At 45.1% G+C, this 144179-nt stretch overlaps 1 protein-coding gene across 2 annotated transcripts; it reads right to left on the bottom strand.

The window, feature by feature from the left end:
- Window positions 1–28965: 28965 nt before the first annotated feature.
- On the bottom strand, window positions 28966–140787 carry UVRAG (UV radiation resistance associated; the record flags this gene model as incomplete). Of its 2 annotated transcripts, XM_084269867.1 has the most annotated exons (15): window positions 28966–29848; window positions 43511–43602; window positions 62280–62358; window positions 83434–83599; window positions 85283–85343; window positions 85913–86000; window positions 86854–86938; window positions 87866–87992; window positions 90348–90453; window positions 108190–108275; window positions 112778–112852; window positions 114757–114918; window positions 118895–118929; window positions 120391–120508; window positions 140707–140787. In XM_084269867.1, the coding sequence occupies 15 exons, from the start codon at window positions 140785–140787 to the stop codon at window positions 29146–29148; spliced, it is 2064 nt and encodes a 687-aa protein (XP_084125993.1). In that variant the 3' UTR covers window positions 28966–29145. The 2 variants fall into 2 exon arrangements, with proteins under 2 accessions (XP_084125993.1, XP_084125994.1); XM_084269868.1 differs by lacking the exon at window positions 114757–114918.
- Between the last annotated feature and the right edge of the window lie 3392 nt (window positions 140788–144179).

Below are 144179 nucleotides of genomic sequence, written 5' to 3'. Positions count from 1 at the left end.
AACTCACAGATTAGCATAGTCATAACAAACTGAAAGTGATGATTTACAAAAACATGACCATCAAAGCTGTATGTTGGAGAAGAGAAGGCACAGGGGAGACCTTATAGCGGCCTTCTAGTACCTAAAGGGGCCTACAAGGAAGCTGGGAAGGGACTTTTTAGAAGGGTATGGAGTGACAGGACAAGGGGGAACGGTTTTAAATTGGAAGGGGGTAGATTTGGAGTGGATATTAGAAAGAAATTCTTCACTACGAGGGTGGTGAGATACTGGAACAGGTTGCCCAGGGAAGTAATAAATGTCCCCTTCCCTGGAGGTGTTCAAGGCTGGGTTGGATGGGGCCTTGAGCAGCCTGGTCTGGTGAGAGGTGTCCTTGCCCATGGCAGGGGCTTGGAACTTGATGATCTTTAAGGTCAGTTCAAACCCAAACCATTCCACGATTCTATGATTGGATACTTTCATGAACATCAAACCAAGGGGCCAACTCATGTTTTTGACTAGAACAGGTTCTGCTGTACTAGCATTGCCTCCCACTTCATATCATTTTTGGTTCCTCCCTTTTACCACTAATGTGTGGAAGGAGTAACAATGCTCAGGGCTTTTTATTTTTACACATCATCATGACAGGGAACTGTAATGCTGCTTCTCTCCACCTTGCAAAATCCATGTATGTCCATTGTTAGCATTCTCTCATTTACTTTGTATCTGAGAGCCCAGCATTAGGTCAAGTGTGTGTTGTGCCTGGCCCTATAAAAAACAATCCTTCCTCAAACAGGCACCCTATGACGTCAACTCATGACCAGTATCTCATTTCTGTCCTGAAGGACTAACCACAGATTTGACCCATGCCTCCATAGTGCCTCTGAACCCGAAGCAGCACCATGGCTTGACCCTCTCGTTCATCCTCCCTCACCAGAGAAGTGTTGTTCAGGTGGGAACATTGATCTGTCTCAGGTATTGAAGGTAGCAACCATCCCACCCAGCACACATTGACCTCCTCTGAACAGAAAAGGAACAGGTACCCAAGATGCCAGTAGCATTCATCTACCTGCCTGTCTCCTCGTGGCTGAGCTGGACTGGGAGACCTGACCCCATTCCTCCTCTGCTTTTTCCCTTCCCTAAGTGGTGAATTCCTCAGAAGCAGAACCGTCCAGCCCAGCTGTAAATCTGTCTTCTGTGGAGCAAGGGAAGCAGTAAAGCAAGCAAGAGGAGGGAAGACGTCATGGGTGCTCCAGAATAACCATCAGTGCAAAGAAAACCCCATGTCCCTTCTCAAAATAAAAAGGGAATGAAGGAAAAAAGTCCATAAAACTCCCCGTTTGTGGCTCGTATCACAGAGACACGGGTCTACCCAGGTTTCTGATTAATTAGGTACGTAATGGGTGACTGCTTCAGACAATGTGCAGGAACAGCTAATACAGAGAGCAGCACTGAATCACAGGCCTGAGAACAGGCAGAACAAAAGCCCCAGATCGCTTTATTATGTTTTTGTTATTAAATCACCTCTTCTAGAGAGAGTGTGTTGTTTTAAGCCGGCTCAGGGTTTCAGGCAGGAGGGCTGCCCGAGCCTGCTTTCTGCTATCCAGCTGCAAACACTTCTGTCCCATCAGATCTACCTGATGCAAAGGAAACTCCAGAGCCTGGCAGCTCGCTGGTGGCTGCCTGTTCCCCGGAGCCAGGCTCTCACCCACTGCCCTGCCACAAGACCAACTGGTTAATTCTGGACCCCAGAAGTGTTTTCCTCCCAGAGCCCACAACTGCCCAACTCCCAGCTGTGTGTGGTTAAGGGAATCCCACCCTACTATTCTCTGGGCACTCTGAGGAATGAAATGGAGTGGGTCAACGTGTAGAGCTCACAGTGACACCGTTCCTCTTCTTAAAGTATGTCAGGATTACAAACCATACACAAACCAGGACCTCAGTGACGTGATGGATTTCTCCAAAATGATGATGAATGACACCTACCCTGTTTGCCACGAGAGGGCACTTTTACATTAATTCTCACATCCCTGGCTCCAGCATGGACTCTGTGGAACACGATTTGGTCATGGTGGGATCCAATGTCCAACAGATTGACAGAATCTCTTTTGCAAGGAGACGGCAGTGTGAAGAGTGTGTTAATCATCAAAGTTAGAGGAGAGACGGCAGTAATGGTGAAGCTGGTTGAACCTGTGAGCTCAGTGTATCAGTTCTATAAGGGGAGAAATAATAGTGAAGAAAACCCTTGGTAAAGGATGCCACACACTAAAATAATTTCCTCAGAGGGAACAGTTTTGTATGGAAGATTATGAAGAGGTGTGATGTCTCTCCATCCATGTGAGGCAGACACTTGCTTCCCAACTTCTCCAGCAAACAGTATATAAATCACAGAACCATAGAATCACAAGGTTGGAAAAGACCTTTGAGATCCTCGAGTCAAACCATACCTGTCCTCTAATAAACTATATCCCTGAGCACCTCATCTGCCCATCTTTTATATTCAGAGTCAGTGACTCAACCCCCTCCCTGGTCAGCCTCTTCCAATGGCCAATAACACTTTCGGTGAAGAATTTTTTTCCTAACATCTGATCTGACCCTGTCCTGGTGCAGCTTTGTGCCATCTCCCCTTGTCCCATCTCCTGTTGCTTGGGCGAAGAGATCAACACCCACCTCTGTACACCCTCCTTTCAGATAACTGTAGGTGATGAGAAGGTCTCCCCTCAGCCTTCTCTTCTCTGGGCTGAACATCCCCAGCTCCCTCAGCTGCTTCTCATATGCTTTGCCCTCCAGCCCCTTCCTCAGCCTGGTTGCCCTTTTCTGAACATGCTCCAGGACCTCAATGTCCTTCTTATGATGAGGAGCCCAGAACTGGACCCAGCACTCAAGGTGTGGCTTCACCAATGCCAAGTACAGGGGCACAATCACCTCCCTGGACCTGCTGGACATGCTGTTTCTGATACAAGCCAAGATGCCATTGGCCTTCCTGGCCACCTGGGCAAAATTAGCATCTTGAAAACTGGACAGCGGCTGATGCTCGCTGCAGAAAGGAGCTGCTCTTTTGAGAACACCTCACCAGCTGGAAGCTGCAGAAAGTGTCCAGGCTGCTGACTTGGAGCTGATCAGCAATTGCATCGTCCCCCCCCTCCGACCCCATCCTGCAGTAGATGTGGAAAACTGCAAACCATGAGCATATGCATAGCACTGAAATGACTGCTATTCATCATCTCCAATTGGCTCTTGGAGGGATCCCAACCGATCAAGGAGTTCTGCAGCATAACAACAGGAGATTATCTTTTGCTCCAACTCATTTTGTCACAACAGCTTCCCAGCCTCTGCCGGACTGTGATTTTTCATTTGGTTTCCAGGAAAAGTACAAAAAAAACCAGGCAATGAGACAGGTCTTTGCTTCTCCAGGGAAGGCACCTCATATTTGGGCACGAAATCAACTGTGTCTTCTAAGCCAGTTAACAGACATGCTCATTATCATGTGTGAATTTTGGGGGTGGGGAGATAAATGTCTTTTTAACTAAATTCTGCAACTTTAGTCCAGAAAGGAAGAGAATGACAAACATGAATCAGATCTTCCCAGGGAAAGAGAAGGCCTTTTTTCAGCCATCTTTACCCTCTCTTCATCTTTATTTCTTCTTAAGAATCTAACCATAGATATGAGACATAACATTTTTAAATACCTTCAACACCAACACTGTGAAAAAGGGCAGTCAGATACTGAGCAAACACAGGAAAGGTTCACAGAAGAACAAGGATGAGAAGAGACTGGAGAACATACAACTTATGAAGAAAGGGTAATGAAATGGTGACTCCTCAGCCTAGAGAAAAGAAGTCCAGGGAGGGAACATGGTGATTGCCTTGGCATCCTTTGCAGCAAAGCAAATTTAGGTTGGCTTCAAAGAAAAACTTATAAGCTGATGGAAGAGAAACAGTGAAAAAGTTAGTGTGTTTTTATGAACTGGAAATATGGGCCTTTGTTTAGGTGTTTAGATGAGGTGGTCTCTTGAGCTTCCTTCTGTCCCAAAGCTTCCTCCTGTCCCAAAGCTTCCTCCATGCCCAAGATCATGAAAAAATCCCACAGGCTCTGTTTTATACATCCCATAAAAACAGAGTCTCTGCAGCTCCACACCCAGACTTACACCACAAGGGAAAGCAGAGTAGCAGGGGGACATTCATATTGTGTCCAGTTCTGGGCTCCCTTGTATAAAAAAAGACAGTGATCTTCTGGAGAGAGTCCAGAGGAGGCTACGAAGGTGATTAAAAGCCTGGAGCATCTTCTTTACGAAGAAAGGCTGAGTGAGCTGGGACTGTTCAGCCTTGAGAAAAGAAGACTAAGGGGGGACCTTATTAATATTTATAAATATTTCAAATGTGGGACACAGGGGAAAATGGCCAGCCTCTTCTCAGTGGGCTGTGGAGACAGGACAAGGGGTGATGGTCTCATGGTGGAGCTCAGGGAGTTCCACACCAATATGGTAAATAACTTCTTCCCAGTGAGGGTGACAGAGCCCTGGGACAGGCTACCCAGGGGGGTGTGGAGTCTCCTTCTCTGGAGATATTCCAGCCCCATCTGGACACCGACCTGTGAGACCTGTCCTAGGGAGCTGCTTTGGCAGGGGGGTTGGACCCGATGGGCTCTGGAGGTCCCTTCCAACCCCTACGGTTCTGTGATTCTGTGATTCATCTTGTCTTCAAAACCAGTGCTGGTGGCCTGACACATCTGTTCACCCACATACCTCTGAGTTTATGAGGACTGGTTACAATTAAAGAGGTTGATATCTACAGGTTGAGAATGGAGGTGGTGAATCAAATCCCACCCTCAGTACTGTAAAGTTTTTCTGCATGTATATTACATGGGATTTTAACCTTGATGAGAAAATTCCAGTAAAACCAGTAGAAAAGAACATACTGAAACCTTCCAGCTGGATGAAGGAGACAGGAGAGTGTTACTTGAACTGGGGTAGGATGCATCAGGGCGCCTGCTTGCAGCAAACACCCCGGCAAGAAGAGAACATGGGTCACACCTGTAACTTATGCTTATAAAAAGCATCTCTGGCTCCCAGCACTATGACCATGGTCACAGCCTCCCTCAGTCACAACAAAACTCATACACTTCATTGGTTGAAACATGTAGACTCAAAAAAAGACCCAGCCACGCAAATGTCCTCCATGGAGGCCATGGACATTAGGAGCAAACTTCTGAATCAAAACATCCCAAGTACCTCAATATATCTCCCTAACCTGTTGTTTACTAGCACAGGGAACAAAGGCCACTTGCAAGATGCGTCAGGCTGGGCTAAAAAGCAAAAGCAGGATGAGAGCAAGGAGAGCTTGAAGGAGACATGTCAGGAAGGAGCACTTATATCATCTCCGAATGTCAGAGAGCTGCTCTCTGTCCTCCTGCACTCACCTTTCACCTCCAAAGCATCCTCTTCCCAAACACGACCTTTCTCAAGAGCACCAGCCCTCTCCAGCAGGTCACTGACTCTTTGAGCCATGGAGCTATTTGCAGCAATCAGCTCTCTTGCTCAAGAGTCAGGAAGCACAGGGCTGAGGAGGCAAATTAAGAAGAAAACATTTCAATAGCATTTCCATGCTGTGGGACTTGCAGTTTGCATTTGTTCCCCTGCTTCTAAAACATTTTTAAAAATGTGTTGCAATGGCTCTTGGAGACAAGGAGTGACATGTGTATCTCTGGCACCTTCCTGCTGAATTCTTTTGGTGAAGGAGTCTGACCCCTTCCCAGGGAGGAGGTTCATGCCTCAGCTGGGTGCGCATGATAGGAGGGGATCATCTGCACCTCCCTGCATGCAAGAACCAGCCACAAAGTGTCTTCTCCCATCACATTTCCCCAACCACTGACGCCCAAGGTCCGTTTTGAGCCCATGCCTCCTTGCAGGCATGTATTTCTTGTTCGAGATTTGTCCCCATCACTCATTTTACAGACACAAACTACTCTCTCTGGTCATAAAAATCAGGTCGCAGCACGTTTGCAATGTGATGAACTGAAAACAGAAGGCTTACAAATGCTCAGGAAAGCCTGGGTCTAAACTCTAGGTAAAATTCATGGGGGGGTAATGATAAAAATATCGATGATTTGTATACAGTGGGTGAAAGATGGTCAGTGCTGAGGGTGTAATTTCTGCAGCACTCAACCTCCTCAGCTGCACAAAGGGATCCGTGGAGGGGAGAAGCTGAGGAACAGGTCAGCTCTGCAGCTCAAATGCTGGCAGCGGAAAGCAGCACCCGAGGCACCTCCGCTTCCCAACCACACCAGGAGTTTTCCTGGACTTCAAATGAACGAAGTAACTCAGCAGCTCCCAACTTTGGGATAAATTTCCTCAAAAAAGAATGATGGTGAAAGTGTTTTTCACGGTATCTAGCAGCCGGCGAAAACACTGAGCAAGATAACGCGGCAGGAGAAAACAAGCCATGCTATTACCAGGAAGATTAATTACAAGTGCAATAATATCCAGGCCTTCTGATGAAATATTTTACAATGTATTGCCCTCAGGAGAGTAGCTCTTTCTGCTGATTTATTTTAACCTTCGCATCACACAGATACGTTATAGACGTCTTCAGCGATGCCCTAGTGTTATTTGCCCCCTGACAGCAAATAATAAACCCCTTCTCAGCTATATAACGTTTCCAAGGAAGCCCTTGACATGACTTGAAAAAATATTGAGGACAATTAAGTCACATGGCACTCAAAGCCCTGTGGGAATGGACACAAGCTCTGCTCCAGGACTCAGATAGCATGAGAAACCCTGGTTCAAACAGAGTAGCAAGAGTCTTGGAGGTAGTAATTACTAAAGATCTCCTGGTTAAAGATCCTCTGGGGTCTCTCTATTATTTTAATAATGGTTCAAGCCAACTTTACTGCTTCCAGAGGAGCCCGTTAGCACAAAGGAGGGAGGGCTCATCGCAAGGGAACGTGGGCAGGAGACCAGCTGCCCATGGTTTTGTTCATTGGAGGAGCAAAAGGGTGTTGGTCACACATCTTTGGGGGGTCCAGGTAAATTTGGGGTAAACTTTACATCCCTGCTTTCAGTCTCACTGGATGGAGCAGTGTCAGGGGCAGGGATTGGTGTGAGGAGACATCAGCATGGGCGTTGGGTGGTTAAAGATCCTCTGGGATTAAGAGGACTCAGGCAATTTAGGGAGGTTTCCAATGATCTAGCCTGACATCCCAGATGACTTGCTTCATCCCTGCCCTTGGCTCCTCAGCTGCAATTAATAAGGCAGCCTTTTTCCCTTATTACAGTTTTCTCGGCTCTGCTGAGTTTTTGCAGCAGCTAGCACACACTGCTTCATTACAGATAGCAAGTCCATCCATCATCACCCCACCAGTAGTAGCAGGGTGCTACCATCAGTGCTCCTGCCACTCTGCATCCCACCACGCTTCTGAAGGTTTCTCCATATCAGCTCACCATGAGCCTTCTCCTTCTCTCCCCTGCAGTTTCTTCATCCCATCCACACAGCAAAACCCCTCTTAAATCCTTCAATTACCATTAAAGCACCTTAGATGAGGTCCCACCCAATCTTCCCCAGACACTATATCTGATTTCTCTTGTAGACAGTTGGCTCTGGGTGGATTTAAACCCTGGTTGTGAATATTCATTTACTCCCTTCATCCTCTCAAGGGACCCAAAACCCCAGTAGGAGGAAAAAAATAATTTCTAAAAGTCTCAGCTAGCAAAAATAACACAAGGGCTACTGTATGCATCAGATCAGCCCATGCTATGTCATGAAAACTTCAGTTACTAAAGGAACTTGAATCGGAGGACCTCCTAGGTACAATTTCTCCCTGATTTCATGGCAATTGGAACTGTATTTTGCCATGAGTGAGTTTAAAGAAAATGGAGTGGAGTCCTGTGGGAGGGCTGGCTTGTGGCCCTGAGGAACCTGAGGTCCAAGAGGAGGCATCAACATCTACATTCCTGTGACTGTCTTCTTATTTGTAGGGTCTCTGTAGGGTCTGCTGGCTCCATGCTCACACTCCTGCTCTGCACTGAGGGAGTAGATGACCACGGGGGGAGAGAAACCCTCTGAGATAATCATAAAGCTGCCCCTATAACTCAAGCTTGAGGCTGTTACAAAAGCACTCAGCACATCAGGCTTCTCTCCTCTAAGGGAATTACTCCTCTACGCAGGGATTGCAGCATCAGACCTCAAGATGCTTCACCAACATTACACACCTGAAGTGAAGGGCAGCTTGCACAGACCTCTGATGCCTTTTTTTGCGTCCCTCTTTTCAAGCCCTGCAGTGCTGGAACAGATCCCTGCAAAACCACTTTTCTTGGAGAGTTGTTGTCAGGTCATTTTGAAAAGTCTGCAACACTTTGCAAATTGTTCTTGCTGGAGGTTGTACAACAACGGTGCCATAACTCAAAAAAAAAAAAAACCAACCCCAAAAAAACCCATCTTGGAATATTATGTTAGACACAGGAGGTCAGATCTCTCCACCCACAACAATATTCCAAGTGGGAGGAGGGTGGGGGGTGAAGCAGGGGGAGAGGAAAAAAAATTGTTAAACACAAGTTGGAGATGACAATGAAAAATTTACCCTTAACCGTGTAAGTTTTTATGGAGAAAGGTTATCTATCCATCCATCATCACCACACACTAGTACAGGAAAGAGCCTGGGAGTATTTAGATATTTATATCTTGCATGTGTAGTTAAAGAGAAAAAATGTGTGTATAGATGCATGGCCGTCTCTCCTTCCCCCCCTGCTCCTTGGGTGCCCATCACAAACTCTGCTTAGATACATGGAAGCTGGTCATCTGACCTATTTTGATCTTCTATATTAGGATGAAATTAAGTGTCTTTTTTCCTCCAGTGACTACAAAGGGAGTCCCAAGCAATTCATCCAGGTGTAAAAAAACCATTACAGCAGACCTGTCCCATCTACGTGTCTTGTTTTCTCCACCTCTAAAGCACAGATAATAAACCTGCCTTTGTCTCAATAGTATTTGGAGGGGAAAGGTATTCATGACATGGAGATGTTATCTATGAAACAGCAAGGATACAGTTAACAACAAGGTTGGCGATGACTTTATATGTAAAACTCGCTGTGGGATTGCAAAAAGCCTGGGCTGCCCTCCCTTTGGAAAAATCATGCCTGTATTCAACCCATAGCTCAAACTGGATCCTTCAAAAAGCATTGTTTTCCTACCAGAACTTGGTAATTCTCAAGTGAAACACTAAAGAAGGAAGGTGGTTATTTCTAAAAGCCACTCATCCCACACCTCGCAAAAATGCCGTGATTTTCCAGTGTAATTACTGTATTTTCCAGCAATTTTGGTAAGTCAAATGCAATAAATATGGGGGTTGGACTCAATGATCTCTGGAGGTCCCTTCCAACCCTCTGTGATTCTGTGAAATACCCAAACCCGTGTGTAAATCAGAATATTTATTTTTCATTTCTCCATTTTGCACTCTTTTCTCACATTTACAGTCTCCTTTCCCCCTCTGCCTTGGACTCCCCAGCATCAATGCATTCCCTCACAGTCCAAGAGCAGAACAAGGACACAACTGAGCCACCTCCAGAGCCCGTGTTTCTCTGGTGGCTCTTGCAACAGAGGATGCTGCTTCAGCCTGTCCTGTCCAGCCTATAGCAAGCAGCTGGTGCCTTGAGGCCACACCAATCCAAGACCTCCTGTTCCTGCGTCTGCAGCATGGGCACAGGGATCTGGTAGGGGACTGGGAGCTGTAAAAACTGGGACCTGATGCCTTGAATGGCTCTAAGAAGATCCAGCCACTGGAAAGCCATTGGCTTTTTCTGCTGAAGATGGAAGATGTAAGAAGGAGCCTCTGGGTTGGAGCCAGGACATCTGAAAATTGCATGTGCATTGGGTCTGGGTGAGGCATCCCTCCTATGCCTAAAGCACTCATTGATAAACAGGGCTCCTCATGGACCACTGGTAGTAGGGTTGTTCCTGAAGAAACCATGAGTCCCCACAAGACTCGTGACAGCTATTACTGACCCCTTCTACCATCAGGGCAGGGAAACTCCAGGCTCTAGGCACCCATATGCTTCATATCCACACTTTACATCAGTTCCTGCACACTTTTAGTGTCTTGACATCTGTGTGAGGTGCTCTGAATTCGGTGGCACACCTTGATGGGTCAGGTCAGAATCAGGCTCCAGGTCTACCAGGGAGTTTTCTAATTTTTCCACGAGCTTTCAGAACTTTAGTTTCTTTTCAATCATTTTTTCCTTCTCTGCTGATCAGTCCTTTCTGCCTTTCATACCTTTCCAGGCTCTGCAGTCTCGTAAAACTTCACGGGAGAACTTTTCTGCTTGGTTGGCGTGGGCAGGAAATTACTGTCATTTTTCACTTCTTCAGCCTGAGGAGGTGTTCACTGGGACCATCACCAGAGGGCAGTTGCACGCTGGCCTTTCCAGCAGTGTCCCCAGAGAGGTCTCAGTGCCAGCAGCCAATGCAGAAAAGAAGCCAAGGTCTTTATTTTGACTGGCACAGGTCAAGCAACCTGGGTGTTTCAGCAACACAACATCTCCAGCTGACCCCTTAGCAGCATCTCAGCAGCAGTGAAAGCTGGAGAACACCCCAGCCACCTCCAAGTGTTTGCAGCAACCCAGATGGATGTGTTTATTTGGACACCATACAAGCTGCCCCACCAAGGTTGATTGAGTGTGAGCACCCACATCCCTGGAATACCTCCATGCTTTCACACCTCTCTGATGGATCTGGACCACAACTGTCTGTAGAAGGACTCCTACAGAGACTTCTGTATGGGGAGAGTTAATAGACAGGAGCTTTGTGGTAGAGCACACATAGAAACAGGACCTGCAAGTGTCCACCGAGCTTTGTCTTCTTCATCACTTCAGACAGATAACCACAAAGATCAACACACTGTGTGGAGAGCCTCCTCTCCTTGCTTAGAAGAAAGTTTTATTACCTTTGTGATAAGTGGAAGGGCAGGGCTTGGAAGATGCAGTTGTTGAGGAAAATTCCACTCAAGCATGCTGTACAGATGGGAAAAAGCTTCTCCTCCTTGGCTGTGCAGTAGCTCCCCATGGCACATTTCTTGGTATTTTAGCCTTCAAACTTCTACCTGATGCACTGCACCCCTTCATTATGGCAGGAAGAGTCTCCAATGCTTAGCTCTCCACACAAGACGATGATGAGTTCAGAGCCTTCTCCAAGAGTTTAGACACCTGTCCCTGGTGTTGCATGGGATTATTCCATCCCAGATGTAAGAACTTGTTGAACTTGTCAGGTTCCTGTCAGCCCATTTCTCCAGCCAGACCAGGATCCTCTTCTAAGTAGTCACCATGCCTCCCAGCACACTGGCCACTCTCCTACCCAAGTCTGCTGGTTCCCACAAGCTTGCTGAGAGCAGACCACTTACAGGTTATCAATGAAGACATTCAACATTACCAATATCAGGACTGATTACTGAGGGATACCACTAGTTACTGGCTGTGAGGTGGACTTTGCACCACTTACAACTTCTGAGACTAGTTACTTGTGGCTTCTGTCATCATTGTGGTGAGAACCAGAATAACTGAGGTTGGAAGGACCTCTGGAGGTTGTTGTCCAACCTCTGGTCACAGCAGGACCAGCTCCACTGTCAGATCAGGTTGCCCAACCTTACCTTTACCCTGCAAGCTCAGCTCAGCCTTGCTCTCAGACAAAACACTGCTGTTCTCCCTGCTTTCATTTGGAGAGATCAAACTGAGACCTCCACAGCCAAGTGTTCCTCCAAATGGCAGATCACCCATTCCTCCTAGCCCTGAGCTGTGAAGGTGGAGAGAGACACACCGCTCTACCACACACTCTGTGGTTAAATCGTTCGTTCAGTCGGCTTGTTCCAGTGTTCCCAGGCTGCTCAGTAATGTTTTCCTCCACAAGTCCTACATTCTCCCCGTGTCCAGAAGTGCACCTGTAACAACACACAAGGTTGTGGATGCTCCATGCATGATTTCAATGTACCAATAATCTCTGCAGCCAGGCAGATTGATATCCCAGGAGACATGGGGATCTCTGATTTTTAAACAGAAATAAGAAGAACAATCCCAGGGCTGTTTCAGTGCCTGAATGAAAGGGTAACCCCCAAGGCAGAGGCAGGGGTGCCAAAACTGTCATTCATTGAGATATTCACAAAGAGATGGATAAAGAATCTGAAGTACAGAGAACACTTTCCTCCTCATTGATTTACCCTCATCTTTTCCTCAGCCACCTGCATCCCCTTTCTCTTTCTTCCTTCTCATTTAGACTTTAAGCTCTTCAGGGCAGAAGTTGCTTTTACTCTGCCTGTCTATGACGAAGTCTCCACACTGTTGGAACAAAACTGAATATAACTTTTCCACTTGAAGAAAGAGACCATGGCCACAGGAAAAACTCCATCCACCCACTGATGCCTTGCAAAGCTGGGATCAAAACTCACTAGCCTTAGTGACTATTAAGCAGGTATCCTTCATTGCAGCGCCAGGCACACAGGGTGTCGCTCCTCTGAACATGTGCGCCCATTAAAGCCAAATTTCTCATGTTTATACAGATTAACTACACATATTCATTATAATTTCTAAGAAAAGGCAGGGTTGTGCAAATTATCCCCAGGAAGTCATTTACATTAACCCCTCCCAGATAGAGCATGCTCAGTGACACTCAGAGGGTCTTCCAGTGGCCTTCAGGGATGAAGGCTGGACGTCTTCCTCTCTCTCAGCACATGCTCTTTATGGTTTTCTCCATAGTTACCAAAACACATTCCTGAGCTCAAAAACACATTCCTACACAAACAAGTTAGGAACACCTTTTTTCTGAAAACAGGATAGACTCATCTCTTAACTGGTCATTGGTCTCATTATTTATGACTCCCCATCCTCACTTTCTTTAGCTTTAAGGCTGTTGTGCTGCTATGGCTGAATTTTATAGCTGCTCTCATGAAACAGCTCACACTGTCACAGCCATATTCTACCAAAATCCAAACCAAATCTATTCTTAAAACATGAACATTCTTATATTAAAGTTAAATTAATTGTATCCTAAGCTACATCTACATCAATCTACTCAGCATTATTACATTTCACTGAATCACCACCAGTTCCATTAAAGCCCTCCAGAAGCTTTCTGACCAACACATCCTTTTGTTGATGATCCGGGCTAGATTTTTTGTTCTAGCAAAGCCAACATGATCTCTGCTTTGGGACTCCCAGTAGAACGTGGCTGAGAGACCATGAGGTGGATGAAGTTTCAGTTGACCACCAATGCTATGACTGTTCTTGCAACAGTTTTGAAGATATGAATGTGTATAGGTATCTAACATAAGAAAAGGATTTGTTCTGGCTGTTATGGCTGAATAAACCATGCAGATTTGAGAGATACATTGGATTAGCAAGCATGAAATGCTGAAGCATGCAACTTTGTGCTAAGCAGAGATGCACATGAATTGCTTCTAAGCAGCACAATGGCCAGGAACGAGCCAGAAACAAGTGAGCAGAGTAGATTTGTCAACTTCAACACCTACACAGAGTAATTAACTTGAGCACAGACTGAATTGTGACTCAAAGTTTGCATCCCCTTCCAATAACAGAAAAGGTAGGAAGAGGATCTCACTAACAGGAGTCTCTTTTTGTCTCTTCCCCTACCTTCTCCCAACAGCAGCTGTGGACTGAGGGACAGCCCAGACAACAGCTCAGTAGGCTTTCAGGAGCACTATGACAGATGACACTTCCTCCTGCCATCTCTCAACACACCAAGAGAAAACCAAAGGAACCAGAGGACAGTGTCTCCTGTTAGCTGACTGACTGTGGCTCAACTCAGCTGACTGACTGTGGCTCAACTCAGACCTCTTTGATCAGGAGGGCCCACCTTCCTGGTGTTCAGACCTCAGAGGGACCTTTAGTGCTGCATATTGCCTCTATAAGTTCTGGAGAGTCCCTGCAAGTCATTGCAAATCCCCCATCTTTCACCTTTGAGGGCCTTGTCGCAGATTGCAGGTCCCTAACCGAAATTCTTCAGACATGTTGGGCTTGAAAAAACCTGAAGCTGACCCTGCTGTTCTACCTGGTTGGAGGAAAGCAAGGTGGCTTCTCTCCTTCCCCATCACCACCAAACAGATCAGCTTCTGGGAGGACCTGGAAGGTGTTAAGAAATCACACCCAACCATTGTGCAATCAACAGAAGAATTAGAACCCACAACTCAACAAAATTACTTCTTTTGCTGTAATTTGTGGAGAGGTTTCTTCAGCCTCAGGGTTTCCAAGAGTGTCCCAGCTTGTGTTCTCACTTGTACTCAGCACTTGCAAGAAGGTTCATTCCACACACCAGAGAGGGAATCTAGAACCCAAAGACTGTGAAGTATTTCCAAGTGTTTCTCACTCTCACACCATTCAGAATAAGAAAGCTGGTTTGGGGGAGCAATCTGAGTTGTAGGTCATGGTGAAATCCTGGAGACAGAAGGAAAACCAGTCCCCTAAAAGTGTGACTGGCAGGTCTGGCTAGGGAAGCGGTTCTGCAGGAATGTCTCTGGATCTGCTGCTCCTCCCAAGCTCTTTCTATGGCTGGTAGGGGAGAACAAAGCTAGGTCTCAAAGCAGGCATGCCAAGGACGGGAGCCCATTTTCACTTCTCTTTATAGGCTCAAACTGGAGCCCAGAGTAACCGGTTAAACTGCAGTGATCAGCAGTGCAAACACCTGCACGCAAGTGCTTTTCCTCCAGCCTTGCCGTCTTCAGCATCCTCAGGAGATGGCTGCTGTGATGCTGGTGTTGCCCAGCCAACACCAAAAAGTGCACCAGTTGCTCAGCATCCCAAAAACAGCCAGAAGAGAGCTCCTGGAGAAAATAGCACCCTCCAGTCTGGCCACCTCAGTCTGGCCACACAACCACCATTCAGCCAGGAGGGCATTTCAATGTCTGTCTGAGAAACACATAAGGACAGGAGGCAAATATTTTCTTTTTTTTAAGAAAAGGAAGGTTATTCTGCATGATTTGGTGACTTTGCAGGTAATAATTTCCATATATTTAACTATCCTTCACAAGCACCTCTGTGCCTTCAGGGACAGGAAGGGTCCAATAATATCTCCCCGTAGCCTTCTCTTCTCCAGGCTGAACCAGGCCCTTGGATCACCCTCGTGGCCTCCTCTGGACCCGCTCCAATAAGCCCATGTCTTTTTGGTGCTGTGGACTCCAAAGCTGGACACAGCACTCCAGGTGAAGTCTCACCAGAGCAGAACAGAGGGGGAGAATCCCCTCTCGATCTGCTGGCCACACTTCTTTTGAATAACCTCCCCAGGGAAGTGGTGGCTTCCCCAATATTAGACACCTTTAAGATTTGGCTGGATAGGGTGCTGGCCCATCTTGTCTAGACTGTGCTTTTGTCTAGACAGAGCTTTTGCCAAGAGAGGTTGGACTAGATGATCCCTGCAATCCTTTCCAACCTGATATTCCGTGATTATTTGATTCTATGATCCTTTCCCTCGTTTGGGGACCAGCCCTGAGAGCAGCTCAGCACCCAGGACCTGCATTGCTTTACTGGCTCCTCAGTATCATCCAGACCATGCCCTGGGCAAAGCTCAGTGCTGGCTGTGGCAGACTCCCAGTTAATCCAGACAGGCACCTTTTTGACTCTGGTGCTGGACTTTCCTGGCAGGCACAGAGATGGGAGCAGCCAGGAAAGGAAAGTTTCTAAGTATAGAACACAAAGCGTCCTCAGCCTTGCAAAAGTGTCAAAGTAAGAGGCACATGGTTGACCCAAACTATTTATAAACTGAGACCCAATGGAAACACGATGGACCTGAACCAAATTCCTGTTTCCAACCCACCCTTCTCCCCACCTCAGCCTGTCACCTGAGCAGTGTGGCACCAGCCAGCATCCTTGGCTCTGACTTCCCCAGGGTCAGGGTCTAAACTATAGCTGAGTGCACAAACTGAGCTCCTCTCATGAAAAGTAGGTCTTGGATTCCCCAAGGTATATGCATGGTGGTCCTCAGGAAGGTAGAGATCACAGAGTCACAGAACAGTAGGGGTTGGAAGGCACCTCTGGTCCAGCCTCCTGCTAAAGAAGATGTTAGTGTATGGTGAATACAAAGAGAAAGCCTGGCTGATCCATCTTGGAAGAGCTCTGCCCTGCAAAATGCTCCAAGCATTTTGCTGAGGAACATAGTGGGGTGGACACTTACACTTATTTTTTCCTCCCTATAGCCATAGGGAAAGCAGACAGTAGGAACAAAGTGCTGGTTGTAAAAGATGGATACTCCAGCTCCCCAGGACCAAAATCTGCATGGTGGCAGTGAACTTCCATTACTTTTTTTCCACCTCTGTTGATAAGTGCAAGATGAGGAGGGACCCAGCACCTGAATCACTGTCACCCTCTGGCATGCCAGACCCCACCATTCAGCTCAACCCCTTCTTAAAGATGAGCAGCAGCTCCTGGGAAGTGAGTAAAACCCAGGAGAGACCTTGATAGTCCCACCCAACATGAGGACAGAGGGTTCTGCCCTGTCCCTGCTCCAGCAAATTGTGTAAAGCACTGCAGACACCCTGCTCCAGCAAAGGTGACAGCTGGACATCACACCAAACTATGGGGACCTCACACCAAAATATGTGGGAGCCTCTTCCCCTCACACGTCTGGGGAAGAGGAGGAAGGACACAGGGGCAAGGAGAAGGAACAGTTTGGAAACCTGTGAGTCCTGGAAATGTGAAATGTTAAGACATAGATCTATTCTGAGTCACCAGAAATAGTCTGGAGGTGGCAGGTCTACATCTCTAGGATGGTCAGGTTTCAGTTCCTTCCTTTAGGGCGTTTTTAAAGAGCGAAATCTGCAGGACTCTCGCCTGTGGATCCATCCCCACAGCAGCCTCTACTCCCCACATCCTAGTGGAAGGCTGGATGTGGCCACTAAGAAGAGTCCAAGGTGACCAGGCAGACCCTGAAGGAAGGATGCTTTCCACCTCTGCTGCTGCTTCTAGACACTTCCACACCACAATCACAAGCCTGACTTTTGATTCTGTGTCATTTGTTGCAACAAAAAGCTGTCACAGGAGAAGCAGATGTCAGACCACAGCAAAGAATTGTTCTCATGTCCAGTGGTTAATAGCTTTCTTTGCAGAGTTTGTGGCTGATCCTCCACAGAAGGTCCCACACTTCAGAAGGAAACATTTCCATATTTGTTCTTATGCCACTGAGCTGCTCTTGCAAGTGATAATCCCACTTTTATCATGTGTTCTTCTCACAGGAGCCATATAGGATGCTACACTTCCAGTGACGAGCAAATTAATTGGGTTTAAGATGTGTAAAATTTAAAAACCACCCAGGGGAGGAAAGAATAGCAACCTTTTCCTGAGCTTTTTATTGAATTCTTAGGGAATTACGGGTATGTGTGTCTTGGATGAACAAAAACACAGAGCTGGAAAGGAGTTCAGGAGCCTGTGTAGACCACCCTCAGTTTGCTGAGACAGAATCGCGTCGGCCTGGGACATCTCTCAGTACACAGGCTGGGGTCTGATGGGCTGGAGAACAGCTTTTGGGGGAAAGAACCTAGGACAATGAATTATAGAATCATAGAATGGTCAGGGTTGGAAGGATCATAGAGCTCAACCCTCCAGCCACAGGCAGGGCCACCAACCTCCAGGTCTGCATCTACACAAGGTTGCCCAAGGGCCCATCCAACCTGGCCTTGAACACCTCCAGGGACAGGGCATCCACCACTTCTCTAGGCAGCCTGTTCCAGCCCCTCACCACTCTCTCTGTAAAGAACTTCCCCCCAATATCTCATCTAACCCTTCCCTCTTCCAGTTTCACTCCATCCCCCTTGTCCTGCCAGTCTCTGCCCTTTAACAAGCCGATTCCCCTCCTGTTTCTCTGCTCCCTTCAGGGACTGTCAGGCTGCAATGAGGTTCCCCTGCAGCCTTCTCTTCTCCAGGCTGAACCAGCCCAGCTCTCTCAGCGTCTCTTCGTAGTGGAGGTGTTCCAGCCCTCTGATCATCTTTGTGGCCTCCTCAACTCTCTCCAACAGTTCCACATCTTTCTTGTACTGGGGCTCCAGGTCTGGACACAGGACTCCAGCTGGGGCCTCACAAGGGCAGATTAGACAGGGACAATCCCCTCCTTGTCCCTGCTGGCCACCCCTCTTCTGATGGAGCCCAACCATGGTGTAGTTGGTGATGGCAGGAGTGGAGTCAGCACAGCCAGGGAAGTAATTCTCCCTCTCCATTTAGCACTTGATAGGGCACTGGGACCAGTCTGGGCTCCCCAGTACCAGGCCAGTCGTAACAGAACCCAGTGAAGCTACCAAGCTGGTTGTGGGTGGAGCTCAGGGCATGGAAGGAGAAGCTGAAAGCTCTGTGTGCAATGAGAGTAGGAGGAAAAGAGGGGGGATTTTATCACCATCTGTAGCTCCCAGCTGGGACAGTGTGGAGAAGAGACAGGCTCTCCTGGGAGATGCTCAGTGATGGAAAACTAGTCAACAGCCCATGTCAGGACATAAAAAATTCCCATTAAGAAATTCTTCTCACTGTGAAAGTGGTCAAACACTGGAACAGGGGTCCAGGTTTGGGGGATCTCTATCTTTGAAGATACTCAAAACACTCCAGAAAAAAAAAAAACAGAAAGTGGATGTTCAGAAATGAGACCTTTCCTACTCTCTTCTTTGCATCCCACCTCGATGCTTTGCAAGAGCTGCATCTTTTCTAACAGCATCACCCCTGGCTCTTGCTCCACCTGTGACGGGGACCACATCAGCTCCTCCCCCACCACTCAACCCCCACACAGAACCACTTCACATTTCCCCTTTGGCACACAGCAACATTTTCCCCTTGCCTTATTAGAAAACCAGCTTCAAATTCCACTGGTAGCATGAAAATCCCAGCTGAGACCTATAGGATAGAGAGAGCTTATCTGTTTTTATAAGATACCAGTTTGAGGGGAGGAGGTGGAACCAGAAGAGATGCTGTCCATATGCCAGAAGGGCATGGACAAGTCCCAGGCCAAGTTCACACCTCATCCTAATAGCTTATTAACTGACAGGTCAAGGGCTTGAGCAGTAACCCCACCCTGTTGCAACCCTCACACAGACTGGGAAATAGGTCCTGCTTGTGGAGGTAATGAGGATATCTAAAGTCCTATCTGCTCCTGGAGTTTACTGTGGCTGGTAAGATGCCGTGTAGGTTTTTCTCTTCCTCTTTAGAAAGTGGAATGAGAGGCAGCAGTTTCAGTACCAAAAATAAACTCAGACACATGCTTAGGCATAGGATTGTGGATTCATCCACTGCTTTTTTAATGAGCTCCCCTTGGGAGCAGCACTGAGACCCTGTTTGGGAGCTGTGCAGGCCAGGGCCTCCTCCCCCAGCCCAAAGCAAGGGATAAGGCATCACTGCACTGTACAGAAAATACAGCTTCATTTCGGTTCCAAAAACATTTTGGCATAACTTGCTAACTTGAATTTTATCTGCAAACGTTTTCAGCCCAATACCACTGGGAATCCTGATTTTTCCAAGACTTACCAACAGGAAATCCCTGAACAGAAGGGTTTAGCTGTAATGAACTTATTGTATATTCAAGCACTGAACGTCAATTTGGATTACGATGTCAAAAATAAGCACTGAGAGCATGCAACCGTACCCTGGGGTCACCTGTCAGGAACTTCAGACTGAAATTGGCCAGATATAGACCAGCACAGCCTTGATTTATATTTTTCCCTGTGCAAATACAACAGCTAAGACTGAACAAACCTACTGCACCTCGGCGAAGAGCCCCCTCCTCCTCTCCCCAGCGCCTTCTTCCACTTTGCACAGGGCTTCCTTGGCTGGGGATGTCTCATTACAGCTCAGAGGACTGACTGGTCAGATGCCTTGGGAGGCTAAATTCCTTTATTAGTTTACATCTAAATCACTGCCACTTGTGTCATCCTGGGACCCCCAAGTCCCAGGCACAATCACGACTCCCATCCTCCCCCTCAGCACGCACAGCTGAAGACAGGTTCTTGCTCCCCAACATTGGGCTAAAGACATGTGGGAATTCATCCAGTGCATGGGATGCAAGAGGATAGGTGCATAGGGGCAGGAGGGATAATTTGCACCTTCCTCCCCAGGCATGTGGCAACAGCCCTGCCCCTGTTCAGGGGGCTGCAGGCAGCTTCTGGCTGTCTTTCCATCCATCCATCCATCCATCCATCCATCCATCCATCCATCCATCCATCCATCCATCCATCCATCCCTCCCAAATTTTTTGCCCTCAGCCCGGATGCAGGAAGAAGCAGGGAGCCTGAACTGGAAAGCTGGGGAATCTCAGCTTCTCAAGTTTCATCCCAAGCGCTCCAGGGGTGAGAACTGAACCTCTTTTGCTTCCTGTTGCTCACTGCAACCACAGAGCAGCACCCATGAGGTGTGCAGAGAGCAGGCAGCATGGGCTTGTCCCTGCAGAAGAGGTAATATATCACACAGGGATGAGAAAACATTCCCTACCAAGGGGTTTCCACACAGAAATTTAAATCCCAGGCACAAGTCACGTTCCGGATTTAAAAGTCACATAGAAGACAAGAATCACCTCTTGATTCTTGTCAAGAGACATGTCATTGTCTTGAGAAGACAATGCACACCTCTATACAAAAGGGGTTGCTGAAGTTTCTGTGAGATGTTAACGTTGTTATCTGCAGCCTTGGTGTTCTCCCCAACTAATGTCATGTTCCTTGATGTTTCCTCCTAAATCCTTCTCATGGAGACTCTACAGCCTCTTATGGTTAGCTGAATGGAGAAGACACATGGAGAACAGGGATGTGAAATATGGCTCCTCAACCGAAGGTCACAGGACTGGAGTCTAACAAAATAAGTAAAATTAAAAAAATCTTCATTCATAAATGCAGACATCCTCTCTCACCCCTGCAATTCTTAGGAAGATGGCCATGAGATTAAACCTTTATTTCCTTTGAGGATACACTGAGCTTCCCTTCCCCTACATGTGCAAACACACAACCATCTGGGAGACTGCAGTGATGACCCCCAGTCTGGTTATCAAGGTCAGGGATGGGGTCTGCAGGGCACCTGCAGCCTCTTTCTTCCTCACAAACATCCAGCCACATCAGGAGCCAGAGTCCTCCAACCCTTCATCCAACCCTCCATCCACCCCTCCGGCTTCCAGTCATTTGGAACAGCTGAGGGTGGAAGCATTTGTTGCAAACCCTTGCAAATTCCCCTTGGAGCCTGCATGCTGTCCCTTCCCTTCTGCGTTTTGGTGGCTACTTGTTGGTTTGTATTCCTGAGCCTCCAATCCGCTCTGACATGCTACACCAGCACCAAAATCAGGGATATCGGGTCCAACTAAACCCACCACCTGTTTTAGACTGGTTTTGTCAGGGAAGAAAGTAGTTCATAGAATCACTTAGGTTAGAACAGACATTTAACATCAAGTCCAACTTAACCCAGCACTGCCAAGGCCACCACTGAACCATGTCCCCAAGCACCACATCTGAACGGCTTTTCAATACCTCCAGGGATGGACATCACCACTGCCCTGGGCAGCCTGTGGTCCAGTGCTTGACAACTGTTTAATGAAAATGATGAAAAGCCTTGGGTCGTCTTTGCTTTGGCAGGTAGAGTCGACGGTATCTGTTTTATTCATTCATCTTACCCTGAAAATCACAGCAGGGGAGGAGGTCGCTGCCTTCAGAGATGCTTGGCTAAAGAGCATGAAAAACGCTTCTCTGCTCCACTGGCTCCCAACTCGACAAATACTCCTGTGAAGCAGCAAAGATTTTCATTAATGCTGGAAGTCTTGCAGCACAGAGCAAGCCCACGCTCAGTCACGGACTGCTATCTGGCTAACATCAGGGCAGGGAGGATTAAAGCTTTCCTCTTCGGCCATCTACAGTTCCCAGCAAAGCTGACAGCACCTTGGACTTCTCACCCAGGACAAATCCTACCCTCAATTTAGCAAGTCTCCTCCCTGGACAAGGGAGTAGCCAAACAACCGCTTCATGTTGTCACACTACGCACTGTTGACAAAGTTATCGCTGTAAAAACAAGCCCGAGCCAAGCCAAGCGGGGCCCTCCGCCTGCTCCGGCATGACAGCATTTCCTGTTAGCACGGGGGGAAAAGGTTACTAAAGATACACACAGAGGCAAAGGTAAAGACTGCTGCTGCAGGTTGTGGAGCTGCAAGTCCAGAGAAGGGCAACCAGGCTGGGGAAGGGGCTGGAGGGAAAATCCTCTGAGGAGCGGCTGAGGGAGCTGGGGGTGTTGAGCCTGGAGAAGAGGAGGCTGAGGGGAGACCTTCTCAGCGCCTCCACTGACCTGCCAGGAGGGTGCAGAGAGGTGGGTGATGGTCTCTTCAGACAGGGGACAGGAGATGGGACAAGGGGAAATGGGCTCAAGCTGCACCAGGGCAGGGTCAGATCGGATATTAGAAAAAAAAAATTACTGAAATAGCTGTCAGGGCCTGGAACAGGCTGCCCAGGGAGGGGGCTGAGTCACCTTCCCTGGATGTGTTTAACAGATGAGTAGATGAGGTACTTAGGGATATGGTTTAGCATAGGACAGGAATGGTTGGACTTGATGATATTATAGGTCTTTTCCAAACTTGTGATTGTGATTCTGAGCTGCACTTGCTGTTTGTCAGTGTTCGGGGTCTCAGAAAGGTGGTCTGTACTCCATCTGGCAGGTGATGAGCATGAAATCCAAAGGCTAGGTGTCAAAACTAGACTAGGTAGATGATAAAAGGGTGCAAGAACATAGTTGATCAAACAATGAGGTGCTGTGGTTGCTGTGATTTTTTTTTTAGCTTCCTAAGTTAATACCCTGAACAGTCCTTGTCTCTTTCTGAACAACTTCTAGGAAGTGCCTTGTTTCTCATAGCATTTGCAAGTCTCAGCTGAAAAGAGAAGCTCATGGTCCCAGCAGACACTGCCCAAGGAGATTTGCAACCAGAACAGTCGCTGAGATGTAGAGCTGGGATTACAATCTGGGTGAGCACAGGTAGCCCAACCGTCACACCACGCTGCCCTGACCTTCCACCTCCTGTAAGATGAAGACAGAAGGTTCCTGACCCTCCACTTTCTGCAAGAAGGAAGATGAAGACAGAAGCTTCCCCTCAACAGCTGGATTTTTTCTGCCCACCCTGTCCATGGGGTACAGCCCCCCATGCCCAGGCCAGGAGCTTGGCAGAAGCCTGACAGCTGGGCTGGCAATTTTCCTCCTGTACCAACTGCACCTTCAAGCTTAACCACTTTACATGCACATGCAGCTTGACCAAACTACCTTATTAAAAATAAATACAGGCATTCTATATGAAATTTTTAGGCAGCTGGGGCTGTTCTGTATTTCCAGATCTCTTTACACCATCATTAACGTGTGACAGCACTTCAGGAGGTGCCCATTAGTTGTCCATGAGCGTGGTTTAACACAAGGCATGGCCATACAGTGTGATCTGCAGATGCTTTTTTAACAGGGAGGTGAAAAAACAGTGTGTCAGACAGCTGACAAGATTGACTGGACCAGTTTAGGCTTAGCTCACATTTCAAGCACCATCATCAAAAGGCATTAGCTGCTGTCAGTGATACTCGTTGAAGAGCGTTATCCCTCTTGCAAAAGCAGGATGAAGCTCCTGCTGGCACTGCCTGCATCCAAGTTAGGAGCATAAATCCCTTCTGACAGGTACCCTGCAGAAGCTGGGGGCTGGTTGCTGCAGCTACACGATGCCTCTGGCACTGGCATGCGGACCGTGTACCACTGCTGGCAGGTGGACACCGTGGAAAGCCAGAGCTCTGCTGTTAAAAAGCCAAAAAATCAATAATTAGAGCAAGCGCTAGATTTATTCCCCATCTCACCTGTGCCCAGCCAAGGAAACCACATTTAGTTTTGCCTAAATAAACAGCCTGAACTTGTTTCAGTTACCATGGGTAATCAATAGAGGTGCTTAGCATCAGGCTGAGCTGAGGGGCTGCTGCCTCCCAAGCCTGCAAGAGCTGGCTAGCTGTCCTGGCTTCCAGGTGGAGCAGAAAACATGGGTTAGGTTCAGTGCAACACAGAAAGGGACTTCTTTGTCCCTGGAAAGCCAAGATGATCCGGACCACAATGGGTAAGGACGCTCTCTACAAGTCAGAAATTCAGAAACCCAAGGATGGTTTATGAAAGCAATCTATTAAAAGTAACCTCAAAGTTAATTTGAATCATAGAATCATAGAATGGTCTGGGTTGGAAGGGACCCCAAGGATCACAGAGTTCCAACCCCCCTGCCACAGGCAGGGCCACCAACCTCTAGGCCTGGAGCTACACAAGGTTGCCCAGGGCCCCATCCAACCTGGCCTTGAACACCTCCAGGGATGGGCCATTGAAGGGTCCAACAGATTAAACATCCAGCTAACCTACACAATGAATACAGGACAGATTTCAGCAGCAGCAGCAGAGCTGACGCCTGACAATTACATGTCGGGGGGAAAAAAGGCTTTTTACTATTTCCTGAAAAATCATAAAAGAATGTTGCATTCTGCCATATACAAAACAAGCTGATATGAAGATAACTAGGGATTTAAAGATGTCTTAGCTAGCTTAATTTATTTTTTTCCCTGGAAAACTATAATCTTTTTTTTCACCTGGGATCAAGATGATGGTGTATGCAGACAGGAGGTGCTCATGGCTCCCCAAATCACAGAATCACAAGGTTGGAAAAGAACTTTAAGATCATCCAGTCCGACCATTCCTGTCCCGTGCTAAACCATATCCCTAAGTACCTCATCTACCCTTTCTTTAAACACATCCAGGGGTGGTGACTCAACCCTCTCCCTGAGCAGCCTGTGCCAGGGCCCAACAACTCTTTCAGGGAAGATTTTTTTTCTAACATCTAATCAAAGTCACCAGACAAACCAGATCAATCCAGGGGATGTAGAGCGTCAGAGCATCCGCAAACACTCGCATCAAAACAGATCAAAACCCAGAAACCTGTGAGAAATACCCTCTTCAGCTGTTTGAAAGGTACAAAACCAAGGCAGAGAAGACCCCCAGGTTTATCTAGAACAAGTCCATCTCAATAAATATCATCTCCATTAATAGCTTGTTATTCACTTTAATTCAACTACATTTCAATAGAGCTGTTCAACGTTGCAAAACAGCTTCAAAGTGCAATTTCTCTCCTGTACCTCCCCACTTCAGTTCCAGGACTACACAGTTGGCGTCTTGGCATTTCACACTCTGCTGACAGACAGATTGGGTGGAAGAAATGAAAACAATAAAAGAAACAACAAACCAACCAGAAGACCTGTTGTGCTGATGATGCCGAGAGTCCCCGTAGCTCTTCACGTTACACCGCTTCCCCACCAGCGACTCCGCGATGTGGACGGCCTCGTGCAGCAGGCTCCCGTTCAAAGGGAATGTAAGCTTTTTAGACAGACATATGTTGCTTATTAGCTCGGATCACAGAAGGTGCTGGATGAGTAGCAATGCCTCCCTGATGAGGGAACACAGCCTTTCCACTATCCATAAAAGTTTTGCAAATCCAGCTGTCTCCCAGCCCTACCGTACGCTGTTTTTCCAGCTGCGTGCCATCTTTTTGGAAGGAGGATGAAAAAAAGAAGGAACAAAAAAAGCCTGCTGTACCATCTCATGTGAAATAGGATTTGGAACCAAGGCGGTGGTTCAGGTCTTGCAGCAAACTCCCCTTGCCCAAATCACAGAATCACAGGGGTTGGAAGGGAGCTCCAGAGCTCATCGGGTCCAACCCCTAGGCCAAAGCAGGGTCCCTAGGACAGGTTGCACAGGTTGGCATCCAGATGGGGCTGGAATATCTCCAGAGAAGGAGACTCAACACCCCCCTGGGCAGCCTGTCCCAGGGCTCCCTCACCCTCACTGGGAAGAAGTTCTTCCCCAGATTGGTGTGGAACTCCCTGTGCTCCAACTTGAGGCCATTGCCCCTTGTCCTGTCTCCACAGACCACTGAAAAGGGGCTGACCATTTCCCCCTGCATCCCATACTTAAGATATTCATAAACATTAATAAGGTCCCTCCTTAGTCTTCTTTTCTCCAGGCTGAACAGCCCCAGCTCTCTCAATCCTTCCTCAGAGGGGAGAATATTGATGTTTTGATCAATATGGGACTGATGAACAATAAGCCGAAGGGGCTGGGGGTGATGCTGTGCTTCAAACCAGGCTTGCAAAGGAAACAAACACAAGGGACCATTAAGAGAAGACACACAGTTTGAGAGATACTAATCAGTTTTTATTTTATAAATACAGATGAGCTTTCCTGCAATTACCAACATAGTTTTAATGTGTCATTTACTATGGGATATTCTGGTTTTGCTTATTTTAAATACCTGGTCAAGCAAGGATAAGCCAATGCCGTTGGTGCTCGCTATAAAAATATAGTGGGATATGATCTTCCAAAACTAATATTCTCAAAAATCTTAGGAATTCCTAGTGAGGCGAAAGGATTGCAATGAAATGTTTTCTCCAGTTGAAGACATTTGCAGACGTTTCAGTGTGACAGCTGTGCAGGAACGGAAAGGCTCTTGACAGTTTAAAGCACGCTGTGATAGATCATCTCACCTTCCAACCTACTATTTATTTCTCTCCCACTATGCTATTTTCAAAGTAATTTACAGGAGGAAGCTAGGGGGGGACCCCTAACAACCCAACACATCACCCCAAAAAAGAGGCAAGCCATGAGGTGGCTGCAGTCTGTACTATCCCCAATCCTCACAGCAGAGAGGTTTGTCAACACTTTAATCGGCCCTACGATGCTGTCCCCCTCCACGCCACCTTCTATACAGAAAGCGATGAAAGTGGAAGGGAAACATGAGGGGATGATTTCAGGCCTATAAGAGACACATCCACAGAAAGCCCATCAAAGCAGCCTCCTGGGACAACTTCAGAAATCAACCATCATGTTTGACATGTTAACAATTACAGGGGCTCAAAGAGGAACAGCAACCCAACATCAGGGAGGAAAACTTCATTTGGTCGGGTGCAACCTGAGAAGAAGCATAACTAATGAGAAAAAATATAATCCAAAGTCTCACTGACGCTCTACGGACCTAATTTCACATGTTGCTTAATTGCACTGAGGCGCTGAGTTTGCCTACAAAACCTAGCGCCTTCACAACTACTCTTTGGGTTGCTTGGAAGAACCGCTTCCACACACAAGCGAACGCCTTCCTGTTAAGGAAGGAAAACATGTTGTGCCTACATAGAGGTCTGTGCTGCTCTGAGCATGTTGGATCCCACCCCAGGGGGGGCACGACTGATTCAACATTCCCAAATTTCACCTAAAGTTACAGTGCTGTCAGAAGAAGGTAAGATACGGGATAAAGTACCTTACGCCCACTTCACTACTACGTGCCGTTCTTCCAAGGTGTTCATTTCTGGCCAAAGCACAGAGAGAGTTTCCTACCTATCCCTTCACAAAGATGATGGCAGTGCTTTAAGCAGCATTTCCTTTAGGGAAGCTTTTCATGAGGTTGGAACAAAGGAGCTTATTCGTGGAAGAAAATACTCATCCACGCGCCCAACTCCATGCCCAAGTTGGCACCTGGAATCACGTTCGATGCCTTAAGAACCAAGGTCTCCAGTCTGAGTGCTCCCACTTCACCTAGCGAAGATAAGGAATCGCTGTAGAAAGGCTCCAACCACCAACTCGACTGCAGACACGTTAAAAGCAGAAGAAACATGGATGTAACTGTAGTACAATCAAGAAGGTGTTACCTGGGAAAACACATATCCTACAACTGTGCTATTACGGGTATCAGTGCTCACATACATGTCTGGGCTTGACACCAGATAGTCAAGATTATACACATCAGTGCTTTAGGAAGTTGATTTAGGCTAGGTTTAGGGTGAAGTTAGGGGGAAAAAAAAGACTAGGTCATTTGTTCAAATGAAAGCATAGATCAGGGAGGAAAAAAAAGCCAGGCATGATGAAGTGGTTTTTATTCTGATATATATATATATATATTTTTTTTTTAATATTTGAGAGCTCACAACCGAGCCTGAATTCTTGGGTATACAATATAGGAAGCAAGAGCAATGAAATCCAAACTGAAACAAATACCAGGAATCACAAAGCAGGCTGCAAATTGCTTTCCCATTAGTGGAGCTGAAGACAGGTGCCAGCGGCAACCTACCTAACCGCAAACTGCTGGAAGTTTCTCCCTTTCAAGTAGGGATGCTTAAAAAGGACATTAATTGAGATGGATAATATTAAGTGCCTCCTTTCTACAGTGGGTGGAGCGATTCCACAAATTCACCTCATTCCAAAGTGCTGACTGCCACTTTCAGTCAGGGTTTTTAAGAAGACGTCTGCGGTGCCTCATGGCACGTTGTCCCCCTCGGACACCTCGAAGTGTGGCAGCTGAGCCCCACTTGGGTAGCGCATTTGTTAGGACTCTACCTGATGAGGTCTGTGCCCAACTCAAGTGTGGAACGGTCCAGATGAGATATTTTATTTTTTAATAAGAAACCTCATGGGTGATTTAGTCCTCAAGGTTTCTATAGGTAGGAACAGTGAGTATGAAAGAAAAGGAGTGGGGGAGGAGTGGGGGGTGGGGGAAATGTCATTTCAGATTAATCAGGTGCAAGGAAACTGCAGATATCACATGGGTGCTCATTCCCTGGCAAGTTTACACCACCAACTGAAGACCCATCAGTGCAAACTAGAACTTCAAAGGCTACAGAGCACAGCCAAGAGAAAGCTGTCCAATTGTAACAAATCCATGGTATTTCTGCAACACTGACTACATTGCTCAAGAAAACACAGGAGTACATGGGAGAAGGGAGAGAAGTCTTAACATAAATGTACTTTTAAATTACCTTTTCTTTTTCTCCTGAAAAGATTAAAATAAATTTAAACTCTAAATAATAATTAAAGAAATTAACAAATAGTCACAGAAGGGCCTTATCAGCACTAGAAGCTGTTTCCAGGAAAGCCTTTATAAATGGATTCCAACACCTAAAAAAAATTTTCTGTCAGATTATAAATACCAGACATAGGAGGACTGGAATCAGAATCAAAATTTACCTGGGCTGTGAATATACCATGATCCTGTGTTATCGTGCTCAAGTCCATTTGTCTAACACCATAGGAATAGCTTTAGGGTTTTTTTTATTTATTTAATTTTTTTTTAATAATATAAAGAATAAGTGCAATTTTTTATCTCTATTTCAGATCACTCATTTCACCTCAATGTCTGCTATCAAATCCCTGTCCAAGCTCACTTCTCCGAGCTTTTACGCGGTCTGCGGAAGCTGGACATGTTTTCATTCAGTGCATAGATCCTCCTGGAGAACTCCTCAAACTCCCCTAGGACTTGTTCATCACACTCCACTGCCACGGCGTGCTCCACCGGGATGGAGTTAAAGTCTTCTAGCTGATCTCCCGCGCTGAACCCTGTCGCTTCCATCCCCATGATCTCCTCCGCTTGCTCCACGGTGCAGCACAGGACAGGGCCGAGCGAGGGACGAAACTCACAGGGCTGCTCGTTGCTCGCGGTGCCAGAGCACTCGCCAGGCAGAAACGCCCCATTTATTGCACTTGTATGTCCTAGGAAAGACTCCGGCCGGTCTTGGGTATTATTTAGGTTCCCGTTTTCTGCATTTAAACTGCTGCACAAGTCCTCATTTTTCTTGGTATTTCCTTTTGAGGAGTCCATAGAGGTATCCAAGGAGGAAGATATCGATCCGGGTTTTTTATCTAACTCTCCTCCACGGGCTGTGATGGCAACAGGCTGTGTTAAAGCAGAGTTGTAACTAGGAGGAGGAGTTTTGTACTGTAGTCTTTCGTTTCCCGTGCTGGCTCGTTTTCGGAGTCCTTTATCTGGAGAAGGAAGCCCACTGGAAAAGCCAATATCCAATCTGCCGAAGCTCGAGCTCTGTCTCTTTGGAACAGGGATTGCACTGGATGTATGGTGTCGATCACTATAAAAGAGGGAAGGGATAAATCACAGCTGTCAGGCACGCTCACGAGCAATGCAGATGTTTTACCAAAGGCTGAAGCAATTATTTTATCACAACTCCGAGCTGCGTTTTGGCCCAACAACTTGTATCCTAAAGTGCTAAAACCCCAAATGTGTTTAATGCTGTCTGAACTACAGAAGACACCCCAGAGGACAGCTTTACTGAAAACCGGTAAGTTTGGGTAGGAACATTCACAAAGCTCTACAGTTTGGAGAGTCAATCACCCAAGAAACCACCACATTATGTTAATTCAGACTGTTAACACCATTTTATAGGACCAAGCGGTACTTTATGAATTATTAGTGTTGACCACCTATTTATCTATTTATGGCCCATACTGGGCCATCAAAAACACTTCAAAAGTGAGTAATCATGGCAGAATCGTCGAGGAGCGATGTCTTCTACCAGTGGGCTTTCCGGACAGCTGCACACAGGAGAAAAACCACACTTTGCTGTTTGCAGAGGGTTATTTTTGCCAGATCTTCTGGCTTACCGTGCCAATCATTCCAAAACTTCTTTGGACACATGTCAACCTCGGTTTCTCAAGGAACGTGAACTAATCAAGGTTAATTTGCAACTCTGATTATAACTATTTAATACAGTTTCCACAGACCCACTTAACACTGTCTCAGGGTGTGTAATTTGGAATATCTGCTTTATGTCATCTGGGTGTGCTATGTGAATTCTCCTTCATAGGTTTAATCCTTATCCAAATATAATCACCATCCTACATGCAAATAGTATGTTGTACATTAACTTAAGCAACAAGTTCATAGAATCATAGACTGGTCTGGGTTCGAAGGGACCCCAAGGATCAGAGAGCTCCAACCCCCCAGCCACACGCAGGGACACCAACCTCCAGGTTTGGATCTTCACAAGGTTGCCCAGGGCCCCATCCAACCTGGCCTTGAATGGGGCATCCATCACCTCTCTGGGCAGCCTGTTCCAGCCCCTCACCACTCTCTCTGTAAAAAACTTCCCCCTAATATCTCATCTAACCCTTCCTTTAGCTTCAATCCATCCCCCTTGTCCTGCCCTTGTCTACCCTTTTAAAAAGTTGATTCCCCTCCTGTTTCTCTGCTCCCCTCAGGTACTGGAAGGCTGCAATGAGGTCCCCCCGCAACCTTCTCTTCTCCAGGCTGAACAAGTCCAGCTCCCCCAGCCTCTCTTGATAGGGGAGGTGCTCCAGCCCTCTAATGATCTTCGTGGCCCTCCTATGAACCCTCTCCAACAGTGCTACATCTTTCTTGTATTGGGGCCCCAGATCTGGACACAACTGGGGCCTCATGAGGGCAGAGTAGAGAGGGACCTGCTGCCACCCCTCTTCTGATGGAGCCCAGGATACCATGGGCCTTCCGGGCTGAAAGAGCACACTGCTGGCTTATGTGAAGTTTCTCATCCACCATGACACTCAGGTCCTTCTCAGCAGGGCTGCTCTCATCTTCTTTCCAAATTTAAAATAAATAAATACAGCTATTACTGATCTGCTGAGTATATAACTCCAAGATTCAACTGCCATCAGTGTGAGTCTTCTTCATTAACTCCATTTAAAAGAAACTCCGACTCAAGGCCCAATACATTTTAGGATCTGTCTTGCAGGGGAGAGTCTGGAAATAGCAGTTATGAGCAGTTCCTAGTATGGATCCTTTTCCATATTATTTGTCTTTATTTTGCCCCCCTTTGTAAATAGGATATTACAAAAAGGCCCTCTGTGAAAAATAAGCAAGCCCCAGGAGGGCTGCCCTTTATTTTCCTCTCTCATCTTACCTGCTCCCAGGGTGCCCCTTGGTACACGTGCAGGGATCCCTTCTCTTCCATAAAACCCTTTAATTACCTTAAGGAAAAGTTGCTTTTTGGAATTTACAGCTGCGGGCCGTGAAGCAGAGAGGTAAGTGTCACTCACACAGATAGCAGCAAAACAATGAACTTTCTTCTTAGAAGTCAATTGCTGTTTCAGACCCTTTCAATGCAAACTCCATACAGCGTTTCCAGCTTTGTTTGCAAAGTCCTGGTGTGTTTTCAACAGAGGTGACAAACCAGAAAGCAGTGTGTGCCACAGATGCTCTTAAGCACTGTGTATGTGGTCTTGGAGACCAGCCCTCCAACCCCTTACTGACCAGAGACTTTAAAATACTTCAACCAACCCCCACACAATCAACAATCGATTTTAAAATGATGTAATACAACAAACACAAGGAACTGAGGTAGGACGGTCGTGGACTTGACTTAGGCAAGGGGACAGTCTGTTCTCCTCTCCCCTAGAACAGGGATCTCAGAAAAAGTAAGTGAATACTCAGAATTACTTATTTTATTAGGTTCTGCTTAACTTAAAACTTAGCTAAGAAACTTCTGCACATTCCCTCTAGGTTTGCTTAGTCTTCCTTAAAAATGAGCACAGGAAATAAAATGGAGAGCCATGTTTTCAGCTTTCAGAGCTAAATGCAGCAAAACTTGGTACTTTGTTCTGTATCAAGTTATTGGAAACTATAATTAAATGGCAAGTTTTAGGATTTTACCCAAATTCCAAGATGTGCATATATTCACAAAGCCAGATGTCATTCACAACACTTCTCTGGACCCAATAGCACATCATCCTCTGTTTATTGGAGCCTCAGAGAAGCACTAACTGGGGAAAGGCTGAGTGAACTGGTGCTGTTCAGCCTTGGGAAGAGAAGATTAAGAAGGGATCTGATCAGTGTTTATAAATACCTCAAGTGTGAGACACAGGGGGAAATAGCCAGCCTCTTTTCTATGGTCTGTGGGGACAGGAAAAGGGGCAATGGCCTCAAGTTGGAGCACAGGAGGTTCCACGCCAAAATGCAGAAGAACTTCTTCCTGGTAAGGGTGAGGGAGCCCTGGGACAGGCTGCCCAGGGGGGTGTGGAGTCTCCTTCTCTGGAGATATTCAAGACCCATCTGGACACCAACCTGTGCGACCTGTCTTAGGGGCCCGCTTTGGCAGGGGGTTGGACTCAATCTGTTGAGGTCCCCTCCTACACCTAGAGTGCCGTGATTCTATGATCTCTGTTCAAATTATAAGACACTTTGCAATTAAGTAGAAGGTGCTTTTCAGTGCAAGATATCCAAGGTTCAGCTGCCTTTCCCATTACAGAATCTGAGATGGTGCAGAGATGAATTATGTCCCTTCTACTAGGACAGGACAGCATGTTAACATGGTGATTTGCACTTCTTGCCAAAAAAGCACAGGCTGGGACCAGTCTTGCTGCTAAGACGAACCTAAGCCTGTATGAGTTTTAAGGAGTACAAAGGGGAGCCTCAAGGCAGGAGAGCTATGAGCTTTGTCCTATGTATACTGGGTTGGTCCATCACTTAGTGGCTCTAAATGCAGGAGCCTCAAAAGAAAGAGGTCGGCAAAGAGGAGAGAGGGGTTCTGTGATCAGTCCTGTATTCTGGTTGGATAAAAACCCCCAAACACCTTGATGACGAATTTTGCTTGATTCAAGATCCTAAGCACATCACTTGCTTTTTGCAGGTCTAGAACAAGCTGTAAGCATCATGTTTCTAAGTCAGGACCTATCAGACAAACCAGTTGTCTAATACCATTTATAATATTGAGCATGCATGCAATTCAGAAAGGAGGTGGGAGTGTACAAGCTCCTTTTCCTCATACAAGCTCCTTTTCCAACTCCAAGGCCACTTATTGCCATCCCTTTCCAAACAAAACAGGCTGTTCCCAGAACTGATTCCAGTATTACATCCCCTGCAACAGCCAGGATAAAAATCATCCTGCTTGGTTTCTATCAAGATGTCAAGGATGAGTCAAAAGCAAATGCATTCCTGCTAAACCAAGAGGGCTGCAGATTCCAGTGAAACCACCTCACATACCTGAAATAAGAAGCAGGGCTAGGAACAGATAGAAAAACACATGATGTACAGCAGAAAAGGTTAATTTCCCCTCCACAGCCCCCAAACCACAGACACACAGACACATCACACTAGTTCTGGAGAGGATCCTTTGCAGAGAGGAGTGTGATGCCAAAGCATCGGGTCCACAACACCTCGTACAGCACTAAGACCTTCGTATCTCATGATCTAGGCACAAGGACAAGAAGGGTTTCCAGGAAATTCTGCCATTCCACATTTATTCATCCCTCCACAGCCATGCATTTAAGAGATTAACATCTAATCTAGGGAGAGTTTTCAGCTGCACCTTGAGGATTTAAGTAGAAATGAGTTTTTCTCAAAATAATCACAAGGATATCTGCTCTTTACACCTCATTTGAGTGATAAAAGCTCTTCTGAAGTGAAAGGGGTCAGAAGAGGGTCCAGACAAGTCACAAACTGAGCGGCCTGAACTCCAGCCTACAGAGAGGAACAGGAGTGATCTTCTGTTGAATATACCACCTTGCAGTAAAGATTCAAGATCTCCTATGAGACATTTCACATGAGGATGATGCATAGGGAAAGACAAGCAAGAAAGCAGTCCCAGGTTTAACCCTAACTCCTAAAGTGACAGAGGCAAACCATAAGTAGTTCTTAGAGAGGTCAAACCTGAGGCAAAGCCTCTTCAGTATCCAAATGAGTAATAACTGCTACTATTTGTTGTGTTGGGTCAGAGAGCTGGAGCACCTCTTCTCTGGAGACAGGCTGGGATAGTCCTCTGTGGAGAGACCCCCCTGCAGTGCTGCCTCCAGTTCGGGGGTTCCCAGGACAAGGAAGATACAGAGTTGTTGGAGCCAGTACCAAGGAGGCCACAGAGATGATGTGAGGGCTGGAGCCCCTCTGCTCTGGATCCAGGCTGGGAGAGCTGGGCTGGCTCAGCTGGGAGAAGAGAAGGCTGCTTCTGGGGAGAGCTGCAAGCCCCTTCCCATCCCTCGAGGGGCTCCAGGAGAGCTGGAGAGGAGCTGGTGCCAAGGGCAGGGAGGGCCAGGCCCAGGGGAATGGCCTTCAGCTGCAGGAGGGCAGCTGGAGAGGGGCTGGGAAGCAGAAATCCTTCTCGGGGAGGGGGGAGGCCCTGGCACAGGGTACCCAGAGAAGCTGTGGTTGCCCTTGGCTCCCTGGCAGGGTTCAAGGCCATGTTGGATGGGGCTTTGCTCACCCTGGGCTGGTGGGGGTGTCCTTGCCTGTGGCAAAGGGTGGGAACTAGATGGCTATCCAAGGTTCCTTCCAATCCAAACCAGTCTGGGATTTTAGGACTGTGCTTTAAAATTGCTCAATTTCATTTTTCTTAGATCAAAGTCTTTAAAGGGCAAAGACTTCAGTATGTCATGAGACTGTCAAAGTGGTAACCCCCAAATTATCTTCAGCAAGTGCTGACCAGTCTAATTCAGGCACACTCTTCCCTGAAGCATAAGCAGCAGCAGAAGAAATTTGAGTAAACCAACATGAGAACCATGGCATCTAATTAGCTCGAGAGTAGCAGCTTTGTAAACTGTTCTGGTGGGGATGTAAATTTAAGTTCCTCCTAAAAAGAAACATGCATAAATTCCTTTGTAAATCTAGGCCTTACAGGCAAATGGATGAGAAATTAATTAGTTTGCAGGACCAGGAGAGTTTAAGAGCTTGTTATAACAAGGCTACACACACTAACACGTTATGTATGCATGAACAATACCTCTTCAGTCCAGCAGCCAAAAAAAATCTTCCCCTCACTCAGTAAGTTGAACTGGCAGAATGATCTCCACTAAGTGATCTAGCAGCCTAAATGTAGCAGCAACACAAAGCTAATCTCCCTCGTCTATAAAATAACTTCCCAGTTAATAGAGTACATAAGGGCTGCCCCACAGGGCAGTAAAGCAGGAATGATCTTCCATTTATCATACAAGAGCTCAAACTAACGAATTAGAGCAAAAAGCACTTGCAGCCAGCTTCCTTAAACCTCATGGAATGAAATGGACCTTGCTTAAGACTGCAAAACAAGGTTTAAGGCTGCTGGAGATGTATGTGGGCAGATTTCTGAAACTGCCCGTTGCCTCCAATAAATATGAGTAGAACGGGTTTAGTTACAGGGTTAACAGCCCAAATCTGAGAAAGCAGGACTGAAGTCAACAGAATGGCTTATGTGCTTATCAAATAAAAGATAAAAGCAAATATGCATGGCAGACTTTGTGGAGGTCATCTAAGGGTTCACCACCTAAGCTCCTACCAACGTCCCTGGAGAAAGAAAATGAGCACTGGAGAGAAGGGTGGGTGATACCCTACTGAGAGCCATTTATGCTTGGTGGGACAGCTGCCCTCTCAAGATGCCTCTTGTTGGCCACAGGAGAAAGCTAAGGAACTAGTTTAGGCTGAGTGATGAGCGCCTAGAAGGCAAGCATGAGAAGACAATTAACTCTCCGAATACTAATACAAGTAGAACGATGGTCACAGGCAAGTAAAATAATAACAGAATGGCTGTGGGTACAAAGGACTTTTTCCCATGTCATTGCCTCCTTCCAGGTGAGAATGAGAAGACAAATTGAGGGTTTGGTTCAGAAGTAGTGTTTAGAGAGGCACAGAGCTCAGAAATAAAAGGTGGCTATTAATCTTCATAAGAAGAACCTTCCAGAGGGTCTCTTTCATTTGCATTTTCTGTGAGAAAAAGGCTGCACTGTTACCAGAATCCATAGCACTGTGTCAAGGCAAGGCTCAGAGGAGGAGATGCTTTATCAGCTTCACAGTTCATGGAATTGGTAAAATATATATATAAAAATGTTGTATTAGAAAACTAACATCCCACTGCCCAGAAACTTCAAAGACTATAAGGTATTGTCACTAGTAGAAAGAGTTTGGCTTGCAGGAACCCTTTGTTTGAAGGTACAACCTTGATATGAATTACTGGGACTGAGCTGCTTCAGCTTCCAACCACAATTACTTGGTCACATTTTCTGAGACAGTAAATGGATGTGGACTAGTGGAGTATAGAAAACTAATTTGATGAACTGGCATCAGGCCTTAAGGACTTTTATCTATCAAGTTGGATGAGACTAGAACTGGTTTTACAGAACCACAGAATCACAAGGTTGGAAAAGACCTTTACGATCATCACTCCCAACCATTCCTGTCCTATGCTGACCCAGATCTCTCCGTATCTCATCTCCCCATCTTTTAAACACACCCAGGGGCACTGACTCAGCCCCCTCCCTGGGCAGCCTGTTCCACAGCCCCACAATTCTTCCAGGGAAGATCTTTTCCCTCACATCTGAGCTGACCCTGCCCTGGCACAGCTTGAGCCCATTTCCCCTTGTCCCATCTCCTGTCCCCTGGCTGAAGAGACCATCGCCCACCATTTTGCACCCTCCTGGCAGGTCAGTCAAGGCAGTGAGAAGGCAGCCTCCTCCAGGCTAAAAAGTACATCATCTACTCGTTTTTTAAAAGAAAGAAGAGCACACTGCCTAGGCAGCTGAACTGCTATTGAGAAGCAGGATACCTAAATAAAAAAAAAACAAACAAAACCAAAACAAGAATCATAAAACAAATGACAGAAACCTCAGATAAATTTGCCATTATAGATAAGAGAATGACCTCATCACCAATCTCAGTGTTTCAATTGCATCCACCTCTCAAAAGCCAACTCGTAATAGTGTAACTTCAACTCTTAAGTTTTGCTGGCAGCAAAACTACAGAGTAGCCGTTTTCTCCCAAAAATATTAGATCTCACTAGTAATAATGAGTCCATTTGGGCATTCTTACTGACCTGAGGCACAAGACACAGACTCTGTGCTGTGAACAGGCGGGATAAAGTGATTAAAGGAGGACACAAACATTCCTGTAGTTAACTGCTTAGCAAACAGGCTCTGATTTGAATCTATTTGCAGTTTTGATAAAAAGGAAAAAAAGAGTTAGTTTGGTCAGATTGGCTTATTATTTAATCTGTCTGCAAGGGGCTCAGAGAAACCGTAAAGCAGAATGAGAGACAGAATACAATTCACAGGCTCAAATATGTATCTTTTCCTCCCCACAAAATGTTTCCTCTGAGGAACATTACTGGATCACAGCTGGTCAAAATACTAAATCTTGATTTTCTGGCCAAAATCCAAAATCCACAACTCTTTGGTATGAGAATACTTTAAAAAATAATAATAATAATAATAAAAAAAAAAGAGCCAAAAACTTAAACACTATTTGATCTTTTTTTTGTTGCAAACTATGACTTCATGGCAGTAAGACTGCTAAATGAAGGTGTTTAAGTTGGTTTATAGCCATCTGAAATGTTTGAAGCTCCAAGAGCAGGTCTGAGCCAATATCATGTCAACTGAGCTAAAAAGCAATAATAGTTTCTCACCTTCTTAGAGATTACCAGTTAAATAACACACAATAGCAACAGGGCTGCAAAGGGAGGCTGCCAATACCAAGTTAAGGTGAAATCACATCTTTTGGCAGCTAAGAAATTCTGACACAGGCTTTAGAAAAAAAATAAACCACACAAAACCAACCCACAGCTCTTCATAAATTAAGCTACCAAGAGTTTTCTCTACTCTGACGTTAAGTTTTAAGCCTCCTCTTGAATCTAGCAGCATATGAATCATAGAATCATAGACTGGTCTGGGTTGGAAGGGACCCCAAGAACCATACAGTTCCAACCCTCCTGCCACAGGCAGGGCCACCAACCTCCAGGCCTAGAGCTACACAAGGTTGCCCAGGGCCCCATTCAACCTGGCCTTGAACACCTCCAGGGATAGGGCACCCACCACCTCTCTGGGCGGCCTGTTCCAGCACCTCACCACTCTCTCTGTAAAAAACTTCTCCCTAATACCCAATTTAAACCTTCCTTCCTTCCTTTAGCTTTAATCCATCCCCCTTGTCCTTTAACAAGCTGATTCCCCTCCTGTTTCTCTGCTCCCTTCAGGGGCTGGAAGGCTGCAATGAGGTCCCCCCGCAGCCTTCTCTTCTCCAGGCTGAACAAGCCCAGCTCCCTCAGCCTCTCTTCGTAGGGGAGGTGCTCCAGCCCTCTGATCATCTCCGTGGCTCCTCTGAACCCTCTCCAACAGTTCTACATCTTTCTTGTATTGGGGCCCCAGATCTGGACACAGGACTCCAGCTGGGAGATCAAGATATACCAGCAAAAAACAAATTTAAGCCTTGGCACTCAATTGGTTTGGGGTAAAGCTTTTAAATGCAGGCTCAAAAGGACGTCTCCCTGACTACAGACACAACCTCCTAAAGCAGTATCTCATTCGTGCCAGCGTTAGATAAACCTATTGTCCAAGCCATTCACAAGGAAAAGAAAGCTCTTCTAACTGGACTGCTCAAGTTTGTGGTGTGCTCTTTACTTGCCATCAATAATCCCAAATATCCTCCTTCAAAAGTTACAGAGTAAATAAAATTTAGCTGAAGGATAAAAGAGGAAATGAAAGAGTCTCTTGATTTATCTTTTGTGAAAGATAAATCTGAACATGCAAAAAAGGAACAAAACAACATTTGAAGTTTACACAGTATAAGTGAAGACTTGGTGTTGCTAAAAAGCTGGAATAAACTTCATGCTCAAAAAGAATTAAGACAAAAAAACTGCATAGGATCTTTGGCATCAGCAAAAGCTAATCTTGAAAATAAGCTGCTTTTCCGGAAGGCAGAGAGACTCCAGGGCTAAAAAGTTGGAATCAGAGAGAATTATTCCCAAAAGGAAACAGAAAAGACTTGGGGGAGGACCACAATTGAGACAGTCTAAATCAACAACAACTTTGGCTCATCATCTTTCACCTTTAAAGTCAACATCCTGATTTGATATCAGAAAAATAAGTAAGTTCTTGTGGTTCTGTAGCCTCCACAAGAGTCTGTGTGGGAACCAAACAGCTCTGTCTTAATTTCATCTACATAAAGTGCAAATAAAAATCTGCAGTAGGGGTAAGAAAAGTAAACAGAGCAGAATATATGTGCCAGGAGAGATATGAAGAAGGAAGCAAAGCTTGTAGACCTGCAAGCTCGCAGCAATAAATCACGCGTGTTGCGATGTGAAAACACGTATTAATCATGGAAGTGTCGTGCCTGAGAAAGCAAAACAACACAAATCTCACCAGGCAGAGGGCTCCAGCAGCAATGCAATTAAACCTTGATGCAAAGGTACTCCACGGGCCCTAGACAGGGCCAAGGGCTGCCCCAGAGCTCCAGGCAGAACAATGGCAATTGTGAAAGCCCAAAGCAGAGAATTTAAAGACAAATGTGTTTAAAAAAAAGGTAGATGAGGCACTCAGGGCTATCTTAAAGGTCTTTTTCCAACCTTGTGATTCTGTGAAATCTGCTCTGATAGAAGTTTGAAGTAGGTGGGATCTTCTACAAAAGCTTCTACAAAAGCCGGGGGGGGTCTTTCTTTTTAATCAGAAGGGGTAAAAAAAGCCCCAAACCTATTTTGGACTCAAATCTAAACTGACACTTACCCAAGAAAGAAGCTAAGCATAAATAACTCCGTATTTCAGTTACCCAGAATATTTAGGGGGTTCAGTTTTCTGCATAGAAATACAGATGCCTCTAGTCAAAAGCAAAAAACAAGCCCGATGCATCAGCTAGGAGCTAAACCCTGTTCTGTTCTAAGAGAAACTAAGGACAATAAAAGCATTTTTTACTGTTGCGATTAGGATTTGACAGACCTTCAATTCACCAACACCCAGTTACAGTGCTAGGAAAGGAAACCGAGGACAAGCAGAAATGAAACTAAATGAATTTTGGTTTAGGCTGAGGGAGTTGGGCTGGTTCAGCCTGGAGAAGAGAAGGCTCTGGGTGACCATACAGTGGCCTTCCAATCCTTGAAAGGTGCCTATAGGAAAGCTGGGGAAGAACTGTTCCCAAGGGCATGGAGTGATAGGAAGAGGGAAAATGGCTTTAAACGAGAAAAGGGGAGATTTAGGTTGGGTATTAGTTCTTCGGTATGAGGGTAGTAAATCACTGGCACAGGTTGCCCAGAGAGGTGGTGGAGGCCCCATCCCTGGAGACATTCAAGGTCAGGCTTGAGGAAGCACTGAGCAATCTAGTGAAGATGTCCCTGCTCACTGCAGGGGCTGGGACTAGATGGCCTTTAAAGGTCCCTTCCAACCTAACCTATTCTGTGATTCTATGAATTGAGGAAATTCAAGTGAATCTATAGATAAGAAAACCCCATCACTCCCTCACATGCTCCTGCTCTCACCCTGCTAACGAAGGACAACCTGGAACTACTTTCCTGACTCCAGTTTGCAGCAGAGGATATCAGATGACTCACCTACAGTATCCCAAACACAGGGAAAAAAAATTCCTGCAAATCTTCATTTTAACAGCTGGTGGCTTTTATGCTTGTTTAAATATATGTAATCAGATATCATCCCCAAGACAGTGGGCATCTGTACTCTGCTACATATGTGCTGGACTGCAATGCCCGATTATGAAAGTCTAGCCAGTCTTCCCCTCGAGCCAGACTCCCTGTAAAGCCCCATTTCCATTTATATTGCCTAGGAAGCACTAAGAAGCATTGTTTAGAATCATTAGCCTTTAAAAAAAAGAAGTTGAAAATGAACAACTATTCATACAAAGTTTTGGAGGTGAGAAGGAAATGAGGCATAGACATTTCACGGGGGGAAAGGAGAGAATGTGATATTCCCAGAGAACTATGCTTAATATTCCTACATGTTTTGAAATATTATCCAGCCAGAGGGAAAAAAAGGGAAAAAAAAAAGGTTAAAAAAAAAGGGTTTTGTCTTGCTAATGACAGTGTATCACCTACAGGAAAATAAACCCCTTCTTGTGTGATGGGAAATCCTCTAAGGTGTAATTACATCTGCCATTATCTGCTCCTTCAAAGCCAGCACACACCAGAAAGGAAGAACATAGATCTATGCTTTGAAAGCAATTCCAATATAAAATGTCCCAGAGTCATCCCATCTCTGCTTATCCATGATATGCAATCTTCCCACTCTGAGGAGTAAGTATGTGGGCTATAGAATCATAGAATGGTCTGGGTTGGAAGGGACCCTGCAAAAAATACAGGGATCTCCTGGAAAGAATCCAGCGGAGGGCTACAAATATGATTAAGGGCCTGGAGCATCTCCCCTACAAGGAAAGGCTGAGTGAACTGGGATTGTTCAGCCTTGGGAAGAGAAGACTAAAAAGAGATCTGATTAATGGTTATCAGTATCTCAAGTGTGGGACACGAGGAAATGGGCAGCCTCTTCTCAGTGGGAGGGGTGGACAGAACAAGGGGCAATGGCCTCAAGTTGGAGCACAGGAGGTTCTGCACCAATATGTGGAAGAACTTCTTCACGGTGAGAAGCCCTGGGACAGGCTGCCCAGGGGGGTGTGGAGTCTCCTGCTCTGGAGATATTCCAGCCCCGTCTGGATGCTGACCTGTGTGACCTGTCCTAGGGAGCTTGCTTTGGCAGGGGGGTTGGACTTGATGATTTCTGGAGGTCCCTTCCAACCCCTGTGATTCTGTGATCCTGTGTCTGAATTCCTTACGTGTTAAACCAGCAGAAATAGCAAAACCTCTGTTAGTGTGATGCGGACTAGTCACTTGTCATGTTCTGCATGGCACGTGTAGAGGCAGCACAGCATAGGGTGAGTTTTTCTGATGATGGAAGACTGTTGGCTTTCTGTGCTGCTGCTGCACACTGTTTACTTACATTGAGCTGCTTGCTCACCAGGACAAGTCCGTCTCCACAGACTTGCTCCCCAGCCAGGTGGACCCCAACTTGTGCTTGTCCTTGCTGAATGTCCTAAGGTTCTTGCCAGCCCACTCTCCCACAGCCTATCCAGGTCTTTCTGCAGGGTGGCTTCTCCACTCAGTTTGGTATCATCAAACTTCATCAGAGTGCACTTGATCTCCTCATCCAGATCACATACAAAACATTAACCAGCGTTAGGCCCAGTATCAATCCCTGGGGGATCCCACTGGTGACAGGTTGCCAGTTTGAAAAAGAGCTATTTACCAGCAGCCTGTGGGTACAGTCTATCAAGCCTATTGTTCACCCACCCCATGGACCACTTCTCTAAAGCATAACATATCAGTTTCTCCAGGATGAAGCTGTGGGGAACTGTATCAAAAGCTTTGGAGAAATCCATGTAGATTGCACTTCCAGGGAATTTGCAAAGGGTGAAGTATGACACATGGATCACACACGACCTGTGCAATTTTGGGGAAGTGAATAATTAACCTAGAGACCCTAAAACAGCACAATGTTATGTTTAGGTGGGATTCTGTCATCCAAAGAACAAAGATGAGAATGCAGGACAAACTAATTGCTTAATGTAAGAGGCAACATGAGCATGTGCAATTCAAACACTACAAACAGAGCATCTAGCAGCTGCAGAAATGCACCTGCTTAGTGAATTGTCCTCCACATTTACTAAAGCTCTTCTCAGTGGGTTTAAGGAGAATTGGTCAAACCTTGTGTTGAAATGATTACTCCAAGATAAGCCTACACTGGCTTTACTCCTGTCATAGAAACCAGTCATGGCCCTTTGATGAAGGGCACTGCATTACAAACAGTCTTCCCCTACACACAAGAAGTTGAGGGCTCATCACATAGATGATCGTGAAGAGCAGGAGTAAAATAATACTGTGGACATCTTACATGGCCTGTATTTTGGATAAAAAAGAATCACCATCTTCACCAAGCATATTCACCTCTAGTGAAGAGTAGCTGTTTGTGAAAAATTCTTACAGTTAAATTTTTTATAGCATCTACCCTTTTTAAATTATGAAGAAAAATATAATACTTACCATCTAACCATTAGCCCAAGCTCCAGGAAGTTTTTCAGGTTAGGAAGAGTTTGTCTTAGATCTGGAGTACTCAGTCCATGTTGATATCTAAGCTACAGAAGCAGAAAAAACTAAAGTTAGCACCGCTTTCCAAATCCCAGATCCCAATGAATGTAACATTCTTGTCAATGAAGTCACCAGGTTTTCAAAGAAAAAGTAGGACAGATAATCAAGTGGTTCCAAAACATCTATCCTCTTTCAGGAAATGTTTCATTTAATACTCATAAACTCAAATTAGCAACCCACACAAGAACAGGGAGAAAACAATTAGTCAATCTGACTGTTAAACCTCATTACACTTTTTTTTGTTTCCTCTCTGTACTGGGAGAGCAGCCTCAGAGCTTAAGGAAAACACAGCCACTAAAAGAAGTGACCAAGATTGAACATAAAGTCCCACATCCACAAATTCAAAGCATTTATTTGTATGTGTCATCTGTCACCCTGAATATATCAATATATCACAGAATCACAAGGTTGGAAAAGACCTTTAAGATCATCAAGTCAAACCATTCCTGTCCTACACTAAACCATATCCCTAAGTACCTCATCTACCCTTTTTCAAACACATCCAGGGTCTGTGACTCAGCCCCCTCCCTGGAAAGCCTGTTCCACATCCCAACAACTCTTCCCATGAAGAACTTTTTCCTAACATCTGATGTGAACCTGATTGATTGAAACAGCACACGGAAGGGGAAGAAGTCTTTCTTTCAAACTTGAATCTCAAAACTTCAGGGAAAGTTTGCAGGGAAATTTATCCCTCATGCAGTTAAAACATGGGGAAAAAATATAAATCCCTAAATTCCAGTATCTTTAAGACTATCAGAATGAAGCAGCATCAGCTTAATATGCAGCTCCCAGTGGAACTGAACAGCCTCTAGAAGTCACAGCTGGCCTCCAATACACACATACAGCAACTGCCCAAAGCAGATACTGATGGAACTACTTGCTGAAACATGGACCGATCCCACTCGAAGTTAAATTAATCTTTTAGAGTTACACACCTGTTTCCATAACTCATGGAAGTAAGGTGCAGGCAAGCGTCCTCTAAGTTAGAAAGATTTCTGACTTCTCCCAAACAATGGGCCAATCAGTTTTTTGCAGGAAAACACCCTTGAAATCGGGAATGCTTTCTCTGCTTGTCTGAGTTTTAGAAAGAAAAATTGCTTTGGAAGAAAATCATCCTCAGTACTGCCTTGTATAACAGGAGGCCATTTATTACACTTTATTATTTCCATATGGACACAGTCAAGTCATATGGTGGGCTTGGATTCATATTTTCTGCTACAATGACAGACCCTGGATTAAGACAACCATACTATATAAATTACTAAACGATCACCACATTCTCCTGATGGGATTACAGTGGATTTGGTTAACCAAAGAACTAGCCTAGGGCAAAAGAAATCATAAAATAAAAAGAAAAACCAAAATCAAAACCATTACATTTGTTCCTCCTACCACAATCAAGCGTTCATAGAACAGCCCTTTTACAGTCATCCTTAAATTCTAAGGTTTCAGAGCATGAAAAGATTTGGATTAAGGGATCTCCCTATTCCCAACAGCCAAGATCAGAGGAATTCTTGTGAGATTCTTGTATCAGAACATGAGCAAAAACACTGTTTCTGCTAAAACATTTTCATATTGCAAATAGTAGGGATGCAGAGTAAGGGAAGTTGGGATGTGTTGTAGTTTTGTGTGGCCAGGTTCTGGTGGAGGAGGGAGCTGCAGGGGTGGCTCCTGCAAGGAGCAGCCAGAAGCTCTCTGCAGGCCCCACAGAGCAAACACCAGATGGCTCAAGGCCGGAGTCGCTGCTGACCAAGGCCGAGCCCATCAGCCATGGTCACAGCACCTCTGGGAACCACAGTGAGGAGAAACAAACCTGCCAGAAGCTGCTTTGTGCCCCCAGAGAATGGAGTGAGAAGATGTGAGGAGCTGTGCAGGCACCAAGGGCAGGGAAGGGGGGAGGAGGCACCCCAGGTGCCGGAGAGAAAGATGCCCCTGCAGCCCCTGGAGAAACCCATGGCGGAGTGGGTGTCCCCCCACAGCCCATGGAAAAGTCTGAGACCCCACCTGCAGCCCGTGGAGAGGCCCCACGCTGGAGCAGGGGGAGACAGACAGGAGATGCTGTGACCCGTGTTGGAGCAAGCCCCTGCCAGCACTTGCAGCCCGTGGAGAGAGACAGAGACACAGGGATGGGCGAGAGAGACAGAGCCACACACCAGAGCAGGTTTGCTGGGGGGGGTTTGTGACCCCATGGGGGACCAGGCTGGAGCAGTCTGGGCCTGAGAGACTGAGAGACACTGTGTGATTTATGACTGCACCCATAGCAGTGACCCACGCTGGGGCAGCTGGGGAAGAGCTGAAGCCCTGTGGGAAAGGACTCACGTTGGAGAAGTTCATTGAGGACTGTCTGCTGTGGGGGGGACCCCATGGTGCAGCAGGGGAAGGGCACGAGGAATGCCCTCCCCCCAGCCAAACCACTACAGGATGTAAGTTTTGTGAAACCTCTAGAAAGAAACCACAAACTTTATAAACCGTTATTCTATTTTGGCTTTGTAAATAGCTTAAAAACAAAGCAGTGTTACCTAATACCTCTGTATCAATACAAGCTGTCAATCATGTATTTAACCAAACCTACAAGCAATTCCAGAAAAATTCACCTGCCTTTTAGTGCAGATGAAAAAAAAAAAAACAGTTGAAGTATCAGAGCCAGGAGTTAGCTCCCAGGTTTTATTTAGTCTAGTTCCAAAATAACCTCCTCATTATGGCTCCAAGGTTAATTCCTGCTTCACAGAGGTCTGCAAGTCTCACGTATCCCCAAAAATGAAATCTCACTACTTCTACTGACTAATGGAACCCACTCCAGGTACAGCACATGGCAAACAGGAGCATGGGGGGAGAAAGAATATAATATACTAAGAAAGAGATTTCCCTTTTACTTAAGAGAGCAGAATTCCTCTTCCTTCTGCTCTTACCCTCTGCCAATGCTGCATCATTAGTAAAGATCATTCCCCCAACTGTGAAGCATTTGTAATACACCTTTCCTTAAGTTTATTATTTTTTTAACCACCTATACCATATGTACAGGGATCATTACTTCACTCCACCCAATAAATAGCAAGTAATATCACAGAATCATTAAGGTTGGAAAAGACCTCCAAAAACATCTAGTCCAACCATCCCCCTACCACCTATATTACTTACTAGGCTACATCCCCAAGTACCTCATCCAACCTTTCCATCAAGGGATAGTGACTCCACCACCTCCCTGGGAAACTCCATTCCAATGCTCAAACACTCCTTCTGAGAAGAAATTTCTCCTCATTTCTAACCTGAACCTCCCCTGGCACAACTTGCAGCCATCCCCTCTTGTCCTATCACTAGTTATCTCCAAGAAGAGGTTGACCCCTCAGCTCACCACAACCTCCTTTCAGGGAGCTGGGGAGAGCAAAGAGGTTTCCCCTGAGCCTCCTCCAGTCTAAACAGTCCCAGTTCCCTCAGCTGCTTCTCATCAGACTTGTGTTCCAGGCCCTTCACCAGCTTCGTTGCCCTTCTCTGGACAAGCTCCAGGGCCCTGTTGTCCTTCTTGTAGCGAGGGGCCCAAAACTGAACACATTAATAAAATCTGTTACAGTACTAGTCATGTAAAAACTCTAGAAGAGTATAAAAAATTTATTTTTGGAAGAGAAAAATGCAGGAACAAGACAGCTGCTTTGCCCACCAGAATTAAAAGGAACTTAAAGATAGAATTGAGCCTTATGGAAGATGTAAAGAGAAAAGAGGCAAGGAGGAGAACTGTGAAACACAAGGGCTGGGTAGGAAAACAGAAGCAGAGCGATGTGACTCTCTTGATTCCCCTGCGAAACCGAGTTCTCATTTGAGTCATTGCTATTGAACATCACCCATATCTCCACCCACCCAACCCTAAGTTCCCAAAGGAACAGAGTATCATTTGGAAAAACAGCATTTTATTTAAAAATTAGATTGTTCCTTCAGGCCATGCAAAGAAGACGTGCCTGCTTTGAGTGAACGAGCGGCCAAGATTTGTGTTCAACATTTACTGCCGTGTATTCTCCACGGGACTGTAAATCATTAATGATGTTCACGTAATAAAATACTAGTTGCTATTTCCTTACTAATATTTAGCTCCTATATACAGCTTTGTTTTCCCAAGTGCTGTGTGAAACGTTGCTTGATTGAACAAAAACACAAAGTAAACACGAACTGGAAAACAAATAAGCCAAAGACATGAGATACTTCAGACCTGAGTCTCAGTCTGCTCTTCAAGCAGCACTTACTCCACAGAAACAAGCTGTAGCAGATGAGACACATCATATTTTATCAACAGTTCAATACAGAATAATTGAAGTGATATTTAAAGGGGAAAAAAATCTCATTTTGTAATTTCTTCTAATTACACAGGTTTATTGCTTTTACTCCATCTCAAAAAGTGAAAGCTTCAAGGTTTTATTGTACTTTGAGGCTTTAGCTTCTCTGTTAACTGACATCATTCTGAGATACTTAAAGATGTAACTCTGTAATTGGGGGAAAAAAACCCAAACAACAAAAACCATATTCCCAGATTCACTGAATAGTTTTGGTTGGAAAAGACCTTTAAGATCATCATTTCTGTAAGATTTTAGAAAACAGCTCTAGATCCATCCAATTAGAGCACTCCCATCCCCAAACCTCTGATGCTACAAAACCAGTGTGATAAACTGAAGAATATCAGGATTATGAAGAGACTTTGAAAACAGGACAGGCAGTATTATGACTATCAGTAGGTAGCCACCTCAGCTCCCTTCGTAAAATCTGAGGGTTTTCTTTATCCTACAACAATTTCAGGAAGCACCTGTACAGAAGATTCACAAGGAAAAGAAGATTAGATTTATATCAAGGCCAACTCTATGCCAATAGAAAACCAGTAGGTATTTTATGTTATAGTTGCTCTTTATAGCAATACTATAGAAAACCATAAATGTTGAAATAAGCTGCGTTTAAAATGATGCTTCTCAGAGTGAACGGGGCGATTTACTCTTAAAACTTGTATTAGCTTTCTAATAAAATCTTTAAACACTTAACTTCCATCAAAGACTAAGAAAATTGGTCCAGCCTACAAAACCACAGCATTAGCTGTAGATGTGGAATGGCAAACAAATTAAAGTTAACTCATAACAAGCTGGGTATAATTGGTTTTGACTATTTAAGGAAAAAAAAAGAAAGTAAAAATCACAGAATGACACAATCATAGGGGTTGGAAGGGACCTCCAGGGATCATCGGGTCCAACCCCCCTGCCAAAGCAGGGTCCCTAGGACAGGTCGCACAGGGAGGCATCCAGATGGGTCTGGAATATCTCCAGAGACGGAGACTCCACACCCCCCTGGGCAGCCTGTCCCAGGGCTCCCTCACCCTCACTGGGAAAAAGTTCTTCCACATATTGGTGTGGAACTTCTTGTGCTCCAACTTGAGGCCATCGCCCCCTGTCCTGTCCCCACAACCCATTGAAGAAAGGCTGGCCATGTACTCCTGTGTCCCACACTTCAGATATTGATAACCATTGATCAGATCCCCTCTCAGGCTTCTTTTCTCCAGGCTGAACAGCCCCAGCTCACTCAGCCTTCCCTCATAGGGGAGAAGCCCCAGTCCTTTAATCATATTCGTAGCCCTCAAAAATCCTCAGTTACTCCAGTTTCTACCTGCAATTCCTTCTGTGCAGTGGTTTGAAAGTCTACTGGAAGTTGTAAGTCCTCAGCAGTGAATCAACTCCACCCTGAGCATCTCACTCTAGCAATCCAAGCATCATCCAAGTCATTTATTTTGTTAAGACTATTACACTTAATTAAAATCATGCTGGACCACGTAAAAATTTACCACCTTTCTAAAGGTAACAAACCCATTATAAAGTATTCACTCACCAAGTCGTGACAAGCACAGATTCCTCACTTGTTAGCTAATTACAATACAAACCTGTGAAGGTTCTGCCACTCTCCTGTAAAGTCCGTAAGAGATGGAGCACCAGAACTATTAAATTTTTCAAAGAAGTTGCCTTAAAAATAAACCATTTAGCTGTCTGTCTATTTCTGGGTAGTATCAGATTGCACTCAAGATCAAAATCAGGGCTTTTCCCACTAAGGGGCTGCCTCTTAAGAAAATTAACGATATCCTGCTCTTAGGTGCAAAGAAGAATAGCCCATTTCCTCTACTAATTCCTGTAATGGTATTTAACAACTAATGGTATACCAGCACACATATTTACTTCCAGCCAGAAACCACAGAGTACCTTGACTGAAATATCCTCTTTTTTAGGAGCACAGAATTATTCCGAGCTCATCTGTTCATCATTTCGTACATTGTTTCCCCAGCCATATCCATCTTGTTCTGAAACATGTGGAAGCAGTCTTACAGCTCAGACTACATTAATAAAGTTCAAAACACTAGCCACTTCAGTACGTCATGCATAATACTCAAGTCTATGTTGGAGCCTCCAGCATTTTTACACCTCCCTTAGTCTCTACTACCAGTCCTTGATGTTGTAGGACTGTCTAGTATCTATACAAGAGGTGGACCCAACTAACTACTACACTACGCAAGCTTATGTGCTGTTATAGGGCAGTCAAGAGTGATTTTGAAATATTTTCAGTTCAATAAGGCTTTTTTTTTTTTTTTAAAGCATCAGCAGTTAAAGGGACATCTGCTCCCCAAACGTGAAAATCCACAAACAAAAATAGAAGCAAAAGTGTTCTTTCAATCAAGCCCGCAGCACTGGTCAGCAGCCAAGCATTTACATAAGGTTTTTTTTCAGAGGATGTCAAATGCTGAGACAGAAATATAAAATGCAAGTTTTAATAAAATGACATAGTTAATTGTTTTACAAGATCCTGGATGACTTTTCAGAGTATGAAGGAGCACTGGCTGGGATTCAGATGACTAAGCATCGCAATAATGAAAACAGAAAGTGTTGTTATAAAGCCTGTTGCTATATAAACAACCTTGGGGGATCAGTGAAATAATGACTGCTGCTATATAAACAGTTGTGTGTGTTTATACCTTTTGGGGGAAATGGTAAAATTTTAAATTATTTGTGCTCTTAACATGTCGCTTGTCTTTGTTTTATTAAATCTAGCCGGCTGTTGCATTGCTGAACAGCTACATGGGTTTGCTGAAAAACCCTTAAGCTGCAACATCAGTAAAACACACTGTGGTATCAATTAGTTCTTCAGATAGCATATCTCAAAACTAAACATTTAAAGCACATTTTGATTTCTCATACATAAAAGACTGTCAATATACATCTATCAGCTTGGAAGTAAATCTAGCCAAGGCTTTTTTTGTCCTTTTTTTTCTCATTTCTTCTTGGGGAAGCAGGAAAGAGGGGGAAAAAAGCAAGAGAGCAAGCACTATGATGACACCAAGTCTTTAAGTCTTCAAGCTTGCTCTCTGAAGGAGCAAAGAGAAGACTGCCCCAGCAGCACTAGCCCTCATGCAAGCAAGAGGAAACGCTCAAACGCACAGCTCTTTTTATGGGAACACTGACTTGTCCCTATGCCAAGGCCTGCCTCCCTCTCCTGAGCGGGTTGTCCAGAGGTCCAGCCTGAAAAGCAGATGTTTACTTTGCAATTCTTCTAAGGGTACTAAACTGACAAGAAAAACAAGTTACATCAACAGCCTTGAAGGCCCATGTCCTTCATTAATCCATTGGGCACACGCTTTAAGAGTTCCTCAAGCTGACCCAGCGTGCTTAAAAAAGCCTTCATTAAAACCATCTTAAAGGACTCCCATCACAATTTTGATTTAGTGATAACAAATAAGGCATACAAAGAGCAATCAAAGCAGTAACAGGAGATAGCAACTCCATTTTATACTGGCCCTTCAAAGGCTGTTACAATCCCGCTGTTAGTTTTAAAACATTCTTAGTCTAAACCAGCTGGATTTCCCCCCATTTACAAGGTAGAGGTTGCTATCAGTAAGAAACTTTCTTCTTCTTTTACTTTCATCTGTCACAGTGATAACTAATGGTCAGGATAATGGAACGTCTCTGGTCCAAGACAGTTGATGACACAGTTAGGAAACGTTGATTGCTACGCTGTGGCTAAGGGTCTGCATGCATTAGGTGAGCATGGAGCTCTCACTGGTCAGTTCTTACAAACTGAATAACCAAGCTAATTCTCTTCTACTTTCTTTGATTTGTCTTAGATTTTTAATGAGCTGCTACTTTCCACAGAATCACTAGGTTGGAAAAAACCTTTAAGATCATCAAGTCCAACCATTCCTGTCCTAAGCTAAACCATTATCCCTGAGCACCTCAACTACCTGAATTTTAAACACACCCAGGGATGGTGACTCAGCCCCCTCCCTGGGCAACCTGTTCCACAGCCCCACAGTTCTTCCAGGGAAGAACTTTTCCCTCCCATCTGAGCTGACCTGGTGCAGCTTGAGCCCATTTCCCCTTGTCCCATCTCCTGTCCCCTGGCTGAAGAGACCATCGCCCACCTCTCTGCACCCTCCTGTCGGGTCAGTGGAGGCGCTGAGAAGGTCTCCCCTCAGTCTCCTCTTCTTCAGGCTGAACACCCCCAGCTCCCTCAGCCGCTCCTCAGAGGATTTGCCCTCCAGATTTGCCTCCTCATATCCACCAAAATACAAAGCCTCATCGTTATTCAAACACAGCAGCAGCCAGGATGCTGATGCTCAGCAACTTGCAATACTCTGCCAAACTTTTAAAAATTAGAAGAACACTTACTTTCTAAAACTGAAATGTGATAACAGGCAGCATTTAATGCTGGATCTCAGTTTCACAACAATAGTGTTTATTGGAGATAGACCGCAAGAAAATAAGGAAATAGGAGTACGTGTTTGAGTACATGGAGAACACACTGTAGAACTAAACATTTAGATGAGCCAAAAGCTGCACTTCCTCCAGGAGTCTCTTGCTCATTTTCATGAAACCCTTCCTGAGAGAACACACAATACCACTCCAGAGAGGTCTCACACATTACCCTTCCTGGTTCCATTCTGGTGTCCCAGTAAGGATATGGGAAACCATTGTCAAAGACAGGCTGGGGGATACAGCCACTTATAGAAGTCAACTATTTCTGTGAAATTTGGTAGTTAGTGGGCTCATTATAAAAGCAATATATATTGCCCCCCTTGCCCATAAAGGTGCCTCTCATATACTGTGACCATTTTACACAACAGTGGGAGGAAAAAAAAGCGCAATTTAAAAGACAGAGCAGTTACTGGCTTCAGAAAAGCTTCACCCCCCCCTTCTCCAAGGCAGCACTCAAATAACTAGAACCACGTTTACTGTTCACCCACAGTCTTGCTGTGTTAGAGCTTGGTGAGATGAAACTATACAGCGTGACCTTTCCAGATTGGGGTCAGACCTTCTTAAAACGCCTCCATATCACAAAGTGATGTTTATTGGATTATAAGGCATGGGCACACTTACTTCCTATGACCTCATTCATCCTGAACTTTTTTGTATTAAAGATCATTACATCAGGCAGAGAACAAAAGGTCAGCTGTGCAGAAGCCAGAAGTAGAAAAGACAAATAACATTTTGCACCTACATCTTAAACATGACGTTTGCTTTCTGTGTTTAGCTCCCAAGCATAATCTTGCACTGTATGAGAGCATCTAAAGCTCTTTACCTATATGCACTATAAGGGTGATAGTCTCAGGACTGCATCAGTGGGTGCAGAGAACTCACCCACTTTGTCTTGGCCACCTTATCCAATTCAGCTATCAGAGCGAATACAGCAGAGAACCCAAATCCATCAGCCAGGCTGAAAGGCTACGTGGCTGCACTAGGGTTATTCCATCAGCTCCCAGAGTGGATGAACCAGTCACAGAAGTTTGGGTGAGAAGGGACCTCAAAGCTCACCTAGTTCCCACCCCCTGCCATGGGAAGGGACAACCCCCATCAGCTCAGGGTGCCCAAAGCCCCATCCAACCTGGCTTTGAACCCTGCCAGGGATCCAGGGGCAGCCCCGGCTTCTCCAGACACCCTGTGCCAAGGCCTCCCCCCATCCTGGGAAGGATTTCTGCCTCCCAGGTCCTCTAGAATTTTGGGAATTATTAATTAATAATTAGGGAATTCTAATTATGAATTCGTAATGAGGGAATTATTCCTCATAGAATTAGGGAAAATTCTGTTTCACCTTTTTCCTGCATTAACACACTGGGCCATGGCTTGGTAATTGGCTTCCCACTTTCCCATCCCTTCCAATTTCAAAATCTAGTGCTTATATATACTACAAAGCAGTTTAACTTGGCAAATCACATGTATTTATGTCAGCTTAACTATATCAGGAATCCATTTTCCTTTGATTACTGAATTTTGATTCTATTTTAAACACATATTCTTTTTTTATTGAAACACCCAGCAACTTAGTGGGCTGAAGAGTCAACACGCAGAGATGATGACAGCTACGCAGTACACAAGTGATGTAACATACAGAGCATGCTTGTGAGGGATGGCCACCAAAATTATTTTGGAGAAGCGACTCCAGGCACTACTGGTGCTGCCACCTCTCCTATTCCACTCAACCACATTGTCTGCCACACCTCATCTGCATCCAGATCAAGAAGTACAGACTGGGCTCAGGATAGAAGGTAGATTTAAACTAGATATAAGGAAGAAATTCTTCCCTGCGAGGGTGGTGAGACTCTGGAACAGGTTGTCCAGGGAAGTAGTGGATGCCCCATCCCTGGAAATGTTCAAGGCCAGGATGGATGAGGTTTTGAGCAATCTAGTCTAATGGAAGGTGCCCTTGTTCCTGGCATGGAGATTGGAACTTGATGATCGCTGAGGTTCCTTCCAACCTAAATCATTCTATGATTCAGGTGCAGAGATCCGTACAGGTTGGAGATCCAAGATCTGCTCCTCCAGAGCGAGCTAACCTTGGCCTTTACTGATCCGTACAGATTGCTGATGGGCAACAATAGGCAGACTTTCATCTCAATCAAAGGGCGACTGTTGTTACAGCTAATCCAGCCTCATTTCAACCTATTTTATCTTGGCATGGGTGATAGGAAAGGAAAAAAAGAAAGCCTTCCAACAAGTTTGCAAAAAGCATATGTAAATTCCCCAGTTCTAAATGATCTGGCTAGGTATCAGCTCCTTGCTACCCTAGGAGACTTTCAGGAATGAAAGTTCTCCTAAAAGCTTTTGGCTCTGTGCAGCTGGAGAAGGTACTTTGTGGTTTTTCAGGTGCAGTCCCTTCCTCTCAACATTAAAATGAATGCTTGGCACTTCACAAAATCAGGACTCGGCTCTGGCTTCAACCTGTGCTCTTTCAAGAACACTTTTCCCTATGCAGTTAAATTGGCCACAAATTCAGACAGTACATTCTTTCTGAACTGTGCCTTTTATGATCTTAGTTTAAGAGGCCTCATAAAAGACGTAGTGTGCAAGTCACAGTATCCTACACTCAAAGGGTCATAACCACTGCATCCACACTGATACCCACAGAACTCTAAAGACACTTCTGCTCCATGGTGTTTATTGCCAAAACAAATTTCTTGCCCTAGCGTTTCTGCTGTTCAAATTCCCATGGAAAAGTTTAATAGTTTCTATTATGATGTTGATTTTCTCACATGTTAGACTAAGAGAGCCAAGAACTGGACATCTTGCCTCATTTCATGCTTAAGACCTGAATTTTAAGTTCAGTTTCTTACATATGACACCAGTGCATAAGCATTGAACTTTTATTCCATCCAGCTATTAGAAAGATATCACTTTGACCACAACTCAAATACGTCAATAAGTATTTAGCTTTCCTCCTAGGCTTCTGTGAACATTACTTACCTTGTACACCAGACAAGCAACTGAAACAAAAAGCATCATTCCCAGGAAAGCAGCACTGGCTGCTCAACATCTCTAGCAGGTTACACAAAGCATGCAAAGATCGTCTGCCACCATGTGGACACGGTGACTCCGGACACAGGGAAGGAGGGCTAGACACAAGTTACTTTCTCTGATCTGTACTGCACTGATGTGAAAACAAACATCCTTGGGGGAGCTGACAAAAGACTGTTTGAGTGATTATTTCGTGGCAAATAGCAAAGTTCGTCTGTTGCTAATGAGTGTCAGATGAAAGCAGAACTATTCTTTGGCCAGGGCTGAGCAAATCCTGCCAATGTGAATAGGAGCATTAGTCTAACATCACTCAATAGTTGTCTGACAAAACAAATCAAGGCTGGATCAGAAGAGAAGCCTTGCCTTGTGAGGTGATCGTGAGCGCTCCTTCAGCCTGAACAGGAAAAAAACCACCCAAACCCACAACCTTAACTCATGCAGGGCAACAACTCAAAAAAGATTAAACAAAACCTGGAAGTGATGCCTGAAAAGGTTTGTCCTGACTGCCACCAACACGACTCAAAGGGGTCTCTCACCCATCTGCGTTAAAAAGACAGGGATCTCCTGGAGAGAGGTCCAGAGCAGGCTACGAAGATGATTAAGGGCCTGGAGTATCTCCCCTATGAGGAAAGGTTGAGTGAGCTGGGGCTGTTCAGCCTGGAGAAAAGAAGACTAAGGGGGGATCTTAATAATGTTTATAAATATCTTAAGCATGGAATGCAGGGAGAATAGGCCAGCCCCTTTTCAGTGATCTGTGGAGACAGGCAAGTTGGAGCACAGGAAGTTCCGCACCAACATGTGGAAGAACTTTTACACAGTGAGGGTGAGGGAGCCCTGGGACAGGCTGCCCAGGGGGGTGTGGAGTCTCCTTCTCTGGAGATATTCCAGCCCCAGCTGGACGCCGACCTGTGCGACCTGTCCTAGGGAGCTGCTTTGGCAGGGGGGTTGGATCTGATGATCCCTGGAGGTTCCTTCCAACCCCTGTCATTCTGTGATTCTGGCCTATGGGGGCTATAAGGAACCCAAGCTGAGACTCAGAATAAGAAATCCAAAAGATAAGAGACAAGTTAACTTCCAACCCCTTCAGTGGCTGACAAACAGCAAATCATCATTTGAGATTCAGAGTAGCAAGTAAGTTGATTGTCCCAGGAAAGAAATAGCTGCAGTGAACCCCTCCTGACTGGGATCAGAAGAGACTACAGCTATAAGGCATTTATATCTTCTCCAAGGAATCTTGTGACCAGACAAGGAATAGCACCTGTCAAGTATGATGCAAGAGACAATCTCTTAAATACTTACAGGAATTGGAAGTTTCATGAACAAGATGGTCACAGTCTTTTCAATGGCAACATGTCATGTATTCACAGGTTAGAAATAATAATCAAACTAGGAAAGAAACCATGTAATACCACCTTGCATACAACTTCATGCCAGGTATTCTCCAGTAGTAACACTGAGTGCTCACTAAGGACTCACCTCAAGAAGGATGGTCATAAAAATAAGATCATCTCTTCATAAATAATGAAGAACCTACACAGAGGTCAGGCTGAAACAATAAAGGCTCCAGGAATGAAAGAAAGAGATAGCAAAACCAGACAGTAAGCAGCAGTAGACCTTCTTTCTGCAGGCCTGAGACTGGAAACCCAAAGCCACTGCAGTCTCACATCCCTCACACTCTAAGGTTTAAAAAAATAAAGAACTCAGAACAAAAATATCTGGAGGGCAAAGATCACTGCTCAAAGACTTGATGATCAAAGGGCTGGACCACTTCTGCTCTGAAGATGGTCTAAGAGAGTTGGGCTGGCTCAGCCTGAAGAAGAGAAGACTGCTTCTGGGGAGAGCTCCAAGTGCCTTCCAGTCCAGGGGCAGGGAGGGCCCGGCCCAGTGGAATGGCCTCCAGCTGCAGGAGAGCAGCTGGAGAGGAGGTGGGAGGCAGAAATTCTTCCCAGGGATGGGAGAGACCCTGGCACAGGGTGCCCAGAGAAGCTGGGGCTGCCCCTGGCTCCCTGGCAGGGTTCAAGGCCAGGTTGGTTGGGGCTTTGGGCACCCTGGGCTGGTGGGGGGTGTCCCTGCCCTTGGCAGGGGGTGGGAACTAGGTGATGTTTTCAGTCCCTTCCAACCTAAACCCTTCTATGATTTGCGAGTGCTCAGCTTGGCAAGGTTCATGCTCATGCCGTAGCTGAGCTGTGTGCGACATACATTATGTGCTCAGAGCAATGAGAAGTCTCCAAGAGATACCAGCTTGCCCACACTGTATTTTTAGCACCCACTAAAATCCCCACAATGTTTCAGTGAGCTCCTAATACCCATCTGCTATACCAGGAGACTTCACAGTACAATCTTCCCTCCTCACCTCTGAAAATCAATGCAGGAGTGAAGTTCTTTACAGAGAAAGTGGTGAGGATTTGGAACAGGCTGCCCAGAGAGGTGGTGGATGCCCCGTCCCTGGAGGTGTTCAAGGCCAGGTTGGATGGGGCCCTGGGCAACCTTGTGTAGATCCAGGAATGGAAGTTAGTGGTCCTGCCTGTGGCAAGAGGGTTGAAACTGTATGATCCTTGGGGTCCCTTCCAACCTAGATCATTCAGGGATTCTACAACTTCGTTTTCCTCCAGAAACTCTATCTTCTTAAGCTGCTCCCCACACATCACAACAGCTTCAGAGGTGTGGGGCCAGCTACCAGCACCTAATGATCTCCCAGTACCTAATGCTTTTGAGAGCTGAAGCAACTCACTCCTAATATTCTGCATTCTGCTTTGACAATGCTCTGGAATGACAGTGATTTTGTTTGGTTGGGTTTTTACCACATCTGTATGTTTGTTGGGAGTCAAAGAGCTGAAATCTTCACTGGAAATTTATCGTCTTACCTAATATCATCCAACAGAAAAAGCTCCTCTGTGAACTTCGTGAGGGATTCAATTTTACAAAGAGAAAACAGGGGGATTGAAACAATTTGTGCTCACGTACAGATGGAAGTTATTAGGAACTCTCAGAATTAACACACATTGTTTTGACTTTGGAATGTAACAGCAAAGCAAGTTTCTCCAAATAAATGCTCTACCAAGCTAGCACTGGGCTGCTTCTAATTCCAGCTGAATTCTCCCGAGTGCAAGATGTGGTTTTCATTGTTATTATCCCGCTGTTTTACAAAACAGGACCACTTTATCTCTAGAAGAGTTTTGATTTCAATAATTTTGCTTAATATCCCCCCAGTCTCACTTCTTCCTCACTCAGATCTCTCCTTGCCACCACCACTCTAGGCACTTGTGAAAGAAAAAAAAAAAAAAAACCCAGAAGACATAAAACTCTGTGAAGCCAGGGAAGCTTCTACAAATGCCAATGGCATCCTGGCTTGTATCAAAAACAGTGTGGCCAGTAGGTCTAGGGAAGTGATTGTGCCCCTGTACTGGGCACTGCTGAGGCTGCACCTCGAGTGCTGGGTCCAGTTCTGGGCTCCTCACCATAGGAAGGACACTGAGGTCCTGGAGCGAGTCCAGAGAAGGGCAACCAGGCTGGGGAAGGGGATGGAGGGCAAATCATAAGAGGAGCAGCTGAGGGAGCTGAGGGTGTTCACCTGGAGAAGAGGAGGCTGAGGGGAGACCTTCTCAGTACCTCCACTGACCTGCCAGGAGGGTGCAGAGAGGTGGGTGATGGTCTCTTCAGCCAGGGGACAGGAGATGGGACAAGGGGAAATGGCCTCAAGCCGCACTAGGGCAGGGTCAGATCAGATGTGAGGGAAAAGATCTTCCCTGAAATAGCTGTCAGGGCCTGAAACAGGCTGCCCAGGGAGGGGCTTGAGTCACCATCCCTGGATGTGTTTTAAAAAAGGGTAGATGAGGTACTGAGACCTAAGCTCTTTTCTCAATGCTCCAGTAGAGTCAGCACCATTCCTCCTAGACACTTCCAATCCTTCCGCAGCAGCCAGAAGGAATTAAGAAACTGATCTGCATTTATTCATGACAGAATAATTTGCAGGACTGGTTCTCTGAATGAAGGCCAACACCTTTGGGCCTTAAAAGGATTTCCCCACAGTTTGCAATGGTCTAGAGATAAGAAAGAACCAGCTGCTCATTCTCTAGCCAAGCTTATTTTTACACATTCATATCAGCTAAGCATATCTGGAAGCTTCTCTTGTGGTAGCCTTAAGATCTTCTGAAAGCTACTTGAATTGGACAGTTCCACCCTCCAAAGGAATACGCCAAAGAATCAATCTCAGCTTTTTAGATCAAATCAGTGATGTGTTTCTGCATGTTCTCTACCTGTTCAGCTTTCGCAGTGGAATTTCCCCTTGGTAGAGCTATAAAAAACTGCAATATTTGACCAAGAATATCAAAACAAAGATGACAATATGGACTTTGGTAACACTATACCAATTAAGTAAGTAGTAGAGCTCCCCAAAAACTCAGATTTACTTTTGTTATGTTTTTATATTCAACAGCACATAAATCTCAAGCACATGAACTGCTGGTGTTGTACAAACCATTGATGTTGTACAAACCACTTCAAAGCTTGGCTATTGCCTACTCTGTCTTGTACCAGCACCAGTGAGCCAAGGTAGATTTGGAAACTGTTTTATACAAATACATTTACTTTTATGAGTTTAAACACACAGCAGTGATACCAGAAACCAACTGCAAGGACACAGAAGGTAATCTAGGTGAGTGACCATGTGTTTAACTGTTTCTAGTCCTTCAGAACCAGGACAAGAACAAAGTCAGAACAAGAGATTTCAATAGTTCCAACAGTGGTAACAACTCACAAAGAGGAAAAAAACCCAGGAAAAACAAGTGAAGTGAAAAATAAAATACTCCAGGCAGAAGTGCAACTAACCCAGGCTACAAGAACTACAAACTTGGACTCATAATTCCAGCTAAGAAAGCAGCACAGAGCGTTTACATCACAAACCGGGATGGCAACTCCAGAACAGCAGCAAAACCATGAAAGGCTGAAAATTGAAGCAAGCAGCATCACGACTCACAAGTCAGAGAATGAACTAATGTATTTACATAAGGAGAGATTAAAGAAAGCATTTATTTGATAGGAATGGAGAGAGAAAGCTATCAAAGCTTTTGAAGGAAAGAATATTTAATCCCCTTCTCTCACTAGTCTTCCCTACGAAATTCAAGTGTGAACAGCTGGCTGCCATTATTAATACCAGCAGAGTTGCAGTCTGATTTTATTAACAGCTTGGTTAAGTGAATTTCCAAGATTAGCAGGACTTGATTAACTTTGTCCTGAAATATTTTAGCCTTTAAGTAATTTCAGAGCCGTTGGAGGTTATCTTCCAAAATACACTAAGCCACAGCAAGATACCAGAAGTCTGGAGAATGGTAAATGCAATCTAAGCTTAAAAAACAAGCACTACAAAGAGACCTAGAAACTTTACTTCAATTTGGGGTTGTGAATGGGGGAAAAGGGTGGGGGGAAGAGAGAACTGGAGATACAAATCAAACAACAAGAAACCAAGCATAAAAATAGATCTGATTTTTCAAGAACAAGCCAAATGTGAATTTGTCGTATTTCTGTTGGAATTTAAATAAATCTCTTGGCACCTGATGGTGCAATATGCTCACGAGCATGCTGGAGAAATGGGATATTGATGAAGTATGAATGAATAGAGAGCAAGTAAGTACTCATTTGGTGTCATTAAACAATGGTTCACTGCTGAAAATGGAAGTGCTGGTGAAGCAGGACTCCACCTGGGTCTAGGCTTTACTCCAGTTGTAGTAATATTTTAATTAGGTGAGCTGGATAGAGAATACACTGAGACACAGATAGCACAAAGCTGAGGTTGAGTGCTCAACCTACCTTTCCCTGTCTTGCAGAGTTACAGAGTACGTGTGCAGCATTTCTCCTGCCCTACTCACTGTTTTGAAGGCAACAGCTACACAGCTTTGGGCACTGCACTTCATGATAGACGTGGATTCAGATGGAGAATTAGAGCTAACAAGCATGCTCAAGGTCCATGAGATCCACAAAATCCAGGAGACAACACTTTAGACAGGAGAAACTGTCTCTCAGTGCATGTAAGTTTGCAAAGAGGAAGTGATTTAAATCAATAGATTATTATCATAAATGAATTATGTGGTTAAAGAGAAGCAGGACAGGTTTGGATTAGAGGTCAGAAAAGACTTTTATGGCCAGGAGAGCAAATGACTGGTAAAGACTACATCAATCACAGGCTTTCCTTCACAGAAAGGCACACAAGCATCTACCAGGGATGGCACAAGAGAAGCGGACCCTGCCCCAGGACTCAGCAGCAAGCTAAAGGTCCTCCCCACGTCTCTTCCACAGCAGATTTTTTGGTACGTTTTCTGAATTTCACAAAAAGTGTATTATCTCCAATACAAGTTTCTAAACTCTCCTGTGTTTGCCAAGCTACATGATGATTTTTAAAATACATTAAAAGCAAGGAAGTAAGGATGATTAGAGGGCTTTTTATTTTATTATAAAGAAATGCATTTGCAGGACTTAATGTTTTCCAGCTTGTGTTTTATTACCACGAGTATAGGGGTAGAACACTAATTAATAATACAGCTAAATTGAAGATACAGCCGTAAGAATGAAACGAATGGATCTTCAAGTATGGCAATAAAAATAACAATAACAAAATATTTACAATTTCCCAAAGAGCATGTAGAGACTCACATCATTAACTATTTAAAAAGGAAAACACTCCTAAAAAGCTAGCAAGCCCTTCTCTAAGCATCAGAGAAAATCTCAAGGTAAGAGAAGACAATGATTTGGAGAACCCCTCCACTAGTTCACCATAGAGAACAGCAACACAAGACAGCAGATGCACGCTCAAGGCCACACTGACACTAAGCAAGTAGTAGATAGAAAGAAATTTAAAAATAAAATCTCAGTGTACCAACCTGTGCTATATTTTTATTGAGAAGATAGACTCCATATTCAAACTGAAGCTTCTCCCCTCCTTTTGGATATAAAGGAAATCTGGTGAGAAAGAAAGAAAAGGGAAAAAAAATAATGCATTTAAGGTGAAATTATTCAGATGCCTAAGTAAACTTGAAAAACATACTCCTTTTCTGAGAAGGTAAAGATTTAAAAAGCTTGACTTTCCTGGGTGACTTCTCCCAGGAACCCCATCTGGCAGGACGGACTTAGGAATCCCGCCACACTTCAGTCAATCAACCTGTAAAAAACCCTGATGTTGGAATTCAGCTAATGAGTTTTGTTTTCTAAAGTATATTAAAGCATTCTAAAGATGCTTTATGACTCTCCCCAGTGCTGCAACATTAACAGAATCATAAGGTTAGAAAAAACTTTTCAGATCATTGAGTTCAAGTGTTCCTGTCCTATGCTAAACCATATCCCTAATTATGTCTATTAAACACACCCAGGGGTTGGGACTCAGGCCCCTCCCTGGGCAGCCTGTTCCACAGCCCCACAACTCTGCCAGGGAAGAACTTTTCCGTCACATCTGAGCTGACCCTGCCCTGGTGCAGCTTGAGCTCATTTCCCCCTGTCCCATCTCCTGTCCCCTGGTGGAAGAGACCATCGCCCACCTCTCTGCACCCTCCTGTCTCGTCAGTGGAGGCGCTGAGAAGGTCTCCCCTCAGCCTCCTCTTCTCCAGGCTCAACACCCCCAGCTCCCTCAGCTGCTCCTCAGAGGATTTGCCCTCCATCCCCTTCCCCAGCCTGGTTGCCCTTCTCTGGACTCGCTCCAGGATCTCCATGTCCTTCTTATGGTGAGGAGCCCAGAACTGGACCCAGCACTCAAGGTGCAGCCTCACCAGTGCCCAGTACAGGGGCACAATCCCCTCCCCAGACCTACTGCCCACACTGTATCTGACACAAGCCAGGATGCCACTGGCCTTCCTGGCCACCCGGGCACACTGCTGGCTCATGGTCAGTCACCCAACACCCCCCAGGTTCTTCTCTGCCTGACAGCTCTCCAGCCAGTCTCCCCCAAGCCTGTAGCTCTGCACGGGGTTGTTATGTCCCATGTGTAGGACTCTGTACTTGGCATTATTAAACTTCATCCTGTTGGTCTCAGCTAAGTGAAGCATGTCTTAGGAAGCATAAGACACAACACCAGATCCCACGTTATCCCTTTGCATTCAGCTGTTTAGTTTTGGGCAGCTCATTTCTAAAGAGAAATAATCTTTTAAAAATGATCTTATTTTGGGATTGAGAGAGCACAAATGTCTCCACACACAGAGGACACCAACCATCACACCAAAACAATGCTCAGGGAATAAAGTGATTCCTTTCAGCAAGCCTCACATGCTTATCAGGCTTAAGTCACAGCATCAGGATCACTCCAGCCCTTGGCAAATTCTGTATTCCAATGTTTATTTCTCCTTTTTAATAAAGAAAGTATTTTTTCCCAACTTTAGACACACAGAATCACAAGGTTGGAAAAGATCTTTAAGATCATCCAGTCCAACTGTTCCCGTCCTATGCTAAACCATATGCCTAAGTACCTCATCTACTTTAAATACCCAGATGCCGCAAATAGCTTATAAAAATATAGCAGTGTGTGAGATCAGCAAACCAAAACTTTAGCCCCTCAAGTATTGAAGCTGTTGGGCAGTCTGCATTAAGGAACATGATTTTACTCCTGTGTTCTAGGAATATGTGCTTAAGTGAAGCAGTTTTCAAATAGATTTAATTTGGCTTGTCTTCTGACTCTTCCTTTACCACCAGAGGTTATGAGGCCATCATGGTCAATTCAGTAATCTCAGTACAATCTACAATTTATGGGAACTATATCATGAAACGAGCTTTGCCTTTTCAAGAACCGTACGTCCTGCAGCTCCTAATCAAGATGCCGAGTGTATTATCTGTGCAAAACCCACATTACATCAGAAACCAAAGGCTCTCTCAAATAGAAGATAACAAATACAGGAGATCAATATCTACTAGAAACAACACACATTCTAAAGGGGTGATTACACAAAGTGTATTTTATCATCAATCAGCCCTGCAGTAGAGTGCATTTGCAACTTTTAAGGAGAATTATATAGCGCCGTTAAAGCTAAAGGTTAACAGGTCATGATCACAGCAGATCAAGTATTAAGACATCAGCTTCAAGTTTTATGCTACTTTCAAACGCACTAGGTCACTTGAAGTTGAGGAATATAAAAATCACCATGAATAGTATACATCTAGCTCACCTTGCTTAATAGATCTATAAATCCAACTAGCTCCCTGTGCAAGAAAATAAAACCTTTCAAAATGAACATATGCTGCAAGAGTTCCACTATGCAGTATCTTCAGTGTAAAACACAAACCAAGACAAATTCATTTCAATATATCTATAATTATGCTACCTAAGTAGAGGAGGATTTAGATTTAAAGGTTACCTTTACAAATAATCATAGAATCACAGAATTGTAGGGGTTGGAAGGGACCTCCAGAGCTCATCGGGTCCAACCCCCCTGCGAAAGCAGCTCCCTTGGACAGGTCATACAGGGAGGAATCCAGACAGGTCTTGAGTATCTCCAGAGACAGAGACTCCACACACAACCCCCTGGGCAGCCTGTCCCAGTGCTCTGTCACCCTAAAACTAACTGAAGCTTGACAATAAAAAGCACTATTAGAAACACAAACCATGTTTCACTAGAAGATAACACTTTGGTAAGCCACTAGTAATAGGAGCTACATATTCTATCCTTAGAGCTCTTCAATGCATACACTATAGAAAAGAGAATGAAAACCAGTTTGCAGTGCTCCCTACCATCTCTCACAGCCAGTTTCTGGGAAGCAGTACAGATTAGGCTTTTCTGTTCATCACACTGCTGCTGGTTCTTAGCTAATATTCACATTTCTAACCTCTAATTTCCACTAATTAATCTTGAAAGACTCAAAAGTGCATACATCTTCGCGTCAGCTTTCATAACGTCATAATTTATACGGAAGTCTTGAAAAATGTCAGTGGATCTCCTTCTATACACATATTTATGGCTTGGAGAAAAACATTGCCAACTTAGATGTCTCTTTCTCTGTGTGTTACCTTCCTTGCCCATTAAGCCTGCTCTCAAGGGATAAACTTAAGGGTGAGGAACCACAACATTTTATACAGTGCTTCACTGAGTATAATTGAATACAACTTTAACTGCTCGTTCCCTGTGTGAAATTCTTCTTGTTTGTAGAAAAGCAAGACTGTAAGCTCCATCTCTCACTTTGGCATGCTACAAAAAGTTCAATCTATATTGTTTTAGTTATACTTCCTCAAAAAAATACCTTTGAAAACTACTATTTTAGCATTTTTACAACAACAAAGTCCTCAACATGCAAAATGGCATCTGGCTGCCCCACTCCAATGCATGTCTGCCTTGTTTCTAGTCTTGCTGCCATGCTTGGGAAAAAAAAGATCGTTAAGCTCCTTTAAAGCAGAACACAGATACTTACTCTGAGATGACAGTATCAGAAAGCTATAAGAATATTAATAAGTGTCATATATAAGTATATATATACAATATAAGTGCCTATAGGAAAGCTGGGGAAGAACTGTTGCTAAGGGCATGGAGCGATAGGATGAGGGGTGATGGTTTTAAACTAGAAAAGGATAGATTTAGGTTGGGTATTAGGAAGAATTTCTTCACTCTAAGGGTGGTGGATCCCTGGCCCAGGTTGCCCTGAGACATGGTGGAGGTCCCATCCCTGGATACATTCAAGGTCAGGCTTGATGGGGCTCTGAGCTCACCTGATCTAGTGAAGATGTCCCTGCTCACTGCAGAGGGGTTGGATTAGGTCCCTTCCCTTACCATCATAAGATAAGAAAGGCACAAGGACTAGTAGCAGTAAAGGGAATAACAAGCTGTCAGCCACGTGGAAAGGCAGCTTTAGGATCTACAACCACTGTACCAAATATGCTGAAATTAAACAAGTCCCACTCAAATCAGAAGGTAGAGAACACTGTGTGAGCAACCAGAACTGCACACAAGACTGATTTTAACCAGATGGTCAATATGTGCCTTTAAGATCTAAGATAACATAAAGAGGACTCTCTATTTTATAAGCTTTTGTTTGCTTTGGAAGTTTTATGTTTTGCTTATTTAATCCTGAAGGACTGTGACAAACACAAAGCTTTTATTAATTTCTTTGAGTCATGTGTTCTGGTTTATGGGACTCACTGGGCTACGAGTCAGATGACCAGTGCCACCCAGCTACCACACTACAGGAACTGAGGGAAATCCCTAAAAAATTGAAATACAGATGCATACATTACATTTTTGTACACGTAGCTCACCTCCCCTTTCATGGCACATTGCTTTGGACAGAAATTGTATTCTTCCACTCGTGATATTGCAGTGACAGAACAGTTTCTTCCACGAAAAACCAGGAAAATATCATTACAGCCTCAATCACAGAATCACAGAATCATAGGGGTTGGAAGGGACCTTGAGAGATCATAGAGTCCAACCTCCCTGCCAAAGCAGGTTCCCTAGGACATATCACACAGGCATCTAGACACGAGGTTTATACTATTGCTAATATGTTCAGGACCCAAGTTTTCCCAGTCCAGGAATGCTATTTTTCATGGGCAACGGCAAAAAGAAAATTGAAAAATTGAAAAAAAAATCATAGAAGCAATTACAAGGCACTTCTAATCACCTCTGAATAATTTTGTTTTAGCAGAGTTTAGGAAAGACATGGCAACTCATACCTCTCCCATCGCTCCTGCTTGGGGGGCTCTCATGAATATTCTCCCTACCCACAATCTTCATTCCAACAAGTCAACATCAAGTGTTTCTTTTTAATGTATCCCCTATTAATTACTGCCACCACTTCCCAAGCAGACATTGGGTGTTAGATAAGAACTCTTCAACTTAAACCTGGTCCAAGAAAAAATTACGTGGAAGTAAGAAGGGAGCACATTACTAACAGCTAGTCAAGAAGCTCTCCTCTTCCATCAAAGGCACCTCACGTTCAATTCAGATCCTACTCTTATCACTGAAACTGTGTGTTTAATTCAACCAGCTGGCACTAACCACGAGCAGTTCTAAGAACAAACTGTTGGGGTTTTGAAGGCAACTTAGCTTCAGCCTGTTTACTCATTGTTGACAGGCAATGAGTAAGCGAACAAGTATGAGCAGGTCAAGGCTTAGAGTACTGCTGATCTACATAACCAAACATATCTGTAAGAAACTCAAGTGAGACTGACAAATCAAAGCGTGCACTCAGGTAAGGACGGATCCGTGCAAGCCCAAGAGGAAGAATTGTTTAATTTCCTTGTAAAATAGGGGTGGAAAAGGAAGAAATCCCAGCTAAAAGGAGTAGTTAAGTGAAGAGTCAACATCAGTGTTATTTTACACTGTAGGCACTCTGTGAAAGTTTCTCAGGTACTAACCCTCATTAAATCCTCCCAAAAGAGCTGTGAAAAGGAACAAGAGAGGCAAAGGTTACATGCTTTGTTCACAGTTATTCTGACCAGGAAAAGTAACCCAAGCCAGCATTTAAAATAAAAAAGCAGGGGTGAAAGTCCACCTCTTCTACAACTTGAAACTACAGAACCAGCACCCTACCATCAACAATGGAATTGTTCTACATCTTCAACAATTCATGAACACTGTTTTATTTGCTAATGGCCAGAAAACTTGCATAAGAAATATTGTTTTGAGAGTTCTCCAGCTTACAGACACCCAACTACACAATGAGCAGACTCTTAACAAGTTGCTACTCTGGAGTTAGTAATTAATGAGATTTTTTTTCCCTAACATGGTATTCAGTCAACTTGAGCACATTTTAGACATAACAAGAATGCATACATCAAACTGAAGAGTGTGGTTATACTACAGTAAATCACATTTTAAGGTTACAAAGAACACAGACAGGGTACTAAATTGTCAACTCTGGTTTAAAAGTCTTTCTATAAAGAAAAACTCAATATGTGCATTTCTAGCCAACATGGAAAGTTAATGGTAGCTGGTTGACATTGTTTCCAGTCCAGCTGAATCATAAGGATATTAGGAATTTTGGATATTAGGACAAATTTCTTCACCAAGAGTGGTGAAGCATTGGAACAGGCTGCCCAGGGAGGTGTGGAATTGTAGAATCGTGGAATGGGTAGATGTTGCACTTCAGGAGATGGTTTAGAGGTTACAGTGGGCTTGATGATTAGACTTGATCTTGAAGGTCTTTTCCAACCTTGATGATGACGATTCTATGAAGATGCCAACAGCTAGACAGAGACATCAGTGTTAAACCAAGGCAAGCTTCAGTTTTCAGTCCAAGATTTAGTCTTGATTATGTCTAAAACTGTTTGTGGTCTAGGGGCTGTAAGGATGAGCCTGCCTGCACCTGCCCATGGGCTCAAAGTCATTTCTATGGGCTCTACGATATCTCTTCAGTAACACAATTCAAACACCCCACAAGACCACCAGTCACCACTCCACACTGCTGGAAATCCACAGTCATCCACACACAAACAAATCATCTTACAATCACAAAGCTGCAGGCACCAAGAGGACTCATGCATGATGTCTAAGGCAGGTTCAAACTACCCTATATCCCACCAGTTATGGCAACACTTCCCTCAAAATAAATTCCTAACCCTCCTTGGGAGAGGAAGATGGACAAAATTACTTTCTAGTGTTCATTTCAGCTTTATTTCCTATGATTCCAGGCATAAGGAAGGAGAGACTGTGCTTACATGCTGCTGAATATAACTCTGAGAACTTGCAGGGGTAGATGGTAGAGAAATGCCTCTTGCAAAGACTTTTCATATTTGCAGTTGAAGGTGAGACACCTAAAGTTTGGATCAATCACATTTGGTGTTGTTCCTGCCTCCCCCCCCACCCCTACTGCTAAAAATTATTAGTTACTCCCTAATAAAAGAGGCTTTAACCCATTTCTTAGTGACTTTTCAATATATGGACTAAACCACTGGTTTGGGTAAGGTGGCACAGGCAGGAAGTTTGCTTCTACAATGCCTCCATCCAAAACCAGTCACTAATATCGTTTTATTTAAAAAACAGAAAAATTACTACAGTTTCAGGACAACTAGAGGTCTGAAAACCTAACTAGCCTAATTCCAGTGTTTTAAGCATTAGAACCACCTTTCTACAACTTTAAATGACCTAATTACTCTTCACCATCCTACTTTTTTTTCAGCTGACCTTAGACAAGTACTTCTCAGCCATCAAGATCTCGTTTAATTTTATGTCCTCAGCTAATCCTTAGTTGTTTTACACAGTTACCTTTGGTGTTTGATGAGCCTGCAGTAAATCACCACAGGACTCAGTTCAGGCAGATGGTAACTGTTAAGTAAAGCTGAAAGAATCCTTATTCCATATATTTGTTTCAGACCTCAAGTATCTCATATGAATTCAAGTCCAAATACATTTACTGTTATGCTCTGTGATTTATGAACTTCTCTGGGTCCAGAAAAATACGTACTGATCTATTGGTGGCCAATTTTTATTGTCTATAACCGCCTGTCTTTAATAGAAGTATTTTTTAAAGCTTAAGAAATTGCTTCATTTTTAACTGCTTTCACCTGCTTCTACTTTGGTATTGCACCATATGGTTTAGATCTTTTATTCTCTCTTCTGTTCGGACTTCTGCCATATCCCAAATTATATTAAAGTCTCAAAGTTTAATCTCTGCTTCAGAAAGCTCTTTAGGGAAGACCTAACTAAAAGAATGGGGTTGTGTTTTTTACACATCAGATCTGTTTTCCACAGGCTGAAGCGTGGCACAATTTAACTAACATACTACATCTCATTTAGCAAATCTAAGTAGAAATCCAAATCTCATTTTCAAAGAGATCCAGAAGTTCAAAGACAACTAATATTTGCAAACTAAATTAACAGCAAGTACTTCTACTCTTTAAGAACTCTTTACTATTGAACACTTAACTGGTGAGCAGAAGCTTAGCTCACTGACATGAAGCTGGTATCACTGCATTTTCACATCACCGTATTTCATAGAATCATAGAAACATTAAGGTTGGAAAAGATCTCCAAGATCATCTAGTCCAGCCATCCCACTCAGTTAGTAGGTTAAGAGAGGTCCTTCTCCCCCTCTGCTCTGCCCTGGTGAGACCACACCTGAAATATTGGGTCCAGTTCTGGGCCCCTCAGCTCCAGAAGGACACAGAACTGCTTGGAAGAGCCCAGCACAGGGCCATCAAGATGATGGAGGGAGTAGAACCCCTTCCTTACGAGGACAGGTTGAGGGAGCTGGGGCTCTTTAGCTTGGAGAAGAGAAGACTGAGGGCTGACCTCATCAATGTCTATCAATATGTAAAGGGTGAGAGTCAGGAGGCCGAAGCCAGGCTCTTCTCAGGGATGGCAGCGACAGGACAAGGGGCAGCGGGTGCAAACTGGAAGGCAGTTCCATTTGAATATAAGGAGAAACCTTTTCACTGTGAGGGCAACAGAGCACTGGAACAGACTGCCCAGAAAGGCCAGAGAGTTTCCTTCTCTGGAGACATTCAAACCCTCCTGAACGTGTTCCTGTGTGATGTAGTCTGGGTGATCCTGCTCTGGCAGGGGGTTGGACTAGACAAGCTTTCGAGGTCCCTTCCAACTCCTAATGTTCTGTGATACCACCTATATTGCTCACTAGACCATGTCCTTAAGTACCTCATCCAACCTTTCCTTGAACACCCCGAGGGACGGCGACTCCACCACCTCCCTGGGCAGCCCGTTCCAATGCCCAAAGGCTCTTTCAGAGAAGAAATTTCTCCTCATTTCTCACCTGAACCTCCCCTGGCACAACTTGCAGCCATTCCCTCTTGTCCTATTGCTGGTTATCTGCGAGGAGAGGCTGACCCCCTGCTCACCACAACCTCCTTTCAGGGAGCTGGAGAGAGCAATGAGATCTCCCCTGAGCCTCATCTTCCCCAGACTAAACAGCCCCAGTTCACTCAGCCGCTCCTCATAAGACTTGTGTCCCAACCCCTCCACCTGCTTTGCTGCCCTTCTCTGGACATGTTCCAGGGCCTCAACATTTTTCTTGCAGTGAGAGGCCCAAAACTGAAGATATCAGTTATACCTTTGACTGTTTCCTGTGCAACTGCACCCTCTGAATTTGTCAGAGAACAAATTTGAGACAGCCTTTCCCTTCACTTCTTACTTCCAAGGACAGTAAGCAGAGTGACTGCAGGGAGATGGCCTCAGGGAGATGGCTGTAGAGCAGACTTGGCAGAATGCAGCTGAATCCCAATTATTCACTATTAAACAGATAAGGAACTGATGTCATTACTGTGACTGTAACAGTCACTGGTGTGATAGCAGAGAGTCATCCGTCAAATCAAGGGAATAACTGTGCCTCATACAACACTACCAAGAAATAGGGCACCTTAGAACATTATTTTCAAGCTTGAAGCCCTTGGATAGGAGACCCTATATGAGGTTAGAACTAAATAGCCCAATCCAGATAAGATAATGACCTGAAAAAGTCACAAGTTCTTCCTTGATATGACTGGAGTATGAGTGCACAAGAACATGATTTAAATATTTACTGAAGTTTGACTTATTTTGACCTCACCCCCTTTTACAGGGCTAATGAGGGTGTCAGGCAGGGGAGGAAGGAGCTTCTGTTTCCCCTCCAACCTAACCACATCCTGTTTGCTCACTGTAAAGGAATGTCCTATCCAGAGAAGAAAGCTCACGCTGTTTAAAAGACATGGGATCATGGGATTTTTCTCAACCAGATTAAAGCCAAGTGAGAAGGACCACCACTGTCCATCCAGCTCACTTGAATTCACTATTCCCTGGGACATTTGAATCAAGTGTTCTAACAAGTAAGCTGCTGAAGGTCCACAGGCACCAAAATACCCAACACTTCCAACCTCTCAGCACTCCACAGCAGAAGACCAAGACACAAGAGCTTTTGGCTGCAGGACTTCAAAACCTGTTTCACAGAATCACAAGGTTGGAAAAGACCTTCAAGATCATCAAGTCCAACCATTCCTGCCCTAAGCTAAACCATATCCCTAAGTACCTCATCTACCCTTTTTTTAAAAACATCTACAGATGGTGACTCAACCCTCTCCCCTCAGCCTCCTCTTCTCCAGGCTCCACACCCCCAGCTCCCTCAGCCACTCCTCAGAGGATTTGCCCTCCAGCCCCTTCCCCAGCCTGGTTGCCCTTCTATGGACTCGCTCCAGGACCTCCATGTCCTTCTTATGGTGAGGAGCCCAGAACTGGACCCAGCACTCAAGGTGCAGCCTCACCAATGCCCAGTACAGGGGCACAATCCCCTCCCCAGACCTACTGGCCACACTGTTTTTGACACAAGCCAGGATACCAGTGGCCTTCTTGGCCACCTGGGCACACTGCTGGCTCATGGTCAGTCTGCAGACACCCAGCTAGGTCCTTCTCTGCCTGACAGCTCTCCATCCAGCCTCCTCCAGCCTGTAACGCTGCATGGGGTTCTTATGTCAGATGTGCAGCTCTCTACACTTGGCATTGTTAAAGCTCATCCCATTGGTCTCTGCAATGGGATTTCCTTCTCAGATAAACTGTCCCATGGTTATATCCACTTCAGATCAGAGACTGGCATAGATCTTACCTAGCAGACCCAAGCATCTGAGCACTTGTTGGAAGGAACAAAGCTAAAACACAACAGTATGGAACCACCTTCACCATCTGGCTTCTCAATTACAGAGATTCAACAAAGAACACTTCAGATCCTTTTTAGGTCAAGCTACTAATTGATAGTGGAGGCCACAACCAAACCAGGGGTGACTGCTAGTGTACCAGGAACAGCTAAATCATCTGCCAACAGCCAGCATGATTGGAAGAGTTTTCAATGAAAGGGTAAGATTCCCAGGTGGGGAGCAACCCTGAAATCAAATGAAAAGGCAGAGGGGATAAAAGAATATTACAAGTGGCCACTTTGCTTTGTTAGAGATGAGATTAAGACATAACTATGAATCACAAATCACAAGTGAATTCAGATTTGATTACTACAGGGGTTTTAGTTTGTAATTGAGAGAAAAGAGCTCTACTTGTAAAACAAACTTGATGACAAAAACACACATTGCCCAGGGACAAAAGCAGATCCTCATTCAAGCTTTACACAATACAATGATAATTAGTTTACTGGGAAAAGGAAAACATATTGGCAGTTTAACTTTACAAAATGTATTTGCAAAATGCCTATCTGAATAGCTCAACGAGAAGATAATTGAAAGCAGAAGCACTGCCATCTTTCTATTAAGAAGTGTAACTGCTGTGACCTTGCTCATGAAGAACATACACCAGCTTCAACATTTACAGGCTGTGTATGGGGGCAAAGAAAGCAAAGACCCAGGTCAGGCCCCACCTGGAGTGTTGTGTCCAGTTCTGGGCTCCCTGGTATAAAAAAGACAGGGATCTCCTGGAAAGAGCCCAGCGGAGGGACACAGATATGATTAAGGGCCTGAAGCATCTCCTCTATGAGGAAAGGCTGAGTGAGCTGGGGCTGTTCAGCCTGGAGAAAAGAAGCCTGAGAGGGGATCTGATCAATGGTTATCAATATCTGAAGGGTGGGACACAGGGGGACATGGCCAGCCTCTTCTCAGTGTCTGTGGGGACAGGACAAGGGGCAATGGCCTCAAGTTGGAGCACAGGACGTTTCGCACCAATCTGGGGAAGAGCTTCTTCCTGGTGAGGGAGCCCTGGGACAGGCTGCCCAGGGGGGTGTGGAGTCTCCTTCTCTGGAGATATTCCAGCCCCGTCTGGACACCGACCTGCGCGACCTGTCCTAGGGGGCTGCTTTGACAGGGGGTTGGACCCGATGGGCTCTGGAGGTCCCTTCCAACCCCTACGATTCTGTAATCCTACTAGGTCAGCAAACAACACTTTTGGAACACCCAAAAAAACCACAGCCAGCATCCACAGGACAAGTAACACTGATAATCTTTTGTAGACTGTGTGCTTCTGTGCCATATTTCAGCTTGAATTCAAGGCTTGCTACGTACAGGTCGTGACAGATATCACAACACAAGGACTATCTATCTCTGTAAGGCCAGAACAAGACAACCTCGCTATCAGGGCTTTAAATCTCTCTGCCACTGAATGATCATTTTTAACTAGAGGACACTTTAGACAGGTCAAAGTCCCTGCTTATTGAAAAATGAAGTAATGTTTTGAAAAATAATCTCATCAGGAGTATAGTGTTCCAATGGGAGTAAATTAAGACTAGTATGTCTTCACAGAAATATTTCTCAGCTGTAGATGTCTGGGGTCAGTGGTCTCATCTACCATGGTAAACAAAATCTGTTTTCTCAGACCAGCCAGGAGCACGGAAAAGCTTCTGGCTCCTAAAGTAGCATTAATAATACCTAAATTTATTAAAGAACACCTGATCTAATTCTCAATCTATGCACAGCAAGATTTGCTGACCCTTATTTGAGTGATCAAGAATAAAATAAGCCAGGATTTAGCTAAAATAGCTTCAAGAATGTGGAACATAAAAATACAGTTCAAGAGAAGTTCATGGCATTCTTTGAGCAATGTAGTTGCACACTTAACACACACTCAATCTACCACAAAGAATCAACTTTGCTTTGACAGCTATTAGATTTCCCAACAATCTCCCTCCATCTGATTTCAGTTTGCCAAGATTTCTCCCCTAAGTTGCCATTTCGTTATCTCAGCTGAAGTACCAAATGTGATTAAAGACTTCTCAATTGAGGTGGAAGATGTTAATGTTAGCGAGACCTTCTTCACTTGCTTGTGCCATGATTTTTCGGATTGCTGCGTTGCAAGTGGCTTATCTGTCACCAAGCACAAACAGCTTCAGTTGTAGTAAGTCTACTGCAAGTGAAATTCTGGTTTTCCCGTTCTTTAAAACATGAGTAAGGCCATAGTAGTGAAGACCACTCTTAGACAACACTCATTCAACAAGTGGTTTTTCCAAATGCTCCAGAATTATCCATATGCGTATTCAGCAACACTTCTCACTTGCAAATCCAGCTTGTCAGGCTTAGAAGAGGTGAAGGACAGCAGAGCTTACCTAGGAAGGTAATTTCAAAGTGGTCTTGTAGAAGTATTTGTTTTGATATAAACTCTACTTTACTCTCAGGCCTGAGAATCACAGAATCGAAGGGGTTGGAAGGGACCTCCAGAGCTCATCGGGTCCAACCCCCCTGCCAAAGCAGCTCCCTAGGACAGGTCGCACAGGTCGGCGTCCAGACGGGGCTGGAATATCTCCAGAGAACGAGACTCCACACCCCCCTGGACAGCCTATCCCAGGGCTCTGTCACCCTCACCGGGAAGAAGTTTTTCTGCATATTGTGCTCCAACTTGAGGCCATTGCCCCTTATCATGTCTCCACAGCCCACTGAGAAGAGGCTGGCCATTTCTACCTGTGTCCCATACTTCAGATATTGATAAACATTAATAAGATCCCCTCTCAGTCTTCTTTTCTAAAGGCTGAACAGCCCCAGCACATTCAGCTTTTCCCTGTAGGGGATAAGTGAAGCTTCACATCAGAACTCGTGCTGTCAGTAACTCAGGGTACATGACCTAACACTGAGTGACTCACACACAATATATTGCAAGTTTTCTTCGGCAGTGCAAATGAGCATGTCTAAACCACCACACCGACACATCAAACTGCTTGAAAACATGTGGATTTAAAACACATCTGGCCCAACTACAATTAATTTTTCCACTTCTTTAAGATGTCTCCCTGAAGTAATTAAAAGCATCCCAAAGTAGGGTAAACCAACCTGCTGGTTTGGATCCAAGACTCAATCATTAAGCCATGCATATTCACCACATGCAGTGGTGCCTTTGGACACACGTTAGCGGCTCGGCTTTAGGTGTGCGGAAGCTGTATTAGGACAAAGTCACTCATGGCTTCACATCCTTAGGGAATCCAGGAATAATTCTGAAGATCCAACATGAGGAGCTGCATTTCATGCTTGATATGCTCTTCAGTTGATACAAAAGTGTCTCACCCCAGTGAAAGATGATCTGTTTTTTATTATTCAAACCTTTACACTTCCTGCACGGGTTACACCAACCGGTCAAAGGAGATGATCCTCCCCCTCTACTCTGCCCTGGTCAGGCCCCACCTGGAGTATTGTGTCCAGTTCTGGGTCCCCTGGTATAGAAAAGACAGGGACACAAAGATGAGTAAGGGCCTGGAGCATCTCCCCTGTGAGGATAGGTTGAAAGAACTGGGGCTGTTCAGCCTGGAGAGAAGCCTGAGAGGTGATCTGATCAGTGTTTATCAATATCTGAAGGGTGGGACACAGGGGGACATGGCCAGCCTCTTCTCAGTGTCTGTGGGGACAGGACAAGCAGCGATGGCCTCAAGTTGGAGCACAGGGAGTTCCACACCAACATGCAGAAGAACTTTTTCACAGTGAGGGTGAGGGAGCCATGGGACAGGCTGCCCAGGGGGGTGTGGAGTCTCCTTCTCTGGAGATATTCCAGCCCTGTCTGGACACCGACCTGTGCGACCTGTCCTAGGGAGCTGCTTTGGTAGGGGTGTTGGACTAGATGAGCTCTGGAGGGGCCTTCTAACCCCTACAATCCTGTGACTCTGTAACGGTACTGAAGTGAAACTGGCCTTTAAGGAACAGGCATCCAGAGAATTACAGCTCGTTTCAGTCGCTGCAGTGCCTCTGCAGTGCGAGAGGCTGGGCATGCTCCAACTTTATTCCCAGATCAAGTCCAATGCCAGCAGATCTTCACAACCTTGGCTCAGAACAGCTACTTCTACAACACCTACCTAAATTAAACATCGAGAAAAGCAAATTACTGGTGCTCAAAGTTTGCAATAACGATGAAGCTGAATTCCAGAAAAAAGACAATTTTGAGGTATAAACCCACAGCACAGAAATAATTTATAGAAAATTACTTCAGGATCAAACCTATCACCTTCAGCTGCAAACAGCACACATTTTGATCATGTTCTCTATGAGAACACAGTAGGGCAACTGAGACATTTTCTAGTGACAACTGAAGGCGTTCAGGCAGCAGAAGTAGCATCACCATGTAGGAAACCAAGGAAAATAGAAATCATTCCAACTATGCAATTCAGGGAACTAATCATCAAACTACCTAGCATTGCTGCTATAAAATCATAAAAGGGTTTGGGTTGAAAAGGACCTCAAACATCACCTAGTTCCCCCCACACGCCCAGGGTGCCCAAAGCCCCATCCAGCCTGACCTTGAGCCCTGCCAGAGAGCCAGGGGCAGCCACAGCTTCTCTGGGCACCCTATGCCAGGACCTTCCCAGAAAGGATTTCTGCCTCCCAGCCCCTCTCCAGCTGCCCTCCTGCAGCTGAAGGCCATTCCCCTGGGCCTGGTCCCCCTGTCCTCAGGGGCTCGGAGCTCTCCCCATAAGCAGCCTTCTCTTCTCCAGGCTGAACCCTAGCCCACCTCTTCCAGCCTGTCTCGAAAGAAGAGGTGTCTGTCAAAGTCCTTCTGGATGCCATCCCTTCCTTTCAACAAGTTGACTGAACCACACAGCTTGGTGGCATTGGCAAACTTGCTGAGGGTGCTTCGATCCTGCTTGTCTGTGTCTGACAAATATGTCAAACAGCTCTGGTCCCAATACCAACCCCTTAGGAACACCATTCATCACTGGCCTCCACTTGACTTCGAGCTGTTGACCACAAGTCTTCAAGTATGACCATCCAGCCAATTCCTTATCCACTGAGTGACCCATCCTTCCAATCCACGTTTCTCCAATTTAGAGACAACAACGTTGTGCAGGACAACATCAAATGCTCTGCACAAGCCCAGGAACTTCTGCCATTCCCACTCTAAAATGGGAAATGCAAATAGCACGCATGGTTTTGTTTCAAAACTATCCAGTATTCCCACTGCTGCTCAATACCATCACTTTATAGAGAAACTCAGGCAGCTAAAGCTACTCTCCCAGAAAAACAAAACTTAATTGTTCTAAATACTTAGTTATTCTGAAGCTTGATTTCAGCTACAAGACAGAGCTCTGGCAATAAAAGTGGTGTCTGAATCTTCAAGTGTCTCTGATATCTAAGCCACAGTGGCAACACGTTCAACTTCTCCTCATGCTATTTCACATAACCATCTGGTTCCTGAGGTACATGAAAGATATAAACCCTAAAACATAACTGCAGAGAGGTCAGATGGCTTTGAACACAGATGTCTAAGACTGCACAGCAGCTCTTTGTGCATCCTTCACCTGCTGTTGTCTGCCATTGTCAAGCAGAGTGGAAAAAATACTTTAATCTTTCCATAAACTACAAAATGCTAAGGAAACCTTTGTGCCAGCTTACTGTTATCCAAGGCCAGGTAATGACAAATGTTCCTGCAAAAAGTGACACCAGACTAGATCAAACTTCTTCCATAACTGTTATGGGTCTGTTTGGGTGTTTGGGTTTTTTTTAGTGTTTTATTTCTAAACTTTAAATGACCTTTATAACATCAGGGTTATAAACAACAGGTTAAATATTTAGGCATACAACATAAGAGGAAAAATAAAAGCACCTCTTCAAGATCAGGCAAATCTGAAACACCTCTATGTACTCCAGTAGCTACACTTGAAAGCTACAGTGTCATCTTTTAAATGCAAGGCCTTTTTGAATCACATGTGCTACACCTTCATTTTTGCCCTTAACCTGTAATATGACTTTGAGGTGCTGAATTTCTTACCTATTTCCGAGCAGCCCAGTGTGATTTGATTAAACGAGCCTTCTATTATTAAATACTCAACTGGGAGGTTGTACAAGCACCACATGAAGTTTCAATGATAAGAAATAGCAACTGAATCAACAGAGATGCCAAAAGGCTCCCAAACAGATGGAGTAAGCGTGCTTTACCATACTCACTTCAAAGCAAACAAGGAGACCGATACAGTTTTGAAAGATTCAGTAAGCTTCCAGCCAGCAAAATGCAGGGACTGATTTCAGAGATCTTTAGCTTTTATTTGCCTTAAAATAGAAGACAATCTAAAAAATATATATGACAACAAAGCAGCAGCAACAACACAGGCAGTTTGTCTCCCTCCAGACATAACACTCTGTGTTTTGCTCTAAACTGGAAGCTATTTGTCATTTAAAACTCTGGGAGCAGACTAACAGAAGAATTTAATACAGGGCTTCGCAGACAGTGTCAGAACATATCATAAATAGTTTAATCACAGCATTCTTACTAGGTTTATGAGGACGTGATGAAGTGCTGGGTTGGAGTTGTGCAAGAACCATGCCAAGGAATTCTGTGGTTTATTCAGCAAGTATGTAATGTTTGTCACTGGAGTGAGGAAAATGCTGCTGTCCTAAATAGCTTAAATTTGGGAGTTCTATCTATCTCCATTATTTATTTTGAAATCTTTCAGGCTCCAGAACTTCTGAGAAATCATGCGTTTTCTTCCTAGAGATTTGATGCCCTCTGAAGACACTGAAATGCACCACCAAAGAATCACAGAATCACAAGGTTGGAAAAGACCTTTAAGATCATTAAGTCCAACCATTCCTGTCCTAAGCTAAACCATATCCCTGAGCACCTCATCTAGCCATCTTCTAAACACATCCAAGGATGGGGACTCAGCACACTCCTTGGGCAACCTCTTCCACATCCCCAGAACTGTTTCAGCAAAAAACCTTTCCCTAACATCCAATCTGAACCTGCCCTAGCACAGCTTGAGGCCATATTCCCTTTTCCCATCTCCTGTCACCTGGCTGAAGAGACCATGTCCCACCTCTCTGCAACCTCCTTTCAGATAACTGTAGACAGTGATAAGGTCAAAGAAGTACCTTAATGAGATATTTAGTGAAATTTATCTCCTTGCCTTAGCTCTGTGGTTCAGAGAGTTTTTTTTAAAAAGGAGAGTTATGGGAGAAAACTTTAGAGTCTTTTAATAGTACTGGAACAATTATACAGAATAGAAGATGGGAACGGTTATTGAAGAGATTATAATGACCAGTGCCTCTACATTTACACAGCTGACCATATGTATAAGTAATGCTATACGTGTAAGTACACCATCGGCAGGGATTCTGCACCTCATTCTGCCTTCAGTAATGTGGCCAGACACAAGTGCTGAGTTCTCAATCCAGCTTCCAACTACTTCTGTACACTCTCAGGTTCCCGTATTAGAGAATCTCCAGAGCTAGAAGGGACCCGTAAGGACCATCAAGACCAACCCCTGGCTCCACACAGGCCCAGCCAAGTCAGAGCAGGGCACTGAGCGCATCGGCCAGACGCTTCTTGCCCTCAGCCCAGCTTGGGGCTGTGACCCCTTCCCTGGGGAGCCTGTGCCAGCGCCCGACCCCCCTCTCAGGACAGAACCTCTTCCTGACACCCAGCCTAAACCTCCCCTGTGCAGCTTCACGCTGTTACCTCAGGTTCTATCCCTGATCCCCACAGAGAGGAGAGAGATCAGCACTACCTCTTCGCTCCCCTCGGCAGGAAGCCACAGACCCCATGAGGTGTCCCCTCAGCATCCTCTTCTTTGGGCTGAACAACCCCAGGGCCTTCAGCCTCTCCTCATAAGCCTTCCCCACCAGACCTTTCCCCATACTCACTGGCCTCCTCTTCACACTCTCCAAGAGTTCTGTTTCCCTCTTGTACTGTGGTGCCCAAACCTGCTCCCACTACTCGAGGTGAAGTCACCCCAACACAAGTGTGGAGCAGAACAATCCCCTTTCTGGACTGGCTGGCCATGCTTCGCTTGATGCATCCCAGGAGACAGTTTGGCCCTCGCAGCAGACAAAAGTGAATGCTTCTGCGAGAACCCCGAGGTTTAAGCAACCTGGATCATCCAGATAAACAAATCTGAAACAGCTAAGTCTTTCCCAAGCATAACTGAAATCTCTTAAGATATTTAACAATATTTGATTATGAAGGCTTTAAAAAGCTGGTACAGAAACTTGAAAGCAAAGTAACACATTTATACAGTAAAATACAGAAAACAAACACAGGTACTTATGAAATGGTTCTCGAGTGAAAACATCAGCTATTCCCCCAAAGCCAAATTTTTAGAAACTCTTAATGTGGATCTTGGGGCAACCCTACAGTCCAAAATAAAATTAAAAAAATAATATGAAGCCAAGGAAAATGTTTAACCTAGTCAATAATCGTGGTGCTAGGTGTTACAGTAAAGCCTGAGCACAGATGAAACCTCACTGTAATTACTCAACAGTTTATACTGGAGTCTGCAAAGCTGCTAAAGGACAAGTCACCAAACTAAAGGAAAGTAATAATGCCTGTTAATTGCCATATTGATTTCAGTTCAGAGCAGGTGAGAAACATCAGCTATTAGTTTAGCAAGAAAACGTCAAGTGAAGACATTTGAGGTTTTCTGCAGTGACTCAAGTCCTTTGAGAGCTGGTAGGATCAACTCTCCAAAACCTGGGAAAAGAAGATCTTGAGCAGGAGCTAATCCTGAAACAATCCAGCAGAACACAGGTAAATGGCCCAAGAGGGATTCATACACTTAGCTAAACTTTCTCCTTTTCAGAAATCTATTGTGAAATAAAGCATTAAGTCAGTAGGGTTTGGAAGGCTTTAGCCTGAAGGACTAAAGCTTCCAATTTGTCTCAGACAACAGGAAATTGGTTTAATCTTTATACACCCACACACAGGCAGCTCTACTCCTCAGAAATTTGTTTTCCAGATATAAATGTCCAAGTCTGCTATCCTTCTGAAAGTGATGTACAGGAAGGAGTACGATCATACACTTAGGGAGCTAAACTGAAGCAAAACAGATTAATGGTCTATTAAGTTACCCAGGAAGTGTTTGGACAAGTTATTAAAGGGGTATGAAAATTAATTTTCAAGACATTATTACTCTAGTCATATTTTATTGTGTCAAAACAGGAAGACCTTGGTGAGTTTAACTCTTAAAGCAAGTTACTCTGCTGTCCTGCCAAAATCACTGAGCCTCAAAAAGGAACCAGACATTTCCAAGCATCTCAATGCTATCAGCTATGCACCGTAAGACCCTTCCATCTCAACTTGGACCATTAGGTATTAAGTGTTAAAATATTATAATATGTTTATTCCACACTTCCAAAGAGAAGAGGGTTGGTGTTTTGGTTTGGGGGGGGGGGGCTTGAGGGGGGGTTTACATGCTTCATGGCCCTTGGCTATTTTCTTTGCTCCCTTTTCAAACCTTGCATCTGGACAAAACAAGGTTACCAGTGCTGCAAGCATGACTCTGCAGCCATCCATACACACATAGGACCAGAGAGGAGCAGTTGGCATCCCACAGCCAGGCAGCACTGCGTTCCTTTGGGTTCTAGGGTCGCAGGCTACCAAAGTGAAGCTTCACCAGCAATTGTGACTGTTTTTATATTTGGACACACGGGTGCAAAGACAGCAGGAAAACAGACAGAGTGCCAAAATGCAGAAGACAATCAGAAACTGGATTTAAGGACAGCAAAATAGTTTCTTAGAAGCAAAACAACACCAACAGCGTAGCTACCTGCTGGATGACACTCAATACAGATGAGATTAAACTGTTATCTACTACTATAAATCAACTCCATAGCCAATGAAGAGTTTTTAAAGTGCTCATTTTTAGATGTTTAAAATCCCCTGCGTTAAACCAAGCTATTGGTTTGCTCACATCTATCAACCACTTCCCCATTCCTGGCAGTGCCTCCCCAGTGAAGCTACATTTCCTATCAGCAGTTTGTTCTCACTGTCAGGAATAAAATATGAAAGGCAAGTTTTCCAATCAGCAGCCAAAACTCTAAAACACACTGTTTAAGTTCTTCTACTATTATTAGAAGCCAAATCGATGGCAGAGGCATACCAACAGATCTGGAATGACAAACACTGGAATACGCTGCCCAGGGGGGTGTGGAGTCTCCTTCTCTGAAGATATTCAAGACCCATCTGGACGCCGACCTGTGCGACCTGTCCTAGGGACCCTGCTCTGGCTGGGGGGTTGGACCCAATGATCTCTGGAGGTCCCTTCCAACCCCTATGATTCTGTGACGAAGCTGAACTACTCTATCAGATCACAGAATTCCTACAACTATCCCATGGCTACTGAAAGCAGGAACAACCAACTTCAAACTCGGTGTCACTTCAAAATCCCCAAAACTGTTCAAGGTTTGTTTTGCTGCTGTTGATTTCTCGCCAAGAAATTACATAGGCACATTTACAACATACTTACTCTCGCTCTTTCTCTGTCAGTTTGTCGTTGATATTATCTTTGATTGTAGACCTGGAGCCCTTGTGAATTATGGGATACCTGAGTGGCACTTGTAAGAAGTAAGAGATCATCGAAACCAAGTGAGCGGTGTAGCCCAGGGCAACAGCAATGCTCCCGTCATCTTTTGCTGTCAATAACAAAAAAGATTCAGTTTATCAACTGAAAATGAGTGCAGGCTCAGCTCAGATACATCCTTAGTGCACATAGAAAGAGAGAATTAATGAAGTTATCAGAAGTTATAACTTAGATGCAAGTCTGAAATAAGATTTAGATTGCTTTATGATTGTTTGCATTCGCTGTATTTGCCTCTTCCATTCAAGGGCTAAGTAAAGTGGGTGATGGTCTGTTCTCCATCTGCTTTTACACCTTCAAAGCTACAAGTTACTCCTAATGTTTGGCTGGGTGAGGGAGGGTAAAGAATAGATGGAGAAAAGTGAGAGAGAATTCAAGTCTTAAACCTTCTGCATCTGTCTAGATGTAGCTGACGTGTGTGACCAGGGTCAGGAACAAGCTGCATTCCTCCATCACTTTATTCATTAGTGAGATCAGTTGGAGAGAGGCTGACCCCAGGGTATGAACTCTGTTCTCTGCCAGTAACAGGAAGAGCTCAGATTAACCCCTTGTTTGAAAGTATTTTTAATTTGACATTTACTGTTTCAACCTTAAAGCTTCTCCTGCCAGGAACACACACAGGTCTTGTGATTCAAATTACATCCTTTAGCCATGTAAGAGCTTTTCCTTTCTGTTTTGCTCTGTTTTTCTTGTAAGGGAACACACCAATACAGCCAACCCAGAATCATCTCTGCTGGGGCACAGTGGTTTCTCAAGACTTACCCAACTGATTTCATTACCCCATTTAACAGAGTCAGGAAAAAGCAACAAACTGATTTCTGTCATCCTGACAAATTAATTTCATTTAAAGATTAGTCCAGGATCCAACACACATGCTGTTAGCACAAGTTAATACCTAGAGGGATGGCAACTGGTTGAGGCTTCTGCCCGAAGAAGCCACTTGCCTTGCAGAAGGAGCAAGGAATTCTCAAGGGGATTTTAATGAATTTCCAATTCACATCAAACATTTGTAGATGAATAGATGCAATTACCTGGGCAACTGATATAGAGACAGGCATATTAGGTATTTTCTTGTGCAACAGCATGATTGTTGACAGTTAAAGTAGAAGCTGACTTTTAAAATACTCCATGCAAACTTTAAAGTCTTATTTAGTCACGATATTTATTCACCAGCAACTACAGCAAACTGAATGGGGATCTGTTTACGTTGTCCCATCACAATTTCTAGGCTGAAAGTAGTCACAGCAGAATTTTAGGTCAAACACAACTCTTTTCTTGAATCAGTAAATTTGTAAGGCACCTCTGGAGACTGCAAAGTCTCAGCCCCATGCTCAGAGCAGAGTGAGCTTACAGCAGGTTTCCCAGAATAGTGTTTGGTTGGGTTTTGACCATCGCCTTGGAAAGAGGCTCCACATCTCCTCTGTGTAACCTTCTCCAGCACTGTATTAAGTCTTAGAAAACAGAGGTACTTTTCTAAGAGTAATCAGGAACTTCCTTTGCACTAGCTAGGAAGTAGGAATAAACAACGCATACATTTTCTTCTAGTTTAGACCTTTAACAGAATTGTAGAGGTTGGAAGGGACCTCAAGAGACCATTGGGTCCAACCCCCACCAGTCAGGTTCTGACTGAACCTCCAGTCAGAAATTTGGATCTGAAGCCATTGCCAGCAGCTTACAGAATTTTAGGGAGCTTAGAAACAGTGTCAACTTAACAACTAAATTAAGAATATCCAGCTACCTTGAAAGTCTTCAGAATTAGGAAGCTTGACTCCACAAACAAAGTAATCCTTTTGATCATTCTGTAAATTTAAAAATCAACAATGGAAAGTGAGAATGGAAAACAATAACATCCAGGAAACAGAAACCTGCCCAAAATCCCATGACAACAAAGCATTATTATAAAGGAAAAAATAAATACTCGGTGAAACCCAGAGTGGCTTTGACATAGTGTTTTAGCCCACATTTCATATTATTCTGAAATACACACAACCTTTTTTATATAGATGGAAGAGCTTCATCTTAATTCGTTATATAAAAGGGTTTGGAGCTCAGTATTTAGACATCTGTTTATGTTCACTGTATTCAAGTTCAGGATTACTTGATATAGTTGTAAACAAAATGGAAAGCATCCATTCAATTACAGTGAAGCTATTCTGCTTTTAAAAAGAAGACTATTTGAGAGATGCTGGCATAAGTGCTCTCCCCATGAGGTTTGCAATCTAAGGATCAAATCCAAGAAAAAGTGGGAAAAAATAGCCTGGGCAAAGCAGTAAGTTTCATCCTGAATAAAACAGACTATTTGCTCAAAGTGTAATAAATAGGAAGTTCATGTAGCATCAAGCAGATATTTAGAACATTAGAAACATACCAGATCAATAGGGTAGATATAGGACAGTTCCGACAGCAGTTGCTTGCATCGAATAGTCTGCTGGGCATTCGTCTTCAAGAACAGTTCTCTTTGGGGAAAGAGATCCCAAAAACATTAGTTTCTTCAAAAGCTTTAATGTTATCAAAGCCCTCTGTATCTCCTCTGTAACCCTCTGCATCCTCCAAAGTATGAGGACAGCATGTGAAAATAGGCTGAGAGAGTTTTTCAGCCTGGAGAAGAGAAGGCTCCGGGGAGATCTTATAGTAGTGGCCTTCCAGTCCCTGAAAGGTGCCTGCAGGAAAGCTGGGGAAGAACTGTTCCCGCGGGCATGGAGCAACAGGATGAGGGGTGATCAGTTTAAACTAGAAAAGGGGAGATTGAGGTTGGCCATTAGGAAGAAGTTCTTCACTCTGAGGATGGTGAGACCCTGGCCCAGGTTGCCCCGAGACATGGTGACACTCAAGGTCAGGCTTGCTGGGGCTCTGAGTGACCTGATCTAGTTAAGATGTCCCTGCTCACTGCAAGGGTTGGACTAGATGCCTTCAAAGGTCCTTTCCAACCCAACACATTCTATGATTCCATCACCTCCCCTTCCCCAAAAAGCTAGATAATTCCACAAGGTAAAAAGGAAGAGAAAGCAACCTTCTCATTATACCTCACATTATCACATACTCAGACCATGACAATTAACACTACAAAGCTGTGTTTCACCAAACACCTAAAAGTCCTATTACAGTCTACACATGCAACCAAGCACTTCTCTTCCAGTCTTGCAACAGTCAATTAACACTTTAGAGAGCTACAAATTGTAGCAGAGGCAGCTTAACAAAAGTTTTGGGGTGATTTTAGGAAGCATTTGGCACCATGAGTCCCACTCAAACACCCTACCCTCAAGCGTGTATTTCCTTTCCAACTGCAGTAAAAGCATACATCCCTTTTACCTCTTTGCAGTGCATTCCTTTCTTAATTCATGCAGGGATTCATTATGCTCTTGAAGTTTCTGGTGTTCAGACTCAAATGCATTTTCTAAACAACACAAAGAATCAGGAAAAAAAATTAGTATCAAGAATTTTCTTAGTTATCTGAAGTTTTCAAAGTATATCATTGACACAAATGTTGGCAATAATCCTCCATTTACTTCAGATGCCCATTTTCCAGGTTACAGTGCCAAACTGGGGAATGATGGTGCAGGAGGAACACAAGTCTTCATGCCCTATACACCATTCACCAGCCAAACACAACGAATGAAACCTCCTTCTCCTTTAACACCTGCTCCCTTCATGTCCACAGAAACAGAGCAGTTCAGTTCAGGCACCTTATTTTTATTAGTGACTTATTCTTTGAGATATTAAAAAAATAAAAAGAAACATTAAAAGCCCTGCAACAAGATCAGACACCCATGCAGCTTGGTCTCTGGTGAGGCAGCAATGTAGCCTTTAGCTACAGGACATTTTCAAAGTACCAAGACAACTGAGCATTTCACCTTTCACTTATGTAATAAGCTATGAAGAGGAGGTTTGTCTTCTAACACTTCAAATGAGATCCTAATCACAGGTACAATAACATCTCTCCTGACATTAGAGTTTGCCTGCATCAAGCTGCTGTTTACAGCATTACAGTGCAGCTCTTCTGATGTTCTCATAAAATTCTAGCACAGATTTAAGAGATGTAACATAGCAAAAAGTTATTTGCAGACAGGATACCAGATACCCCTGGCCAGAGTTCAGTGTAAACACAGACAGTGAAGAGCTAACATCTGACTGCAAACTACAGATAAAAAAAAGACACAAGAACACTGAAGCATGATTTAAAAAAAAAATAAACCAAAGTATAACTAAAAAACCCAAAACACCACCTTCCTCTTGGTCATCATAACCATAAGCTACGCTACTACCCTTCAGATCAGCAGATTATGAGTGTCTGCAACAGAACCAGAACCACTTCGACACTTACCTCTGTCATGCAAAGTATTTTTTTCCTTATGTAACAAGGCTACTTCTTGACCCAGGGCCTTCTTCTGCCTCTCCAGTTCATTACGTAGCACCAGGATCTTCAACTGTAAACATTCACTCTCCTTTTTCTATTGGAAGAAAAAGATATGTCAAAATAAATACTTTTTTTTTTCTCTGTACACAAGCAGTTCTATAAAAGCAGGGATAGGAGGGAAGGAAAAACATGGGACAAGAACCTGCTAGACCAAAGGCTGAGCTCATAGATGAGCAGAGGCAATAATTACCAAAGACCTTTATCATTTTGCTGCTTTGGAAGGAAACTCAGATGTGTCCCGCGGTGCTTTTTCCTCCTGTGGGATGCATCTGTTGATGCATGACCTGTTGGAGAGGAGCTCTGTGGAGAAGAGCTTGGGAGTCCTCAGTTGGCCATGAGCCAGCAGTGTGCCCTGAAGGCCAAGGCAGCCAAGGGGATCCTGGGGTGTATCAAAAGGAGCATGGCCAGCAGGTCAAAGGAGGTGATCCTCCCCCTCTACTCTGCCCTCCTCAAGCCCCACCTGGAGTGTTGTGTCCAGTTCTGGGCTCCCTGGTATAAAAGAGACAGGGATCTCCTGGAGAGAGTCCAGAGGAGGGACATGGAGATGATGAAAAGGCCTGGAGCATCTCCCCTATGAGGAAAGGCTGAGTGAGCTGGGGCTGTTCAGCCTGGAGAAAAGAAGCCTGAGAAGGGATCTGATCAATGGTTATCAATATCTGAAGGGTGGAACACAGGGGGACATGGCCAGCCTCTTCTCAGTGGGCTGTGGGGACAGGACAAGGGGCAATGGCCTCAAGTTGGAGCACACTTATAAGAGAATGGAAGCCCAACAAGAGCTTCCAAAGGAAAAATGGGTAATCATTTCCTTATACCACAGACCATGATTGTTGAGAAGCTGCATCACATGTACTGGGCATTGGTGAGGCTGCACCTTGGGTGATGGTCCAGTTCTGGGCTCCTCACCATAAGAAGGACATTGAGGTCCTGCAGCGAGTCCAGAGAAGGGCAACCAGGCTGGGGAAGGGGATGGAGGGCAAACCATATGAGGAGCAGCTGAGGGAGCTGGGGATGTTCAGCCTGGAGAAGAGAAGGCTGAGGAGAGACCTTCTCAGTGCCTCCACTGACCTGACAGGAGGGTGCAGAGAGGTGGGCGATGGTCTCTTCAGCCAGGGGACAGGAGATGGGACAAGGGGAAATGGGCTCAAGCTGCACCAGGGCAGGGTCAGCTCAGATGGGAGGGAAAAGTTCTTCCCTGCAAGAGTTGTGGGGCTGTGGAACAGGCTGCCCAGGGAGGGGGTTGAGTCCCTGCCCCTGGGTGTGTTTAACAGACTGGGAGATGAGGTACTGAGAGGTCTGGGTCAGCATAGGACAGTAACAGTTGGACTCGATCTTAAAGGTCTTTTCCAATCTTGTAATTCTGTGACACGTAAGATTGTTGCTATTTTTTGTTTTAATGTTCTTGATGTAGTTTTCCTCACGTATATTTATAAAAGAAATGCCTTTGTATACAAGGACTAAGGTATCCCTAAACCTTCTCACAGCCAAGGTACCAGCAGAAGGCGAGCAGCTGTGGGTCAGAGTCACTCACAGGAGATGGTATGTCGCCCTTTACAGGCGTTGACTTCTTTGCTGCTTTGTCTACAGTCCAAGTCTTGTAATCCGAATGGGTAAACTCCTGTATTTCCATTTTCTCATGCCCTTAAACCAGTTTTCCATTTGGGAAGTTAGCTGAGTACTCTCAAACCCAGACTCTACCTTACAGCAACAAAGTAAGCTCACCAAAGGTTTGCCTTTTCCCACACATGGCACTGGACATGTGCCAACGAGTACCACTGCAATGAAACTTCCACGAGCCCCTCCTGGTTCTGTCAACTCGCTGCTTCAAGCTGAGCTCAGCCCTTCTGGGCAGAAAGGAGAAACTAGTGCCAAAAGACCTTTTTTTTTGGAGGGGGGAAGAGGACAGGCAAAACAATCTGTCAAAAGCTATTGCAAAATACAAATACAACTTGTACTTTAAATGTATGTGCCACTTGAGTGACAGCTTCTGCATTAATTCTGTTCACCCAAAGGGAGTGGGGTGCAAGAAGATCCAGGCAGTAGACTCACCCCACTCTAAATCCATCACAGGTTCCTGTCAAGATTTATCTAAATCATTAAAAGTTTGTTTTTCCTGATAAACCTCTTCCATGCACTGTGAATGTTTATTCTTTAACAGTATAGAAGCAATTACACAAAATAAAGGTAAAAATGGGATACCTAATCTATCAATCCATCCAAGTAACACACACAAATGTAAAAAGTCCGTTACATGACACTTCTCAGATGAGTTCCCACGTGAAATGAGAGGTTTCAATAATGATTTCAAGTGTCTTAAAAAAAAGCCAGATCAAGGCGTCAGCCAGATGCTTTGGCAAAGCTGCCGAATATGGGTTCAAATAATCCAACTTACCAATTCGTTGCTTGTAGATGTACACCTCAGTTTTTCTTCAATCTCCCGTCCTATCTTCTGAACAGTTACCTGAGTCTGTTTAATTGCACACTGGGCTCTGTGAAGCCTGTAAGAAGAGAAGTTACAGCTGTACTAAAGCTTCCCAACACGTCTCCTAACGATGAATGTTCCAGCTGTCTCCAAACCAGCAGCAGCAACATGAATTCAGATTGTCAGCTCCTATTTTTAAGTATAGCTTTAAAAGAGGAATTGTAACTCTCTCAGTTTATAAATGAGTAGCCAAAGCAAACCAGCAAGTTTCTAAATCCAAGTACCAAATGTCCTTTTCATCTGTTCAACTCTAGATGTCAGTAAGGCAAAGCTGTAGGTGAGAGAGCAGCTAATTGTTACGTGAGATAATTAAGCCCTAACACTGTTAGCATCAAGATAGATGCACACAACAGTCACCGTGAGCTTTGTTAATCAAGGCCAGGTCTAAAAAGCAGAAGTATCTGTTAGATAACACACAGCTACCCAGGTCAAGAGCACAAACCAACCTTTAGTAACCCCCAAACATGCTATATGGGTCTTTCTGTAACAAAAACATGGGCTTCTTAATTGAATCACGTTTGAAGCATGAAATGATGTGTTTGGTTCTGACCATTAGCCCTGGCTGCAGGGTGAAGATGGAAAACTTGTTATTTGCCATATTTATTGGAAAAAAAAAATCAGGCAAAGCAATGGCAAAAACAGGTCTAAGAGGCATTAACATCTTTCTTAAAATGAACATGGAGTGGGAATTAATATATTTATTAAGAACAAAAATGAGGTGGCCTGCAGAGACTGTGTCTTTTAAGTCATGCAAAGCCAGGCTTACTTCTCCCATTCATAGTTTCCCTACCAATATCTCCTCCTTTTGTAAGGATATTCTCCAGCCTTGCTGCTGAGATAAGCACTTAACTAACGTCTCTAAGAGCAAAAATACCCATGGTCAGGTAGCCTACTGCATGACATCCTTGCTTTGCCAGGCAAACATAATTAAAAGACCGAGCCTGCTTCAACGTGTGTTTCAGCGATAATCTCCATCCCATCAAAATTAAAAATCTCTTGTCTCTTCAGATCAACATTCACTTTTATTAAAGCAAGGCTACGAATTTGCTGTCAGCCAAAGACAAAAGAGCTTGAGCACGCAGAAGAGACTACACAGCTCCTCATCACGTTCTCTAATCTCTTCCAGATTTACAAGCAATCGAGGCTTTGCTAATTTAAAGGGTTTGGCTAGTGGTTTTTAATGGTCTGTATGCAGCTAGACCAGCATGACCAGGCTACAGGCATCAGGCATAAGTAACCACAAAGCACTGCTCCTTCTCACCCCCTCACTTGGTTTCCCATCTCGCCTCAACGGTACAAGGTACATATCAGTTAATCAGCATGCTTAACCTAAACCAAGCAAACGGGTACCCAGAGAGGAGATTACACACAGACCACAGGGAACATGCAGCACTAGCAACATTAAAGAGTCATTGCAGTTTAGGACTAAGTGAATACACTTAAGTTATCAGACACCTTTAGTTCCTTCTCTTAAAGGACATTCTTAATATAATAATATAATATAAGTTAAGTTAAGTTAAGTTAAGTTAAGTTAATGTTAATCACTTAACATAAGTGATATAATACTTGGTTTCTTTAGAGTTCCTCGGACTGCTCATACCATAGAATCATCAGATCTTTAAGGCTGGAAAAGACCACTTAGATGGCTCGACCATCTGTCCAATGCCACCATGTAAACTAAACCATGTCCTGGAGTGCCAGATCTACGTGTTTTTTAAACAATTTCAGGGATGGTGACTTCACCACTTCTCTGGGCAGCCTGTCACAACACCTGACCACTCTTTCAGTGAAGAGATTTTCCCTAATATCCAATCTAAACCTCCCCTGGCACAACTTGAGACCCTTTCCTCTTGTCCTATCCCTTGTTACTTGGAAGAAGAGACCAACCCCTCAAAAGTGGCTACAACCCCCTTGCAGGTAGTGGTAGAGAATAATGAAGTCTCCCCTCAGCCTCCTCTTCTCCAGGCTAAACAACTCCAGTTCCCTCATACGCTCCTCATAAAACTTGCTTCAAACCCTATTCCAGCTTCATTGCCTTTCTCTGGACAAGCTCAATCACCTCAACGTCCTTCCACACACAGCCTGGAAGCTTTTTGCAGGTAGCTGTACCCCATCTAAATCATCTATCAAGCAGTTCAGCTCTGCTGACTGCTAAAAACCTTCAAGGGGTGGAAAAAGACTGCTGAGGCCAACTGTGCTGGGTCTTGGGTCACCCAAGGGCTCAGTCTCAAATCTCTAAGGAGTACTGAGATCTCACAGAAACACTTATTTCCTATCAGGAACTTGTAACTTCCACCTTCCTGAAAACATCTTGATGCTGTTGGCTAGGTAATTTTGGTCAAAGCCGACGTTTAGATCATTTAGATCTCTACTGTCACATAGTACAGCTGGCTCTAAGTTTCCTACTTCAACAGTTTCCAGCCTGTCCCTTTCCAAAACGGTGGAACATTTTCTTTCCAAACATAAGAATGATTTACCCAAGGCTAAAACTTGCAGGTAAAGAGTAATAACAGAGCAACATTTCCCCTTCCCTTTCTCTCACCTTCATGTATTTTTATACTAGAAGAACATTCTTGATTTAGTCCGTTTGGGGCTCAAGATATTCTACAAGTCTTCATGTCACACCACGTAGGTAGCAAAATGTGACTGTTGAAAAGTGTTTTATGCTTCGAAAAATTATTCACGAAGCTGATAAATTGTCAGAATGACGTTTGTCCTGTGAGCTCCTCACAGCAATACCCAGATAACGTCCAAATTTTGTAATGGCTTTAAGTTCTTCTGCCCGTGCCCAAGTATAGAGAACAATCTTTAGATAGTATAAGGAACATCTACCCTATCTGACTTCTTAAACCAGGGCACGCTTTAGGATGCTTCTTCAAGCCTAGATAAGAGAAGGCTGGGGGGGGCGGGGGGGGGGGCGGGGGGTGGGGGGGGTTGCTCACTGCAGCCTTCCAGTCCCTGAAGGGAGCAGAGAAACAGGAGGGGAATCAACTTTTTAGAAGGGTAAACAATGGCAGGATAAGGAGGAATGGACTAAAACTGAAGAAGGGAAGGTTTAGATGAGATATTAGGGGGAAGTTCTTTACAGAGAGAGTGGTGAGGGGCTGGAACGGGCTGCCCAGAGAGGGGGTGGATGCCCCATCCCTGGGGGTGTTCAAGGCCAGGTTGGATGGGGCCCTGGGCAACCTTGTGTAGCTCCAGGCCTGGAGGTTGGTGGCCCTGCCTGTGGCAGGGGGGGTTGGAGCTCTATGATCCTTGGGGTCCCTTCTAACCCAGACCATTCTGTGATTCAACGTGGTGAATCTACATCTAAAACTCTATTCCTAACCTATAAAACTGCTACACAGAATAATTAAACAAATATATTTCTTTTCTATTTGTTAATAGGAAATAGTTTTCTTTTTAAGGCAAACATCACCCAGGCATTTCTTACAATATAAAAAACCCCTATGGTTAAACTCAGCTGCCTCAATGACAAATAGTGCCATTTACACTGAGCCACCCAGTATCACTATACTTGCTTTCTTGCAATCCCAATACATTCACTGCTGTTCCAAGAACTTTTCAAACGGTAACAGTAAGATCATGACCACATCTGAAGTTAAGCCTTACCAAATTAAAATTTTAGGGACTACATATCACAAAAAGCACAACTATCAGCAGATATCTCCTCTCCCCAGCCAAAAAAAAGCCCCCACTGCACCCACAAGGAAATCTCTGGTCATCCAAGAATAGGAATACAAACTAAGCCATGAGAAGGTCAGCATGGAAATGGCATCCACCATTTCTGCATGCACAAGACATATTATTATTATTACTTTATGATTGAACCAATGAATGGAGATCAGGTTGAAGTCATAAATCTGGATTAAAATTTGTATATAATGAATGGAGAGAAATTTCAATGCTTATTGACCACAGATTGTTTCCATTTCTGGTCTGAACACAAGTCCAATGCTACAGCCTAAAGTTAGCATAACTTGTGCTTTGAGTACAGTCTGCCTTGGTTTAGGAATAGACAATGAGCCAACTGATGGCATAATTTATGTGCTATCATCCAACACAGGATTCTTTTCTTCCTGGATTGTTCAATAAGTGGGTTTGGGTTTTTTTTCATTATTTATTATTAAAATTAGCACTTCCATAGCACTTTAAGAGCTAATTCAGGGCTTCAAGAGGCCACTGGCCCGCTACCAAATTTCCTTCAGCAGTCAGGAAAGCCAAGCCAAGCCAGTTAGAGCAGAAACTCAAGCCTTTTTAAAGAGATAGATTAGCCAACAGTGTCGTCATCCTGTGTCTGCAGGCTGTTCTGGTGTCTGTGCAGCAGCTCACAGCCATTGTCAGCCAGCAGCAGAGTAATACAAACGTTGTGACAGATTTACTGCTGGTGCTCAGGGCCACGAGAGCTGCCGTGTAATCGTCCAGCATCAGGTGAGTTGCACGCTGCTGCCTGGGAAAGAACTGGAAAAGCAAAGCAGACATTGACATTTCTAACCACCCAAATATAGTTTGCAGTTGGAGATCCATGAAACTGATGTTCTACTACCATTCTCGCCTCACCTCCTTCCTGAGATGGGGGAAACTAAGAGGAAACAAAATATCTTCCCTTCCTTTGGGAGTTTAAAGGACAGTGGGATAGGTACAAAACTATTAGCCATGTGCTGTAAGCCAAGAGCAACAAAAGCTTCATCCCTAATTGACCTATAAAGAGCCATAAGGCACAGATTCTCTCCTCTTCTTTTGCTCGTTCACAAGCTGCTGAAATACCAGCTGTTTGGGGTATTTCTTCAAGCCTTTCAAGCCTGAAATTAATTTTTTTCCTCATCTCTACAATAAAAATCCAACTAAACAAAAACCTCACCCCAAGTAAGTGCTTTCTACCTTGGTTGTAAGATCTGAAACAACACTAGCACACAATGTTCTGCCAATCCATTCAATGTGGGTACTGACTTAGAAGTTGCCAAGTTTTGGAATTCTTCACCATTCCATGATTTCCTTGCAGGAACAACCTTGTCCCCTTCGCAAGATCAAGTGGTTTTCCTGACATCCCAAAGACCTCACAACACTGTGGTCCAACATAAGATACGAAGTTGATTAAAGGACTGGAGCATCTCCGCTATGCAGAAATGCTGAAAGGACTGGGGCTCTTCAGCCTTGAGTAAAGACGACTGAGAGGGGATCTTACTAATGTTTATAAATATCTTAAGTATGGGATGCAGGGGGAAATGGCCAACCTCTTTTCTATGGTCTGTGGGTACAGGACAAGGGGCAATGGCCTCAAGTTGGAGCACAGGAAATTCCGCACCAATATGCGGAAGAAATTTTTCACAGTGAGGGAGAGGGAGCCCTGGAACAGGCTGCCCAGGGGAGTGTGGAGTCTCCTTCCCTGGAGATATTCCAGCCCCATCTGGACACCAACCTGTGCAACCTGTCCTAGGGAGCTGCTTTGGCAGGGGGGTTGGACCCGATGAGCTCTGGAGGTCCCTTCCAAACCCTATGATTCTGTGATTTAAGACTTGGGAATGTGCTGCAAGACCACATTTGCTCTCTTCCAGCCCACTGTATGTTTGAGACAACGTTTAAAGGTTCAGCTGAAGCGTTTTCCTTTAAGACAACACAGTATCTTGCAACTGAGATATCCCTCTTGGTCATGAATTTAGTGATTTACTCATTTATACAGCGAGCTCACTCCTGGCTGATAATCTTCCCAAAAACCCAAAAGCTGGAGCGTAGTGACAGTCGTGCCTATTAAAATACCATATGCTTATATTTACTTTATTAGATATTCAATATGCAATTCTGTAGTTCTATCACACACTCCAAATATCTATTTGCTTCTATCAGGCACATCTGGATTCTTCATGTACAGAGCTTTAAGCTGTAAATACATCAATTAATTACAGCAGTCACATAATACAACTACTTCTCACATGAGAAATAAGCGCCTACGGTCTTATTTGCCAGAACAACCTTGGTTTACAATGAGACTAAATTTAAACTGAGAATTACTACCAGGAATTTAGAAAATAGAACAGAACACTTCTGGCACTGAGATGTAGGATCCTGGAAGTAAAATACCCAAACCTACTATTAAAGAAAAAAAATAATCCAAGACTTTCCTATTAAATACCAAAAAAAATGGAACACACACTACTTACATCAGTCCAGAAATTAGATTATGGAGAGTGCCAGCTAGTTCTAACATTTTCTACATGGCCCCTTAAACCATCACTTGCTACATCTGCTTTCTCACATGAAGCTTTTTCCTAATTTATAATCCTACACTCCCTTTTCCCAATTTCCCCAGAAACCCATACCTACAATTTGTCAAAAGCAGATGTAGGGTGACGGAAGACAACAGAGAGTAAGAAGAGAACAAAACGCAAGTCTGACTTCTTCATTTATGGCATTAAACCTCCACGAGAGCCGGTGCTGCACGGAACTCAAGACAGCGATGTTGAAGCACGGATACTTTTCCATCGTCCTCTCAAACAGTCTGAATTAACTTACACGTGTAGGACTCAAGTTTTTGAATAATCAAGTCCATGTGGACACTGCAACACTGGAGGCTTTGAGCTATTTGCAGATGGAGAAGGAAAAAATACATCTATCAGACTGGCAGCAGGGGAGGTAGTGGCCTCCAGCACAAGGAACATTCACCGGGGCTAGCTCGTACGGGCTCACCTTCAATACACACGAGGCAGGAACGGAAGGGGAGAGTCTAATGTGAAACACCAACAATTTCTTCCCAAAATGAAGTCACAAAACCTGAGATGCCTCTAGACCTCTTATCCTAATTTATAGTTTTCATTCCAACACTGGGATGGATTTTCAGCTTGATTTTTTTTATTTAAAGAAGAAAAGTAGAAGAAAGAAGGAGGGTTGTTCCTTATACTGGTGTTTATTACAGACACGTCGCTGCCAGGGCACCAGGCAGAATCACACTCAAGATGTACTCAGCAGAAAGGTAAACTACATGCAAATACAAATTCCCAAAGGGCATAAATATGTAAAGATGGTTCCTACCAGGACAGTGACACTGGTATAATTCAACAGGCTTTTGCTGATGTGTAGACTGCTAACAGACCTTAATATTCAATATTAAAGATCCGATTCTTGCTCTGAGACAGCGAGCAAGGCTAAGACGAGTTTACTGCACAACTGCACTCAGCATTGGTGAGGCCACACCACAAGTGCTGTGTCCAGTTCTGGGCTGCTCACCACAAGAAGGACATGGAGGTCCTTGAAAGAGTCCAGAGAAGGGCAACAGGCTGGAGAAGGGGATGGAGGGCAAGTCATATGAGGAGCTGCTGAAGGAGCTGGGGGTGTTCAGCCTGGAGAAGAGGAGGCTGAGGGGAGACCTTCTCAGCACTTACACTGACCTGACAGGAGGGTACAAAATGGTGGGTGATGGTCTCTTCAGCCAGGGGACAGGAGATGGGACAAAGGGAAATGGGCTCAAGCTGTGCCAGGGCAGGGTCAGCTCAGATATGAGGAAAAAGTTCTTCCCTGGAAGAGCTGTGGGGCTGTGGAACAGGCTGCCCGGGGAGGGGGTTGAGTCACCTTCCCTGGATGTGTTTAAAAAAAGGGTAGATGAGGTACTTCGGGATATTGTTTAGCATGGGACAGGAACGGTTGGACTTGATGATCTTGAAGGTCCTTTACAACCTTGTGATTCTGTGACTGAAAAAGAAGCTGCAGGAGTTCAGACTGAAAAGGTTACAGCTTCCACCCAAAAAGAGGGAAAGAGATGCTCTGAAGTTGATTTGTGTTCTTCCAATCACAGCCCACACAACTGCTAAGGTGTGTGTGATAACTGCACAAGCCTCACCTACTGGAGGGAGAAGGAGGAGAAACAAGTCAATATTAAGGTAACTTTTTTTTTTTCCTCAAGCTACACACTGCTGCACTTTTTCCTGGAAGCCATCCTCAGACCCAAATCAAGGTTTACTGAATTCTGCAGCTGAGAGAGAAGCAGGATCTCCTACCAGACAAACTGTCTTGCAACTTCACACTCATAGGTGCACTCCCCATCTTGACCAAGTTTAAATTAACAAAGAGCTGAGAGAGTTTTCCCCAATGTGAAATCTTTAATTTATTCTCAGTGAAAATGGAACAGTCACTTTCCCTGACGTGGTTAGACATGTCTGAGCGCTTTGGAGATAGGACCACAGTCACTGATATCTTCACTTTATCTTTCAGGCTTGCTTCTCAGGGCTCAGTGCTCAGACTGGTGCTGTTTAATATCTTTAATAAAGATATTGGCAGTGGCATTGAAGGCACCCTCAGCAAATTTGCTCATGACACCAAGCTGAGTGGTGAGGTTAATGTGCCAGATGGATGGGATGCCATCCAGGGGGACCTGGATAGGATGGAGAAGTGGGCCCACGCGAATTTCAGGAGGTTCAACAAAACCAAGTGCAGGGTCCTGCCCCTGGGTCAGGACAACCCCCATTATCCATACAGGTCCGGAGATGACGGGCTGGAAAGATGCCCTGAGGAAAAGGACTTGGGGAGATCTGTAGGTGAGACACTGGACATGAGCCACCAGTGTGCATCTGCAGCCCAGAAGGCCAACCCCATCCTGGGCTGCATCCCAAGGAGTGTGGCCAGCAGATGGAGAGAGGGGATTCTGCCCCTCTGCTCTGATCTGGGGAGACCTCACCTGCAGTGCTGTGTCCAGCTCTGGAGCCCTCAGCACGAGTATAACATGGACCTGTTGGAGCATGTCCAGAGGAGGCCACAAAAATGATCCAAGGGCTGGAGCACCTCTGCTGTGAAGCCAGACTGAGAGTTGGACTGGGTCAGCCTGGAGAGGAGAAGGCTCCTGGGTGACCTTAGAACCCCTTCCAGTCCCTGAGAGATTCCTATAGGAAAGCTGGGGAAAAACTGTTCCCAAGGGCATGGAGTGATAGGATGAGGGGGGATGGGTTAAACTAGAAAAGGGAAGATTTTAGATTGTATATTAGGAAAAAAAATCTTCATTATGAAGGTGGTGCATCCCTGGCCCAGGTTGCCCAAAGAGGTGGTGGAGGTCCATCCCTGGAGACATTCAAGGTCCGGCTTGATGGGGCTCTGAGCAACCTGCTCTAGTGAACATGTCCCTGCTCACTGCAGGGGGTGGAACTAGATGGCCTTCAAAGGTCCCTTCCTAACATACTTTGTGATTCTGTAATTACCAGCACAATTCTTACAGCCACATCCAGAACAAAGTCATAACAAAAAGAAGAATCCCAATGCCATGGTTCACAAATTCCTCCTTCTTAAACACTTTCAGGTATCGGTTGGAAAATTAGCTAAGTGACATACTCTGGTTTTCATCAGCCTTAATAAAGCTGGAAAAAGGAGGAGGACTGGGCTATGACTTCTGATCTAATAGAGCATTGCTTCAGTGATGGGGGTTTCCATGTGCCATCAAATAAAGCAGCAAAAAAAAAAAAAAAGCTATTCTCAACATTTTACACAACTTTCTCAATCTCTCTTTCCAACAGTGCTCTGAAACCAGATGTAATCCAGTGCTAGCAACATGCCTATCACGTTTATGTTAAAAATCTGCCACTGTTGGGGTGTTTTATTCTATATGGCATGCTAGGAAAGGTGGAGATAAGAGCAGTGGTAACAGCAAGCTACTAACCCTGCAGTTAGCATACAAAAAACCCCCACCCCTCTCATGCTTCATGGACTGTTTCAACTTGCTGTGACCCGTGCCGCTCTGTTCCACAGCTTTTGGAAAAGTCAGGCTTGTAAATTGACTGTTCTGATGACTGATTTGCCTGGGTTTCCATACAGCTTAGCACCACACAAGTGAAGTGAAACGCCTGGGAACAGATTTGTCCAGAAGACTGAGCCACAGCTCACAATCCCAGAGGAACCTCTTAAGAGAAAGAAATTCAGATCCCAGTTTCTGTCTCCATCACTACTTCCCAGGAAGACACCACCCCACAACTCCAACCCACGTGGTTTTGAAGCCAAGGGAAGATGACACTTGTTATACTGTTCATCCATTTCAGTTCTGCTTATTAAAGTATACAGAGGCACTTGAGAGGTCCGATTACACCTCGTATTTATTTATGCTGGCCTCAGGCCACCAAGGTTTTCATGTCCAAAGCCAAGGGGATGCCTGCCTAGTCTTGGCTGCCTATACAGCATGAAGAGCCAAGTCTTCCAGGTGGAAATCTTTCCTAGTTAGAAACATCAAGCCTAGCCATCACAGAAAAAAACACCACGCTTATCACTAGTAAGGGGAAGTTTTAGATGAGGAACTTGCTGATTTAAGAGCACAAGTCAGGCTAAGAGGAAACCTACAGCCCATACCACACTCGAGACGGTGTATTTCTGCATCTGCTAGGAGGGAGTGATGGCAGCAGCAGTAGCAACATGGAAGTCTGCAACACGAGCCAGCAGTGTGATTGCAAAGATACTCATGGGGAAAGCTAGAAGGAGGCACTGCAAGAGCATCAGGCTCCTAGTGACAGCCTTTTCTTGACATACACATGCCACCATCGCAGGATGTGGCACTGTTCCTCTCACATGAACATCCATGACTACAACATTTATAAAGGTTTTGGTCCTGGCTGTGAGTTGGGACACTTCTCTGAAGAAAGAACAAAAAGCATAAAGCTAGAAACAAAAGACTTTGTTCACTGCCAGTGCATATTTCAAAATTAAAATACATATATATATACACACACACACATCTTGCCTACCTTCCCTTACAGCATGCTAAAAGGAACAGAGTAGCAAAGAGCAACTCCGTTTCCCTGCAGTCAGAACCACGGAGGCCAGACATGGAATCGCGCCAGCTGCACAGCTCTGCTGGGTTCACGGAGACAAGGAGAGAAATAGAGGAACTGGGGAAGTTCAAAATAAGACAGCTTGGAGCAGCTCACCTCAGGGTTCATTATCAGATGCTGCAGAACAGAGCATCTGACAGCAGGTTCTCCTCCTGCTTTCCTTTCGTTGCTCCTCAACAAACATTTGGAAGCTGAAAGTTCAGAATCAGTGCTTAGGGCAACTATACGATAGCAAAGTCTGCCTGACTGTTAAGATAGGACACTGACAGTGCTCAAGACTCACTTAGCTTGTGCTTCTCCTTAGCTGTAAAGAGGTCAGTGCAGCTCTCAGACAGACCTTAGCAGAAGGCAGCATAAGCCTACAAAGACTTTGCTCTCTCCATCATTCCCTGCTCAGAGCGTTTATGAAAAACAGCTTCAAGTTTAGCATAATTTCCATGTCTTAAAAATAGCTGCCCAAAGGCACTTACTACATCTGGCACGTGCAATTCCACTGCCTCTGTAGTCTCAGAGAAACCACTCTAATGAGTTTCTCAACATTACAACTGCTTACATAGACCACATACTTTCATCTCCATGTCTAGTTTCAGAAATCAACTTGTGTAAGCTCTGTTCATTCAGTAAGACTGCTAATGAAGACGGAAGAATTTACACACACAAGCAATGCATAATGTTCAAAGGTTTCTTCGTGAAGGTGGGCAGAGCTAAAGAAAAACTCAGTTTAGATTGTGCCCCCATGTTTTAGTCACACAAGACAGCTGGTTCTACCAATATCTCAGCTTCAGCTGCAAACTTTCATTCAGTGAATCACAGAATGACGGGGGTTGGAAAGGACCTTGGAAGATCACAGAACCATAAACTGGCCTGGGATGGAAGGCAACACAAGGATCACACAGTTCCAACCCCCCTGCCACAGGCAGGGACACCAACCTCCAGGCCTGGATCTACACAAGGTTGCCCAGGGCTGCATCCAACCTGCCCTTAAACACCCCCAGGGATGGGGCATCCACCACCTCTCTGGGCAACCCGTTCCAGCCCCTCACCACTCTCTCTGTAAAAAACTTCCTCCTAATATCCAATTTAAACCCTCCCTCCTTTAGCTTTAATCCCTCTCCCTTGTCCTGCTCCTGTCTGCCCTTTAACAAGTTGATTCCCCTCCTGTTTCTCTGCTCCCTTCAGGGACAGGAAGGTTGCAATGAGGTTCCCCTACAGCCTTCTCTTCTCCAGGCTGAACGAGCCCAGCTCGCTCAGTCTCTCTTCGTAGGGGATGTGGATCATCTAGTCCAACTCCCTGCCAGAGCTGCATCACCTTGATTAGGTCACAAGAACATGTTCAGGCAGGTTTTGAATGTCTCCAGAGAAAGAGACTCCACAACCTTTGTCATCTTAAAAAATTTCATCAGTGACAGGACATGCCCTCTTCTACAAATTAAGAGTTAAATTATAAGTGGTAAATCCTGGAACTTGAAGCATACCCTTAGCCCATGACAGATTATGAAACCTGAAGTCAACTGGCATAATTAAGACACTGGGTCACCCTCCACGAGCACAGGGTGCCCAAAGCCCCATCCAACCTGACCTTGAACCCTGACAGGGATCCAGGAACAACCCCAGCTTTTCTGGGCACCCTGCATCAGGGCCTCCCCATCCTCACAGTAAGGACTTTCTTTCTAATATCTAATCAAAAACTCACTGAACCTGGGCCATCACTGCTGTGATGTGAAATAGAGTTAAGTTATTTGCTTAGTGTTATGAAATGGTTTGCAAAGTAATGTTTACCTGTTCAGGGCACAGCAGCCACATTTATTTACTTATCACCACAACTGCAAGAACCTGCTTTTTTAATGAAGACACAACCTGTGCAGCCTCTAGAGTTGCTCTTGTCTTCGAGATTTAATCCACTAGATGAGATGCACATGTAGCAGTAGCAGAGGAAGCCCTTTAACACCTACAAGTATTATTTAAATCCATTTCAAACAGATTAGATAGTAGCAATATTGCAGCAGTTTCCTGGAGCTAGTCTTTGGGGATCAATGGTTATCAATATCTCAAGTGTGGGACACAGGGGAAAATGGCCAGCTTCTTTTCAGTGGTCTGTGGGGACAGGACACGGGGCAATGGCTGCAAGTTGGAGCACAGGAAGTTCTGCACCAACATGGGGAAGAACTTCTTCCCGGTGAGGGTGAGGGAGCCCTGGGACAGGCTGCCCAGGGGGGTGTGGAGTCTCCTTCTCTGGAGATATTCCAGACCCATCTGGACGCCAACCTGTGCAACCTGTCCTAGGGAGCTGCTTTGGCCGGGGGGTTGGATCCAATGAGCTCTGGAGGCCCCTCCCAAGCCCTTCAATTCTGTGAGTCTGTGATTTTAGTCATCTCCTCCACTCAAATTGTACCAGTATCAGATTTTGTTGTTAAACAATTAAAAAAATATACCTAAAGTGTTTTCAATTTGCACTAACTAGTTGGCTAAATAGCACAAACTCCATCCCATGCATGGCTAAACCCTAGAGAAAACGGGTTGTGACTGGAGAGATAAAAATAGAGGAATCAAAACTTCAAAGGAGCAGGTTTCACCAGCTTTTTAGAGTGCTTCTTCACCTAAACTACTGAAGATGTCCCTGCTCACTGCAGGGGGGTGGGACTAGATGGCCTTCAAAGGTCCCTCCCCAATCCAAAGCTGTCTGTGATTCTACAATTCTTGTGTCCGGGCAGGAATCTGGGAGGATTTCAGGCATTCACACCCTCAGAGGCACAAAAGCAATTACTCAACTGCTCTAAGCATCAACCACCACGAAAAGCTGTTGCAATATACAAGATAATACTTTTTGTATTTAGGAATCCAAGTAACATTTTAAACTTGTAGGATTTTAAGCCTGCCTCTATTTTATTTTTTAAATGATTGCCTACATCTCCCATCTGCACAACACCACTTAATACTGAAAGGTCTATTTTTCAAAGTTTAAAGAAAAGAAAGCATAGAAAAAACTAAGAATACTAAATATAAACCTATTCCCATCAGTGTTGCAAACGTGCCGAGCGCTTGATTATGGAGACATGTCCAGAACATGACCTCAGACGAATTTGGCCCATCCTGAGTGTTATATGAAAGGTGAAACGTGTTACTGTATAACCTATTACTACCAGTTACATAATATTTAGAAAGCCTTTAAGTGACCTCTTCCCAGGAAACCTGACAATATGGCCAAGGGATAAAAGGCTCCAAATTTTACCTTTCCAGTTGGGGTGGTTAATTTTTTTTGTTAGCTAACTTTTTTTTTAAAAAACAAATGGCTGGAAGAACATTCGTCACTTCCATATGGCACGAACAAGTTATTAACAGCACCGTGTTTGCCTGAGGATCTTGTCCCTATCCCAAAACAAGAAGGTTCATGAGAACTTCCTTGAGTAAAGCTAAGCTGTCTGGGTACTTAAATTTTTCCTCCCGCTTAATTAACTTGTAAATCCATGTAATTAAGCATCTGAGCACACTGGCACTATTTTAATCCAACACTCAAAAATTTTTCTACTGTTCACATACTCTGGCATTTGTAATTAGTCTTTTTTAATCAACATAACTTGAGCCAAGCACATGGTTTTCATTAAGGCCTATTCACAAGCTCTGTAACTTTTAGCTATTCACTTCTTCCCCAAGAAGTGGTTTTCATGGCATCAGCCACAGAAGTTCTCATTTTGCAGTTTTTCAAGAGTTAAGGGTTGAGCTAGAACCTGCTCTCTCCATCACCTTTCACACTGTGCAACCAATGACAGTGGCTGTAACAGGCATGGCAGCATGATACCATCAGAACAACAGGGATGGAAATACCACCATCACCAGGACTTGCTTCCTTTGAGAAATTTAAACAAAGCCAGTACAAAGTGTTCTTCAGTCACACATCTCATGAAAACATTAGCAAACCATATGTGAAGCTTGTAAGTTTTTACTACATCACTCCTGGAAGAGGTGGCAAAGCAGACTGCTTGGTAGGAAGGAAAGGACACCTAACAAAAAGAGACTAGAGATTATTTTAAAATAAACACTATCCCCAGTCTCTTGGGCTGGATATCAAAGGTAAGCAGCAGTAGACAAAGCATACCCATAAAAAACATACACAACAGAGTTAATGAGAGCGCGAATAGAGAGGCTGCAGGACTACATGGAGGACTCTGCCTCAGTTCCCAAAGAACTTTCCTAGCCAGAAAGGAAAGAGCCAAAAGTAGCACATAGGTATGGTCAGAAACCTTCTAACTTAGCCTGGAACTAGAAAACACAATATAAAAGCCTTCCCACTGACATACAGGCAGCAGCAGGCCTGATGCTGGGGCCTGGGAGGAAAAACATTGTTTTAAAGACAAAACAAAAAGAAAGGAGGACGTTTTAGCACAGAGACAGGGCTAAACAGGAGCTGCACCCAACAGCATGTATGGAAGCTGTAAGAGACAGTGTCTGGACTCTCACTTTCCTGCAACAGAGCATATTAATGTTTAGAAACATCTGAAGGGTGGGACACAAGGGGAAATGGCCAGCATTTTCTCAGTGGGCTGTGGAGACAGGACAAGGGGCGATGGCCTCAAGTTGGAGCACAATATGCAGAAGAACTTCTTCCCAGTGAGGGTGAGGGAGCCCTGGGACAGGCTGCCCAGGGGGGTGTGGAGTCTTCTTTCCTGGAGATATTCCAGCCCCATGTGGGCACCAACCTGTGCAACCTGTCCTAGTGACCCTGCTTTGGCAGGGGGGTTGGACCTGATGAGCTCTGGAGGTCCCTTCCAACCCTTACGGTTCTGTGATTCTGTGAATGCACATGCCTCCAGCAATCAGGTTTCAACACAACACTGGGGAGCACCCAGCAAGGTTCTATCAAAGCAGATATCTTCATTTCTTGTCAGTTTTAGGACAGTCAGATACTTCCAGAAGCAGGACCACAGTTCATACTAGACAGAGTTTGACAGGGCTTCAGTCAGTCAAGGTCATGACCAGGTAGAGTAGTAGTGTTTTCTCTGGAGCCTTCTTCATACCACTATGAAACAGGGCAATCAGGATGACTGACACACATCTGCCTTTTTATTTATCAAATCCCAAGTGTTAGTTAGTGTAAGAGTTTTCTGATGGGCTGTGCCGGAACATAACTGGAACCTTGTAACACACACTATCATCCTTTTCTAATACAAGTACAGAAGACAGACGTTTAGAAAGCAGCCTTTAGTTTAAATATACTTTACAGAATCAAGAAACAGCACATTTAAACTTTAAGAGAGCTTATAAAGAGTTCTGAATACGCAACCTAAACTTTTTCTACCACTTTCTTCATTATAGAATAAAGCTGATGTTTCATGCAGACAACAGCGACACCTACTGTTAATAGAGTAAATTGATGATAGAGTAAATTGCAACTGATGAAAACCCAAACATACCTTCCCAGAGAGTTTAATGTGCTTTCACATCATCTCCCTGTCACGGTTTTCCTTTGTAGCACATCTACTACTAGTACTGCAGAACTGAAGCTACCAACCTGTCATAAAATGCCTTTTAAATACAAATTCCTCAAAACCAACTTACTGATGGTGTCTAAACCCTCTGTTATACTTGCTACAGCAAACATGATTGTATTAGTTAAAATGGATCTGAAAAAGGCCACCTTCTTGACCTTCACACTAGCATTTCATGGTTTACACTACCAGAGAGAGCAAAGTAACCACCTAAAAATGCAGTTACCATACCATTCTGCTACCATAAGTGTTGGAGTAACGGAGTCCTGACAAAGCAGTATCTCTTTTCTGTATTTCAAGGGAAAATTATGCAAAAGGTAAATTAAATTCAGTGTTTCAACATTAAAAACCCACCAAAATCCCATATGCACACATTGGTGTGTAACTGGTTTTTTCCAGCATCAATTGTACCAAGTTAAGTTTTGGGAAGTTGCCTTGTGTCCCACTGTTCTAATTTATTTAAATAAATTTTACATTTGCTGAGGAGAACAGTGTAGGAGCTTTCCACAGAACCTCCTCAACAGGTTGTCTCTGCAGAGAGACGTGGACAGGCTGGAGCAATGGGCAGAAGCCAACTGTATGGGGTTCAACAAGGCCGAGTGCTGGGTCCTGCACTTTGGTCACAACAACCCCAAGCAGCGCTACAGGCCTGGAGCAGAGCAGCTGGAGAGCTGCTTGGGGGAGAAGAACCTGGGGGTGTCAGTTGGCAGCCAGTTGAACATGAGCTGGCAGTGTGCCCAGGTGGCCAAGGCCAACAGCATCCTGGCCTGTGTCAGGAATGGTGTGACCAGCAGCAGTAGGGAAGTGATTGTTCCGTTGTACTCAGCTCTGGTGAGGCCGCACCTCGAGTGCTGCATCCAGTTCTGGGCCCCTCACTACAGGAAGGCTGCTGAGATGCTGGAGCGTGTCCAGAGGAGGGCGACAAAGTTCATGAAGGGTCTGGAGCACAAGTCCTGTGAGGAGCAGCTGAGGGAGTTGGGGCTTTAGTCTGGAGAAAAGGAGGCTGAGAGGAGGCCTTATCACTCCCTGCAACTACCTGCAAAGTGGTTGCGGAGATGTTGGGGTTGGTCTCTCCTCTCAGGTGAGAAGTAACAGGACAAGAGGAGATGGTTTCAAACTGCACCAGGGGAGATTCGGGTCGGATATCAGGAAGAATTTCTGTACTAAAAGGGTTGTCAGGCATTGCAACAGGCTGCCCAGGGAGGTGATGGAGTCACCACCCCTGGAAGGGTGCAGATGTTGTGCTTAAGGATGTGATCTAGAGGTGGACCAGGCAGGGTTAGGCTGTGATTGACCTCAAATGATCTAAAGGGTCTCTTCCAACCCAGGTGATTCTATGAACAGACAAGCTCCATTATTTAAACATTCACAAAGTTCATTTTATATTTGGAAAGGCTCTGTCCACACACAATTGGAAAGGCTCTGTCCACACACAAAAGTCATAACAGCTACACAGAATATTCTCAAAAACCTTACCTAAGCAAAGAGAAGACATCATAAGAGTTACGAACACAGTTCTGATCCACCTGGAGAAGACTATTCTTCAGGGTACCTGAGTGATCCTTAAGGCAAAGAAGGAACATAAATTAAGAAACAGAATGTTTTCCACCTTGACTAAAAACATGCAATTTTGGCAGAACAACTGATCTTGTACTTAATTTGTTTTAAATCTGTCTTCATGCAGTTTTATGTACTGAAGGTAGAAACAATTTAAGGCAGCAAATAATACCGAGTTTGGCCTAAAACTGCACTTACCTGTATGTTAATGACCTATTGCTGCCAATGTTCTACACATGGCGTGAGTTTTCTTGAACTTTGTAATCCATTACTGCACAGACTTTGTGTGCAGAACTACCAAAGGAAGCAGTTTACAGTACTGCCATTCTTCAGCTTCAGATCTAAGAGCCTGCTCAGCAATGTGCCAGAGATGTGGAAGACGATGAGATAAAGCTCTATTCTTTATCCATGCTGTAACATGGCTACAACCATCAAAGCAATCTTAGTTTTGAATGATGTGGACAAGTAACGTCATTCTTCACAGACCAAAGCTTACATTCAGCACAACAGGCACTGAAACAGTTGCAGATGAGCAGCAGCTCCTCATGCTGCAAAGGTCAGGTACCAAGCTTCTTTGTATCAGGTACAGCCCCACCAATTCCCAGAAAGGCAACAAACTCAGAAGTGCTTCTTCCATGACAAAACAAACTCTAAGCAGGTCAAACCACCTGGCAGAACTGTCAGAAGTTTCATGGTTTATAGGGAAAAAAGGATTTATTCTAGTGTGTGAAGCAGCCCCAGCTGGTACACATGATCAGCGAGTTTTCCAACAAGGATACAGATGTGCTCCAAGCAACACAAACCCCACCTACACATCCCTTCCTGCCTCAACAGGTTCTTTCCATATAGATGATGTTGAAATGCAGAGTTACGTGCCAACATCTGCTGACACTGTGTCAGCCACAGGCCACGCAGGAGATGTTCCTTCCCACCAAAAATAAGGTTCTGCCTAAACAATCATGAGATCTATACGTTATATTGCAATAGAGGCACCACATCAAAGCCTGTCTCAGCCCCTTATTTGCATTCTCAACATGCTGGATTCTAGAAGCTGAAATCCATACAAATATCCCCTGAAAAAATACTAAAATAAAGACATCTCAAGGCCTGAATGAACCAGGATGGTGGAAATCTGAGAAAACTGCACAACTACCAGCATGAGGTTTAACAAGGCCAAGTGTAGAGTGCTACACATGGGGCATAACAACCCCGAGCAGTGCTACAGGCTGGGGGAGACTGGCTGGAGAGCTGTCAGGCAGAGAAGGGCCTGGGGGTGTTGGGTGACTGACCATGAGCCAGCAGTGTGCCCGGGTGGCCAGCAAAGCCAAAGGCATCCTGGCTTGTGTCAGAAATAGTGTGGCCAGTAGGTCTGGGGAGGGGATTGTGCCCCTGTACTGGGCACTGGTGAGGCTGCACCTCGAGTCCTGAGTCCAGTTCTGGGCTCCTCACCATAAGAAGGACATGAAGGTCCTGCAGCAAGTACAGAGAAGGGCAACCAGGCTGGGGAAGGGGCTGGTAGATGAGGTACTTAGGGATATGGTTTAACATAGGAAAGGACTTGATGACCTGAAAGGTCTTTTCCAACCTTGTGATTCTCTGATCACCATTTCACACCATGGAGCTGATCCTGTTTCAAGAAACACTTCCTTCAGGAAGCAAAGCACAACGTTCCTCACAGAACAAGTGCGGTAGCCTGGAATAACTAGTTTCAGGAGGAAAAAAATTTGGAGCAGCAAGATATTTTAGCATCTTGTTTTCTCCTGTAATGCAGGGTGTTGAAAGGAGATTCCCCAAAGAGTCAGGCACCAACTGGCTGATACAAACTGTTCTACCCTGAGGAAACTCGCAGGATGTGCAATAGAAGGGTTTCAGATTTGGTTATTAAAGGAAATCATCCTTTGAAAGGGGAGTTTGCCCACTTCCCTGCCACAGCATTTCATCCAGGCAGGCACACATATTTGTAAATACACAAAAAGGCTTTGCTTATGTGAAAAGGCCTGGAGCTAGCTGATTTTTAAAAGATAAATGAAATATAATGCACATTTCATGGAAAAAGTCTACCTGCATTGATGGACACTAAATACCTGAGAGAGAGAGGGATGCAGCTTTTCAAAGGTAAGGGTTTTTCCTGCTTGACAGTTGAAAAAGTAGCTACAATCCAGTATCCTTCAAACATACCTCTATCAAAAGAAGTTGCATCCCCAGCAGCGGGACCAGCAGGGCTGGGAAAGGAGGATTGTGCCCCTCTGCTCTGGGACAGAGAACCCCCCAGCAGTGCTGCCTCCAGCTCGGGGGTCCCCAGGACAAGGAGGACACAGATGTGGGAGTGAATCCAGAGGATCCCACGGAGATGATGTGAGGGCTGGAGCCCCTCTGCTCTGGAAACAGGCTGGGAGAGCTGGGCTGGATCAGCCTGGAGGAGAGAAGGCTGCCTCTGGGAAGAGCTCTGAGCCCCTTCCTGTCCCTCAAGGGGCTCCAGGAGAGCTGGAGAGGGGCTGGTGCCAAGGGCAGGGAGGGCTAGGCCCAGGGGAATGGCCTTGAGGTGCAGGAGGGCAGCTGGAGAGGAGCTGGGAGGCAGAAATCCTTCCTGGGGAGGGGAGAGGCCCTGGCACAGGGTGCCCAGAGAAGCTGGGGCTGCACCTGGCTCCATGGCAGGGTTCAAGGCCAGGTTGGATAGAGCTTTGGGCAACCTGGTCTGGTGGGGGGAGGGTGTGTGTGTGTGGGGCTATCCCTGTCCATGGCAGGGGGTGAGAAACAGATGGGCTTTGAGGTCTCTTCCCACCCAAACCAGTCTATGATCCTATATAACTTACGTAACTCCTGACCACAGCCAAGTGTTTTGAGTTATGGTGAGCTGTGGTGAGACTAGTTCTGGTTTCATTTCTTTAAGGAAACAGCAGAACACTAGTCATTAACTAAAACCTGTACTTGCTTCCCTAAATACACTTTCTGAAAAGGTACCACTGCAAGAGCAAAGACAAGACTTATCAACTAGTTTGAGCACACAGAAAATGGCTGAAAGAAAATCTGAAAGCCAGGAAGGCTCTGAGGAAAAAAGAGAAGGGAAAAACTGGTTTTAGGAAACCCAGCAGAGCACCCATACCTGATTTTGTTGAAGCTGGATAAAAACTGGTTTTAACACACAAGCACACAGACTCAGGCAAATCCAGATTCAGAAAATCAGGAAAGGACTAGGAATACTTTTAGTGCATGTTAACAGCTTCAAAATGTCTGAAGCTCACATCTGTCTTATTCAAACATCAGTCAGGTTCAAGCAAATCCAAGCAGAGTTTCAGTATATGATTACTAGACAAGATAAAACTAAGGGAGGAGCAAGTGCTTTAGTGGTCCCATGCCAGGAAGAAAATGGGAAAACAAACTGGACATGGTTGTGACAAAAGCAGCAGAATCCTCCTGGAATCTTCCACCAAAATTACTGCATCATTTACCTCAAAATAATAATTGAAAAGATGGATCAAAATCAGAAGTTGAAGGTACAATAACCAAGTCAAGAACAAAGAGGGTGTATCAGCAGCACACACTTGTGTTAACGCTGAGAAGCTGTAAGTGCTGGTGGAGAAGTTACATGAGCACACTCAGACACCTACAGCAAAGCAATAAACACCTTCAGGGCTCAGAAGAGACACTCACAAGGGATTTTGAAACCTTATTTCCCAACTTTTTTCTTGCCATTGATGCTAAGCATCCATTGCAGCAAGAAACCTGCAGCTTATGAATAACAGTATCATAATTCTGTGATTCTGTGAAGACTGGACTTGCTGGTTGTGGCTAGTGCAGAAGCTGTAGCTATCATCAAGTCATTTTCTCTCCAGCCAGGGACCCCCTGTACAACCTATCTATAGCACAGTACTGCCACCAACAACTTGGGATTAAAAAAAAACCAGTCAGCTGGGCTAATTACAATAGGGAAGTTTAAAGTTTTTCATCATTGATGAAGTAATCTGCATCACTCCATCATTAATTTGGCTGCAGTCACAATATTGGCTGGACCTGCACATGCACTGCAGTGAGGCCTTTGCTAAAAAACAACAATAAAAATACAAAACGTGGGGGGAAACAGTCACAACAGAAAATAAACAGCTTTTCATTTAAAAGCTACGAATTTTGGTTTTAAGAGTTATATCCAAAGCTTATTCTGCTTTTCTATTTGCCATGAAAATGAGTCTTAACAGGCACATGATTTTCAAAATGCTCTATGTTTGAATTAATTATCTGCCTCAAAGAACAAAGTCAAGGGTTATTTTCAGTAACCATGTGGTTGTGGGTTCTATACTTAAAATACTATTATTTAAATCTTCCCCAAACAGCTCAGATGTCCATACAGATGCAAGAGAACAGGTCTCATCTATCACGAAGAGAGGCATTTCTTCTCCAAGCAAAGTATTTGAATGTTCTGAGCATCCAGTTGTGAACATTTCAGCTCAGAAGCTGAATTGCAGCTTGCCAGCTGCACTAACCCACCACGCCAAACAGAAGACACCCTTACCTTCTGTTCAAACGAAGCTCCGTAATAACCATCATTGAGACCAAAAATTATCTCATTTGGGTTTCTTGCATGTATCTGAAAGATCAGAAAACAAATCACCTTACAGTCAGCTTGCTATTTCACATGCCATAAATTGCACTGTCTGATAGTCAAACACAGTTCTCCCTGCAAAGTACCTGCAGTTCTAGACAAAGATGAAGCCTAAGAGAAATTTAATCACAGAAAACTCATTTACTTCACAGCTTCAGCAAGTCACCGAGTATGCTCAGCCATGAATTCAGAAGCTAGTTCATTTTCATTGCCAGAGCATCTATTGTTGAATTTCCAGCTGACAAAATAATTAAGAGACCAGGAAATTAAAGAGGGAAGTCTCAAGAGTGATTACCTTTCACATCACATTACCCAAAATGATAGTCAATATTAGGTTTTTGTGGTCACAGTAGACATAAAATCAGTGTTCAACATTATAGCTAATATCCTGCTATGAATGTAAAGAACATTATTTCAATTAAAATCACAAGCTAGTGAACATTCTTTGGACAGTTGTTATTTCTGTCCAGTGAAAAGAAACGGAAAGTTACACTCAGAATATTGGGTCTGGGAGTGATGGAGTTAATTTTCTCTGAGCAGTCTGTACTGTTGTGTTCTAGGTCTGACACTGAAACATCAGCATTTTAGCTGTTGCTGAACATGCTCATACAGCATCAAGGACCCCTCTGCTTCTCACTTTGGGCCTACAGCAAGTTGGGCTGAAGAGTGGGCAAAAGCTTGGAAGGGGACACAGCTGGGACAGCTGAGCTGAACCGACCCAAGGGATATTTCATTCTGTACCATGTAACATCACCCTTAGCAATACAAAACTGGGCAGTCTTTACCAAGGAGTTGTTGCTCAGGGACTGGCCGGGTGGGCATTAGTCTCTCAGTGGGAGGTGGTGATTACCTTTGCATCACCAGTGTGTGGCTTTACACCACCACCTTTTTAATTATTTTTATTTTCTCCCACTTATTAAATTGCCTTCTCAACCAAAGACTGACTCATTTCTGCTCCTCTATCTCTTTCCCTGCCTGTGAGTGCAGGGATGGTTGACCAAGACCAACACACCATGTGAAGCATAGAATCCCAGGATCTCCTGAGCTGGAAGGGACCCGTAAGGACCATCAAGTCCAACCCCTGGCTCCACACAGGCCCAGCCAAGTCAGAGCAGGGCACTGAGCGCATCAGCCAGATGCTTCTTGCCCTCAGCCCAGCTCGGGGCTGTGACCCCTTCCCTGTGGAGCCTGTGTCAGCACCCGACCCCCTTCTCAGGACAGAACCTCTTCCTGACACCCAGCCTAAACCTCCCCTGCTGCAGCTTCATGCTGTTCCCTTGGGTTCCAGCCCTGGTCTCCAAAGAGAGGAGAGAGATCACCGCCTGCTCCTTCACTCACCTCATCAGGAAGCCACAGACCCCACAAGGTCTCCCCTCAGCCCCCTCTTCTCCAGGCTGAACAACCTCAGGGACTTCAGCCTCTCCGCATAATAATTCCCCTCCAGACCCTTTGCCATCCTCGTTACTTTTCTCTGGACACTTTTCAATAGTTTCTTGTCCCTCTTGTCCTGTGACACCCAAACCTGCCCCCAGGACTTGAGGTGAGGCCGCCCAAGCACAGTGCAGAGCTGGACAATCCCCTCCCAGGACTGGATGGCCATGCCATGTTTAAGCAAAAGCTATAAAGTTCTCTTCCCAGGCTTTGAAAAATCCCAATTAAAACCCAACATTCTAAAGTTAAAATAGATCAAAGTTTGTTTCTCAATAGATTCTATCAATTCATTACTGTGAGGATGGGGAGGCCCTGGCACTGGTTGCTTCAAGAAGCTGTGGCTGCCCCTGTAAAATGTGCCCTCCAAATGCATCGATCTCCTTCTTAGCTTTCTACATCTGCTCATGAGGTTTTGTTTCTGTAAGGAAGAAGTTGAGAAAAAACTGTTCTCACATTACCTGCTGGCCCAAGTACTTTAACCCATCTAGATTGACCTTCCATTCAATCAAAAGCTGAAAGTGCTCCTTCTTGCCACCCCAGATCCTCACAACGAAACACGAGACAGAGGTATCAAGGCGATCGGGCATTATTCCAAAGTCCAGACTCCTCCATGTTGGATTCTGTAGGTATTCAAAAAGAGGGATAAACAATTCAAGCAAGCTAGACGTAGCTCTAAAATTGACAGTTCAGAAAGCAACAAGGTCCATGTCAAAGATTAAAAAAAAAAAAAACCACTTGAAAATAATGAGTAACAGCCATCCCGAGGTTTGCACAGAGTTAAAGCCAACGGGCTCTGCTTAGTCTTACTCTGCATCTTACATATTCACAGAATCATAGGGGTTGGGAGGGACCTCCAGAGATCATCAGGTCCAACCCCCCTGCCAAAGCAGGGTCCCTAGGACAGGTCGCACAGGTCGGCATCCAGATGGATCTGGAGTATCTCCAGAGAAGGAGACTCCACAACTCCCTGGGCAGCCTGTCCCAGGGCTCTGTCACCCTTCTATCTACAGAAGAGAGAATTCCTGGGTTAAAAGCTACTGTTGTAAAGTCCTTCAGAAACTCAGAGTAGGCTCTGCTTCCTTCCATTACAAGATGTTGAAGAATTCACTAATCAGGAACTTTAAAAGTGGAAGTAACATTTCTTTCCAAGTTGTAATTCAGCTGCTGAGAACTAAATTATAGCTTGTATTGAAAAAAATTGAATTTAAAATGCTGATCTATTCCCTGATAATTAAGTTTGCATAATTTACTGGCAGGTTTGTTCACATTCTTCTCCTCCTTGACTGAAGCTGGTTGTAACTAAGAGCTCCTCTTAACTCTGGATCAGACTTGCACCTCGGCTTTACAGAAGCAGCAGGGATTAAGCTAAACTGCAAACACCTGTTCCACTAGAACTCAACATTTGTGGACACGAGGCATGCCAAGAACTCAGACCTCTGATACCACCTGAATTAAAGATTAATAGAAAGTCTTGTAATTGACCTAAGTTGCAACCAAACTAAATCAATCCAACTCTACTAGTGCCAAGAGCCAGGTATAAACTTTAGGACTTCCCCAAGCCGTAAGTGACAGGGTGTCCCAATGCAGAAATGCGAAAGGGCTTTTTAAACACACACAAGTACAGATATGTATTTATAGAGATATGTACCTATAGAGATATGTATCTGTACTTGGGGGAGACTGGCTGGAGAGCTGTCAGGCAGAGAAGGACCTGGGGACATTTGTTGACTGCAGACTGACCATGAGCCAGCAGTGTGCCCGGGTGGCCAGGAAGGCCAAAGGCATCCTGGCTTGTGTCAGAAATAGTGTGGCCAGTAGACTGTGCCCCTGTACTCAGCATTGGTGAGGCTGCACCTTGAGCGCTGAGTCCAGTTCTGGGCTCCTCACCATAAGAAGGACATTGAGGTCCTTGAATGAGTCCAGAGAAAGGCAACAGGCTGGGGAAGGGGCTGGAGGGCAAATCCTCTGAGGAGCGGCTGAGGGAGCTGGGGGTGTTCAGCCTGGAGAAGAGGAGGCTGAGGGGAGACCTTCTCAGCGCTTACACTGACCTGAGAGGAAGGTGCAGAAAGGTGGGCAATGGTCAGCTCCAGGGTCAGCTCAGATGTGAGGGAAAAGTTCTTCCCTGAAAGAGTTGTGGGGCTATGGAACAGGCTGCCCAGGGAGGTGGCTGAGTCACCGCCCCTGGATGTGTTTAAAAAAAAGGGTAGATGTGTTACTTAGGGATATGGTTTAGCTTAGGATTGGAATAGTTGGACTTGATATTAAAGGTCTTTTCCAAGCTTGTGATTCTGTGAATATGCCCCAAAATGACAATCTGAGGTTAGCAGAGGAGTGTATTTGTGTATAGTTACTTAGAAAACTGAATTCAGATGCACCCTACACACGCTGTATTTCACTCACTTAAAAGAAACTGACAGATTAAGTTTATATACAGCATAATTTTTAAATGAAATTATTTATTTTTATATAAACTTACACACAGCCTATTTTTATCAGCATGTTATGTACTCATGTAGAACCACATTACAATGCAACATGATGAATCACAGGATCATAGGGGTTGGAAGGGACCTCAAGAGATCATCAGGTCCAATCCCCCTGCCAAAGCAGGTTCCTTAGGACTGAAAATGTGTTGCTGCTTTATTAGGAAAGGGGAAAGATGGATTCCTCACCTACAAACAGAAACAGCAGCTCGTCCAAAACAAAGGGGAGGACCCCACCATCCCATAAGGGAACAAGCTTTTCATTCTAGCGCTAAGCAGCTCAGAACAGGCCAAGCACCTCTGAACTAGTATGAGGCAATATAGAATAAATAAAGCCTCTGAAAAGAAGGGAGGGGCAAAATTACCCAGTCAGTATTAAAGGAGGAACGGATTAATCAAGTTTTCCCAAGGAATCATAGAATCACAGAATTGTAGGGGTTGGAAGGGACCTCAAGAGATCATCGGGTCCAACCCCCCTGCCAAAGCAGGGTCCCTAGGACATATCACTCAGGCGTCCAGATGGGTCTTGAATATCTCCAGTGAAGGCGACTCCACCACCTCCCTGGGCAGCCTGTCCCAGGGCTCCCTCACCCTCACTGGGAAAAAGTTCTTCCACATGTTGGTGCGGAACTTCCTGTGCTCCAACTTGCAGCCATTGCCCCTTGTCCTGTCCCCACAGATCACTGAAAAGGGGCTGGCTGATTCCCCCTGCATCCCCTGCTTCAGATAATTATAGACTTTAATTAAGTCCCCCTTTAGTCTGCTTCTCTCACGGCTGAACAGTCCCAACTTACTCAGCCTTTCCTCATAGGGGAGATGCTCCAGGCCCTTAATCATCTTCGTAGCCCTTCTTTGGACTCTCTCCAGGAGATCCCTGTCCTTTTTATACCAAGGAGCCCAGAACTGGACTAAGGAAAAGGCATAAGAATCAAAACACTTGTAAATGATGTATGGAATTTGCTCCAGACATCTTTCATTTAGATTTTTGTCATTCCATCTCACATTTCCTTTGGTTAGATACCCTTTCTGTTATTCCTTTTCCCAATATAGAATAGGCAGAACTTAAAATCCCTAAGTATTAACAAACTTCTCAACAGCCTTGTGGATGCAGACAGTTTTTCCCCCATCCAGCTGGTTTTCAAAGCATTTCCAGCCCAGTCTGCAATAAAAGGTGCAATTCCACCTTGGTAAGGCAGACATTAAAACATCTGGTTAGCAGGTTTTCAAATTCACTTATCCAACAGTTACGACATCCTGCTCCCACAGAGAGACCTACCCCTTCTTGGGTGCAACAAACTGTTCTGGTCCTTTCATTGCTCTGAACAGGAAAACTTCAAAACTCTTTTCAAACTTCAGTTTCTTAAAGAATCATAGAATCATAGACTGGTCTGGGTTGAAAGGGACCCTAAGGACCATAGAATTACAACCCCCCTGCCACAGGCAGGGACACCAACCTCCAGGCCTGGATCTACACAAGGGTGCCCAAGGCCCCATTCAACCTGGACATGTACACCTCCAGGGATGGGGCATCCACTCCCTCTCTGGACAGCCTGTTCCAGCCCCTCACCACTCTCTCTGTAAAAAGCTTTCCCCCAATATCTCATCTAAACCTTCCTTCCTTTAGCTTCACTCCATCCCCCTTGTCCTACCATTGTCTACCCTTTTAAAAAGCTGATTCCTCTCCTGTTTCTCTGCTCCCTTCAGGGACTGGAAGGCTGCAATGAGGTCCCCCCGCAGCCTTCTCTTCTTAAACCAGTACGAGTCCAGCTAGCATTCCTGTGCCTACCAGTGTTCTCAACATTTAAAGTGGATGTGTGTTGTAAAGCTTAACCCGAGCGCTGAACAGGTCTCACATGAAGAAGCCCTACCCTTGGAGCGTTTGGCCCTATCTGCAGAAGTACCAACAGACCATCGCTGCTAAAACAAACACACATTTCTGCTCTTCATAAATGTGTCAACCCTTGTGAAAAGAGCCTGAGAAGAAGAACATGATGCTCCTAACTGGAGAGTGGAAAGAAGACACATTTAACAATCATGGTACCAGACAGGGAAATCAAAAGACTGCAGCAAATACATGTTATTTTCATTTTTTTTCTATATTAAAATAACTTACCAGAGAATTCTTGATCACCTCACTTTTATAAAATTCTAAAGAAAAAATAAGTAAAAAGATACTTTTAGATTAGCTTAAACACTGATATTAATCTTAGTATTTTAAATAGAAAAAGCTAAAACAAGGTAACACTCATGAAAGACAATTGCTGGCAGGTCTAGTTTATCAGTAACAGATTCATGAGAAAGACTTTAAAAATCAGCCATGCTCCTGACTAAAAGTACTCATTCACACTTAATTATTAGAAGTCATTATTTAAACTTAGCATATCATCTTTATACTCAAGATAATCCTCAAGATCCAGGTTTGTGGAGAAAGAACATGCCCCAGTACTCTGCAAATGTCATCCAAATATCGTAAAGTGAGTAGTTTGTCATACAGCATCTTCCTGGAGGAGTGCAGCATGGATAAACTAATTGCACGGCTTTCCTGAAGAGCAAGGGTGACCTGTTCCAGATGCTTAGAAAGTAACAGCCAAATTACCTCACAGAGGTGCCAGGAACCTTGTATTTAAAGGGCAGTAAGCCAACTGCTGACACACAGGCCTTAGCTTTCCCAGCCAAAGGATGAACTTAAAGTCTTTAGGTAGATTGGAAGTTGGAATATGGGTTTTGTACAACATTTCTCAGTCCATTGGAGTCCAAGGACAAAGCTCTGAAGGTCTGCAGAACAGTCCCATACACCAAACACTGTAGAAATAGTGATCAGTTACAGGTTCAACCAACCACCATAAGAAAGTCCAGGTAGGAAGCTCAAGTTATGCATTCTCATCCTTCTAAAAGAGTGACCTTGGAAAACAGCAAGGTTCACCTACACTAGCAGGAAGTAAAAATTAGCAGAAAGACAAAATTAGTTTGCAAAGCTCCAACCACTGACCATGTCAAAAGGAACAGAAAAATAGATTTTTAGTAACATTTCTTCATGCTGAACAACTATACATTGTAGTGGGAAGCAAAGCATTAAAGAGAAGTGAGCTCTAGCACTCAGACAGTTATCAAAAGCAGAACAGACACCCGGATGCTTCCTGTCATTGGCTGACTAGCCTATTTTTGGAGAACTTTGATAGCAGTAAGTGCTGCTTTACACTCTGTAAAATAACTGGTATGTACAGAGCAGGACGCTCTCCCACACACAAAGCAACAAAGGCTCCAAAAGTTTCTCTGTACTCTTCAAAGATCCCCAGTTTAAGTTATTGGTGAGGGGGAATCTAAGTTCCCCAGTTTCTTAAGTTATAGGTGAGGGGAGAGAAGAGCAACAACAAAAAGCAGCTAATTTAAGAGACTCTACCATTTGCCACCTGGTTTGCTTTCTTGTCTTGATAACACTGAAAGCTTTTATGAAGGAAACTGAACTAAAGAGCTCTTTTCCACTCTTGGTATATGTGATGCAGATAACACCAGCAGGTTGTCAAGGCAAAAAGAAAAGAGGACAGGGAATGCTCAACATAAGAATTCAAAGATTAACTAATAAAAAAGTGGCTAGCAAACCTGGTTTACCTTTGTATATCTTGGCATTATCACACAAGTGAAGAGTGAAGTAGGTATCCAAGAGGCGGTAACCATTCTTATTGATAATGTTCCGGGCAGCGATATTCCGAAGGTGACGAAGCCGCCGCTAAAAAGAAGGAAAAGAAAAGTGTACTTTATTTTTTTTATATATATATTCAAGCATTTTAATGATTTCCAAAGCACTGTTGCCAAAAAGAACCCACTGAACACTCAATTTTCTTTGGCAGAAAGCTAGTGTGAACAATGCTCATTCAGCAAAGCCATAAGAAACTGGCTGGACAAGTAACAACTAGCACCTACGAGCTCAGATTAAGCAACGCTGATATACAAGACATGCTATTCTTTACTCATGTCAATAAGCAGGTTATATTCCACATGTCTAAATCACCCCAAGTATTTGAGCAGTTTCAAGCAAAAAATGGGGCACTATTGGCAGCAAACAGCAGCAGGATCACCCAGATGTTCTACATCATCACGCAGGAAACAGTTCATGGACAAAGCTATTTTCAACAAGCACCAGTGGATCAAGAGCACCAAAATAAACCACCACCTAATCCAGAGCCATACATTAACTGGCTGAACAAAGCTCCCTAAATTCACAGGAATCCTAGAAGCTGCCATAACAGCCTTTAACTAAACACATCAGAATGACACATCCGGATTTTCAGGGAAAATTAAGGGCACTGTCAAAGTTTCTGATGTCTGTCAGCTCCATTCCTCTTGGGTAACTGAGTGGTTTTCTCTTGGATTGAATACACTAGAATGTGTCACTAAAACCTTCAGTTTGAGTGATTTCACCCAACTCCAACAGTATGGCAGTTTGCTACAATCCTGGATTTTGAACAAAAATAATCAGATTGAATCAATTTCTCTCTCCCTCTCTCCGCCTCCACCACCACCTCTAAGTGCCAGACAGCTTTAATAGCTGTGGCTAAAATCCTCAGCTTCAAATGCTACTATGCCCTTCATCTTTGACAACTCTTTAGAATTACTAGCTCATTGTTAAATTTAACTAGTTAAAGCAGTTTGTAGGACTGCCTACTCACTCTTAAGCCACGGCTCAGCTGCGGCTCTTATTTTAACTTTGAAAACCCCTGCATGCTTAAACCAGCCTACACCACGATCCCAGCACTCAGCAAACTGCCACTTCAAACACTCTAAAGCACTCACCAAATCCTCCTGTATCATATTCTCCCAATTAATCTCCCAACCTACCCATGTCTCACCCATTTACCACGGGGGTGCTGACAAACGGCTCCCTCTCCTTTTTGGATAACCACAAACCACCTACAAGCCTCAGAACAACTGGTTTAATGCTTCTTTGTACCACAAAGTTCATTTTACAGCATAATGCTTTTTTCTAAAAGCTTGTTGATTTTTAAGCTTGGATTCACCTTAAAAAAAAACCCCCACACTTATATTGACCAAAAGTGGATTTAAAGTGTTTTTGAAACCAAAAGACAACTTTTTTCTCCCTTGTTTGCAGTTTGTCCTAAAATGCTTTTAAACAAAAGTTCAAAGGCCATCTGTTTTGGAATCACAACATGACACTTGATATCACTTAACAGCACTCAAGTGAAATACTAGTTTTTCCTTCCAGAAAATATATATAAAGAGAAACATTAAATTTCTGTCCATGCAAGAGATGCAAAAGCACCAGTGGATTCAGTCCTGTAATGGCTATTTATGGGTTGGACTAAAAACAGAGCTGGAGATGGGATGCATGGATACACCCAGCAGTAAGAAATTAAAACCAAACACTTTCTAAACTGTCTAATTGCAGAACAACATGGTCTTACATTTTGTTATGCAACTGGTGTCAAAAGAAATATAAAGCTTCATTTAAAGAAAACACTATATGGACCTTGTATATTTTTTTCCCATCTAATCTTAAAGCTGGGTAGTTTTGCTGGCTGTTTTTATGAGCAACTTCAACATCCCTTAATAAATGGCTTTGAATATGCATCACATTATCTATAAAAGTGATTTAAGAGTTTTATGTGACAGAGAATCATCAGAGAATCCCAGACTGGTTTGTGTGGGAAGGATCCTTAAATAACCATCTAGTTCCACACACCCTCACCAGCCCAGGGTGCCCAAAGGCCCATCTAACCCGGCCCTGAACCCTGCCAGGGATCCAGGGGCAGCCCCAGCTTCTCTGGGCACCCTGTGCCAGGGCCTCCCCCCTCCCCAGGAAGGATTTCTGCCTCCCAGCCCCTCTCCAGCTGCCCTCTTGCAGCTCAAGGCCATTCCCCTGGGCCTGGCCCTCCCTGCCCTTGGAACCAGCCACTCTCCAGCTCTGCTGAGGCCCCTCCAGGGACGGGAAGGAGCTTGCAGCTCTCCCCAGAAGCAGCCTTCTCTTCTCCAGGCTGAGCCAGCCCAGCTGTCCAAGCCTGGCTCCAGAGCAGAGGGGCTCCAGCTCTCACATCATCTCCGTGGCCTCCTCAGGACTGGTCCCCACATCTCCATGTTCTCCTTGTCCTGGGAACCCCCGAGCTGGAGGCAGCACTGTGAGGGGTCTCTGTCCCAAAGCTGAGCAGAGGGGCAGAATCCCCCTTTCCCAGCCCTGCTGGTCCCGCTGCTGGGATGCAGCCCAGGGCATGGGTGGCTTTCTGTGCTGTCTTAGCTCATCCTTAATAAAATTCAACAGCATAAAAATTATCTGCCACATTCTTTAATTTTTTGTTCAAAGCCTTTACAAGCCAGGAAGAATAGCTCACACAGCATCGAACAAAGAGGGCAACTTTCTCCAGGTCTTTTTTGAATTGCAAACTAATTGCACGATTGGCTTAAGTAGTATGTTACCATGAAACAGCCCTAAAGCAAAGCCAAACAAGTTTCTCATCTTTCACTCTGTGCAGTGAGGTTTGGAAAAAGGTGTAGAGTGTCATAACCTACACCTGCATTTCTGGACAAGAACAGAGTCCTTATCTCCACGACTTGTGTCTTCTTTGTACCCTGGAATTTATCCCAAAAATCTCACTTCTCCCAAGCCAGTTTCAAGAGGAACACTAAATTTGGGGTTGTGAGACCACATCACAGTTGGAATGTCTATTTACATCATCATCTTAGTCACCACTCTCCTCCTCTCTCCTGTCCCATTACTTATCCATTTAGCCTAACCATCAGCAAACAAGTTTCCAACTACACAGGCAATTTTCTTGTTCTCATTCTTTAGCATGAGGTCATGATGACAGAGACATGGATCCTGAAAATAAACCTTCCAGTTTGTCCACTACATTGTCACTGATATTATATTGCATTATTCAGATTTTCTCAGAACTCAGAGGCAGCAGTCAGAGTTAATTAACCTCTCCTGACCAAAAGATAATTAACTTTAGCCAGGGGACCATCAACTACAAAGGCATATCCAAAAGAGAATTCATTCAAATAGGCTGTAAAATTCATCATCAAGGCCTTGGAGCTGTTCTGTGAAGAACAGTAAGTATTATTTTGAGGAAGTTTTCAATAGTCAGTAACATTCATTCATTTTTGCTGGAGACATTAGAATACACAAAACAAAACCCCCCACTGTGCTGTAGCTCAGCTATCACCGGCATGGGCCAAATCGCCCTGCTGCCAACCCCTGCTGCATCACCCTCCTTATTTGTACCACCATAAATAAGCCCTTGCACAGCTGCTCAGTGAAGCTCCCCAGGGAACCGATCCGGATGGAAACCAACCATTGCTGGGCTAGTTTCACTAGATCAGTTCCTCAATATGGTTCATCGTGCGGCTGCACCAGCAGCTGCGCTGATGAAAAAGGAGGCAGGACCACTTAAATGAAAGAACCTGCTTAAAAATTGTGAGGGGCTACATACAGCCTGGCAATTCTAAAAGCAAAGCGGTGTAGGATGAGGTATGAGTGCATTTGGGTCCAGTTCTGGGCTCTTCACCATAAGAAGGACATTAATGCCCTCGAGCAAGTCCAGAGAAGGGCAACCAGGCTGGGGAAGGGGCTGGAGGGAAAATCCTCCGAGGAGCGGCTGAGGGAGCTGGGGATGTTCAGCCTGGAGAAGAGGAGGCTGAGGGGAGACCTTCTCAGCACCTCCACTGACCTGCCAGGAGGGTGCAGAGAGGTGGACGATGGTCTCTTCAGCCAGGGGACAGGAGATGGGACATGGGGAAATGGCCTCAAGCTGCACCAGGGCAGGGTCAGCTCAGATGTGACGGAAAAGTTCTTCCTTGAAAGAGTTGTGGGGCTATGGAACAGGCTGCCCAGGGAGGGGGCTGAGTCACCATTCCTGGATGTTTTTAAAACACAGGTGGATGAGGTACTCAGGGATATGGTTTAGCACAGGATGGGAATGGTTGGACTCGATCTTGAAGGTCTTTTCCAACCTTGTGATTTGGACCCGATGATATCGAGGTCCCTTCCAACCCCTACGATTCTGTGAAAGCAACTCTTTAGGAAGAAATGACCCGTTACAGGGAGTACAGTAGCTGCTAATAATCCCAAATTCTCTTACTTCCTTACTTTTTTAAATAGTCACTCAGAGGTAAGCTTTAGCTGTCTTCATCATAAGGAGGGATCCCCACAGATGAAATGCTGTGCAACTGCAATAGCCATTCCAATAAGCCCCGTTTAGAAATCAAAATACAAGTGCTAAACACATAAGTGTTTTGCAGCCTTGTGAGTCACATAAAACAGACCAGCTGTACTTGCAAGCTGATAGTGCAGGCCCTCCTTTTGTAAAATAAAAGTTAAGCAAAATATGCAGATGAGCACAGATAATTGTCATCAGCATCTCCTCAGCTGACAGTTCATCAGCAACACAGTACTCAAGATTCCAGACCCTACACCAGGCATCCTAGTAAGATACCCCACTACAGGAAAAGTTCTTTTTCAGTGGAGCATTGATTTAGGTAGGCTCTCACAAGCAGAGATGGTAGCATTAAAAAGAGTATTTAACTTTTCCAACTGCTCTGACTTCAGTGCAGGCAGCCTGAACATGGTGTGTTCTGATGCTTGCTCAGCAGAGCAGTAGAACAGGTTTAACAGCTCTTTCTAAGGGATTCGTGACACTCAAGTTATTTTGATCACCAGAATTGTCCTTTACACATCCCAAAAAAGTCAATGGAGCAGTGAAATGACATGGTAGACCTTGTTAGCCTTTGATTTAATTGCCTATGTTGCAATTGAGTAAAGGTTAACTGCTACACAGCAGCTCTGCACTGACCTACATGGAAGAAATTAGTACTTCCTTCTACCTTGAAAATGAAGGACTACCAAACAGAAGACATCCACTAATTTTCCCTTCGAAGAAACCCTAAGTAACAGCAGTTTACCTCCAGCTGTGTTATAAACACACAGCTGTCCCAAAGATGTACTGACAGGCTGATGGCAAAAGCCTTGGATGAGATCAGAGGAGCAGAGCCTACCATTCAGTCTCACCTCTCACGCCTGCGGAGCCACAAAATTGGCTTCCTGGAATTCAAGAGCAGCACCTTGCCAGAGCTGCAAGAGTTCAGTGAGACCATCAATGCTCAGCTTATCTCAAAAGTCAGGGATCTTTGTTCTTATTTAAAAACAGTGCTCACTTATTATGCTGAAGAACTATCATCAGTTGTTTGATGTATCTAGTTTTACCATTCAATGGCTTTCTGGAAACCTCTCCAGATTTACTGCAGGCCATAAACAAGTCAGGCTGCTGCAGAATAAAGTATTTTCATCAGCAGTCTCGTTAATACTTTGCTTTTTCATGAGATGATACCAGAACTCTTCAGTCTACCACAACTGAGGTTTAGAGGACTGAAATTGCCCATTCCCTTCATGCTTTCTTAACACTAAGATGCCATAATCTTTTACTACCTCTGTCTAAAATGTCACCTTCAGCATCTGGACTCTTAGGAGTCACAGAGTGCACTAGGTTGGAAGGGACCTCTGAAGACCATCTAGTCACACCCCCTGCAGTGAGCAGGGACATCTTCACTAGAGCAGGTCACTCAGAGCCCCAGCAAGCCTGACCTTGAATGTCTCCAGGGATGGGGCCTCCACCACCTCCCTGGGCAACCTGGGCCAGGGATCCACCACCCTCAGAGGGAAGAATTTTTTCCTAATGCCCAACCTAAATCTTCCCTTTTCTAGTTTAACCCATCACCCCTCATCCTATCACCACACATCCTCATGAACAGAGCTTGTTCTCATCCTGCACCATTTTCTCCTGCATTTGTGCAGTCTCATGGTGAGGGTCAGAGAATTTATGCAAGGCAAAGCTGCCAAACAAAAGTAAGTTACTTTGAATATTGTGGAAGTTCCTCCAATTTTTAGCACTGCAGTTTCTTGATGACTTAAAACTGATCCAGACATCCCTCTCTGCTTCCTTCCAGGCCTGAAAAACTGAAGTAATAAAGTTATTCACTGGGGGTTTTTTCTGGTATCATCAATAAAAATCACAGCAGAGGTGGGGGTGGAGGGGAAGGGAAGAAAAGGTGTAAGTCAGAGCAAGAGAGGAAAGTGCACCACTGTTAACAAAAGGTCTTCTCTGTTCGTGGAACCACAAGAAGAACAGTGACTACCTACAACAGCCTAAAGTATTCGTGGAATCTCCTCATTATTTGTTCAAGGTCACACAATGGATAGCAAAAACAAGCACGGAAAGTTCTGACTCCTCTTTCATCTCAACCACTTTATTATTCTCTTACAAGAACCTGATGACCCTGAGGAAAAAAAAAAATTAGTAAGTATATCCCAGCCAAACATCATTTTTCTATCTTCACTACTGATCTACCACACTTAGTAGTTCAGGCTGCGAGTATGAATTGTGCAGCTCAGGTCATTAATACAGGCAACAGCTAAGCCTATTTGTTATCACATGGACCCCATCATTTTATCCACAGCTGAGATGATTTAATGGCTCACTGCTGGGGAAAAAAGGGAGATCTGTCATCATCTTGTCCCATGTCTACCTCCTCCTACCCCCTTTACTACTGGCTCTCAGCAAAACTATTCATGAATTATTGCTCCCAATAGCAACACCAGCACTTTGACACATTACATCTATTTGCAAAGGTGTCAAAGAAACCTCCAAACTTAAGGCAGGCAGTTTAGTTTTTTCTAGCAACAGGCATCCAAGATGCTGTCATAAAGCCCTCCCTGCAAAACAGGAGTTAGGGCCAAAACCTCCTTCTGTCTATTGCAGCCATGCCCATAAGCAAGTTTCAAAAATTCTTTTGAAATAGTTTAATTTAAAGAACTACTAACTTTGAATGTATTTTCCAGAATGAAGTTTACATTCATCTAGCCAGGAAGATTTTTTTATAAATCTATGGCTGAGGTTCTGTTCCCCAACCCACCATTCCCACATTCCTGGTGACATCCCAGGCTGACAGAGTTGGGGTTATTCAGCCTGGAGAAAAGAAGGCTCTGGGGAGACCATATAGCACCTTCCAGTCCCTGAAGGGCCAACAAGGAAGCTGGGAAGGGACTTCTTAGAAGGGCTTGTAGTGATAGGATAAGGGGGAATGGTTTTAAATCGGAAGAGGGTAGATTCAGATTGGATGTCAGGAAAAAATTCTTCCCTCTGAGGGTGGTGAGGCGCTGGCACAGGGTGCCCAGGGAAGTGGTGGCTGCCCCCTCACTTGAAGTGTTCAAGGCCAGGTTGAATGGGGCCTTGAGGAGCCTGGTCTGGTGAAAGGTGTTCCTGATCATGGCAGGGGGGTCAGAACTTGATGATCTTTAAGGTCCCTTCCCACACAAACCTGTCTGTAACTGGTTCAGCACCAATTCTCCTTTCTTAGCCTTTAATAGAGCATCCTACCAATCAGATAGTTTTTAATACACACCAAGACCTACTCTTCAGTTTCAGACACAATCTGATTCTCAGACAGTTGCCCTTCTCCTGCTTTTGAAGGACAATATTCCATAAATTCTTTTTACATCAGGCTCGGCTCTGACCTCTGTACAAGCTGGTCTAGTTTGGTCTTACCTGGCTCCCACATGAGTTTCCTAGCTCACTTGCTTTATCTCCCTCTGTAGCTCTGGAAGAATTTAAACAAAATCCTTCCAACTATTTTAGCATTAAAGCAGAGTGAACAGATTAGTTAGCAACACAAACATCACTAAAGCAAATCTAGGTGGTGGGGGGTTTTTTAACTTAACAGAACCATGCTCCCAAGGTCAGCCCTTTAGATCTCTGAATACTTGTCATAATTAAATCACAGGAAAACACAGGGCTCTGTGTGCTTTGCAGCTCACAGCAGCCAGGTTGAGGTCTGAGGGTTTTTTGTTCAAGTTTTTCTTAAAAATCTCTGGCTTTAAAAAAAATTGACCTAAATATGAACTGTGTTTAGCAAACATGATCATTAGTTATCTCAGCACTGCTCTACACTTCATTACAGCTTCCTACTTCCTCAGCTTTTCGCTACCAACTTGCTTTCATCTACCCATACCAATTCCAATATTAAGTAGCAATCATGTGATCCAAGTTCTTGGAAGTCAAACAGTCACCAAGAATTCACACTTTGTTCAATTTTATGTAAGTCTGATACACTCCACTACCAAAAAAAAGGTACCTCACACAAGGTTTGCATCAAGTCTACTCCAGTACACAAACTTAACTAGCAAAGAAACCTACAGTGGGAAGTCGAGATACTATTTTACTTAAAAGCACAGGAAGGACAAGAAAACACTGGTGCTCCAATTTACATGCTCACTGGAAAGATTTATTTAGAAGCTCTGTAATTAAACAGTTTTCCATAGTTCAGCTTTTGACAGTTGGGAGTCAAGAGAATCACCGTGATTTCAGATCCCCTTCAGAAGCAAAGCAGAAGCATTTGATAAGCAATTTTGTAGGACACACCATCAGGAATTTCTGGTATTCTATTTTAATGTCCTTTCAGCACACACTTGAAGACAGCAAAGCCCTCAAAACTACGCAATCATCATTAGTTTGATAAATCACTGGTGGATCTCCTCGTAACTGCACCCCTTCATATCTCAACTTCCTCACGCCAAGTGATGGGATTCACAGACTCACAGAACTGTAGGGGCTGGAAGGGACCCCCAGAGCCCATCGAGTCCAACCCCCCTGCCAAAGCAGGGTCCCTAGGACAGGTTGCACAGGTCTGCGTCCAGACAGGTCTGGAATAGATAACTCCAGAGCAGGAGACTCCACACCCCCCTGGGCAGCCTGTCCCAGGGCTCACTCACCCTCACTGTGTAAAAGTTCTTCCCCAGATTGGTGCAGAACTTCCTCTGCTCCAACTTGAGGCCACTGCCCTATGTCCTGTCCCCACAGACACTGAGAAGAGGCTGGCCATGTCCCCCTGTGTCCCACCCTTCAGATATTGATAACCATTGATCAGATCCCCTCTCAGGCTTCTCTTCTCACAGCTGAACAGCCCCAGCCCTTTCAGCCTATAAGGTGGTTCAGTAACTCATTTCCCCTTCTAATACTCAGCTACTTTCTGGCAAGTGTCTTTCAGAAGTTATGCCCACTGGGAATCCCACCTGAGGCTCACACCAGTTCACAGATGCCTGCTAGGAATATAAGTGCTTTTTTCCCTATGAAGATATAGCATATACACATAAACTTTCCTACCTCGTGATCCCAAAGGTTGGATGCAAGGAATAAGACACACTGAATCTGTGCAGTGCCACCAGAAGTATCAAAACTCATCAGCACAGGCTCAAAGCTTTCACAGATGTGCAGCTGTGGATTTTAGTCTGCAGTTATGTAAGGCAAGGTGCTCCCTTTCCTTTATATTTATGGGGATGTGAAAGGCTTTGGAAAGGTTCACTTTCAACAGAAAATTCTTGAACAGATAGTTTTGGGTTTGCCTGGCAATGTTTTGGTAGCAGAGAAGACTACAGGGGGAAGTTCTGCAATAAGTTGTTAGGAGCTTCCCCCATGTCTGATAGAGCCAATGCCCACCAGCTCCCAGATGGGCCCACTGCTGACCAAAAGCAAGCCCACCAGCGGTGGTGGTAGCACCTGTGGGATAACATATTTAAAAAGGAAAACAAAAAGGACCAGCAGCTTCTACAACCAAAGAGAGGACTGAGATGTAAGACACTTTGCAGACACCAAGGTCAGTGAAGAAGTGGGGGAGGAGGCACTCCAGGCACCAGAGCGAAGACTTCCCTGCAGCCTCTGGAGAAGACCACAGTGAAGCAGGCTGTCCCTTTGCAGCCCACGCAGGATGATGATGGAGCAGAGATTCCCCTGCAGCCCCTGGAAGACCCCACAGTGGAACAGCACCTGAAGAAGTCTGTGATTCTATGGGAAGCCCATGCTGGAGCAAGCTGGTGGCAGGATCTGTGGCCCCACAGAAAGAGGAGCCCACCCTGGAGCAGGTCTGATGTGGAGACTCGTGACTCCATGGGGGACCATGTTGGAGCAGTCTGGTCCTGAAGGTCTGCAGCCCATGGAAGGCCCCTCGCTGGGGCAGTTGGTGGAGAACTGCAGCCTGTGGGAACGACTCATGATGGAGAAGTTCATGGAGAACCATCTGGCATTGGAGGGACTCCACACTGGAGCAGGGAAGGAGTGTGAAGGAATGTCAGAGACCATGTATGATGGACTGACCTCAACCCTTATTCCTTGTGAGAGAAGTTGAGCCAAGAAATAAGGGAGGGGTTGAAGGAGATGTTTTAAGATGCAGGATTATTTCTCATTACATTGTTTTAATAGGTAATGAACATTTTTTTTCTTTAGTCAAGTGCCTTTTGCCTGTGATGTTAATTAGTGAATCACCTCTCCCTGCCCTTATCTCAACCCACAAGCCTTTCATCATGTTTTCTCTCCCCTGTGCAGTTGAGGAAGGCAGTGATAGGGTGGCTTTGGTGGGCATCTGGCCTCCAGCCAGTGTCACCCCACCACACATTTAGGCTCAAGGCAGGTTTCTATTCATCCATACCCTGCCACAACTACTCCTGTTTCCTTTCTGTACTGCGCTGACAGTTTCAACAAGGATGCTCAGCAAATGGAAGATCTCATCTGAAAGGCATCAAATCTTCCCTAATTCATACATGGAGAAAGTAAAAGAGGAAAATAAGGAACATCTCAGTATTCGGCATGGCCTGTGTATACGTACAATTCTTCTCCAGCTACCTGAATGCAAAACAGTCCTTCATCAACTCAACCCACCTGTGAAGTCAATGTTACGATGTAACAAAATATGTCAGACTATGGCACAACCTGCTCCTTTAATGATAACTCTATCAGCAGCATTACCTATCTCAATTATTTCCTGACTCTAATTACCTAATCACTGAAAATAATTCAAGACAGCTATACACTACTCTTAAAAGGCAGCTAAATCCTTTGGACTATCCTCCCCTGCACCCTTCCTAGCCACCCCACTAAACTCTTTCCACACTGAATAACTGATTTTACACCAGGGAGCAACTCGGAACTCAACCTCACAGCAATGACATAAACATCTGGTAACTGTTCAGCAGGCAAAAGCCATTTTCTCTTTCAACACCAGAATCACCCACAGAAGATCTACACTGCTATTTCAGAGCCCAGAACCAATAAAACAACTGAGACCATGACTGATACACATTGCAAACCCAGAGCATTCAGTCTTGACTGGTTTTTCTCACAACCTCTTTCCACACCCAAAAATCTGCGATCATCTCTGCAGAAAGATGGGAACAGCCTGTTATTTAAAACATACGGTAGGTACAGAATCACAGAATCATAGGGGTTGGAAGGGACCTCCAGTGCTCATCTGCTCCAAACCCCCCTGCCAAAGCAGGGTCCCTAGCTCATTTTGCACAGGTCGGCGTCCAGACAGGTCTGGAATATCTCCAGAGCAGGAGACTCCACACCCCCCTGGGCAGCCTGTCCCAGGGCTCCCTCACCCTCACTGTGAAAAAGTTCTTCCGCACGTTGGTGTGGAACTCCCTGTGCTCCAACTTGAGGCCATTGCCCCTTGTCCTGTCTCTACAGATCACTGAAAAAGGGCTGGCCATTTCCCCCTGCATCCCATACTTAAGATATTTATAAACATTAATAAGATCCCCCCTTAGCCTTCTTTTCTCCAGGCTGAACAGTCCCAGCTCACTCAGCCTTTCCCCTCATAGGGGAGACGCTCCAGGCCCTTAAAGACATAGGTATTCAGTCTTGGGATACAAAGAGGACAGCTGGTTAGGGGTGACAAAACAAGCTTCAAAACACAGAATTTATTCGAATGTAACATTAGCAGGAAGGGTTCAAAAGCAAAGTCATGAGCCCATGCAGGCACTTAGGCAAATGAAGCTCTTTCTGTGTATTGTTTCAACAGCTGTGTTTGGTTATGGTCACTACAGCACCGAGAGCAACAGAGCAAGCAAGCTGGCAAACATCATCACTCTGAAGAATAAAAACTGTCAGCACACCCTAAAAAATTGCTCTAAACTGGGGTTAAGAAAATCTTCTAAGCACTGACCGCTGGCCTGACAAAGCTCCTCTTGCTAGGTGTTTATACAAGATACAAATACCAAGGAACTAGATGTACGTTCCCTCCATCTTTACCTGAGACCTTTAAGCAGCAGAAGCAGCTATAAATGCCATCCTTCCTTAGGGATGTTTTCCTCTGAGTTTATCTAAATAAATATTTACTGACCTGCAAAATGAAAGACCAAAACTGTAACTTCTCCTTTGATACGAGATGGGAACTGTGCAGTAGAAAAGAGAACAACGGGGTGCAAGGCCCAGCTCAATATTATGCACTGCAGCAGGTCAGAGAATTCCCTTAAGCCTCTTAACATCACCTTGGGCAAGAGAGCATTAGTCCATATCTGCTTTGGGAATGACCTGGGAATACCAGTTAAGCAATGGAAAACAAGATGATGCTCAGAATGAAGGATCCAATAAATAAAAAAAAAGGGCCACATGGAATAAAACATCAACAAAACCAAACCACTTTTGACCTTAAAGATCCACTTGATTTTAAGTATGCACCAAGATACTAATTCATAACCTGAAGCATATTCATGTTTATCATTTTACTGGATGGTAAACTTCCTTGACTATGTGAAGTTCCACCTAACCATAAGGAGGAACTTCTTTGCTGGGAGGGTGGCAGAGCCCTGCCCCAGGCTGCCCAGAGAGCTTGGGGAGTCTCCCTCCATCTCTGGAGCCATCCCAACTCTGTGATCCTGGGCGCTGTCCTGTGCAGCCTGCTGGAGGGGACCCTGCTCTGGCAGGGGTGGGACTGGAGGATCTCCAGAGGCCCCTGCCAACCACGACCAGTCTGGGATTCAGTGATAAACCAGGAGGAGACCAGTAAGCCTCTCTTCATAAATAAGGAATGAGTCTTTAGTTACTTACACCCAAGACCTTTCCTTCACTCAATAAAGAATGTTCTCCAACCCACACACATATGTCCCAAATAAAGCATCAAAACTGATTTATTACAGCTTTCTGACAGAACAGTCTAACTTCTTGACAGATCATCCAGTTTGCAAAACACACTTGCATTTCTTAGAAAAAGAATGAAGTACATTGTAGAGAGCAAAAAGATCCAACCCCAGGTTAACAGCCAGCCTTTGGGCTACAATTCCAGCTTTAGGGTAACTTTAACAACTATTTCCTCTGAATTATGACCAGCAAACACTAGATACTGATACAGCTGGACATGGACACAACAGTAAGATCACTAGGTCAACACTCACATAGAATCTATAGACTGGTCTGGGTTGGAAGGGACCCCAAGGATCACAGAGTTCCAACCCCCCTGCCACAGGCAGGGACACCAACCTCCAGGCCTGGAGCTACACAAGGTTGCCCAGGGTCCCATCCAACCTGGCCCTGAACACCTCCAGGGATGGGGCATCCACCCCCTCTCTGGGCAGCCCATTCCAGCACCTCACCACTCTCTCTGTAAGAAACTTCCCCCTAACATCTAATCTAAACCTTCCTTCCTTTAGCTTTAATCCACCCCTCTTGTCCTGCCATTGTCTACCCTTTTAAAAAGTTGATTCCCCATCACTGTGTTTTCCTGAAGCAGCACTTCGAATCATGGAATCGGGGAACTGTCATGGTTGGAAGGGACCCTTTAGCTCATCACGTCCAACCATCACCCTAACCTGCCAACCACCACTAAACCATGTGGCTAAGCACCACATCTAACCCGCTTTTAAACATCTCCAGGGATGAAGACTCCACCAACTTCCCTCCCCACTCAGCGTTTAAAGACAGTCAGAGAGAAGTGAAAGTGACACTCAAATTCAGCACTTTCCATCCACACTTCTGATTTCCCCCAGCATGTTTAGTAGGAAAGAGGAATTAAAATATTTAAGAGTCAGTCCTTGTTTTCATGTTACTCAGTGGAATATTTAACAATTGCTATATAAAACTATAAAAAAACAAATGCTCTCTTCACAGCTGAGTGCTACACATGTTGCCCTCAGCCCATCCAGGACCACTCTTGACATCTCCCACATACAAGACCCCTCAAACTCATTTACCAGTGCACTTGTAACGATGCTTGTTCTGCCTGAGTGGTATGCACATTTAAACAAAGTACCCATGAAATTTTAGCCTTGTTCTAATTCACCCATATTCTTCTCATGATGCTTCACCTCAACTGGCTTACACCCAAGGTACTGGATCTCACTAGACTGTCACTTCCAATTGCTGAAAATATGGGTTGGATCCAGAAGTACCTGCAATCCAGAAGTCATTTTTTCTCCTCCCAAGAAGCTCCTTCCAGAAGTACTTTCAAAAGAAAAAAACATCTCGTTTTAAAGTTCACTTTGGTCATGACTTCCATCCCTGGGTTCAAACAGGGCAGCAATGCAAGTTTCTGAAGCATGTCCATTAAGCTCATGCAATTATTAAAATTCCAAAACCCATTAAATGATTAGCACATATCATTTCTTTAAATGTTGATCAATGGAATGATTTCTTGTACAATGAATTTTACAGAATGGATAGAATCTTCACTTCCATGGCCATCAATGAGATATTCAGATCTTGTCGTCCTTCCTATAATGAAATGGGAAGTTGATCTAAGGGTGAGGGAGCCCTGGGACAGGCTGTCCAGGAGGATGTGGAGTCTCCTTCTCTGGAGATATTCCAGACCCATCTGGACACCGACCTGTGCGACCTGTCCTAGGGACCCTGCTTTGGCAGGGGGGTTGGACCTGATGATCTCTGGAGGTCCCTTCCAACCCCTACTATTCTGTGATCATGAAATAATAAATGTGAAAAGGGCATTCACAGTCTTTGAATCCCATCCCTTTATTACAGCCAACCAGTTCCTGGAAGGTAAACTTTACAACACGGTTTCATGTTCAAAGAAAATTCTGGGGGATTTTTTTCGTATCACTTTGAGGTCTTCTCCAAAACTTTGTTTTGCTGAAAAGAAGTTTCTCAATTCCTAAATAAGATTTTCATCTTCAGCATTCAAAACAAAGGACTCTTCCCTGCCAAACAGGTTTGGGACAGGGATAACCCACTGTTCGAGCTGTGGTGGGATGGGAGAAAACATTTCCTGGCCACATGGTACTTTCACCCAGCTACTGGAAATGGCAGTGTGTATCTAGTCTGACAAGTCTGCATCAGTACCAAGTATAAACAGATGTGATGCCTTGCAGTTTGCTGATGCTCAGACTGCACAGAGACTCATATGGCCCATCATGGCATCAGTTCAGGTCCCTTGCCCTTATCTCCAACCTCTATCCCGCACTATGTAAGCTAAACTGCTCCCTGACTTAAACTACTACGGAAGCCACAGGAGCTGTGTTTGCTGAGCATTGCTATCAGGCTCCTAGAAATTCATCACACTCTGACTGGCTCTTTAAGAATCCCAGTCTGAAAGTGGACAAAGGCCAGAGTGCATCCTCAGGAAGTTTCAGAGTTTGCTCTGGTCTGTTCTGCCCTAAACACCTGCTTCTGACATCTGTGTCTGAAAGCTCATCGCTGCTCCTTTCCACAGAAACTGTCACCATCTGAAAAGAAATGGCTAGGAACTGAAAGATACAGAAGATGTTTGGTCCCCTGGACCTTGGGCTAACACCATCACAGCTGTGCACAGCAGCACAGATTTCCCCTTCCCTTCTTACCACCACATCCCTGTTCACCATATTCATTCACATCTAACTCCCTCACGTGTGCTCTCCAATGAAATACAACCCATCTTGGAGCAGCTCATCTTGGACATCAGTCACCTCTCAGCATGCCCTGTGCAGTGACCAACACTGAACCACAACTAAAACTTCTGATGGAGAAGCTATCCCTATACAGCTCCTAGTGCATCCCCCAGTATCTATAATACCTAACTTTTCCCTCCCTTACCCACACTATCACTGGTGAACAGAAAATTGCTTACATCAAGGTATCAATAACACAGGTCAAAGAGTTGAACAGTCTCCTGAGGGGGATAAAAGCAGATACAGGTGGAGGTGATCTGTGGTCCCATTATAGGGCTGCCTTACGTACACCCTAAACATCACATACTGCTTTCCCCCCTGTAATTTGGAAGTAAGCCACAGATGATCTTCAGAAGAAAGCCCCTTGCAACTGCTCATCCATCAGGCCAGTTGAAAAAAAAAAAAAAAAAAAAGCCACATGAGTGGATCAAACTTTTCAGCTTGCAGCTGGCAAGTGCCAGAGACAGAGACACAACCAGCTGATGAGCGTTTTCCCCGTGGCTGCTGTAAGTCAAACCACTTGGGAATGGGCTGTTGAAATACTTCCCAATCAGCCACGTCACAGGAGCACTAAGCTCTTACACGTAATACTCAGTACTCACCTACTACACTGGAATCCCCATCAGGCTTTGCTTGGTTTCCCTCTTTCTGTTATCTTTAGCACAGCGGGGGACATTCCTGTCATTTTCTAAAATGGTTCTAGCCGTTATTTCTGAGAGATCTTCCTCTTCCCCACCCAAACACAAAGCCTACTGACAGTTTATTCAGGCCCTGGTTCGCCCTCTAGACAAGAGGGATGCCAGGTTGGATGGGGCCCTGGGCAACCTTGTGTAGCTCCAGGCCTGGAGGTTGGTGTCCCTGCCTGTGGCAGGGAGGTTGGAACTCTGTGATCCTTGGGTTCCCTTCCAACCCAGACCAGTCTGGGATTCTATGATTTAGTCTAGGGACATGGATCTAACAACAAACCACACACTGACTACAAGTTGTTTGATTTTAGAAAAAGCATGGGATCTTTTTCTTTCTTGCAACTCCCTAATCTCTCAACTGTGATTACAAAGCGTGTATCAGTACAGCTATTTGTACAACAGAACATGCAGTTCGAGTTCAAGCTTGCAGGTCTTCAAACATTATCTCACAAAAAAAACGTTCTTTACAAGCTTCAGTCTCTCTAATGTTGGAATTGAGAGCAAAAGCTTATCAGTTCCAGCACGAAGGGAAAGTTTGAAGTACTGGAGGCACTGGATCTGCAGCCCACCAAGATGGGCTTTCCTGCCTCTAGGCAGCCACACGTGACGTGTTTTGGTCAGCAATTAGCACACTAACATTCAACAGATCATTTGACTGCAGCATGACCGGCTCTCTGTGTTATGGCTGCATTTTTTTGCTGGTCCAACCCCTTCCATCTAGAATATAAATCTGAGATGCTTGGCTCCCCCACCCCCTTCCTTTGAACTATGTCGCACAGGAAGACTGAAAAGTTTGTTTGGAGCATTTAGAAATAAGTTATCATGACGCTCACAGCCCTCATGCATCGAGCAACAAGAGCAGCTAAAGCTAAAGAATCTCTGTGTTTAAAGTGTAATTATTCCACCACATTTTCAGTTCTGTTAGTCTCATTCTTCCAACAAAAGAAAATGAGATCCTGGCACGATTACTTAGGGATACACAGTGGAATTTTATGCTTAACCAGATGCATTCCTTTACAGATGTATCCTAATTCTCCCACATAAATCATGGGATACAACAGCAAAAGGCATCCTTAGGCTAGGTCATCCTGTCACCAACATGTTAAACAGTAGGTTAGTCAGTCACACTAGAAAAAGAGTTTGGATGTGATTTTTTTTTTTTATTCCTACAAATGTGGCAGTAGCAGCAGCTTTCTTTTCTAATCAGTGTGAATTTCACTGGCAGGATTAAATCTAGACAAAACCCAAATAACACCTTCAAGACTTCAGCCATTCAAAGCACTCGCCTTAAGTTCATGTTTGAGAACTTGGTCTTTAGAGAGATTTATAGCCATGACTCAGACCATCTTATTCTCATCCTTATACTCAAGGAATGCAGCACTGGGTGTTCTAGAGAAAATTACCTACTAAAACAAATCACTGAGCTGATTTCTGTGCTGTCAGGTAGGAAACAATTATCTAGCATCACACAGCACCACACTCAGATCAGCCAGAGTTTGGCATTACCAAAGTTGTACAATAAACCAGAATGACTTTTCCATGATTCTGCAGTAAGACATCTCTGGGGTGACCAGCCCCTTCAAGGTAAGGCATCTTGTAATTGAGTAACAGACCCTGAAGCTCAGGTATTAGGTTGAAAGAGAAGGACTTGTTATCAGGGTATGTGACTGTAGCTCGAGAGCTTGATTTGATTGTAAGCACACAGATACTCAGCACATGGTCCTTATATTTGCAGAGCACACAGGAAAACGAATCCCTCAGAGACTGTCACAGGCTGGCACTTGTTACAATTAACATTTCTTCAGCACCCATACAAGCAGCCTATGTAACTTAAGCTAAATATTTACTTGACCGCAGCATCCTATAATTGATGATTCAGTTTCTGCTCCCACAAAAGCTTCTGGTCCTAGAGAAAAGGGCTGTGTTTCCATCTCACTTTCACAAATAAAGTCCAATGACTAACAACTCAGGCTTCTCCCTGCAGCACTTACTTGGTTCTTGCACAAGCCTGGGAAAGGATAAACCCAAAACTTCAGCAGTGAGAAGGCCTTACTCAGTCTTCTGAACAATCCAGAGCTCCCTGTAAAGCTCATCCAAAGCAGTGCTAGATGTTTATGCTCCTTAATATGGGCAGGCCCACAATTTAGAATCAGCACTCACTCTCATGTTAAGGTCAATACTTGCACAGCAACAGTGGCCAAGAGCCTTTTCCATTCCCTCCCTTTACTCCTAAGTGAACCTCTGGTAAATCATGTTTATCCAAGGAGTAGTTGTATCTTCTTTTCAAGTTGACATGTATTGATCTTTCTCTAGTAGCTCTTCATTTTCACACCTGGAAGCACGTAGCTGAAGTAACTCACATCACGTTATCTACTTCTTCACAACATCAAACGCACCGAGGCAATGAACCAGAACTTCAACTGCAGACTCTCATCTTAAGAGTATTTCTACAGAAAAACATGCCTGTGCGAAGTAATTATTCCCCCCTGCCACCACTCAAGCTGACTAGACCCTTAAATAAAAGTCACTGCATGCAAGAGGGGAAAGGGCACAGACTTCGCTTGAAACGGATTGCTAAACCCTCATGCAGAGCCCTAGACTTCCTCACTTACCCTAGCTCCTAGTGCTCTCCAAAATTAAAACATGGGACGGTTGCCCAGTAAACCAAAAGCCAACTATCAGCAAACAGGAAAAACAGAGTTAGCTGAAGGAAGGAAGGATGTGAAGGGGAGGGAACGCTTCACTGCTTTTCAGAATACATCACACATTTCAGCCACGCTCACCCTCCTATCCTGTTAAGAGACACGGCAGGAGAGGACTGCCAGCTGCTCTGGCCCCAAGAGGCACTCATCTTCCTCCCAGACCAAGAGAAGGGTGCTGAAAACCCCTTTCCTCAGGGACCCTCCTCCCATGGACTCCGGGATTGAGCTTCAGGCATCCCCACTCCTCAGGACCACCCCGCTTATATCTCAGGGAGTACTTCTCCATCCCTTCACCTCAGGGCAGCCCCCTTCACTTCAGGGCATCCTCCTTTCACCTCAGGGCACCCCACTCCTCGGCTATCACCCCCCCTTCACCTCAGAGCAGCCCAAGTCTCGGCTAGCACAACGCCCCCCTCACCTCACGGCACCCCCCTTTCTCTTCATGGCAGTCCACACCTCGGCTAGCACCTCCGTTCACCTCAGGGCAGCCCCAACCTCCGCTACCACCCCCCTTCCACCTCAGGGAGCACCCCCATTCCCCTCAGTGCATCCCACACCCCGGCTAGCACCCCACTTCACCTCAAGTAGCACCCCCTTCACCTCAGGGCATCCCATACCTCAGGTGGCACCCCCTTCAGCTCAGGGCAGCCCCCTACCCCTCAGTACATCCCTCATCCCGGCAACCCCCTGCCTCTCAGGGTACCTCCCCCCGCCCCAGAGCACCCCACCCGTACGGGAGCACCCCCTCCGCCTCTGCGCGCGTACACACACACACGCGCCCCCACCATCCCCCTCCGCCCCGCTGGGGGCCGCCCCCTCCCCGCCGTACCTGCTGCGAGGGCAACTCCACATGCAAGGCCCGGGTGGTGGAGCCCGGGGGTAAGGCGGCGGGGCCGGCGGCCGAGCTCATCCTCACGGCAGGGCAACGGCCGCGCAACGGCTGCGGCGCCTGCGCATGAGCCCCGCGGGCCGCTCCCGCCCCGCCGCCACCGCCGCCGCCGGGCACCCAGGGGTTAATGGCGGCAGCAACACCGGTCCGGGCCGCTCGCTACGGAGCCATATTACCGCAGTGCTCTGGGATGGGGGGGGGGGCGGCGGGAGGCGGGAGGGCGGGACGGAAAGAGGCGTCCCGCTCTCTCATTGGTCTGCGCCGCACGGAGGCGGGAGCCGGGGCGCGCCGCCGAGACGCCATTGGCTGCAGCGGCCGCCGATCAGCGCTCCTCTCCGCGTCCTCTGTCAAACCGTTGTGAACCGGAGCCGGCGCCGATTGGAGCCCTCACTTCCGGAAGGCGGGACGACGCGCGAAGGAGCGGCTGATGATTGGGGGAAAAGCGGGTTTGATTGACGTAGCCCGTCCCCCGTCACGTGTGGGGGGAGAAGCTGTTTTTATCACGTGGGGGGACGAAAATATTTTGCTGGGTGGGTGCGCGCGCGCGCGGAGGGCGGGAGGCGCCGTCGCCATGGCAACCGGCAGCCTTGGCCCGGCGGCCTACGGGCCGCAGCGGGGTTCGGCAGCCCCGCGTGGCATCGCCCGCCCCGCACCGCGGCTCCAGCCGCCTGCGGCACGGCACACCGGCCGGCCAACCTGCCCCACGGCAGCGTGCTTCACCCCACACCAACTCACCCCACGCCAACACACCCCATGGCAACACACCCTACAACAACCCACCTCTCCCCATACCAACTCACCCCATGGCAAAGCATCTCACCCCATACCAACACACCTGACACCAACTCACTTCACCCCACCCCAACCCACCCCAGCCCAACTCACCTCACCCCACATCAACCCACCTCATCCCGGGGAAACCCACCTCACCCCACACCAACCCACCCCATGGCGATGCACCTCACTCCACACCAACACAACCCACTCCATACCAATTTACTCCACGTCAACCCACCCCACACCAACCCACTCCACATAAACTCCACTTCAACCCATCTCACCCCACACCAACACACCCCACCACACACCACCCCACCCTGTGCAAACCCACCTCACCCCACTCCAACCCACTCCACATCAACCCACCCCGCCCCACACCACACCAACCCTGACACCAAAGGGTTTGATACACCAAAGCCCAACAGAGCCATCCCCCCCACACACACACAGCACCCACCTCCATCCTACCCCACCCAAACACCTGACCACAAGCACCATCCCCACCACGGCAGCACCATCCCCACCTACCACGCAGCACCGGGAGTGCCAGTCCTGTCCCCACACCCGACTAGGGCCACCAGTCCCCACGGCGCCCTGTAGAGCCTGTCCAGCATAGGCAGCCACACTGGAGATGCTTGTCCCCATCGCGCTGCCAGGGACCAGCACGGGCTGTGCCGAAACGCCCGTGTCCACACTGCTGGGAACGCCCGTCCTGCTGCCGCGGCAGCAGCACTGGGAACGCCTGTCCCCGGCACACGCCGCGGCACTGGAAATGCCTGTTCCCACTGGGCCAGGCAGCTCTGTAAGGGTTGAGTGTGGTGTGCAGTGCTGGAAAGCCCTATCCTCCCGTTCTCTTGTCCTCCTCCTCCCTTCCCTGTCCTCAGCTCATGCAGCTCCCACACCATGGAGACCTTCCCCACTGGAAGCCCACCAAGCTTTCATTCACCTGCTGTACTCATGGTTTTCCACTGTTAGTGTTATGTTGACATGCATTTTCTTCAGCATGCACTTTTGTCTTGGGTATGTAACATTCAAAATCAAAATAAATTAAAAAATAAAATTAAAAAAGAGGAAGAATAGTGAAAAGTGGAGCAGAAGGTAAAATTTTCTGGAGTTTTACGACCATCCTTGCAGAAGTCACCACCTTCCATCCACACCATCCCTCACACCATGACCTGCCTTTCCCCAAATTACTGCCTAGGAGTGTAAAAAGGAGCTGGCAAATGCTCCCCCTTGGCAATTCCCTGTTTCACCAGAGAGTGACACATTGTGTGATTCTACTCGTGGATTCCAAATAAAATGGCTATCCTCAGCTGAAGCTTTGGGGATGGTGAGCCTGGAATTGTGCTTGACATCTGGATGTCACTGTCTCTGATTGGGAGTGCGTCTCCATCTTCACTTCTCATGAAAAAATACCTACTCTTTCAAGATTTTTAATAGTAAAATGCGCTATTTAGACTCCCGAGCTGTGCTGTGGAGATCAGGTGGTTCAAACATAGTAATTGTGGACCTGTTGTATCAGTTTATTTGCCTCCTGGTTTCTGGCTCATTACAATACATGTGCTCCTTTTTGAACTTTCCATCAGGACCAAAACTTGGTGTGGTGGTTTAGCCCTGGCTGAAGGCCAGACACCCACCAAAGCCACTCTATCACTCCCCTTTTCAGCTGGACAGGGGAGAAAATAGATATTGAGGGCTCAGGGGTGGAGATAAGCACATGGAGAGATCATTCCACAATCAGCGTCACGGGCAGAACAGGCTCAACACAGAATAAAGGACAGAAAACTCTCTAATTGATGGCACTGCCCTGCACCCCCAGTGGCACCAGAGTTGGGTGATGAGAGGTGTGACCAGATCTTAAAGCACCTCCCCCCACCCCTCCCTTTTCAGCACACTGAGCTTTAGCCAGTATTTTGGTCCTCTTTTCCTTCATTGTGGCACAGGCAGGGGCAGGGCCTGGGGGAATGGGGGTTTTGGTCAGTTCCTCACAAGCTGTTTTCCTTCTTAGCCAGAGTGAGGGGCATTCCTCACCCCCTTCCGCTGCTGCACTGTGGGGTCCCACCCACAGCAGACAGTCCTCCACGAACTTCTCCAACATGAGTCCTTTCCCGTGAGGCTTCAGCTCTTCCCCAGCTGCCCCAGCGTGGGTCACTGCTGTGGGTGCAGTCATAAATCACAGAGTGTCTCTCAGTCTCTCAGCCCCATACTGCTCCAGCCTGGTCCCCCATGGGGTCACAAGCGCCCCCAGCAAACCTGTTCTGGCGTGGGTCTCTCGCTCGTCTCTGTGTCTCTCTCCACGGGCTGCACGTGCTGGCAGCAGCTTGCTCCAATGCAGGTCACAGCATCTCCTGTCTGTCTCCCCCTGCTCCAGCGTTGGGCCTCTCCATGGGCTGCAGGTGGGGTCTCAGCCTTTTCCATGGGCTGTGGGGGGACACCCGCTCCACCATGGGTTTCTCCAGGGGCTGCAGGGGCATCTTTCTCTCCCGCACCTGGGGTGCCTCCTCCCCACTTCCCTGCCCTCGGTACCTGCACAGCTCCCCACATCTTCTCGCTCCCTTCTCTGGGTGCAAAAAGCATGTGCTCGCCGTTTTTCCCTCTTAAATGTGATTCCCAGAGGTGCTGTGACCATCGCT

This window comes from Gallinula chloropus, assembly GCF_964237585.1.
Source record: "Gallinula chloropus genome assembly, chromosome: 1".
In the NCBI taxonomy this organism is placed as follows: Eukaryota; Metazoa; Chordata; class Aves; order Gruiformes; family Rallidae; genus Gallinula; species Gallinula chloropus.
The sequence above is the reverse complement of the archived record's forward strand: the minus strand, read 5'-3'. Positions and strand labels throughout refer to the sequence as shown.